Source organism: Biomphalaria glabrata, chromosome 1 (genome assembly GCF_947242115.1).
Source record: "Biomphalaria glabrata chromosome 1, xgBioGlab47.1, whole genome shotgun sequence".
Taxonomy (NCBI): domain Eukaryota; kingdom Metazoa; phylum Mollusca; class Gastropoda; family Planorbidae; genus Biomphalaria; species Biomphalaria glabrata.
In genome coordinates, this window is record NC_074711.1 from 7,096,294 (window position 1) to 7,240,472 (window position 144,179).

At 35.3% G+C, this 144,179-nt stretch overlaps 6 protein-coding genes and 2 long non-coding RNA genes across 14 annotated transcripts in view; 6 read left to right on the forward strand and 2 right to left on the reverse strand.

Annotated features, from left to right (window-relative positions):
- Positions 1–8,409: 8,409 nt before the first annotated feature.
- Positions 8,410–16,224, reverse strand: LOC129924496 (uncharacterized). The gene is made up of 2 exons (XR_008776429.1): positions 16,003–16,224; positions 8,410–11,988 (listed from the first exon to the last, which is right to left on the reverse strand). It is a non-coding gene; the product is annotated as an uncharacterized LOC129924496 (long non-coding RNA).
- LOC129924497 (uncharacterized) lies at positions 10,103–10,495 on the forward strand. Of its 3 annotated transcripts, none has more exons than XR_008776433.1 (3): positions 10,103–10,146; positions 10,250–10,333; positions 10,415–10,495. It is a non-coding gene; the product is annotated as an uncharacterized LOC129924497 (long non-coding RNA). The 3 variants fall into 3 exon arrangements; XR_008776432.1 differs by having other exon boundaries at positions 10,123–10,175; XR_008776430.1 differs by lacking the exon at positions 10,103–10,146 and adding an exon at positions 10,154–10,220 and having other exon boundaries at positions 10,267–10,333.
- Positions 16,225–18,931: 2,707 nt separating the features above from the next.
- On the forward strand, positions 18,932–22,219 carry LOC106050419 (uncharacterized). The gene is made up of 2 exons (XM_013205381.2): positions 18,932–19,078; positions 20,941–22,219. Exons 1-2 carry the CDS (start codon positions 19,027–19,029, stop codon positions 21,573–21,575), a joined length of 687 nt encoding a protein of 228 aa, XP_013060835.2. The 5' UTR covers positions 18,932–19,026; the 3' UTR covers positions 21,576–22,219.
- Positions 22,220–31,844: 9,625 nt separating this feature from the next.
- LOC106060701 (probable proline iminopeptidase) lies at positions 31,845–42,096 on the forward strand. Its single transcript, XM_056019240.1, has 8 exons — positions 31,845–31,968; positions 32,735–32,894; positions 34,578–34,701; positions 35,262–35,437; positions 36,267–36,354; positions 36,854–37,044; positions 40,189–40,333; positions 40,917–42,096. Exons 2-8 carry the CDS (start codon positions 32,752–32,754, stop codon positions 41,028–41,030), a joined length of 981 nt encoding a protein of 326 aa, XP_055875215.1. The 5' UTR covers positions 31,845–31,968; positions 32,735–32,751; the 3' UTR covers positions 41,031–42,096.
- Positions 42,097–47,396: 5,300 nt separating this feature from the next.
- On the reverse strand, positions 47,397–65,653 carry LOC106060697 (autophagy-related protein 9A-like). 5 transcript variants are annotated; one of them, XM_056019210.1, is made up of 22 exons: positions 65,510–65,651; positions 65,142–65,209; positions 63,417–63,601; positions 61,602–61,710; positions 61,256–61,399; positions 60,555–60,690; positions 60,155–60,257; positions 58,978–59,077; positions 58,824–58,873; positions 58,088–58,172; positions 57,863–57,962; positions 57,677–57,717; positions 56,341–56,403; positions 55,957–56,031; positions 55,732–55,844; positions 55,442–55,482; positions 54,822–54,956; positions 54,226–54,405; positions 53,948–54,037; positions 53,767–53,833; positions 53,345–53,439; positions 47,397–53,039 (listed from the first exon to the last, which is right to left on the reverse strand). In XM_056019210.1, the coding sequence occupies exons 3-22, from the start codon at positions 63,580–63,582 to the stop codon at positions 52,257–52,259; spliced, it is 2,676 nt and encodes an 891-aa protein (XP_055875185.1). In that variant the 5' UTR covers positions 63,583–63,601; positions 65,142–65,209; positions 65,510–65,651; the 3' UTR covers positions 47,397–52,256. The 5 variants fall into 5 exon arrangements, with proteins under 5 accessions (XP_055875185.1, XP_055875194.1, XP_055875180.1 ...); XM_056019219.1 differs by having other exon boundaries at positions 65,142–65,171; positions 65,510–65,648; XM_056019205.1 differs by lacking the exon at positions 65,142–65,209 and having other exon boundaries at positions 65,510–65,653.
- Positions 65,654–68,619: 2,966 nt separating this feature from the next.
- Positions 68,620–85,401, forward strand: LOC106060703 (CCR4-NOT transcription complex subunit 9-like). The gene is made up of 10 exons (XM_013218684.2): positions 68,620–68,829; positions 71,166–71,245; positions 73,063–73,175; positions 73,629–73,749; positions 73,857–73,944; positions 81,104–81,210; positions 82,683–82,778; positions 83,291–83,389; positions 83,510–83,601; positions 84,363–85,401. Exons 2-10 carry the CDS (start codon positions 71,219–71,221, stop codon positions 84,520–84,522), a joined length of 903 nt encoding a protein of 300 aa, XP_013074138.1. The 5' UTR covers positions 68,620–68,829; positions 71,166–71,218; the 3' UTR covers positions 84,523–85,401.
- A 6,283-nt stretch (positions 85,402–91,684) lies between these two features.
- LOC106075074 (uncharacterized) lies at positions 91,685–101,664 on the forward strand. The gene is made up of 5 exons (XM_056019260.1): positions 91,685–91,840; positions 94,102–95,151; positions 97,028–97,252; positions 100,315–100,402; positions 100,717–101,664. The coding sequence occupies exons 1-5, from the start codon at positions 91,838–91,840 to the stop codon at positions 100,944–100,946; spliced, it is 1,596 nt and encodes a 531-aa protein (XP_055875235.1). The 5' UTR covers positions 91,685–91,837; the 3' UTR covers positions 100,947–101,664.
- A 6,311-nt stretch (positions 101,665–107,975) lies between these two features.
- LOC106075073 (uncharacterized) overlaps positions 107,976–144,179 on the forward strand; it is a 72,788-nt gene continuing 36,584 nt past the window's right edge. Inside the window, exon 1 of the mRNA XM_056019268.1 lies at positions 107,976–109,469. Coding sequence (XP_055875243.1) covers positions 108,300–109,469 — 1,170 coding nt within the window. The 5' untranslated portion in view covers positions 107,976–108,299. The remainder of the gene's footprint in view (positions 109,470–144,179) is intronic.

Consider the following 144,179-nt stretch of genomic DNA (forward strand, 5'->3'; position numbering starts at 1 on the left):
TGCGTTGGTTATGTCGAGGTAGCTTATAATTAGCACCCTTTTTCTTGTAATTAGGGTGTGAGCTGGTCCAATACTAATTTATTATACACTCATTTTATCATTTCTTCATTTCATTTGTTCATACGCCCATCTTCGGCCAGTTTAATATCTGCTTTTTCATTGCCTTCTAATTCAATGTGAGTTGGAATCCATTGAAAAGCAGTTTTCTTGCTATTGTCGTTAAGTTTTAAAAGAGCTGTTCTGAGTTAGAGTAAAACAATATCAAGGAAAACAATCTTGTTCACTATTTTGTTTTAACAAACATGACTTTATGAGTTTCTTTGTGTGTGTCCTTTTTACGTTGATACTTAATTTGATGTGTTTCCTCAAGCTAGATTAGACCATGCGGGGGAAAGCGTGGTCGAGAAGCTAAGTAAGCTTGGCTACCCATGAAGGGGACTCGATGTTCGATACCTGACTCGAACAGAGCCTAAAGGCAGCCTATAAAGGCAGCATGGAAAATCTTATCCCAGATAGGCCTACCCCTTCCCCCCCCCCCCCACTGGTCCACAAATGAAATTGGCGCTCTGAGCATGCTAATCATGAAAGTAGCGCTATATAAAAGCTATTATTAATATAATTATTATTATTATTATGTTAGAAACGAACGAGTATTCATTCTCTGGCACTGCATGGGTTGTGTTTCGTTAAAGGGAAACAAAATTCCCTTTATCAGTTTCCACTGAGGAATTTTCTGGTGATGTGGCAGGTCTGCAGCAGTGCCGCCCTATGAAAGGCAACGAGAATGTTCCTAGGAATGCCAAGAGCCTTGGAGGTATCTGTGAGGTCAGTTATTATTATCCCCTCGGTAGATATAACAATTGGGTATATTGTTGTTTTAGTTAACTTCCATAAACGCTTAATCTCCAAGTCTAAGTTCCCATAATTTCGTTGTTTTTCCAACTCATTTTTTTTTTAAATTATGAGATAGTGGTACGGCGATGTCAGTAATGGTAGCGGCTTTTTCTTTTTTATCGATGAGCAGCAGATCAGAGCGATTAAAATCTACCGTTTTGTCGGTCAAAACAGGCCCATCCCAGTACAGCAGATGATCAGTAGACTCGATAACCTCTTGTGGTGAGTATTTGTAATAAGGAGGAGTATCCTTACAGATCAAATTATGTGTCAAAGCCAGTGCTGGTGTATTAACTTTGCAACTTGGTTATGGCGACCTAGGTAGGCAGATTCTGAAAGGGCTGAACATCCTGATATTTAGTGTTCAATTGGCTCACCCACATTTCCGGCATTTGTCAACATTATTGAGTTTTAGAATATGCTTCTCGTAATTTTTTGTCCTAATTATCCTGTCCTATATCGCTGTAACAAAGCCTTCAGTTTCAGGGTAGGGATGGCCTGCTTTGAGCCATGCTAAGGAAGCAGCCTTGTCAATGTTGTCCCCATCTAATAAAGCCAGGAATTTTCCGTGGAGTGTTTTTTCTTCCCATTGGCGAATCTCATGTCCAAACCGACATTAAAATCAACATTGTGTAGGTTCATAGGAATTGCTTCGGAGTCGTATTTGCGTAGGAAGGAAACTACTTCATTGCTGGAGGCGTGCAGTTTTGATCGTATTTTTGAAACTTGCATCTTTACACAATATGAAGATGTTCTGCAATCCTCGACCTCCATCCTTCCTGGGAAGGTATAATCTTATGGCGGAGGGCTTGGGGTGCAAACATCGAAATTTGGTTAATAATTTTCTCGTGAGCCTGTCAATGTCACGTAGGTCGGTGTCAGCCCATTTTATGACGCCGAAAATGTAAAGGAGCACTGGGACGGCCCAGCTATTTATTGCAGTGATGAGGTTACTGCCAGACAGTTTAGAGTTAAAAATTGTATGTACTCTTTGCTTATGTAGGACGTAATCATCTTCTTTTTTGAAGTAAGGTCTGTATTATATAAGATAAGATAAGATTTACCAAGAAAGTCCTCTTTTAATTTTTATGGTTTAAATTGGCATTCTGGTTTATTCCAAGATGTTCATAAAGGGAGTCAGAGTTCAGTTCTTCGACGCCTTCGAATGCAATGTTAGTGTTCGCTGCTTTGCCCCTTTTTTATGCTTATGATATCACACTTAGCCAAGCTAAAAGACATGCAGATATCGTCACTAAAGCGTTTTACCGTTTTAATTAAGGTGTGTAACTTTTGCTCGGTCTCTGCATATAGCTTTAAATCATCCATGTTCAACAGGTAAGACACACATTTTTTTACATTTAGTGTCAACTCCAAAACCGTAATTTAGGTATTGTAGTGGATTAATCGCTAGGCAGAACCAGAGCAAAGATAGAGAGCCATCCTGGTATAACCCCTTCTTGTGTGCACAGAACCTAGTTTATCACGATATCTTCCAATTATCCATACAGACTTTCAACAGTTGTTTTATTCTTGGGTTGATTCTATGAATTTCCAAGGTTTTCATCAGCCAATCATGCGGAACTGAATCGAATGCTTTTTTGTAGTCTAAGTAGCACGTGTAAATTTCTCTTTCTTCTATTTGCTTGATGCAATATAATACCATCTATAGTTAGCTGTACTTTACAGCCCATCGACTCTTCAATGCAACCTTGTTGTTCATCTGCTAGTAGCTTATGGGTAGAACAAAATTTATACATTTTACTTTTTAATAGTGAAGTTAATATTTTATACATAACTGACAGACATGTGATAGGGCGGTAGTTTGATGGTTGATTCGGATCACCTTATTATTATTATTATAAAGCACCAAGTAGGCTATATCTACAAAGATGCACTATACAAAAGCAATGCTATATTTCTGTTACACCTAGGCCTATCTCATGGAAATTGTTAGGTTCCTTAAAGGACATTGACTGTGACCTTGATACTATTTCTAATGAAGAGATAAAGACAGACTTCATGTTTATCATCGAAAGCATTGCAATTTGTAGTTTGCACATGAAATGTAGGTGCATCTTAATTCTTTTTAAACAAATGCTAGCTAATGAAATTAGGCTTTATCATTTCCCTTAGCTGAAAGTGAAATGGTTGAAAAGAACAAGTCTTATTTGTATTCCTTGATTGTGGAATTCGAAAGCAAATTTTAAGACGTCAGCAACTTGGAACTAGTTTTCAATACCCTCAGCTCACCATTTAATGCAGAAGCTGACATACCTCCATATGACATACCTCCAAGAAAATTGTGACCTGAAAGAGAAGTTCCAGTTAGTTCTTTCGTAGGAGTTTCATGGGTGCCAGAAGCTGTATATCCGCACTTGAAAAAACTTAGCTGTTAAATCTTCACATTATTTGGAACCACATACATCTGTGAACATACTTTTTTTTTTGTTTGAAAATTATCAAGTGTTAGAACAGGTCAATGCTTATTGACTGTAATTTGACAGCAGTCACAAGGATAACAATAAGTAAGCTAGTTCCATGGTTCCGTACATTATGCACGAGAGTAGCCAGTTCAATACTTCATATTAAGTACACATATATATTTATGGTGAAATGGTGTGATGTAAATAGACGGTAGCGAAATTTTAAAAAATCATTCGTAAAATTAGTTAAGAAATTAACTCTTGTTATAATTCCTCAATTGGGAATACACACACACACATATATATATATATATATATATATATATATTTATATATATATATATATATGCGCCCCCCACCCAAATTTTGTTTAATGCGGCCCTCGGCAGAAAAAGGTTGCCCACCCCTGTTCTATACCATATTCATATTGTGGCGTTGTAAAGAATATTCCATTTTGTAATCCATTTTGTTCATTTTTTAAAATCTATCGTTCATTAGTTATTAAATCCCTTAAAAAAAGTCATGTTAAATAACGATGGTGTTTTTTTAGCGGCCCCCGAAAGGGGAAAAGACGCTATTAGTTTTGTGCGAAATGTCTGTCCATCTGTCCCGTTTAGATCTCGTAAACTAGAAAAGATATTGAAAATCCGACATCACAGTATTTTAGACCATTCAAAGTTCTGATGCAACGGCTACTTTTTTTTTTCTGAAAGCGAAAAAATATAATTTTTAAAATCAGTTATGCAACAAGTTTTTTAAAGAGAAAAAGCTAATTAGTATGCATTATAAGTTAGACCTAAATTAAAAAGAATAGTAATCTTGTAAATGTCATTTTCGTGAACAATTTTTTTTATTGCTGAATATTTCCTTTCTAATTTAATTGAGCATTCGAATAAGAGATTGATCCTTTTCAAAACAATTACATCTATTATAAGACTTCAGTTAGGCCAGGAGAGGCGCGGTAGCTGAGCGGTAAAGCGCTTGGCTTCCGAACCGGGGGCCCCGGGTTCGAATCCTGGTGAAGACTGGGATTTTCAACTTCGGAATCCTTAGGTGCCCCTGAGTCCACCCAGCTCCAATGGGTACCTGATATTAGCTGTGGAAAAGTAAAGGCGGTTGGTCGTTGTGCTGGCTACATGACACCCTCGCTAACCGTAGGCCACACAAAACAGATGAACTTTACATCATCTGCCCTATAGACCACAAGGTCTGAAAGGGGAACTAGTTAGGCCAGGTTCACATCTAACTTTGCATTCACTTGCACCTATCCTTTGATCTGCTGTACCGTTGGGGCACTACACAAGATCTGTCAACCTTCTTTCTCCATTCTTATCTCTCATTTGTCTTTGATATAATTTCATTTGGATGTTCTTTCTGAAAATATTGAACCCTGCCTGGGTGGACCACTTCGGGGGCCGATTTTGAGTTTGTGTTTCCACACAAACTGTCTTTGTAATCTTGTTTTTTTTTTCAAATTACTTTTTTTTTATAACTTAAATTTTTTTTATTTCTTTAAAGTGATAAAAAATGTGCTTTGCAATCTTTAGCAAATGTTTAACGCCTTTATGTTTGTAGAACTTTTAAACAAAATCTAGTTGGCAACAGTGACAGTCAATTTGCGTCCTTGACATTCATTAGTTTCATCGTGAAGATCTTCAAGTCCTTCAGTTTCTATGTAGCTTTTGTGTTTCATGTACACTTACATGTTCATTCTTTAAATAGGACATAAAAGGACGCTTGTGTACCAGACTCTTTTGACTTGAAAGAAAAAAAGGAAAAAGAAGGAAAGAAAAAAAAAAGAAAGAAAGAAAGAAGGGAATAAAGAAAGTGAAAGAAATAAGGGAAGAAAGAAAGAAATAAGGGAAGAAAGAAAGTGAAAGAAATAAGGGAAGAAAGAAAGAAAATAAGGGAAGAAAGAAAGAAATAAGGGAAGAAAGAAAGTGAAAGAAATAAGGGAAGAAAGAAAGTGAAAGAAATAATGGAAGAAAGAAAATGAAAGAAATAAGGGAAGAAAGAAAATGAAAGAAATAAGGGAAGAAAGAAAGTGAAAGAAATAAGGGAAGAAAGAAAGTGAAACAAATAATGGAAGAAAGAAAATGAAAGAAATAAGGGAAGAAAGAAAATGAAAGAAATAAGGGAAGAAAGAAAGAAAGAAAGTGAAAGAAATAAGAGAAGAAAGAAAGTGAAAGAAATATGGGAAAAAAGAAAATGAAATAAATAAGGGAAGAAAGAAAGAAATAAGGGAAGAAAGAAAGTGAAAGAAATATGGGAAGAAAGAAAATGAAATAAATAAGGGAAGAAAGAAAGTGAAAGAAAGAAGGGAAGAAAGAAAGTGAAAGAAAGAAGGGAAGAAAGAAAGTGAAAGAAATATGGGAAGAAAGAAAGAAATAAGGGAAGAAAGAAAGTGAAAGAAATATAGGAAGAAAGAAAATGAAAGAAATAAGGGAAGAAATTAAATGAAAGAAAGAAAGAAAGAAGGGAAGAAAGAAAATGAAAGAAATAAGGGAAGAAAGAAAGTGAAAGAAATAAGGGAAGAAAGAAAGTGAAAGAAATATGGGAAGAAAGAAAATGAAATAAATAAGGGAAGAAAGAAAGAAATAAGGGAAGAAAGAAAGTGAAAGAAATATGGGAAGAAAGAAAATGAAATAAATAAGGGAAGAAAGAAAGTGAAAGAAATAAGGGAAGAAAGAAAGTGAAAAAAAGAAGGGAAGAAAGAAAGTGAAAGAAATATGGGAAGAAAGAAAGAAATAAGGGAAGAAAGAAAGTGAAAGAAATAAGGGAAGAAAGAAAGAAATAAGGGAAGAAAGAAAGAAATAAGAGAAGAAAGAAATAAGGGAAGAAAGAAAGTAAAAGAAATAAGGGAAGAAAGAAAGTGAAAGAAATATGGGAAGAAAGAAAATGAAAGAAATAAGGGAAGAAAGAAACTGAAAGAAATAAGGGAAGAAAGAAAATGAAAGAAATAATGGAAGAAAGAGAGAAATAAGGGAAGAAAGAAAGTGAAAGAAACAACGGAAGAAAGAAAGTAAAAGAAATAAGGGAAGAAAGAAAATGAAAGAAATAAGAGAAGAAAGAAAATGAAAGAAATAAGGGAAGAAAGAAAGAAAGTGAAAGAAATAAGGGAAGAAAGAAAATGAAATAAATAAGGGAAGAAAGAAAGAAATAAGGGAAGAAAGAAAATGAAATAAATAAGGGAAGAAAGAAAGTGAAAGAAAAATGGGAAGAAAGAAAATGAAAGAAATAAGGGAAGAAAGAAAGTGAAAGAAAGAAGGGAAGAAAGAAAGTGAAAGAAATATGGGAAGAAAGAAAATGAAATAAATAAGGGAAGAAAGAAAGAAATAAGGGAAGAAAGAAAGTGAAAGAAATATGGGAAGAAAGAAAATGAAATAAATAAGGGAAGAAAGAAAGTGAAAGAAATAAGGGAAGAAAGAAAGTGAAAGAAAGAAGGGAAGAAAGAAAGTGAAAGAAATATGGGAAGAAAGAAAGAAATAAGGGAAGAAAGAAAGTGAAAGAAATAAGGGAAGAAAGAAAGAAATAAGGGAAGAAAGAAAGAAATAAGAGAAGAAAGAAATAAGGGAAGAAAGAAAGTAAAAGAAATAAGGGAAGAAAGAAAGTGAAAGAAATAAGGGAAGAAAGAAAATGAAAGAAATAAGGGAAGAAAGAAAGAAATAAGGGAAGAAAGAAAATGAAATAAATAAGGGAAGAAAGAAAGTGAAAGAAAAATGGGAAGAAAGAAAATGAAAGAAATAAGGGAAGAAAGAAAGTGAAAGAAAGAAGGGAAGAAAGAAAGTGAAAGAAAGAAGGGAAGAAAGAAAGTGAAAGAAATATGGGAAGAAAGAAAATGAAATAAATAAGGGAAGAAAGAAAGAAATAAGGGAAGAAAGAAAGTGAAAGAAATATGGGAAGAAAGAAAATGAAATAAATAAGGGAAGAAAGAAAGAAATAAGGGAAGAAAGAAAGTGAAAGAAATATGGGAAGAAAGAAAATGAAATAAATAAGGGAAGAAAGAAAGTGAAAGAAATAAGGGAAGAAAGAAAGTGAAAGAAAGAAGGGAAGAAAGAAAGTGAAAGAAATATGGGAAGAAAGAAAGAAATAAGGGAAGAAAGAAAGTGAAAGAAATAAGGGAAGAAAGAAAGTGAAAGAAATATGGGAAGAAAGTGAAAGAAATAATGGAAGAAAGAAAGAAATAAGGGAAGAAAGAAAGAAATAAGAGAAGAAAGAAATAAGGGAAGAAAGAAAGTAAAAGAAATAAGGGAAGAAAGAAAGTGAAAGAAATATGGGAAGAAAGAAAATGAAAGAAATAAGGGAAGAAAGAAACTGAAAGAAATAAGGGAAGAAAGAAAATGAAAGAAATAATGGAAGAAAGAAAGAAATAAGGGAAGAAAGAAAGTGAAAGAAACAACGGAAGAAAGAAAGTGAAAGAAATAAGGGAAGAAAGAAAATGAAAGAAATAAGAGAAGAAAGAAAATGAAAGAAATAAGGGAAGAAAGAAAGAAAGTGAAAGAAATAAGGGAAGAAAGAAAGTGAAAGAAATATGGGAAGAAAGAAAATGAAATAAATAAGGGAAGAAAGAAAGAAATAAGGGAAGAAAGAAAATGAAATAAATAAGGGAAGAAAGAAAGTGAAAGAAAAATGGGAAGAAAGAAAATGAAAGAAATAAGGGAAGAAAGAAAACGAAAGAAATAAGGGAAGAAAGAAAGAAAGAAAGTGAAAGAAAAATGGGAAGAAAGAAAATGAAAGAAATAAGGGAAGAAAGAAAACGAAAGAAATAAGGGAAGAAAGAAAGAAAGAAAGTGAAAGAAATAAGGGAAGAAAGAAAGTGAAAGAAATATGGGAAGAAAGAAAATGAAATAAATAAGGGAAGAAAGAAAGAAATAAGGGAAGAAAGAAAGTGAAAGAAATATGGGAAGAAAGAAAATGAAATAAATAAGGGAAGAAAGAAAGACGGAAGGTAAAAAAGATAGATTAATTATGATTGATAGATAGATGGATAGATGGCCTATTATAGTTAGAGAGAGAGAGAGAGAGAGAGAGAGAGAGAGAAAGAGTAGTTTAAACCATCACACTTTCATTTAATTTCAACAGAACAAGACCATTTCGTGTTTCAACAACTTATTGCCTTTATTATTTCAGATATGGAAAGCAACACAAAAATAGGCCTACATGTATTCTGGGATTTGAAAACAAAAATCAAGCGCTCATCTATTGTTTAATACAAATATTTGAAATTCACTAAGAAAGTGTGGACAAGAAATGTGTTGACTTTGAAAAGAAGCTAGTCGAGGAGAACTTCCGTTTTTGTTTGTTATAATATATGGGAAAGCTTCAAGTTTGCTATACTAAGTGGGAAAGTCCTAAGTTTGCTATGAGAAGTTGGAAAGTCCTAAGTTTGCTATGAGAAGTTGGAAAGTCCTAAGTTTGCTATGAGAAGTTGGAAAGTCCTAAGTTTGCTATGAGAAGTTGGAAAGTCCTAAGTTTGCTATGAGAAGTTGGAAAGTCCTAAGTTTGCTATGAGAAGTTGGAAAGTCCTAAGTTTGCTATGAGAAGTTGGAAAGTCCTAAGTTTGCTATGAGAAGTTGGAAAGTCCTAAGTTTGCTATGAGAAGTTGGAAAGTCCTAAGTTTGTTATGAGAAGTTGGAAAGTCCTAAGTTTGCTATGAGAAGTTTGAAAGTCCTAAGTTTGCTATGAGAAGTTGGAAAGTCCTAAGTTTGCTATGAGAAGTTTGAAAGTCCTAAATTTGCTATGAGAAGTTTGAAAGTCCTAAATTTGCTATGAGAAGTTTGAAAGTCCTAAGTTTGCTATGAGAAGTTGGAAAGTCCTAAGTTTGCTATGAGAAGTTTGAAAGTCCTAAGTTTGCTATGAGAAGTTTGAAAGTCCTAAATTTGCTATGAGAAGTTTGAAAGTCCTAAGTTTGCTATGAGAAGTTGGAAAGTCCTAAGTTTGCTATGAGAAGTTTGAAAGTCCTAAGTTTGCTATGAGAAGTTGGAAAGTCCTAAGTTTGCTATGAGAAGTTTGAAAGTCCTAAGTTTGCTATGAGAAGTTGGAAAGTCCTAAGTTTGCTATGAGAAGTTTGAAAGTCCTAAGTTTGCTATGAGAAGTTTGAAAGTCCTAAGTTTGCTATGAGAAGTTGGAAAGTCCTAAGTTTGCTATGAGAAGTTGGAAAGTCCTAAGTTTGCTATGAGAAGTTTGAAAGTCCTAAGTTTGCTATGAGAAGTTTGAAAGTCCTAAGTTTGCTATGAGAAGTTTGAAAGTCCTAAGTTTGCTATGAGAAGTTGGAAAGTCCTAAGTTTGCTATGAGAAGTTGGAAAGTCCTAAGTTTGCTATGAGAAGTTTGAAAGTCTTAAGTTTGCTATGAGAAGTTTGAAAGTCTTAAGTTTGGTATGAGAAGTTTGAAAGTCCTAAGTTTGCTATGAGAAGTTTGAAAGTCTTAAGTTTGCTATGAGAAGTTTGAAAGTCTTAAGTTTGCTATGAGAAGTTGGAAAGTCCTAAGTTTGGTATGAGAAGTTTGAAAGTTATAAGTTTGCTATGAGAAGTTGGAAAGTCCTAAGTTTGCTATGAGAAGAACAAGCTTTAAGCTTGTTTTGATTTGTGGGAAAGCTTCATGTCTGTATTGATTAGTTAGAAAGTCCCAGGTTTGCTAGGATAAAAAATGACTTGTATTAACTCTTTCTCTCCTGACTGACGATACCAACGTTGATTCCACCAGAATGTGGTAAATAATTACGGAGAGAAAGAGTTAAAATACTCCTAACCTTAGGCAACGTTCTGATATTACGTAACGGATAAGGAAGAAGAGAAGGTATACAAGGAGGAAGGTATACAAGGAGAGAAGGTATACAAGAAGGTATACAAGGGGAGAAGGTATACAAGAAGGTATACAAGGGGAGAAGGTATACAAGGAGAAAGGTATACAAGGGGAGAAGGTATACAAGAAGGTATACAAGGGGAGAAGGTATACAAGGAGGAAGGTATACAAGGGGAGAAGGTATACAAGGGGAGAAGGTATACAAGGAGAGAAGGTATACAAAGGGAGAAGGTATACAAATCTGTTACAGGGGGAGTTTTTTTTTTATTACGTAACGGATAAGGAAGGAGAGAAGGTATACAAATCTGTTACAGGGGGAGGGGGGTTTATTACGGAAGAAAACACAAATATATACCGAAATATTTTTAGATCAGTTAATCATTTTAACTCTCGTGTTTATGTCTCGAGCTTATATTATGTTTGTTAACAGAGCTAAATAGATCTAAATTACATTATTATTATTAACAGAAACAGGAATTTCTTGACTTTCGCGGGTCCGACTTTGGCCTAAAGGCTATACCACGGATTTTCAAAAAAAAAAATGTTAATGGATAAAATGACTTTCTTTTTTTTTTTTTAACACCAAGGGTGTTTGGTGGCTGCCCGATGCAAATGTGCAGTACTGTCACTGTGCTGAGGTAACTAAACTGAATACTTCATCAAAGCGCCGATAGAAGTCGTTACTTTTTTTCAGTCATTTCTTTCGATGCCATGATGAAACATGTAATTTGGGAAAATGGTAATTAATAAATAGGCCAAAGTCTTTTGTAAAATTCGAATTTTCTTGTACGCTACTCTACCGGAGAGGAAGAGGTATTGAGTTTTGTTGCGATTTGGTACGAGTGAGAAGTTTTTTTTTTTTTTTAAAAAGTTATTTTTGGTGTTACATAATATCCGGACGTTTTCTTAGGGAATAAATATTATACAAGGATATTTTTTTTTCAGTTCTGCTAACGTCTTTTGTATTAAATGAAATAATTCCAATGTTTGCTAGGATAGCACAGCGTTGGTGATTCTTATCTATCTAAAAATAGAACTTTGAAATATTTCTTAAGTTTAAATTAAATAGGATTAACTTCATGCAAGCAGCCTGGTTAGCTTCGAATATTAGTGTTAAATGATACACTGGAATCGAATACAACAAAGGATTTGCTTGGTTAGCATAGAATGTTAGTATTATATAATAACTTGATATTGAATACTACAAATAATTTTCTTCCATTGAATAAAATATCAGATAATGGTGATATCATCGTCTTGTTTTTTTCCCCCTTTAGCTTAGGGGAGATAATATTGACAGTGCTGAGCTGATTTATGTGATCGATATTTATTTCATCGTTATCTCACACATAAAGTGGCAGAAGTAAGATCTAAGGCAAGGCACTCTCGTCATATTCCAACTTTTTTGATTTTCCAAAATCATGCAATTCCCTTTCTGCTGGTTCTCCTCCGCTGACAAGGTCCTGTAGGCTGGCCTCGTACTGTACCAGTAGGTCCAGTCACCTTTGTCAAAACGAGTACCGATGACTAAGCAGTCGACAGGTGTATCACTAAGATCCAACATGACGGCGATCGCTTTTCTCTCATCTTCTTCCATGATTTCCACGAGCCGGGCTCCATACTGATTGCAGATATTCAAGGCGAAAGATGCTGAAAATACCAAGTAGCGAGACAAAAGTAACTTTTTATACTCGTAAGGGGTGATCTCGGCAAACTGGTACTTTTGAAATGTTTCCATCTCGTGGAGGGTTTGCTGAACGGAGTCCGCATGTAGTTTCTCCAAGGAAAGGATCGCGGGACTCATATCGAGTATCTCACCGAGAAGTCGTTTTTGTCGGGCTATTGTGTCTCCGTAGCAGTCCCCTGCAACTAGAGAGTCAAAACAAAAGTCACAATCAATAGAATTTACAAAAAAAATGAATATTAAACACAATTTGATATTGAGGATCTGGGACACGGAAAACACTTTAAAAGCTTGCTGTTTATTGACCTCGAAGTTAGAAAAATTCTATTTTTTTTTTATATCTTATCTTATAAAATACAGAATTTGCTTTAAAAAGAAGATGATTACGTCCTACGCGTGTCCCTAGGTCAATTTAGTCATGCATGTTAATCAATGACTTTAACTCTGCCGACTAGTTGGTTTTTTCTGGCTGAGTCAGGCAACCGATATATCTAATAGCATTATATGGAAAGAAGGAGTATTTGTACAAATTTGTCCTAGCATATGGGAAAATAAATGTGCCTTTATCTTTGGGTCTTCTGGAGTACTTTATAAGGATTTGTTGTTGTAGATTTGAAGATAAAGGTTCAGTGTTTTATAAATAGTTGATGCTTTACTTTTTTGTTTTCTATCCTAAAGAGTCTCTAAATTTAATGATTATAATAGAAGTGTCACTCTAATCAAATGTGAATATTCTCACTGCTCTATTTTATATCTGTTCCAGTTTCTTAATGTTTTCTTGAGTTGAAGGGTACCAAATAGAGGATGCATATTCTATTATTGGCGTGGTCGAGAGGCTAAGTGTGCTTGAACTTGGCTTGTCTCGGCTACCTAGAAGGGGGCTCGAGGTTCGACACCCGACTCGGGCAGAGTTGCGTTTACTGAGCGCCTAAAGGCAGCACGGAAAACCAACTCCTAGATACCCCCTCCCCCCACCGGTCCACAAATGAGATTGGACCAAAGCGCTCTGAGCATGCTATAAGCATGAAAGTAGCGCTATATAAAAGCTATAATAATAATAATAATTGGCCTTACGAAGATTAAGTGACATTTTAGTTTAATGTTGTTTTGTTTGATTTTTTAATAATTTCATCAATAGGGGGATTCTCCTTTATTATAATACCTAGGTATATTAGTCTGTTTTTAGTCTGTGTAACTGTTTTCGGTAAGGAAGTCACATGATATATTTGAGTATTTTTACAAAGCTTATATCAGCTCTACCTGTCTGTCCCATATCCATTCTAAGATCAAGTTGAAACTTAACACAATTATTTAGTGTACTTAACAAAAGTTCGATCAATAAAAAAAAAAATTACCATTTAGTTAAATATTATTTGATAATCAAAAAAATATTCTGTCTGGTATCGTAAAAGGGAAATAAATTATTTAGTATTGAGATATGTAGCTGTAAATTTACTCCCATAAGATAAGCTTTTATTTTTAAAAATGATTTTTTTTTAAATATTTTGATTGTTAATGATTATTGCATTGGAGATTTAACACCCAAAACACGATAGTCTGCTATTCTATACCGGAAGCAAAACCATTGAAGATTTTCATATAGCAAGCTTTCTGGTGCTTCCGGTGTACATATTATGGACGTAAAAGAAGTATATTAATAAACCGTTTCATTATTTTCGTGCCTTTTTCAGCACTGTAGAATCACACTTTTGAGTTCGTTCCCTTTTAGCTCAAAGTAAATGTAATTACTTAGTTGGAAGCACTGATCTTTCAATAAAGTGTCCTTGACATTGTTTATAACGTGTATTCCTCTCAATCTTTACCTTGTAGTTTTCTTTAGCTTCCTCTGCACCGCGACCTCATTCTGTCTTATCTTCTTTTGTCTTTTTTTTTTACATAACTTTTATCAACTCACTCTGCCTGTCTGTCTGGTAAAAGGTTTGAACATGTTTTTTTCCCCAATTTCCCATTCTTGAATAGAGTATTTTTTTCTCTCATTTACCATTCTCAGATAAAGTTGAAAATTTGCATAATTATTCATAGTCGATGATAATACCCGAATCAATCCAAAAAATTAACAGATGAGTTAATCATTTAGTATCAGTTAAGTAATTTTATTTTATATAGCAGAAAAGATACTAAGCCCTCTAATGTTCAGATAAATGGCAGTAATTAGCGGTTCTTTCCCTTAAATAAGCGTGTTTTTTTTTTTTTTTAAAGTATTCTTTTTTCTATTGCTTTGTTTTTCTCTCGTAATGAAATGGATTGCTTAGAGAAACTAAACGGGGTCGTACAAATCTATGTAAAAACGAAGAGCAGATTTATGTGATTAATTTAAAAAAATGAAAAATCCATCATTAATAAGGGGACATAACTGAAGAACTAGAGAAGAGGATCCTAGCAATGGAATTAAAACGCTACACAAGGTCCTAGGGACCGCATCACAAAAGATTAGAAACAAGATTTCTTCTACAAAAAAAAAACGCACAACTAACACTTCATGGCTATATCATAATGTCCTCAGGACTTGCAAATATCTCCCCTCGGGGAACTCACGGAACAGTACCAGGACAAAGAAGAAGAGGCAGACGGAGAAAGCGATGGGAAGACAATATGTCATAAAAGAATGGAAAGGCTTGTCGTTGAAAGAGATTTTACCCAAGGCAAAACCCCCCATCTTTAGAAACCAATATTCACCAGAAAAGTTCTCAGTAAACAATGTTAAAAGGACTACGATTAATTTGGTTTCTCTCTTGCGAGGCTGACTCTGGCAATGCCAGAGAATGAATATTAACATAATAATATCAATAATATTAACCGAGGTGATAATGACAATTGACCCAACAGATACATTCAAGGCCTTTAACATTCCGAGGAAGATTCTCGTTGCCTGTCAGAGGGCGGAACTGTAAATTTACCCAAAAAAAATTTAAAAAATCCGCAATCAATGATTGACATCGCAGTGCCACAATCTGACTCCATAAAGTGAGCAACGAACAAATTGAATGAAAACCTAAGCTTAGAGATTAAGCTGCTTCCTTAACATTGCTTAAAGCTGGTTAACAATATAGGCTACTCTGTTGTTGGGATAGCGAAAACTGACCTTCGAAACTCTTAAGATTCCTAAGAAGATTCTTGTTGCATTATTGACATCGCTGTACCACTATCTCATAATTAAAAAAAAACTGAGCTGGAAAAACAACGAAAATATGGGAACCTTGGCTAGGAGATTAAGCGTTTATGGAAATTATCTAAAACAACAATATACCCCATTGTGATATCAACCGAGGGGATAATAACAACTGACTTCACAGCGCAAAAGTAGAGGTTTTTTTTCATGTCTATGTTTGTTAATAACGCTATATAAATTAAACAATCACTATATTCGAAAACAAAAACTTTATTTTATGTCAATGTTTGTTAATAACGCTATATAAATTAAACAATCACTATATTCGAAAACAAAAACTTTTTTTTATGTCTATGTTTGTTAATAACGCTATATAAATTAAACTATCACTATATTCGAAAACAAAAACTTTTTTTATGTCTATGTTTGTTAATAACGTTATATAAATTAAACTATCACTATATTCGAAAACAAAAACTTTTTTTTATGTCTATGTTTGTTAATAACGTTATATAAATTAAACTATCACTATATTCGAAAACAAAAACTTTTTTTTATGTCTATGTTTGTTAATAACACTATATTAATTAAACAATCACTATATTCGAAAATGTTCATTCTCTGAAATTGCCAGGATCGACTTTTTTTTTTATAAGGGAGTGTAGTCTTCCTTTAGCTCTATGCGATAAGAGCGTAACTAAACTCGCGAATGACAACAGCTTTGTCTGCGTCATGGGTTCTAAGTTGCAACTAGGTCTACGTAGTCAAGTGGAATATTGCGCTCTTTCTCTAATTTCGGACTCGAAGACCGCGCCTTAGTAGCGGTGGTTACGGAGTTTAGCTTTCTAATGATAGGCAGGTATGCAGTAAAATCAGCTGTAACAGGTAACAATAATTCACTGAGGCTAGTTCAGAGTCTTGAACTCAGTTATAAGCCATTCCTTGAATTGCCTAATGTAAACTCCTTTCCCCATTCAGAATTAGATCAACGAATCTTTCGCGTGTTGTTTATTGGAATATGTCAGTGACTACTCTAACTATTAAGAGATATTGATAGTAAAATAAAAACCTTTTGGAGAAAGCAGGAGAAAAAGCGTCGTCAGTAGTGATATCATTTCTGCTAACGAAGTGGTAACTGGCAAGAAAGACTCTTTAAACTTCTGCCAGTGGAAACATGTTCAAGTCCTGTGGTATGAACAGGAAAATAATCGTGTGTCTGTATTCAATATAAATTTTAAAAAAATACGAAGGCTGTCAATATCCAATTACAGCTAATTGGGTGCTTCGTTGTTTTTTGACAGAAAGATCGTACATGATTGGCTGGAAGATGAACTCAAACTCTCTCGTTTTAAACGTGCTGTCTTTTTATTGGTTGATAACAACTCCACCCGTTTATGCATACTTATGAGAGACAAAATGATGGGTTGATAAACCAGTACAGCCAAGAGCAAAACCTAATTAAAACATTGATTACGTTTAGAGATTAAAAATTTAGAAATAATAAAACTCTACAATTATATATTTATATATTATATATAATTATATAAGTGCAATTTTTAATTTGGACAAAACTTTTTTTCTGTAAGGTATTTAATACTTATAACCTTACTTGACCGATCAAGACTTTGGAATCTCAAAGAGGTCTATTAAGCCTGTCCAAATTTGCTTCTATAAACGCATCTTCAAATTAGCCCATATCGCTTGTTAGTTAATTCAATTGATGACTGGTTGACTGTCCTTATTCTTGTTGTCTGTCCTTATTGTTGTTGTCTGTCCTTATTGTTGTTGTTGTTAAGTAACTACTACTACGTTCTGACATAAATAGTTGACACTGGTCATGATAAACCAGAACAGTTGAGCCTAACCTTTAGTCGGCCTGAGAGAGGGAGGGGTATATAATTTTGCGACAGACGTGTCACGAACAGCATTACCACAGAAAAAAAAAGCTAAAAAAAAAAATACAAAAAAAAACAACCAAAAACGTCAAGCTGACTGCGGCTTCATTGTGGGAGTTTCGACTGGCCGGATATGGCCCGGCCGGGGGTTGTAGCTTGGGCATCACTGAAATACAATACTCAATGTCTAGTTAAAGCACTGATTGCCTGATTACCAGATTGGAATGAAAAGAGTTGGCTGCATCCTCGGGCATTCAATTTTCACAAAGTTATATCAAGTCACTCTAGTAAAATTTTTGAACACGTTATTTCTCCCACACCCTATCTCGATTTAGCTGAAATTATTGGGGCAATTATTTCTTTTACCTGACCACACAAAAATCAATTAATAATTAACCAATTAAATAATCAACTATTAGTAATTAATTTTTTTTGGTGTCAAACAAGGGAAATACATTTTATTTGACTGACTTACTTTATACTTTGTAGGTCGCCGCTTTAAAGTTTTAAGATAAAAATACATGACAACTATAAAACCTTGTATTTTCATAAGCGATTCGCTGGCGCAGTGGTTATTGTGTTGGCTTGAGAAGGCTTTAGTATGCTTGAGTTCTCGAGTTCAAACTCAGGTCTGTCAGTTTTTTAAAATTAAAAAAAAACAAACATTTAAAAAAAATCACGGTAACAATCACCCAGAAACCTCCTTCTCCCCCCTCCCATTTTCCAACTGGTCAAGAAAAGATTATAGCGTGGTGAGAAAGTGATAGAATCATAGCGTAGTGAGAAAGATTTATTATTGTTACCGGTACTCTAGATCTATTAACTATAAACATAATTACATGTATAGAAACATGGCTAAATTCAGAAGTTATAACTCAAACATTTTCCATAGCGTTTACGAAAAAAAAAGAAAAAAAAACAATACCGAAGAAATTACTCTATTATAAACAAATATAGAATCAACATTTTGAGAAATTAACACCACCTCAACATCATTAATAGTAACTAGTATTTACAGACACCAAACTCTAGATAAGAGTAACTATATCAGTAAAACATACAACAACAAAATATATTTAAAATAAGCCAATGTGTAGTGTAATTGTATCAATCAGTTTGAATAAAAAATATACCAAAATAAAGATCCCGGCTGCACCGACATAAACCAACATCAAAATCTTAAGGGCCCAAGTGGAACAATGTGTCAAAGGTCGGCCCTGCTTAGATGGGCAAACTTTGGCAAGGTATGGGAAGGGACAAAAAGGGTAGAACCTGGTATGAGGCGGTAGAGCTGGGTTTGGAATGATTAATTACTCGAGCTCCTGCTATCTCTTCTGACTAGCCATTCTTCTCTGCTTTCTCTCCCACACCATTATACCTCTGTATAAAGTACGGCACCCATCTTCTCTTTCTCTCCCACATCATAATAACTTTGTATAAAGTACGGCGCCCATCTTCTCTTTCTCTCCCACATCTTAATACCTCTGTATAAAGTACGGCGCCCATCTTCTCTTTCTCTCCCACATCATAATACCTCTGTATAAAGTACGGCGCCCATCTCTTCATTCTCTCACACACCATTATACCTCTGTATATAGTAAGGCGCCTAAGCCAGTAAGCTTCGGGCAGGAGAGGCTCGTTAGCCTTGGTTGGCTACCCATCTAGAAAGAAAACTCTGAATCAAAAGCTCCGCTGCCTAGCGGCTATACCCAAATACGCGAAAGGCTTCGGGGGACAACCCTGAGGGAAAAAAAAGGAGCTAGTGACCCTTAAGAAGATTGTGGCACAATGTGTAACAGCCTAGCAGAGCCTGCGGCGCTACTGATCCCAAACGTATCGGATATTCCGTTCCTTTGGTCACATCAGTTGCGCGTAGGGGGGGGGGGGGGAACTGCTGTGTGGGCGACATCGTTCTGACGGTACGACCATAAACAATGCCCAGGCTTTCAACTCGCTTGTTCGAGATGAACCTTAGTCGCTCTACGACTGAAGGAGGCCAACTAATGTAGTGCGATAGATCTTTTTTCATTGGCTAATAGCAATAACCAATCATATTTCATAGACACATACTCTAACGAAAATCAAAGATATTAATGCTTGAAATCAAATCATTTCTCCATTGTCATTTAGTACAAGAGATTGACGCGCGTGCGAGCCGTCATCAGTTCACAAGTGATATAGATATATATGAGGACAAAATGTCGGTTTGGTTAACACTGTTGGTGGTCTTCTACAGTTCCCATGGGACAGGTATGGTTACAGTGTAGTTCTGTATCATTTTGGAGTTCTAGGACAGTGTTGTCAAACTTGTAATTGTAATATGATTGTAGCCTACAAGATTAATGTTTTTAAATGTAGCCCAAATCGATACCTTGAGAAATCTTTTTAGCAGCTTAGATCCTGTCTGGACGTCTCTAGAGTAGGAGCATACTATAAGATCTTCATATCTCTGAATTGCAAGTTTTATTTCCCCTTTTTCTATACAAAACAAAAATTAATCAATTAATTAATTACCACTAATATATTAACGAATTGGTTAATTTTTTTTATTGATTCATATGTTGTCATCAACAATCTATAATTATACCGATGTTTCAACTTGATCCAAGAATGGGAAGTGGGTAGAACAATTAGTAATTTAATCCTGACAGACAGACAGACAGAGTGAGCTAATATAATATATTTGTAAAAACTGACGATGTGTCTAAATAAATATTCAAAAAAATCTTACAATCTACTCACGGACTATTCTATACTCATATTATTTGCATGGCATGTACCCATGACTTCAAACTATCTTGTTCTATGCTCAATCTCTCTCCAGATTTCTCTCTCTCTCTAAATGTCTCTCTCCCTATTTTTTCTAAATATCTCTCCTGATTTCTCTAAATGTCTATCTCTCTCTATATTTTTCTAAATATCTCTCCTGATTTCTCTAAATGTCTATCTCTCTATTTTCCTAAATCTCTCTCCGATTTCTCCTTATCTCTCTGAACATCTTTCCGAATCTCTCCTTATTTCTCTTAATATCTCTCGCCATCTTTCTGAATCTCTCTTTACGTTTCTATTAATTTCTCTAATCTTCTCTCTAAGTCTCTCGATATCTAACATCGTTTAAAAAAGGTCTGCTAAAAGCATACACCCCCTTCTAATTGGTACATGTTAAGAAATAGTTTATTTTTGCTTTTTAAGAATGCACGGGGTAATAACATATCGAAGCAGCCGTTCCGACGCGAAGGTCGTTTCGACGCGAGCCGTTTTGGCGACCGGAAGTTTGGGCGCGAAATACATTATGTACGTTTATTGTATTATTTCTTTTAAAAGAATTATTCATATCTATGTTTTGCATGAGTGTTTGTGTTACGACATATTTTTCACGTACTAAATGTAAATGTGTGTTTGTGTTTCACATCATTTTCTTTAATAAACATTTTGGCTTGTGTATGTGTGTTTTTAAGAGGCACACTTTTATTTCAAAAAGTTTTTTAAGATATTACTTTAAAATAAAAAAAAAATTAAAAAATGAAACGATGATAGATTAAAAATTGATGCAATTATTTGTTTACATTAACATTGGTTTATTTAATGACTGTATGGTATCTCCAGCTATACATACCAAACACTTGCTAATAAAAACAATTCGCTGAACGGTGTTAGAATTCATACTATACTTACAATATTATGGTAGAGTGAAATAAACATTGTTATAAAAGCTACGTGCTTATTAAATTATCGTCAAATGATATCTCGCGCCAAAACGTCCCGTCGCCTAAACGGCGGGGCCAAAACGGCGTCGCCAAAACGTCACGTACCGATAACATATGTCTTAATGATGAGGGGGAGGCCAGTAATAAAGGAAGAGGTGGGTGGGTGGATGGACGAATGGATGGATGGATTAGAAATAGATAGATAGATAGATAGATTAGATAGATAGATAGATAGATAGATAGATAGATAGATAGATAGATAGATAGATAGATAGAGAGGGAGAGAGGGAGAGAGAGGGAGAAGCAGACAGAGACAAAGAGAGACAGAGAGAGATAAACAAGATGAGAGAGGAAGATAAGAGATAGCTTGTATTAAAGTGTTTTTTTTTATTATTTTTATTCTAGGTGCATCACCTAATTGTGTGAATCCATACTCCCAGAAGTCAGCCTTTATCACTAAAGAACTTTATATGTGGTCAAGTAAAATGGAAGAATTGATGAGTATACATTCTAACTACAACACATATAGAGAACACATAAACGACGATGTCTATGATGACATCTACAAGAAACACTTCCGGATACAAAATAATATTTACCTTCTATCCCGATTCAACGCAGAATCGATCAACGAGGCATCTGTTCTTTGCGCGGTCGCCGGTGGTTACCTTGTGGAGATTTCGAGCAACGAAGAGCTCAGAAATATCAAATCTGCTATAAAAGACGTCGAGACAATGTGCACGTATGTTGGACAAAGTCGGAAGGGCGATTTGTGGATGTATGCGTACAGCCAAACGTCTGCCTTTGTACAAGCCCTAAACATTCCGACTTTCTTGGGTAAAAGCAGACACAGATGCGCAGCCATGTTAAAAGGAAACGGAACCTTATTCGAATTCCCCTGCCAGCATGCACCGTGCAACTTCCTGTGCGAGATAGAGAACTATATAATATATGAAGAAGACCCTGAATCGGAATCAAACGACGTGGAAGACAACACGAGCATTACTACAGGGGGTCCAAAACTGGTTTTAATGCGTTAGCCAGACGTAAAGAACAGACATTTACCAGGCTTCAACCGCAGACTGACACATTCAATACAACTAGAAAGTTTGAGAAAAAAAAAAGAGTTCCAATGGTGTAGGCCTATATGTGTGTGTGATAATTTGAAAAAAAAAGTTGTCAGAAGGGAAAAAAAAACAACAAAATTTAAAAATACAGTAAAAATAAAAAAACGAACAACAAACTTAATTGTTATTTATATATGTTTTAGTCACATACCTAAAAAAAAAAAAAAAAAGCTGAAACAAGGCGTTGTTTTGTAAAGTAGTTATGAGAAGTAAAGTTTTTGTTCCACCCTCTAAAAAAATCCTTTTTTTTGGTATGTTGCACTAATACATATAGTTTATAATTGCCTACGTTTTTTGATTGTTCAGCAACTATTAAATTTTAAAATTTAAAATAAATGACAATTTATTTAGTTTACTGGGTTTGTGTAGTCATGTGAAACTGCACGCATCCTTAATCTCTGGAATCATTGTCATTAACATATAGTTCAATTTTTCAACAGTGCAATATAAATTACACTTTTTTTTTCTGGATTTCAAACTTGAAAACTTATCATTTACTTTATCAAAATTAATGTCTTTTAACAATCTCATTTTTAATAAAATTCCTCTTTGTAAAAGTGTCATTTGTTCCTTTGTCTCAAAAAGTTCGTAATTTAAAAATTCTTTTTCACATGATGACGCCCATAGATACACAGATAGTAAGAAACGGTTGAAGGCTTTGTTAAATAATTTAGAAATATTTTTGAAGCCTCAACTCTTGAGTATCTTTGGCCTTCTAGTACAGCCCCCCTCCCTCCGTACTCCTTCATGGTTCCAGACATTGAAGCTGCATTTTCATATCTTTGAGCTCCAAGCTCAACCTTTTCTAGACATTTTTATATATAAAGTTGATCTCATCAGCTTTTTAGTCTCCCTTAAAATCCTATAACTTCTGAATCTGGCCAGCGTGTGCTGTGTCAGGTGTGTTGTCAAACACGATACAAAGGTGCTTACAGCCATACTGACTCTAATATCTTTTACGTCGTTTGCTAAAACATTTATAAACTTTGTAACATGACAGGTGTATTTTCAGTTATGGGTTTTAACTACACAACATTTCCATCACCTCGTAGAAATTCTTTATTCAATAAAGGCTCGTTGTTAATACGGTCACAAAATGTCAATTGCATTTGTAGCCGGATGCTCTTGTTTTCCAATTTTCCGATCCAGAAAAATTCTTCATATGTCTTTAGATATTCCAATTTCGGACTTTATTTCAACCACACATTAAATTAAGGTACACATTTCTATTTCATTTCAACACAATTCGTTGAAAATAGTCGACAACAAAAGAATACAGTTTTTTGCTATTAAGTGACTAAATCGTCCCCTTTAGGAAGCACCAGAACCATAAGAAAAATTCCCTAACATATTCAAGTATATAATTGGACTGACGCAATGTATTATTTTCCTTCACCTTGGCTAGAGCTTCTTTTACAGAAAAATCAAATCAAATCATCTTCAGAAATCTCATTGGCCACTTATTTACTTTCCAATTCTACACATTTTACACTAATAACATGTGAGATTTTTATAATATTTTATGCCTGAAGCGTGTCGTCATTTGTTAAACAGTAACTATTGGTTGACATCCTAATATTACGGTACTAGCCACAGATTCAATAGGTTCGATTAAAACATTTTTTAATCAAAGCAGTGTTCATTTACATACATGAAACATACATGAAACTGGTATACATCTGAAAGTAAGGATTTACGTTTTCCTTGTGATATTATCCTAATTATGAGATAAAATTTTAAACATTTTGATAGAATTTCATAAAAAATAAAATGTTTAGTCGAAATGAAAAAGAAATTATTTGAGATCTATTTATCCATTGTGAATAACATGTTCCAATATTTACCCACTGTCGTTTATTTTTAATTGTCATTTATTCACAAAGTGCATTTTTTTTACTTGGGTGTCACCGGGTGCGGACCGCACCCTCCGCACCTCCCTAGTGACGCCACTGGCTACAAAGTAAAAATATAAAGAAGAGCTCTTTGTAATGAGAGATAGGTTTTAAACATGACATTTTTTTTTTTAAATGATTCAAAAATTTTATGAATAATATACATTAGCTAATATAAAATTGTTTAGTTTCTTTTAACTAGACTAAAATGACAAGTTAAAAGATGCCGATAACATTTGGTGGGTAAAACTGACTACATGCAACAGCAAAGTAATTCATAAAACTCTTAAAAGCTGCACGTATTTAAACATATCTATGTTAGTGTCTTCTTAAACAGAAATGTAAAAATCAATAAAATAATGTTTCAAACAGTTGTTGGGAAATGAAAGGGTAATTTTAAAAATCTGACGCAAGCCTCGTCTACCACATGTTTTGTTTATATTTGTTTTCATTGCATTTTCCAAACTCTTTTTATAAATTATCTTATGTTGAGAAAAAAAAAACGCAGTGAGACCCACTGAGGCTTTCTAGAAACCTTCGAACCCACAGAAAAAAAAAAGAGTTGAACAAATGAAATACTGGGAAAGACACAAAGATTGAGACACATTTCTTATTCCATACGCTAGAACCAAAACGTTCAAGTGCTCCTTCTTCCTTAGTGCCATTAGACAATGGAATGGGCCGCCTGAGTCAGCCAGGAAAACCAACGACTTAGAAGAGTTAGTCATTGTTTAACATTCATGACTAAGATTGACACATGAAATGCGTAGGACGTATTTATTACCTTCTTTTCAGAAGTAACGTCTGTAATATATAAGATAAGATAAGATAAGGAGGAAAGAAAATGAAAACAAGAGCAAGTGAACGTAAAAAAAAAAAGACTTTCAAAGTAGTAAATGATATAGTTTAACTCTATCTCTCCTAACTGACGATACCAGCGTTGATTCCACCAGAATGTGGTAAATAATTACGGAGAGAAAGAGTTAATAAATCATGGGTTGCAAAATTGATTATTTTATTTATGATACGTTTCTTACACTGTCGGATCTAGGGGGAATTAGGGGCAATAGCCCCCCTGTTTGGCCCGAAAAGGGAGGGGCGGGATAATTTTAGTAGAGAAATCACTTAAGGTGTATACCAATTCTTTATTTATGTTAATAATACATACAAATTATTTATATTTTAACCTATTATTAGCATATGTCGCCCCACCTCCAGTATGCTGGCCGATTTGGTGGGGTGGATTAATTCCTCCTGGCCCTTAACCTTCGAGTGGTGGGGGCGGTCCAATTTTTGTTTTATAGAAATCATAGTTTTTTAAACAAAATTAGTTGAATATCTATATAATTTTTTTATATTTTATAATGCTCTCCTCTTGTGTCTTGGCCGACTTGGTGGGGTGGGGTGGGTGTGGAGCGATCGCATCTACTGCCCTCCCACTTCAACCCTTCGAGTGGGGGGAGAGGTGGTCCAATTTTTAAGTAGAAACAAAACTAGTTGAACATCTGTATAATATTAGCTACTTATGGATATTTGAAGCATTTGTATATTATAACGCACCACACTCTAATCTCAAATTAAATCAATGGTAAATATAAAATGAATGAGGGTGGTACCAGGTGGGAGGGGATAGATGCTATCGCCCCCCCCCCCATCGTACTGACCAATACTTTTCCTTTTGTATTTAAGTGAAGAAATTACATTTTTTTTTTTGTTTACAAAACAATTTGTCCCTAATATAAGTTATATATGCTTTAAATTAAATTCTTATATAAATTAGCCGTATCTTTAACGCCAAATGCAATAATTAGCAATAATTATAAAAAAAAGAGAAGACTCTTACATGGTTAATCCATAGTTCCATGGTTAATCGTATTCACTCTACTCAGTCTACTGCCTCTTTTCCGACGAAAACATGACGTTTTAAAATAAAATCGTCAAATGTGGTGACAGAGTCTATGTAATATCGCATGAATTTGTCATAATTATGTAAAGAAAGACTTTGTTTTGGAAAAGTTAGAATTCATACGAAATTTTAAAGTATAAGAGTAACACTCAAGATGAATTCTGAAGCCAAATATCATTCCATAGTCTTCCTTTTCCAAGCCTTTACTTAATCTGAGATTTTTCTATTGTATAAATAACTTTAGGACTATAACTCACAGTTTATACTTAAATCCTAAAAAGATCAGAGGAGAATCTAATTGGTAAATTTAAGTTTTCCCTCTTCCGAATTTTTTTTTCTGTAACAAAACGAAGTTACACTCAGGTGTATTGAACAAAAGTAATCAAGCATAAATGAATTTTTTTTTAAAATTATTTTTCGATGACATTTTTTTTCGGCGGCGACCCTCAAAGCCTTAATGTAAATCTGTGGGGAATCTTTTCTTTTCAAAGAACAAATCGGTTATATTTGCAATTAGGGCCTATAATTTCATATTAGAATATTTTTCAAGTAAAAACATTATTCAAAAGGTTCTTAAAAGTTAGACACTTTGCGCGCGTCAAAACGGTCGAATAGACAAGAGCGTTTAACCATTCTGTTGGCGTCTTATTCTGACCAAAACATGCCTACTACAACACTACAACAGTTATCATGAAGGTAACATGAAAATAATATTACGGTAAATACGCCTAATAAAAAATCTACTTACGCTATCTGTGCCACGATTGTCAGTCACACTTCATTATCGGCCCACACGTTACTTTATTTTACTTGTTTTTTTTTGGTAGGATGAATATTGAGTTTTAGTTGCCAGGAGAATGCATTTCTGCTGTGACGAATTCAAGAAAACGCTTGGCATCGGGACTCCACCAAGACCCCCTAGCTTTTAAGACGAGAGCCACCAACGTGACATGTTGCTGCCTGTGAACTGTTTTGAGTACCTAGGCTGGAGCGACACTGGTCTGTTCTAATGTTTAGGTACAAGGACTTGTAGAACTTAAGACAAGACTGTGTGATTTGATAGCAGAAATCAATATCTCACTGTGCATTTTATAACTGTAAATAAATTTATCTTATAATATGTGACCTCCTTTCGTTGAATATTTACTACAATATATATATCTATACTATATTAATAATAATATTATATATATTATTATATATATATATATATATATATATATATATATATATATATATATATATATATATATATATATATATATATAATGAGTGAGTCTTGTGTGAATGCACTGTTTGTCCATTTTTTTTTTTTTATAGTTACAATGTTTTGTCTGGTGTAATGCACAAATTGTAAGACAAATTTTCTTACGGGCAATAAACATCATTATTATTATATACTCTTTTTTGAAGTAACGTCTGTATTATATAAGATAAGATATACAGTATAGCTAGCCTATATCCTCCAGATTCCATATGATTTTGATTTTAAACCCCCCCCCCCACCGAGAGTTTTGAGGAAAAAAAACCTCTTCAATATTATTCAAAAGCAAAGCACATTCACCAAAGTCTATGAGCCTAGCTAAGGGAGGGGGGGTGAGTTTTTTTTTTTTTAAAGCTTTTTTAGTTTAAAACTTCCAACAGATGGTTTTGACCAGTGATGCCCAACTTAATTCGACTTGCGGGCCATTTCATTTTCGGACACTCGGATCGTGTCGCTGGCCAGTTTAACGAAAAGTTAGGCCTACAAAAACTAAATTGACCTGAAATAAATTTTATGAGAAACCAGTGGGTCTAGCACTTACATTAATTACTGGTATGTTTGAATTTTATGTTGTTGTTTTTTTACACATCAGAAAATGGCTCCATTTCTCTGCTTAAAATGGGAGCAAGATCTAGCTTTACCATCGACTCATTTTCTTGTCTCATTTAGGTAAATATTCCCATCAATGACCCCATATTTGTTTTATAATGCAGTTTGTATGTTGTTGTTTTTTTAAACAACTACACTTTCTTTATAAAACAAACATGTTGGCTTATTATCATGTTCCACAAAAAAGTAGACGGTAGTTTTTACATTTAAGTGTTAAAGGTCATGGTACCAATCTATGAGAGAAAAATTGAGGGCCCTAACCAGTGGCGTAACTAAGGGGGGGGGATGGGGGGGGAGAATTTTAAAATCCCCCCGGGCCCCCACCTAGGGGGGGGGGCCCCCAAATGGGTGTCCGAAATTTATTTGTAAATACATAAATTAATATATTTGATTGACAAATAGTGTCAACGGGTGTCTTTTTTTTTATCAACATTTATGGATTAAATTTATCACAAAGACTAAACCTAGATCTTGGTCTATCAGTACGTTGACTTTGTTGACATTTTAAAAATATTTTTCCCACAGAGATCAAAGTTTTTTTTAAAGTTCCTTTTACATTTTAAACTTTGTTGCCACGAATAAAACTGCATGATATAGCCTACAGCGAATTCCAGGTATCTTGTTACCTTTACTAATAATAGATCTAAATGGCGAGTATTATATGGCTACACTAATTAACCTTGAAACAAAATTTACAGAATCGAGTATAACGGATCTAAAAGTTATTCTTAATAATGCTAAAATTGTCCATTATTCGGGTTTGGCGTCTATAATTTCAGAATTAAACTTCACACTCGAGTTATTACCCTTCTATTCATCGTTCCTCAATTTAATGGAAACTCTCTTTTTATTTACATCTAATCCTTTTGCTATCGCACAAAACATAAACAAAAAATTATGACGTAATATCATATAATATTAATACATCCTTCCTATTGAAGTTATTATCACACCCTTCCTTTTAAATTTCCTAAGAGGGATATCTACTAGCAGGGCCGGCCCTAGCATTTGCGGGGCCCTATGCGAAACGGATCGCGCGGGGCCTAGTCTGGGTAGGGATAAGCATAATGTCAAAATTATTTTTTTTTGAATTAGAAAATAGGCCTACTTTTGTCTTTTGCAATAAATTTTTATCAAATGAAAGCTCGCAATGCCACTTTTTATTTATTGGCACCCCAAAACGTCAATTTCGTCTATTCTTCAGGAGATTTGAATAAATTCAAAAAAAGTTCAGTCTTTATCGTATATTTTGCCTTTTCATGAGATTTCCTGGAGGCCCTGAAAAATCAGGAGGTCGCGAAAACCCTGTTATTTTATATACGTTATAATTGTTTAATTTAATAATGTACACTTGGAATTAGCGCGGGGCCTATGAAAGCGCGGCGCCCACTGCATAGGCACAACAAGTTCTCTAGACGTTGGTCTATAACTGTCTGTTTCATTTGTTCCAACAGTTTGCAGTTCATTGTCTTCATCGGTATCATAGTACCCAGAGATGTCTTCATCGAAACTCTTATTCAAAAAGCGTTGATTTCTATTGTATGTTTTTCCATCTTTTGTCTTTATGATGTAAGATCTGGGTGCTGAATGTTTTTTTATGACAACTGCTTTCTGCTATGTTTGACCTAGAAAAACTCTACGACAGAATAATCTTTAGGTAGTCTTGCTTTGGCATCGTATTTCACTTAGCTTTTCATCTGTCGTTCGTTGAGTAATGTCTCTGCATTTTCAGCTACCGATGGTTTCAATAGTTTGTGATCAATTGGAATGATTCCCTGAGTCTTCTACTCGTCAGCAGTTGTGATGGTGAATACGGCAGTCCACTTATCGGAGTATTTCTATACTCAAGCATAGCGAGATATGGATCTTTCCCACTTTTGTATACTCTGAATCCTTTTGCTTTCGCACAAAACATAAACATCCAACAATGACGTAATACCATATAATATTAGCACAGAATCTTCTTCATGCATTGGAAAATTAAGAATTTTTTGCCTATCTGGAATTCTGGTCAAAGCTCCTGCGCCCAATTAATATAGTTCGGAAGAAACTACAAAAGTCTTGACTGCATATACGGGAAGCTGCTTAAGAAATTAGTACCCTTTCATGCTTTCTGCAAAATGATGAGAAACTGACAAAAACCCAATCCATCGAAAAAGCAAAAGAAGGTAGTGACTACTATGGATTCCCTGTAATCAAAACAACCATAAGAAAGAAAAGACTTAATGGGAATTTGAGTTCTAATGTAGGACTGTCAATAGAACTGCAATTCAAACGTGTTGAGACAGAAGTGCTGGACAGATTTCATATGGAGATGAAGGGCAGATTCCAAAGGCTGGAAAGAAAATGGATACCTTTGGGTTTCTTCTTGAACCAAGACACCTGTTAGAAGAAACGCTTGTGACAAACTGTGCTACTTTTCCTGTTTGTATGATGAAATAAATGGGAAATCGCTTTTTCAATGATGTCATTGATGCACGAGCACTTTTCAACAACAAACAGTAATACAATCACCAATAGACATATTGAAAAAAACAGGCTTCATATGGGAATTACGAGTGCTCAGACTTTGCAACCTCCTCCGAATACCGCTAACTCAGGCCACTTCCATTACGTCATGTGAGAGATCATTCTTAAAGCTCAAGTTCATCAAAAAGTATCTCAGAGCACAATGACGCAAGAAAGGCTTATCATGGTTTTAATGTCAGTGAAGTCACAAATACTAGAAAGTATCGATGTAGTTGATGTTATAGATGTCTTTGATGCACAGAATGCACGACGTGAAGCGATATCAATTTAGATTTGTCACTTGTGCATTATTTAACTAATAAACAACGGTATTATTCATTTTTGTTAAGTTTACTGATATACTGAACCAATTTGATTTGGGGCTTATATATTTTTGCGTACATTATCTCATGTCATATGTCGAATGTCAAAATGCTAGGGGCCCCCAAAGAGGTCAATCCCCCCGGGCCCCCAAATCCCTAGTTACGCCCCTGGCCCTAACATAGGTAAACATAGATTTTTTCAATATTTAAAAAAAAAAAAAAAAAAAAAGGGGGGGAGGATCTGACCCGCCGTCCGTATTTTGGGCATCACTGGTTTTGACTATAAAACTTACCTTTTCGATATAAAATTAAAGCAAACGACAGTCACTGAATTCCATGAGCATAGCCAAGAGGAGTAACACATTTCCACCAGTCGCAGGGCTCCAATAATAAAGTGCAGTGAATAGCGGATAGGCCTAATGCACTGTAGATACCTCAAAATATGCATTTTTTGTTTGTTTTAAATACCGGAAATATAATGCTTGGCTGGCAAGGGCAGGGTGTCTACAGCCTTTCCAATTTTAAGAATAACCTGTTCTATGGTACAATAAACGTCTTTCGAAAGAATGAAGGGTTGGAGTGTAATAAAAGTGTTACACACACATACATATATAAATAATTAATTAAATAAATATATATTTACAGTGCTTTTTGTAAAAAAAAAAAAGGTGCCGGTACCCAGTAGTTGATTGCCTAACTTAATTATAACTACTAAAAATAAAAAAATATACGTTAAAATACAAGAAAAGTAATAATGTTTTCAAAAAGGTGCCGGTACGCTGTACCGATGCATACCGTCACCATATATATTATATATGGCGCTCCCCCTCCGAAAAAAATCATGGCTACGCCCATGTTTGATGGTATTGTCACTGTGTTTTTGAAGAGCTTAACCTCAAAGCCTCATACTCATGATATCAGACACGTTTTTGATAAGCTCAATTCTACTATCTCAGTATCTTGTGGGGCATCAAGCTGTCTTGTTTCCAGGACTTTGCCGTCTTTGCTGCAAAATAAATAGATTCTAGATCTAGATTTTCTAGATCTGAATTAAAAAATAAATTATAACAACAAAAATCCTGCTTCTCAAAAATAGAGACAGTATACTCATTATAGAGTATAGAACAGAACTATAGATCTAGTCTTTTACCTTTACCTTTACCTATCCCTTAGTCTGTTGGACCGTTGGGGCACCAGGCAAGATTTGTCGACCGTCTTTCTCCATTCCTCCCTTTTTTTTGCCTTGATCAGAACCTCTCTCAATGGCAGGCCTGTCCATTCTTTAATGTTGTCCTCCCATCGCTTTTTCTGTCTGCCTCTTCTTCTTTTTCCTGGCACTGTTCCCTGAAGAAAGGTTGCATCTAGTCTAGGTTGCATTAAAAAGAGGTAAAATAACAATTAAATAGAATACGATTCTTGGTCAGTTCAAAGTTCATAATGATTTTATTTTAATTAATTGAGTTTATTATTTTTTCCGAGAAGAGCTCTACCGTCTACGATATAGAATCATAGATAGATCATCATCATGGAACTATACTATTACTATTAGATAATTAGATCTATAAGTATAAGGCTAATAGATCTAAACAATTATTAAAATCAACTCGGGGGGTCATCTTCCCCGTATCTAGACTCTAGACTAGTTACTAGTATTACTATTTACTATTAGAGTATAATAAAGTACAAGTCACAAGTATTAGACTTAGACTTAGACTACTTAATTACTTAATTACTAACTAGTTATAGTTATACTGTTATAGTAGTAGTACTAGACTAGAATTGTAGTAGTAGACTGTAGAGTCGAGTAAGTTTGAGTTTCTACTTATAATTAGATGTATATATAGATCTAGGGTACTAGAATCTAGTCTAGATTCTAGATCATGTCAAGTCATGAGATGAGTTTAACTCTTACTCTAGTAAATCTAGTCTAGATCTAGATTCTAGGCTCTAGAACTAGACAATCTAGACTAAATCTAGAATAGTAGAATCTTAGTAGATCTATCATTCTATTATTAGATGCTATTCATCAAGTATGATCAAGCCTCGCAGAACACAGGACAGGTTGGAAAACACTCAATGTGACAGTAACAATGATCTAGATCTATAGTCTGTGTAGTCTGGATTGTTACATAGTAGAGATATAGATCTCTAGATCTAGTAAGATAGTAAGGTAGAATCATGTCTCAGACTCAGAGCTATGCAACCTTATAAATCATAGATCTACCTTATCTGGAAGTTAAAAAAATCAGATGTTACTTCAAAAAAAGAAGACATGATCATTTGGAAGTTTGATCATTTATGTTCCTAGGTCAATACCATTAGGCATTACTGAAGATTTATTGTCACCAGCAGCCAAATAGGGCTACATTGTTTGAGGTCTGACACGACATGGCCTAAATTGTACCGATGTGCCTAAAACCAAAAATCAAATTCGAGGTCTGATTAGCGTTAGCACTGAATATTGTTAATAAAGTGCAAAATCTTAATCTACTTAATCTAATAACAGCTCACGTGAGAACAACAGTGGAATTGAGTGGTTAATGCATCTCTATTAAATTTTTTTGGTATAGGTCCCTACCTCAACAGCATGGCGCAGGTACAGAAAGGAGAACATCGCAACATGTATCCACCTATTGAACCTTATGATACTGGATTTTTAAAAGTCTCAGAGATTCATACAATTTATTATGAACAGTCGGGGAATAAAGAAGGAAACCCTGTTGTCTTTGTGTAAGTAATTATATACATTATGGTATTCTATATACAAATATATATTATATATATATTTATTTCTTTATTTATTTTTGCATAATATATTTAAATATATATAATACAGCCTTTTGGGGAAATACCAAAAAAAAACAACAAATTACATAAAGGCCATGCATTATGTAAAGTTTGTTTAGTTGCCACTTGCTCCTGAGTTACTCTTATGTATTACAGACGTTACTTCCAAAAAGAAGATAAAATTACGTCCTATGCATTTCATGTGTCAATCTAATAACGGAGGTGATCAGGAAAATAAGGAAGTTTATATAAATTATATTTATTATAATGACAAACACACCCTGACTGTCAAGCCTTGCATAGTCTAGTTCTTAGATTAACTTGCCCATTCTGCCTTTCCACTTTTCAGACCAACAACACACTTTACATTGTTGTTCCAGGTCCACATGCCTGTTATCAGGCTGAATGAGGGACACCTCTCTTGGTCTTGGTCTATAATACTAGACACAGTAATGCGCTGGTTCCTAGCATAAACAATGGGACAGGGATAGTTTTATAAGAAATTTTACATTTAAACCCATCGTGTTATATTATAAATACATTTATTACTGTAGATGAAAGCTACATCATCTATCCTGAATAAAAAGATGGATGGGTGTTGTTTAAATAGATGTTCTCCAGTATATATTGAAATGTCATTCACATTCCTACCCCAAGCTCCAAACTGCAGTAAACAGAAGTTGGCTTCATAGTTGGCAGCCTTCAACTTTATTTGACAATGAGCCTGTAGTGGGGCAGCACTGACATGTATTGCCAACTTACATCATAAGCAGTGCTTTCCTCTTAGTTGCTCTGCTCATAGCAATTGTTTTACACTAGCAAGCTTTGATTTTGATGTTCAAACTTTTTTTTTTTTTTTAATATCCTTGAAGCATGAGGTTTTTCTGTGTTGTTTTTTGTAGGCCAGACTGGGTGCCCTTTTGATTTTCACTCCTTACTGAGGATACCCTTTAGTCTTCGCTCCTGCTATTGAGGATGTCCTTTTAGTATTCATTTCTCATGTACTGTGACTGGCTCAACCTTGTGAGGCATAGCCTAGTTATCATATAGAAAAAGATTGCTTAATGTAGAAAACTTTCAAACATTTTTGGTAGCACAGGGTCAATGTTTTATTTCTAAAAACTAGAACTAAAAATGAAAAAGCAACACTTTTGTATGAATATTAAAATATTTACGGACAAAAAAATTAAGAAATGCCTCAACACTACTTATTTATATTCTCTTTTTTTTGTTTACTGGGACATGCTATTTTGTGTTTGTAAAATATTTTACGTCTCGGATGTTCCTTCAGAGTTGACGATAGTTTATTTCCTAGTCCAAACCTCCCACAGGACGAAGGGGGATGGGAGCGGGCAGGGCTTGAACCCGAGACTATCGATAAATCCAAACAACAGTCCAGCGTGCAAACCGCACGACCAGGCAGCCATCCGTAGTGACCAGTGAATTCATGCTCTCCCCCCCCCCCCCTCTTGTTTTTTCTGCAGAAATAAGAGAGTGATCTTTCCTTTACTTCTTCTTAATTCTTCTCGTCCAAACTCTTGAGCCATGAAGAGAATTATATATGTAGATCTGTAATTTATAAAGATATAAATTTATATTCAATAATGTATATTTCTTTGTATATAGGCATGGGGGTCCGGGTAGTGGAACAAATCCTATTGAAAGAAGTTTCTTTGACCCTGAAGCTTACAGAATAATTCTATTTGATCAGAGAGGAGCAGGCAAATCTACTCCGTCTGCTGAACTTAAGGTTGGTCTATTCTTGTTAATCAACTGTTTGTCAATGACATGCAGAAAAGGTCAAAGACTTGCAACTGAAGCTGTAAAAACTAAATGTTGAGTTAATTATTGTAATTATGATCTTTTTAATAGTAAGTCATTGTCACTGATGGTAAAGAAGAATACAAAACTATGTAATTAGATGGAAATTGGTGGTGTAATTGTTCTTAATGTTATGTCATGATATTTATTTCAAAGAAAAATGGGAATGAATAAAAAATGTCTGTTTATGATATTCTACATTGTAATATAAATGATTTTGTCAATTTGACAAGGTTTTTTATTTTAAAGTATGTTTAACACATTTTTAGTTAGCCCATTTTTTTATTTCAAATGAAAAATGATTTTTTTTAAAATTAATGTTCATTTTGATTAGTTAAGTAAAAATTAAAAAAAACATAATTTTATACTTGACAATGAACACTTTTATAGAAATGAATTTTTTTTTCAAATAAATTGCTTATTTATATGTTTATGATGCATTTCTAATAATGTGTTTTATTTATTCATTTTTATTGTTTTATTTAAAAGGAAAACACAACCTGGGACCTAGTGGAAGATATGGAGAAGTTGAGAAAACATCTAGCTATTGATCGATGGGTTGTCTTTGGTGGTAGCTGGGGATCATCATTGTCACTAGCCTATTCTGAAACACATCCAGAAAATGTGAAAGCTCTTATCGTTAGAGGAATCTTTACGTTACGTAGGCAAGTAAAGGAAATGTACTTTAAAAAGTCAAAAAGCTTTGACAATCATAGTCATCTACTCCTTTTATACCATGTGTTCACTAATGCTTCTTTCATGCTGTGGTTGGAAGAAAGATTGGTTTACCAGTTTAGAAACATTTTTTTACCATTGTGAAGAAAGGTTTTTAACCTGTTGTCAAGAAGATTTCTTTACCTGTTGTGAGGAAAAATTTGCTTACTTTTTGACATGTACTTTTCAGACATTCTTTCAGAAATGAAGATTATTACCTTCTAAGTGGGTGGGAATTGAACTCAGGTCCTCAGGATGACACTATAAAGTGCAAACCACACAGCAATTCTAAATTAAAGCAGCTAAATCCATGAATGGAGGAATTTTAGTATTCATCCTGGATGGGTTTGGAAGGCAGTTGTTTTTATTTTATACTGATTGCAATGCTCATTAGAGCTAATTAGCTTTTAAAGAAACATGTCTTGCTCATAGGTTTGTCTAAAGATTTCAGAGTTCTGGTGAGATCACTATATCAGTTGGAGAATGTCAGTATATTAGCATGCTCGGTTCAATAGATAAACAAAATAGCTCTCAAAGTGTATTAATTTCAGTCTCATCTAGTCATTCAAGTGATAACACCATTATTCATCTATCACTAACTAGTGATTACCTGGCCCTTCAGTCCAATAAATAATTTAGGACACTTAACGTATTGTCATTTTTAATTATGATTTGAGCCTATGTGGGAGAAGTTCAGTTTTATTGCTGTATATTTCTTTTCTCACAATGTAGTGTACACATTTTTGTAATCTTACGTCATTGTTTGTATCATATAAACAGAGAAGAACTGGAATGGTTTTATGAAGGTAAAGGAGCTAACATGCTGTTTCCAGATTACTGGGAAGAGTTTGTTAATTTTATTCCTGAGGTAAGCTATCTCAAGGTCTTTTATTTACTTTGTCTTAAATGCTCTTGAAAACGTACATTATCAGGCCAATTTGGCAACAATTCATTTTAGTATTTGGTAGCATTTTATAAAGTACCTCTTGTTAGTAGTAAGCTATATTTAAATGTACATTCTTGTACAAAAAATACTTTTTATTTTAAAATATGTATATTATCATGACGAGACAGCTGGAGGTGACTCACAAAGGCAGCGGGATACACATTTGAGACTAAAGGAATACCGCTGCCGAGGACAGACACAGACGACAAAAAGAAAATCTAAATCGACCACCTGCTGACAATGGTTATGCTTGCCTTGGGTGCGGCAAAATATGTAGGTCACAATTGCAGCCATGGGAAATACTGCATTTCTCACTGATCTTCAGACTCGAAGACAAGTCTAATTATTATTATTATGCATGATTTATACATTATATATGATTCTACAAGCTATGGTTTAACTATGTTGTGCTTTTATTTAGGTTGAGCGTGGGTCTTTAATGAATGCATATTACAGACGATTGACATCTGAGGATGAAGAAATAAAATGTAGGGCTTCACAGATTTGGAGCAAGTGGGAGCAGGCCACGAGCCATCTCTTTATCAACCAAGAAAAACTTGAAAAGCCATTTTCACAAAAGTTGTGGGCTTTACAGTTTGCTAGGATTGAATGGTATGTAACTGATGATTCAAATGAAAAAATTTTAATTGACGCTGTGCTACTTATAAATCTTTTTTTTTTTAATCTCTCTTGTAGTCTTTTGCAGGATTAATGTACCAAAGTGTTTTGTTGACTTTCTTCCATTCTTGACTATAAGCCTGGAATCCATCCATTCTTTGCTTTTCTTTATATTTCTTTTTCATGTATTTAAAGCAAGATCTCAGATTGTAAATGTTTGTTGCTGTAATCTAGTTTTCCTAGATAGTTCTGACACTTTTATTATGACAAGCAATTTATGTTTTAGTTCCCTCAAGTGTTTCCAATTTAAACACAAGATTTCTTTGTCTTGTGCCATAAATATTTTAACACTTCAAGAAACCTACCCAAATAGTGTCTCAAGTTATTCTAATTAATTAATGAAAATTGACTTTTGAGAAAGATAAGCCCTTAGATTTTGGTAGGATTTTAAAAATGCTTCTTTAATAAATCAAATCTGAATTAATTTTTACCAAACTTATATGTGATGATCACACTTGCCAGGGATTATATTATCAAACTTGACAATTCAATGAAATGAAGAAAGAAACATCTCTCTGTATTTTCTTCAAACTTCTTTAATAACTTCTTCAACTTTCACATCAAATTAACTTCTTAATACAATAACAACTTGACACTTCATAAATAAAACTTAAAGATACATAAAACTTCACTTAGTATAACTTCAACTACTAAAACTTTACTTAATGGACCCGCTAATATCACAAAACTTATTACTAATCGAGGACTGAGCGAGGACCCTGTCTAACTGACTTTCCCTCAATTTATACCTTTCTTAATCGTACATTCCAGAATCATGGAAACTTCTCCCCTAATTATTTTAGTAACTTTGACCTTCTAGAAGCTGACGTGTGCTATTTTTTCCCTTAACCCCTTTCTTTGATTGGATACCTAAAATTAACTTGTTTACGCTGGACACTTGCACTGGTTTGAACTCGAGCTTCTAGAAACTGGTCGAAATAGGTCACAGACTCGACTCGTGACATTATATTGTTAGCTCATCCAGTTTATCTGCCTTGTCAATTTCTTTTACACATTATTTCTCTTATTTCCCATTCTTGGATCTAGTTGAAACTTCACAAAATTTTTCATCGTTGATCACAACACATTAATTAATCAAAAAATTAACCAATTAATCAAACAATTAGTCATAATTAATTAATTTCGTTTTATATGAAAAATGTACTAAGCTAAGAGGAGATAACCCTTGAACTAATGGCATTGACTGAACAGCGCTATCCCCTCAAAGTACAACCGGATAAACAATCACAGCCAGCAACTTTTGACATTAATCATGTACAGTTCACTGTATACAAGTGTTACAGTTCTCTACTTAATTAGCTACATAGAAACTACACTAGTTTCTCACCAATTGTCTAGGTGTCCCTTGGGTTCAGCTCTATAACTATAGTACATTAAATAACTAGGCCATCTAGACAAGCAGAACTTAATTACTTTTTATCACATCACACACTGGCAACTGTCATCGTGCAAACTTACACACTTCGGTACATGTATGTGTAAACCTGTAAAAGTAGATTATACACATATATAAATATTTTTCCTTGATAATAAACAAGGCTTTTGAAAAAAAAAGTATTTTTTACATTCAACTTTAAAAAAAAAATTCTTTATATTGTTACAAACTTGGTGGTGGCACAGAGAGGGGTAGTGGTGTGTGTGTGGTCAGCCGACGCAAATCGCCCCAGGCCAGCGCTAGACGAGCGGTCAACCATGACGAGCTACGTCGGTCAGCCGAAACGAGTATCAACAGGACGGTTCGGGAAGGATCGCCGGCGTGAACAGAGTTCAGGAGCGTCACGAGAGTTGTAGTCATCTGACCACCTAGAAACGTCGAGCGGCGTTCTGTCCAGTTCGAGAAGGCCAGTAGGGACCCTATATAAGAGAGGAGGTGTCGCAGTCAAGACGGTCGAGAAAAGGGGCTCAATACAGCAAGGTTCAGAAAGGAGGTTCACGACAAGAGTTCAGAACACGGTCGACTACAGCACAGTTCAGCGGTGTGGTTCTGTACGGAGCATTACGACGGTTCAGTGCGGAATACTATCAAGTACAGTTGAGACGAACGGCGTCTTGATCTTGGTCTGTGATCGATGTTGAACCCAGTGCAAGCCCGGAACGAGACAGAGAGGCCAGTGCAAGAGTTGATACGGCGGAACGGTGTTATCGGAGAGATATTTGTACAGTGTACGTGTTGCCAATTGTACAGTATTGGCTGTTATTTATTTAACTATTAAAGTGTTACGTTTGGAGCCCTGAGTTGTCAAGTTCTTTAAGTTGGTGGTGTAAGGTGCAGTTTGCAGAGAGCCTGGATAGTGAGATTCGTAACAATATAATATCTCCTAAGTAAAGTATAACAAAATGGAAATACAAAAAAAAAAAAAAATTTCTGGTAAACAATATGTTATTGAACATTCTTTTTAAAGTTTTAAACAAATATCTTATCAAGTATTTGCTAAAAGCTTACTTCAGTTGTCAAAATAAAAAAAAAAACTGGTTGGTTTTTAAAATGTTAGTTTTTCAAAGGTATATTTTGTTACCTCACAATTAACATTTTTTTCTCAAATCAAAAGCTGTTGTGTAGCTATATAGACGTCTGCATGTACAAATTATAAAAACTTAAAATAAATTTAAAATGAAACCCTAAATTCTTTAATCCCCTTTTATAATATGTCTCTCTATAACATATGTTATGTGATTGCTTTTTGAAACAGTCTTTATTTCTGTTTAGTTTTCTCTTTTAATGGACTATGTTATAAAATTGAAATTCTTAGTTTTAATCTTGAAAAAACTTGAAATCGGCAAATGTTTGCTTTTATCTTTTGTCATAAAGAAGTTTTTTCTTTTTTTTTTTTGTTTTCAATCAAAATCTTTTTGTTTTCCCTTATCTTGTCCTTAACCCTTTTGACCCTCAGTTAACTCCCCTTAAGTCCCAATGCCCCTGAGCTCCTAAGGACTGTCATACTCACATAAGGCACGGCACGTAAGACTGAATATATCAGGTTCAAAAGGATGCAAAAATATTAGTCATTACGCTAGAATCAGTCATTTCTTCATATATATATTTTTTTTTTTTTTCAGTCACTATTTTATTCATGGTGGATTTTTTAAATATGAAAACCAGTTGATCAAAGATGTGGACAAAATCAGACATATACCAGGAACAATAATTCAAGGTCGTTATGATGTTATATGCCCCATGGATACAGCCTGGCAGTTGCACAAGGTAATTCATTTATATACTAGGATGTTTTATATGACAGCAAATGACCTCTGAAAGAGATAGCTGGACAGTTCAGTTGTGGGACATACATTTGAGGCTCAAAGAAAAGCTTTTGCCAAAGACGGACACAGAAGGCAAAGAGAGAACTTACATAGATTAGGGGGAGGGGAGTCTAAGACAGAATTTTTGCATCAATAATTCACACAGAATATAAAGTTTGCGTCATTGACACATTGGAAATTGATGCTGTTAATGTTAAGCACCATGCAATAAGATCAAATATACTTGTTGGAAATTCACAGTTTAGTCTTGACCACCAACATTATTATCAAACTCCATTTGAGTCAGAGTTTGAGAGGCTCAAATCCTCTCTTGCAAAAGCCCTGGACAGAAACTCTGCTGTTTTGCATAGTGTTTAGTCTTGATTGTTGCTGCAATCTTCCTATGGTACTTTAATAGCTCAATGACAAACATAAGGGCCTTCCACTATGGAGGCTCAAATTTGAATTCAGACCAACGAATAAAAAAACAAAATTGTTTTTAAAAGCATTTGTTTGACAAAATTCTGAAATTATTTTATTTTCAGAATTGGCCTGAAGCTGAGTTTATTATTGCTCCTGATTGTGGACACAACTCACAAGAGCCAGGAATCAGAACATTGTTATTAAATGCCAGTGACAAGTATAAATATTTGAAATAAGTATTATTGCAGTGCCAGCTGACTTGGTTAAGGAACATTTTTTTGTTAAAACCAGTCACTTCATCAGAGTATCAGCAGCTGTTTGATTAATTTCTAAGCATTTTGTTAATGTTTTTGTTGTTTGTATATTTTGGGAAAACATTAAATTTGATTTACAAGATAACTATTTATTAAAACTGTTTTCCCATCTTGATTATATGTGCAGAGAGAAAGCAAGGAAAATTGCCTAAATTTTTTTTTTACTTTTAAATTTAACAAGATTTTTTTCCCTTATTTGCAATATACACATTTACTCAGTTTTTTTTCCTAGATATTTTATTTTATCTAACTTTTTTCATAACCAGCTGTTTTATTAGATGTAAGTGCGTTGATCAAAGTTGTATACAATTTTCTTTTTTTTTTTTTATGTCTTATAAGAGTGCATCATGTCCATCTGAAAGAAGTTATATTGCCCATCTATAGACTCGTTAAACATTTCAGATTGGGACTTTGAATGAAATGAGAGCCTGGGCATTGGTTATGATTGGGATGTTGTTGCCCACACAGCAATTATTGCCCTCTCCATGGAGCGGCTGTGTCCTTAGGTACTGCAAGTAGCCAAAACACTTGGTATCAGCAGCATTACGAGTTCTGCCAGAGTGCAGCACTATGTGTTACAAACTGCTTATTTTTTCTCAGGGTTGACTCCTCAAGGCAGCATAGAATTGGATTAAATGTTTCTTCTCCTAAGTGTGTAGCCTAGCAAGGTTTACATGCCCCTCCTGCTTGAAGCTTCTGGTTTGGGCACCAGATACTAGCCTTTGCCTCTTCAGGTCTCCTGTGTGTTTCATGTTTCAATCAAACCAGCAGCATTGATTATTGTAACCAATTAATTTTTTTCATTTTCCTTCTTTTGAAATTTTTGTTGGTTTCCTTTTGATTTAATATAACAATTTTTTTATTTTTTTTTTTTAATGTTATGGCTATAACTTTTGTACTTGTACCAGTATATATTTATTATAATTATTGATTCTTACAATGTTGGAGTTGATTGATGTACTGTGATAAAATAATTTAAGAATTTTAACATTATTTTGTTATTTTTCTTGCTATTTTGGGGTCAGTTAATAATTGGCTGTTGAAAAGATATTAAGTCTGTAAAGCTCCTGGCTGTTAACTCTATAACATCATCCCATCATCAGATTCAGGATGTAAATTGAGACCAAATATTTTCATGCAATTACTGAATGGACAGATTGGACTCATCCACTCTCATCCAACCAGCTTTTCATTGGGCATCACCTGTGTATTACCTTAGAAAATATTCCCATATAGCTTGAAAGACTCAATGAGTTAAGGAGCTGACTCCATTCCCGCAGAGGTCTACAGAAAAGGTGGATTAGCCCTGATTGAAAGACTTCATGATCTGTTCTTAATTATGTGGAAACAAGAGTCAATACCTCAAGACTTTAAAGATGCCACAATTGTCCATCTACACAAGTGAAAAGGAAACTGACAAATCTGTGACAACCACAGAGGAATATCTCTTCTCTCTATTGCTGGAAAAATCCTTGCATGCATCCTACTAAATCGTCTCATGCAACACCTTGAACATGGTCTACCGGCTTCAGAAAAGAGCGTGGAACCATTGACATGATCCTTGCAGCAAGGCAGCTCCAGGAAAAATGCCAAGACCTCTTCTCTATATATGTCGACCTAACAAAGGCATTTGACACTGTTAGAGAAAAACTCTGGAAGACTATGTCAAAGTATGGTGAGACAATTTCATGATGGCATGAAGGCTTGTGTCCAGGAAAGGGGAGAACCCATCAGAGCCCTTCGAAGTTTTAAACGGGGTAAAACAAGGCTGTGTCCTAGCACCTACACTGTTCAGTATCATGTTCTCTGCTATGCTGACAGATGCATTCACAAATATAGAAAACAGCGAGATAAATATAACATACAGATTTGATGGTGGCCTATTCAACCAGAGGAGACTCAAAGCAAAGTCAAAAATAAAATCATCAGTAATCAGGGACTTGCTATTTGCTGATGACTGTGCCCTAAATGCCTGCTCTGAAAATGATATGCAGAGCATTATTAGTGACTTCTCAAGAGCATGCTCAGACTTTGGCCTTAAAATTAATACATAAAAGACTGAAGTCTTATATTTGCCTGCTACCGGGAAAGCCTACCCGGAGACCGCCACATCCCTAAGCGACTCTTATATGGCCAACTAAGCTAAGGAAAGCACTCGCAAGGTTGTCAAAGAAAGCGCTTCAGGGACACCCTCAAAGCTTCTCGAAGGCGTTCAGCATAGACCCAGCCACCTGGGAGACAGGCACATGACAGAGCATCATGGCATCGCATTGTGAAAACTGGCGCACAGGTTGCTGAGGAAAAGAGAACAACACTGGCAGAAGAAAACGCCAGAGAAGAAAAGCAAGGCCAATGACACTAGCTCCAGCTGGAATAACCTGCCCAGTGTGCAGCCGAACATTCCGGGCTCACATAGGTCTCACCAGCCACATGAGGAGGCATAAAACCCCACTGCAAAGCCCTCAGCCCCCTGGATGACAAAGTGGTCATCATTGAACCACGATGGACTAACTTTATATACCTTAGAAAATATTCCCATATAGCTTGAAAGACCCAATGAATTAAGGTGCCAAACCATCTCAGCTTCTGTTGCTTTCATGATTTCAATTACACCCCTTTGCCTGCTATCACCTATTCCTGTGTTTTTGTGTGATTCTATCAGACACCACATTATCAATTACACTTTTCTTTGGATATCATATGCCATCACCTATTCCTGTGTTTTTGTGTGATTCTATCAGACACCACATTATCAATTACACTTTTCTTTGGATATCATATGCTATCACCTATTTCTGTGTTTTTGTGTGATTCTATCAGACACCACATTATCAATCCCATTTTTCTTTGGATATCATATGCCGTCACCTATTTCTGTGTTGGTGTGTGATTTTATATGACATAATCAATTACACTTTTCTTTGGATGTCATATGCGATCACCTATTTCTGTGTTGGTGTGTGATTCTATAAGACACCACATTATCAATTACACTTTTCTTTGGATATCATATGCCGTCACCTATTTCTGTGTTGGTGTGTGATTCTATAAGACACCACATTATCAATTACACTTTTCTTTGGATACGTGGTTTGTGGTTTCTCTCAGAACAGTGGCATGTGAGGATGAGAGGCTGCCTATCGAGAGTTCGAGTGTGAAACACATTGAGCAGAGTTGTACGGCAGCACAGAAACTTCTACCAGACACCCCACCCCCCACTGTTCTACATAAGAGATTGGACCAAGGGCATGGAGTGTGCTATAAGCATGAAAGATGCACTAAACAAAAGAGATTTTTATAAAAGGAAGATGTTCCCATGGAAGATAATCTTGGCCAATGAGTCAATGTGTTGAAACAATTTCAGCTACTATTGTTGTTTTTATGTTTGTGTACAACAGTGATGCCCAAAATACGGCCTGCTGGCCCCCAACGCACTTCCATCTGGCCCGCCGAAACATTGGCACAAAATATAGAACCCCCCCCCCCCCCCCCCCCCCCAAAAAAAAATGTTCAAAATGTATCTTTACCTACGTTAGGACTGTCATTTTCTTCTAATGGATTACAACCAAGGCATTTAACATTAGTGTGTTCATAAAAGAGGACTATAGAATCTACTAGGAGAAGTGAACTGATCTTTACTGTTTTGTAGAACATGGTACAATTGCTAGCCAACATGTTTGTTTTTATAAAGAAAGTCTGAGGCTGTTTTTAAAAAACAAGAACAACAAAATATAAACAGAACTTACGCCATTTTTTTGAAGAGTTAAGAGAAAATTCAAATATCTCAATAATTCAATGTAAGTACCTATCCTCGGGTTTGAAATAAAATAGTTTCAGTCAATTTCATTAAGTTTTTGTATCTTTTCCATCAAGTGGCCCGCGACACTAGTGTTGAAAATTTAAATGGCCCACAGATTGAATTAGGTTGGGCATCACTGGTGTACAAGATACTGTACTAATCAAGTACCGGTACTTTAAATTTAAATTAAGCTTACATTTTAGCAAAAATAGATGTCACAGATGAACACCAAAAGTAAATTAGAAAATCTAGCACTAATAGTTTAAAGTATTTGATTAATATTCTCATAAGATGGGTCAATACTTCTAAACGATGATATAATAACTTTTTCTGATGGTAGGTCATTAAAAAACATGTTACTAAAACAGGTTAAATCCTAGTTTATACATTTCATTCCTTTTAAAAATAATATAATTAAGTCTTATGCTTATCTAGTCATAAGTGTTAGGTAAACAGATGAAATCATTCAGAATCAGTTAAGTGTCATGATATTTAATTCAGAGATAGTTCAAAGTTCTTAATTTAAAATTCATTACAATAAATCCATTGAACTTGTCAATTCATCTCAGAGTGTTCTTGAATAACTAGCCTATAAAACATTAGCAATACAAGCTCATTTCAACCTAGTTGTGTAAATATAAAACTAGTAGCTATATTGTCAATGCTTCCTATTACCACTGTAGTCTTCGTATTTGATGGCTTTAAACTTTGCACCAGATGGCTAATTAATAAATCCAGCTTAACTTGTACAGGTCAGCTTTTGACTTAACTCAAACACTCTTAGCAATGTCATTTCAACTGATTGATGTCAGATGTCAGCCACACACAATGTCTGATGAGTTTAATGCTCTGCTCAGGTACACTACCAAGCTTACATTGATCACAAGCTGAGGGCATTTACAAATTGAAGAAATGACTGATTAATGTTGTTAAGTGTAAGATTTATATAAGTGCATATCTAAATGTTCCAATATACAACCTAAAATATAAGGTATTCAAGAGCTTTTTAAATAATGTGATTTTAAAAAGTTTTGAAGTTTGTTATATTTCTAATTTGTCCACATTTCCCCCTGAAACATCTTTGATAATGGCAATATTTTTTTCTGATTTCTTGGAATTCTACTATCTACAGGACTTGACAAAGAGAAATAAGATGTGTGCTACCCAAAGATAAATTGTCTTTGTTCAAACAAAAAAAATATTTTTTTTACCACATTATACATTTTGACCCTAAGCAAAATACAAATCTTAATCTCAACAATCATAGTGTTTGAAATATATATTTTAGAATGTCCTTTAAGTTGTTTTATTGATTTTCTTTCAATTGCCAGGCCTTTTTAAATAGTCTTTTTAGTGGATGACTTTGTACCATTGAAGTATTACCATACCAGCAGGTGATCGACAAAGGCTGATGGTAGCTATATAAAAAAGTTTATTATTTTAAATTCTCTGAACTTCTTAAGATAATAACAGTCTTTGATGGATATTGGACTTTGGTAGTGTTCATTCCATGTTAGTTTGTTGTTTATGGTTGTGCTCAGGTATAAAATATTTAGACAGGTAACAGCTGTTGGACTAAAAAGTGCTGACACATTTCTAAATGTGGAGATATGCCCTTGGTGATTCTCTTAGTGCTACTCTTCTGGAAGTCATTTAGTAAATTAAAACTTACCAAGAAGAGATAAATTTATGGCAATTAGATTTTTACTAATATGATGAGCATTATGATAGACAATAAGTTGATCAAACATATTTTTAAAATCAAGTCAACTACCTTGCTTTAAAAACATGATCTATTTATGATGTTTTGGTATGTTGTATGCTCAAAACCTATAACAACCAATTATGTGACCATTATATTTTAAGCTTTTTTTTCAACTGTCAAATATTATTCTGAGATAAAATGTGTAACTATTTCTTAAAATACTATATGCTTGTGTTTAGTAATATTAATTAAGTGCATTTGATAAAGTTTTGAAATTTGACATGGACCTCCAATTATTTATATTTGGTCCTGAGTATAATTGAGTGTCTTCATGGAGCTATCGAGGGTCAGATCTGTATCATCTGCAAGTTGTTCTCAATCCTGTTATTCTTGGTTCAATAGCAAACAGTTGCATCATTGACAAAAAAAAACAAGTACCAGTAGTACTTGAAATGTATGTGATTGAACTTTTCATGTATAGCCAACAACGCAGATGACAAAAAAAAAGAGAAAAGCTGAGTATCAAAGTAAGATAACCTAATCTTTCCACGCCTTGTATGCAGCTGCTTTTACAAAGGGAGGTTAGGACTCCATAGCTATCTTAAAGTTCAAAGTAAATGAGATTGTGCTCCTCTTTGACACTAAATAACATTGTGCTGGATGATGTATTTGGTTGTCTAAGTTAGTTTAGCTTGTATTTTGTTGTTTTACAAACTTTTACTGCAGTTGGCAGGAGAAACAAAAGTCAAGATCAATTTTGAACTACAAAATAAAAAAAGAAAAACTGTTTTCAATTGAATTTTCATTTTACTATTATACACAAACCACTATTGAAGAAAAACAACTGTAATCAAAATTCAAGGCCAACATGAAAACAAGACATTCAGCAATGACAATATGGAGAAGATACACATGTCTGTTGTACAAACTGTACACAATTTGTCAAACACATAAGTTCAACCAAAAAATGTCAAATAAATACTATATCAATTCAAACTCCAGTACTCTACTTAAATGAAAGGATAAATATATGTCAGTGACTAGAAATGAATTAGCTGTAGGTAGTGAAGCCCTGAAAACTAATTACTGACATCATTCTCAAGACTAATAACAAAAAGGGAAGACACACACACCACGCTTTACTGGAGCTGAAACGGCTTCATAAAATGTACAATAATAAAACTGTTAAGAAATCAAAACCTGTTCTTAACTTTTATATTTAAAAGAAGATAAAAAAAATAGTTTATTAAGTACAGATGAATATTTCAGGACACAATGGACCTTCTGATCCTGTTAAGGAACTAGTCATAACATTTGAAGTTTAAAACATTTTTCTAGTTGAATAAAAATAAATATTCACACATATGTAGTTCACATTTAAACCCATGTAATATATGTCAAGGTTGAGATTAGTTTATTGACAATGAAAAGTGAAATGTTTTGTCTTATTAACTTTCAGAAAATAAAAACATTTGAAGGGAATTTCAACGAACCATTGCGGTGTTGAAACAAAAGCACAAGCCCATCAAGAAGGTAAAAGTAGACAGAGATATATATTTATTAAAGCTGACATAACATAACATGTAGTGTGGGTGTATCCGTCTCCTATAGAGCTTATGAACATACAATTATTATGACAATATTTTCAGTTATTGTTAATTATGCTTTGCGAAAATCAATTTTATCACATCTAGATAAATAATGTCATCACTTCTGACAAACTTCACAAAGTCACAGTTTAATGTTACAAGAAAGCACATTAAAAATAGTAATAAAAACAACAATAAATATTTTTTAAAAATGAGAGACGAGTCTCTGTATGTGTGTTTACACTGTACCAATACAGATTCATAGAATCTAATAAAGCATGGTACATTGTTTTGTTTGTACTCCTGTACACTATATGTACACAATATATATATATATATACAATTATACAAACTATACTAACAAATTGAAAAAGACAGCGTAGTTCACCGAAATCCGCCAATCACCTACCTAGTTCTAAACTAGGGCTATGAATGGGTTGTGCTGGAATTTGAAGCAATGTTTGACTGTTGGCGAGGTATACTACTCCTATTTAATAACTCATGACTTTGTAGAGGGAGCATTGGGTTGTTCAACGAAAAGCTGGCTGGACAACGTCATAGAATGGACCGCCATATCCTGTTAAGAACAACTGCTGACTGGGAAAAGTGGAGAGATTTGGTTATGTGACCTGTTACAGCACCCCCTACAATGAAAGTCAATGGACAGGATGATGATGTAATAACTCCGAGGTGAAGAAGAGAACAAGATTGGGCATATTATAAGACCCAAGATAACCGTAGGCTCTCGACTACCTTGATAATAATCCTTCTTAACTTTGACATTGGGACTATACCTGGTAGCTAGAATTTTATGTTACATAGTCTATTTCCTTTAATATAATAATAATAAAGTCTGATTATATTGCAGTCTTTTAAGTATTATTTTTTTGTTTAAATTACTGTGCAACTAATGAGGATGTCATCTTTGACTAACTTTGACATTGGGACTATACCTGGTAGCTAGAATTTTATGTTACTTAGTCTATTTCCTCTAATAATAAAGTCTGATTATATTGCAGGCTTTTGAGTAGTTTTTGTTTGTTTATATTACTGTGCAACTAATGAGGATGTCATGAGTCAGATCATTCAGCAAAGTATTTAGCATGAAACCTTTTATGACAGTTTAAAACCATCCCCCCCCCCTTTTGCAAAAGCATTTAAAAAAACAACTGAGACACTTAGGTTGCTGTTTAAAACCTGATAGCTTTGTCTCCCTCCTTCAGTTTCTCAAGCACTTAAATAAACCTCTCAAATATTTACCCCCCAACCCATGCCTGAAATGGGGACTAGACCCCACTCAGAATACTATGACTGCATGTATATGTGTTTATTTTTATTTATTCAGTATAAACTTAAATTACCATGAGGAAAGGCTAGGTAAAAAGGCTAGCGAGAGCAGAATAAGACTTATAATGCAGATGTGTGTAAGAGCTCTATACATTAGAAAAGTGAAAAGTTAATAAGTCTACAATGTAAACACACACAAAAAAGTAGATTAAAGAGATCTAAAACAATTCAGCAAAAGTTTGTAAAACAAAATGAACAGATATAAAGTTAACTTTCAAGAATGTTTAAAACTACAAATATCAATTTATCATCAAAAGAGAAGGTAAAATTGTGTATATAAATACATGTATTTTTAACATTGATACAAAAAGAATTTTCTTAATACACATATACTATTTTTAAATATCTTAAGAGAATCCCTCATTTTAAGTTGATACAACAAAATTGAAAAATCTTATATAGTGTTTTCTTTCCATTCTCCTATGATCTCAAAACATGTACAGTATGTAAAAAACACTCAAATATGGATATAAAAGATTAGAAAAAAAAACACCCCAGCAATTCTGATGTTAAAATTAATGCCTTATAGTCACTAGAAATGAATGTAGATGTGTTATATCGAGTATCTAGTTGTAAAGACATATCTGGGCATCCTAGGACATAATGTAACACAACCTAAGCCTTGAAACCAATTCTAGGTTTTCATTATTGCTAAAATCAGAAGTCTTAAAAAAATATGACAAGGTCATCTGTTGCCGGTCAGAAAGTCATGGCTTGGCATGTCTTATAAAATACAGAAGTTACTTCAAAAAAGAAAATGATTACACTCTACGCACGTCCCTAGGCCAATCTAGTCATGCATGTTAATCAATGACTCACTGCCAAGTCATTGGTATCCCTGGTTGACTCAGGTAACCCATTCCATGCTCTAATAGCATTAGAGAGAAGGAATATTTGTACAAATTTGTCCTAAAATATGGAACAAGGAATGTATCTTTCTAAGTATTTTATTAGGTTTTGTTTTTGTATTGGAAGATTATGGTTCAGTGTCTCAATTGCTCCTTTACTTTTAAATCTTCTATCCTGAAGAGTTTGTAAATTTATGATTTTACTAATGGTGTTACTTTAGGGAAATGTCTCAGCTTTGAGGTACAGAGACCATGTAGTCTAGGCTTTAGACTAAAGACACAATTGTCCAATATTTAAACACCACTCCTGAAAAGTATTTGGGTTAGGTCATATCTTTATTTCACTGGAAAGGTGAAACTTGTAGATAAAAGCACCATGCCTGTGCAATTGGTGGTACATGGACCTGATGATACATAAGGAAGTCAGTAAAATAAATAGCAGGAAAAATAAAGCAGTCAGGTATCCATGAGTCAGTATTGTATTGGCTGTCATGTTTCTATTAGACTAATAAGAAAAATGTAAAATAGTGGATGCGTTATATCACATCAGGTAAGTAATGTCTCTTCCATAATCATAAAAAAAAAAACTTGCATAAGCTACTTTAAAATGTTTAGCTTGATATTTCTTAACTCCTGGTTTGGCAGAACAAATATTGTGAAATCTGGCAACCATTTTTCATTGTCATCTAGTGCAGTGTCTCCCAAACTGCGTTCCGAGGCCTGAATAGGTGTTTCACAAACTACTAGTAGGCCACTACGTGAATGAATCTCTCTAAAAAATAAGTAAAGTTTCCGCTAAACACTCAGAATGTGCTAAATGTTACATTAAGAAAAATGTTTGGGAAACACTGGTCTAGTGCAAACAAAATGTATTATTGTAAATATTATATAAAATTGTGATCTATTTCACCCTAAAATAGGCCAATTCATTTTGTTGGACATATTCAAAATTGGCTGAAATAAATGTGTAAGAAATAGTCCTAAAATCTTATCTTTTTTTTTTTGAAGAAGTAGTTCCAACCTGAATCTCAGCCAATACATACCGGTAGGTTTAAAAAACAATATTTTAACTACAATTTAAATAGTAAATATTGTAAATAAAGCCTATACTATACTATTTTATTTTCATTAAAAAAAATCAATTGATGTGTACATAATTATTTTTTTCAACATTTTTTTTGCTAAGGGTCTTAGCAATGGCAACTGATTGAAAGAATAACCTACTGCATTTTTTAAACCAATAGTGGGTCCCTCCTATGTAGGATGCATTTGATGAGAGGCCTAAATTACACTATACCCAGACTCTAGTCCACTAATCATTCAGGTGGATGTAAAATGTATCAGGTGTTCCTTTGCAGTTGAAGTAAATATTAGCCCAAACCTTTAGCAAGAGGAAGGTGATGGCATTGGCAGGGTATGAACCCGGGACCATCGAAACAACCGCATGACCAGGCAGCCATCCCTACTTAAAGGATCATAAAGTACCTATGTCCATGATGCTACCATGCTACAGAGTACACTCGCTGCACAGTCCACTCCTTAAACCTCTAAACCTCTGCGAATGATAGTGAACAAAATACAACAGGGGCAAACAACTAAGACGTCTCTAAGATTGGAATAGGAGAAAACCTTTGGATTACCTTCTCTCTATCAACCTGTAAACCAAACAAGTCTAGAGCACAACAGTATAGCGCTGATTAAAACCTGTATTATTATTATTAATAGCTTATCTCACAACTAAACATTTATTAGTCTTACACTGGCATGTAAAAATTATGTAAAGTACATTATTTATACTTCTCTGTATACAAGAGTGCGTATCTATAAATAAACATAAATGCAGATGAAAGCAATAATGGGTTAAGACATGGAGGTATCTATTTCATGTTCTACGCTGTCCTCTTTAATCTCTGGCATATGCTCTCCAGCTAGCCTGGCTCCTAGCGCCATGTGCTGCCCAGGAGAGGGTGTGCTCGACACAGTGGTTGGGCTCCCATAGTGCAAGCCTGGTTCTGCCAAAGGTGGGAGGCTGGAAAAATCAGACAACCCAAAGCCATCCTCATCACAATACTGAGTATTCTGTGCACTGTATGATGCTTGATCTTCCAGGGTGAGAGTCAGCTGGTGGTCTATATCCTGAGGTTGTCTGTACAGATGGGAGTAAGGCTCTTGTTCTCCAGGGGCTATCACAGTTCTGGAAGTGTTTGTCGAGGAACTCTGGCTACAGCCAAAGTAAGTTTGGAACTGCTGTCTGTGAGGGAAGATGGACTGCGGTCGAGCTACACCAGATGTCGCCCCCGAGGGCTGCTTGTCTTGGTATGTACCCAGGCCATCATAGGCAGCGTGACGAGACCTGCCATCAGAGTGGCGCTGGCGATGGTGGGTTTCATGTATGTGGAGAACACTGAGACTCATATTTCCGGAAAGGAGTTCCCGTTGACCTTCATCTAGCATGCCTGCTGGGTAACTAGCTGCGTGGAAAGAGTCTGAGCCTGTCAAACTGGTTTGAAGGTTAGAACCAGATATCAGGGGACCATCAAAGTTAGAAAGTCCACCTCGAAGTTTGTGTGACTGGCCAAGGAAAGGACTGAGGGAAATACTTGGGTCTTGATTTGGAGAGCCCAGATTTGTACTTGTACTCATCTAAATGGAAAAAGTTACAAAATAAAATGGCATTAATTCTATCAATATTCAAGTCAAAATCAAATAATTTTACTGTTTGTTTTTTTTGTCTTGTAGAACAGCGGTTCTCAACCTTTTAGGCTTGGGGACCCCTTTTTACAACCCCACACTGTGCCGCGACCCCCCCTCCACATACACACAGCAATAGAAGAATGGACAAAAACTATTCATTTTTTCTATGGTCTTCGGCGACCCCTGGCAAATCGTCAATCGACCCCCAAAGGGGTCGCGACCCACAGGTTGAGAACCCCTGTTGTAGAACTTACTGTTAAAATGGGTGCAACTGGATTGACATAACCCAAACTTGGCAGACTAATGGGATCTGCTATTATGCTGGTAAGTGCAGGTAACTCTTTTTGTACTGGGAAATACAAAAAAAAGACAATACTAGTATGTTGTACCAAAGAAATCGTGGAAAGCCAGTTAAGAAGATTTCTAGATATTGGAGAACAATTTGAAAGAGGTATTCTAGCTTTTGATGACAGAAATACACTTTGTAAACATCTCACAAGACAAATAAATTTGCTTAATATAAACAAAAATGTTCACTTGTAACACAAGCTTATACTGACATACAATTAGTTTGGCTATGTAATGAATGTACAACAGGGACTGATCAAACAAAGCCCCAGTCCAACTAAATCCCTTTACTCAAACATAAGCAATGAGAATGCAGCAAAAAGCTCACCTTCGTATTTAACTCCATTAATAAACATGTGACTTTCTTGCGGAGGCTTCCATTCTGGATTTGTGGTCTACAGATATAAGTGTATTCAGAATTCATCCAAAATTTTCATACATTTCATTTGAACATATGACATTTGATTGAATTAAATTTAAAAATATGCTACTAATAGAGAATGACTCACAGCAAAATGCATCAGTGAGAGTTCTATCTTGCCATTTTCTGCTTGCATAGATCTAGCCACCATTGGTTCAGCTGGTTTAGCTTTGGTCCACTGAATAAATTCAACGTAAGCATACAAGTTATAAATACAAACACAGCTAATACTAAATATGAACCATTATTAATGTAATTGTTAATTTCTTTTTATATAAAATTATAATTAGATCACATTAATTGTTAGTGTGTCTCCATCCCAGACTTAACACTTGGGATAGTACATTGTAAAATAATTGTAATTACTTGAGGGTTTCCGTGTTTCTTTATGTCCATCTGTGCAAATGAGCAGACATCCCCCACTCCAGCTACTTCCACAGTGAAACATCTAAAGAAATCCACAATTTGGGAAGATTTTGGGCGCAGCATAAAGAACAGCCAGAATGGTGTAATGAGTGGACTTAGTAGTTCTTCAATAATGTAAACCTGATTTTAGTGAAGGGTAGAAAAAAGTTTTACTCAAGTTATACAAATGGCACAATAAAACATTCAATTAAATTTTAAAAAAAAGCTCTAACATTAGATGAAATATCTGCACATAGGTTGAAAATAAGGGTAGTAAAGTCCCCTTTCAGACTTTGCGATCTACAGGCCTGATTTTGTAACAGTCATCTGTTTCTATGGCCGAAGGTTAACGAGTGTGTCGTGGAAAACACAATGACCAAGCAGGTGCATGAAGTTTATAGTTAACAAATATATATAAATAATTTAATAAACCAGTTGCTTCTTAAATTTCAAAATTTCTGGAAAAAAAAATAATTAAAAAACATTATCACAAATAAAAACAAAAGTTGGATTATTATAGGAAATGTGTTTTACATCCAATAAATAAAGACATTTACCAGTTTATACTGAAAAAGCATTGCAAATTCATCTCTAACAAACGATGTGTGTGCGCGTCCCTTCCAATGATCAGGCATGTAATGAATCTGGGCCAGTATACTCATCATTAGCCGTTCAGGACAAAAAACTTCATTCTTGGCAATTAAAAAAAAAGAAAATTTTCTATATACAAATTAATACTGTACAATAATAACTTAAATAAATGAACTTGACAATTTAACTTTGTTCTTGAAATCTTAATAAGATGGAAAAGTTATAGCTTAAAAAGGTAATGAATAATTCAGAGAGTTCTTCCAAACTACTAAAGCTGTTTTCAATCATTAGTATAAATAGGAAACTGAAGGATTATCAAATGAAATAACATGCAAATACTACAAGAACACATTTCATGTATTAACATACAACAGTGTCTCCTTTAAGCATTTACACACAATTTTTGCTATATAATAATATAAACAAAGCAGCACAAAAGAGACAAATCTCTAATAGTCTTTTCCTTAGTCTTCTTGTTTTAATTAAGGAGCAGTAAAAAGAAACTTGTAAATTTGGAATATTTATGTTACATTTAAAAAGGAAGCAAAATAAATGAATATCTCTGAACATATTGTTCAATTCTCACCTCATCAGGGATAAGGGATGAACAAATTGTAGCTACCATACCTGCAAACATTACAGAGCATTTAATTAGACATAATGTTATGTATATATTCTAATGACAAACAAAAAAACTTAAAGTAAAATCAATACATTTCTACTTCAAAACTTGTAGATAAATGGATACATTTTCAAAAAAGGATTAAAAAAAGTTTTATTTTTTAACCAAAAATATAGATATTTGAGTATGGTGGTTGTCCTCCTCCCCTTAAATAGGCTCTCTTAAGCAATATCACTGAACACTAAGTCACTCACCACAAACTGAAGCAACTGTGAAGAGATGTTCTACTTTGGTCACATCGTTGAAGTCCAATATACCCAAAACAAATAGCACTGCAGCAGGAGCCCCAGCAAAGAAGGCTAGAGACCTTAAAGTAACACAGTTAAGTACTGTTAATATTCAACCTTGTGGCAGTTTTAGTGAAGGTTATTTAAAAAAACTGGAACATAACAAAGGCAAAAAGAACTGAAGTGACTTACTTGGCCAGGATTGTAAGAGATGGAGAGGTAAAACTATTCATATACATCTTGGATGGAATATAAGCTCTGTTCAATCTGGCAAGTAACAAAATAACACAGTCAGAACAACAAAAAAACACAGCACTATAATATATATAATATAATATAATTAATATTCAGATAATGAAATGAGTAGCATACACTTAGGCAACATCCCGAAGTAAAAGATAAAAGTCTCCAGCTAAGCAGCAAAATGTTGAGTTTAGAGGCAAAGATCAAAGTTTTTATATCAAGGTTGATTTTATTTACAGGTATGCTAGTTTGTCTTTTTTTTTGCAGTAATTTATCGATGAATACAAAGATTTATTTGATTAAGGTTGTTCCAGAACAAAAAATTGATAGTACCTGGCATTTAATTCATGATCAAGTTCATTGAAGTGTCTCAAATAGAGTCGTCCATAGTTTGCCCTGTGACAATACATAATGAGACAATAAATATTTTGTTAAAATTGTAAGACTGTTTCTTCTGATGATGACGCGAAATAAACATTTCAATGCTACATAACTGATCAAATTATATAATTTTTTAGAATGATATGGTACTTTTGCCAAAATGTATACAGTAATCCCTCCCTAATATGGCCGCTATATTGCAGATATTAGTGGCCCCTTGTCATAAAAAAAAAAAGAGTACACAAATGTTTACAATTTTATTTTCAAATCTTTTCCTCTTCTATTTAGTATATTTATTATTGTATATAGTATTATTTGAATTATGTAGTATGGTTTGTAAATCAAAAGTGTTTTTTTTTTTTATTATTGTACTGTAAGATACTATAAGATATTAATTAGACCAGGTGCCTAAAAATATAATGTTCCAATTGAGTATAGATAAAAAGTATTCTTAAAAATTATATACATTTATTAGATAAGGCATGTAGGTGACAAAATATCTCATTTACGAGTATTCCTTGTGTATAGTGCATGTATTGTTCATGTCCATGTGCGATTGAAATTTACTTATGCTAAATCACACTTAGAAATTATTATATTAAAGAAACTGGTAGGATATTCCATGTAGTTCCAGGTGAAAAACATTATAGAATGACTTTTTAATGCAAAGGACAGGTTTTGAACAGTACAGGGAAGGTTTTTAAAGTCCAAATACTTATGAAATCCATAAAAAAGTATCTTTCCTCTACTTTGCAGAAATGTGTTTTTCATGTGTGGTCTTGGAACGCATCACCCACGAAAAATGAGGGATCACTGTATAAATATTCACAGGTCTGAAGTGGGACAAATGAGGGTGTCATGTGGACAAAACAAATATTTTCTCACTACTAGATTTGCATGGACTCATGAGACAGAAGAGTCTCTCATTTCTAAGCAATGTGAAAAAAGCTGTCAAGGCAGAGCAAGAAAACCTTTTCCTGGTCAAAAGTCCAAATGGGGCTCCAGCCTTAACTCTTTTTGGACACTCTAAACAGAGCTCAAATTTCAAGAATTGATTGCAATCATTGCTTTAACCACTTAGCCCCACCTTCAAGAAGTAAAGTGTAGAGCTGCCAATAAATCTCTGATCATTTTTAATTCCGTTCACTTTATTGATCTTGTCAGTTATACAAAGCAAAGGAAGAGTAAGCAGGGTGTCTTAAGTGGACAACACACTACATGCTTATAGAAACTGAGAATTTTTCTGCACCATACAAACTTAATGCCTACAAAAATTCCATCAACATACCATTGTCTTGAACCCAAAAAACTCGGTGACCGCTTGACAAACTAAAAGAAAAGAAAGAAATTAAAAAAATTTTTTTTTTACGATGGCACATCAACATTTTACTGTTTTACTATAATCACTAACCATGATATACATACAGTAGAACATTTCAATAAAGAATCCTACTGAAAACTAACATTAGTTTACCTCGGCATAACGAAAAAAAAAGTAGATGATCTGGTAAAAGAAAATGAAAGGGCAAAGAACAAAGTTCAGCAATGCCAGAATTCCAATATGGGTCGATAACCTGTGAAGTAGAAAGACTGAAATAAATAGCTTAAAAACAAAAATATAGGATCATGTCCAAGTTATTGAAGATGAACAATACTCCAATAGATACACACAAATAGTTCTAATGGTTTGAACCTTCACCTTTCAGCCAGCCATTTTTTCTTTTGACTATTCTTGTACTCTTCTCTCATTGTATAACTGTTGACAAAGATGGACCATGGACTCCCTGTAATAGTGAATGTTTAGCAATAATCTACAGTCCTCACTAAATATTAATTTAATTTACAATATACTAAGATACTATTACAACAAATCTAAGTCTGTTTCTAAGTTTTTAAAATGTAATTGACAGAATTTCCTATCATCTGCTTTCTATTATATCTTTCTGACATTCTATTCTAGCACATAGATAGTATGTTTGCAATAATGAATGAAGCATCAAACATTATTATTATAGCTTTTACATAGCGCTACTTTCATGCTTATAGCAAGCTCAGAGCGCTTTTGGTCCAATCTCATTTGTGGACCAGTGGGGGGAGGGGGTATCTAGGAGTTGGTTTTCCGAGCTGCCTTTAGGGGCCCAGTAAACACAACTCTGCCCGAGTCAGGTGTCAAACCTCGAGACCCTTCTAGGTAGCCAAGCCAAGCCAAGTTCAAGCGCACTTGGCCTCTTGACTACGCTTCTCACATATGTTGGTTCAAGTTCCAGGCTAAAGCTTCCAACCCAAGGCCCAAAAGCAATGCCAACATCATAGACAGCATGAATCCCCAATTTTACTTTCAATAAAATGTTGAGATGCCCCCCCCCCCCCCCCACGGCCTATTTAAAAAAAAAAACAACTAAATTAAAAAAACTTATTACTCTATAATAACTTACAATACAAAAGTACATCAAGGTTAAATCTCATCCCATGGGTCAATATTGCACTGAAATAGAGAATTGTATAAAAAATTTAACAGCTCACTGACAGATTTAATCAACACCATTGTACATACAATAAAGTGATCAAGGGCTATCAAGTAGAACTTACTGTTCTCCAATAAATGGCAATCTGAATTTCAAAGGCAACAAGTCTTTATTAACCATTGCAACAAGATAGTTTTTAAACCGCAAGATTCTGTGATAAATGTCTAGGGAATACAAAAGCAAAATGACACTTTTTTTTTTAAATAGTAAACTTTTTAGCACAGTGTATAATAAGAGTTTTAAATTGTTTGGTTTCCTTATTTAGAGTTAGAATTCTCATGAAGGCATGGATACTATTTACACATTATAGAATACAGGCTCAGTCCATTTAATTCTACAAGGTACATGAAATTTCATACAACATTTGGTCACCACTTGATTTAGGGTCAAGTGCCTGTGGGGAAAGGATTTCTCTATTGGAGACATGATCTCTGCATGTTATTCTTAGGATCCTTCACAGCCATCGCTGCAACTTTGTGTAAGTGGTCATTTAGACTAGTTGACTAGTAGCCAATACCCATAACTTTTTTTAATATGAAGTTTATCTGAATGCCGATTTTGAGCATGTCTCTATTGAGGCTCTTTGACATCTATTTATATAGATTTAATTGTATTGCAGAGTAATGCTAAATATGTTTACCAAAGTTAGCCATTACATAGAAGCCAAAGAGGAGAAGGAAAACAAAAGTTAAAATCTATGGGCGCTAGCTGGGAAGAGGCCTATGACCAATCTCTTATCTTATCTTAAATAATACAGACGTTACTTCAAAAAAGAAGATGATTACATCCTACGCGTCATGCATTTAGTCATGCATATTAACCAATGACTTAAATTCTGCCAAGTCACTGGTTTTTCCTGGCTAGCTCAGGCAACCCATTCCATGCTCTAATAGCACTAGGGAAGAAGGAGTATTTGTACAAATTTGTCCTAGCATCTGGGACGAGGAATGTGCCTTTATCTTTATTTCTTTCAGAGCATTTTATTAAATTTTGTTTTTGTATTTGAAGATTATGGTTCAGTGTTTTATGTATAATTGCTACTTTACTTTTTTCTTGAGTTTTCTCAGTAGAGAAAGATTGCATCCAATGGCAAGGGAGGACCAAAGTCTAAGTAAGTCTAACAGTCTTGAAATTTATTAGTAAAGTGATGGAAACATGACTCTTCTCACTTAAACTTTAACCAGACCTGACCCAACGCGAAACCACTAAAAAAAAAATCATTTAAATAAACTGAGCCTTACCAAGCTGGGTAAGGTCTTGTTTATGAATACAGATCTGTTGTTCCTTCTGAACCTCCAAAAGTCTAAGTTGCACTTCATGCCATGTCATATTGCTCAGGTCACGCTTTGTAAATAAAAGCATTCAGTCAATAATAATACATTTTTTAACATGTCTCTAGAAAATAACAAGAGGATATCAATTTAAAGCAAAAAAACATTTACTGCTCATTCAGTAAATCATAATAAGAGCCTTTCTTTTTTATTCTTGGCATATTAAATACAATTTTTCCATGCATGCTCGTTTTTTAATTATTTTTTTTATATAGTTCAGTTTTTTTTAGTTAAAGAAAAAAGAATTACATAAGAGTTTAATTATTGAAAAAAAAACAAACAAAAAAAACAAGCCAATGAAAAGACTTACTGTTTCTGTATTTAAAGCACTGATAAAGAAATTGTGTGTGCGCAAATAATTGCTAAAATTAAAAGCCATTTTCACACTTCTACCAATCAAAAACAAAAGACACAAAAACAGCAGCAACCATGTTAGAAATGAAAACCTGAAAAAAAAAGGAAAACAAACATTTTTGTTCAAGCTCTAGAAATATAAAGCTGAGAAAAAAAAGATCAACATTTTTTTAAGATGAAATTTTCTGTATATGGCATTTATAAGTCTACTAAAAATTAACAAGTGTCTATTTCGGATTCCTCACTAATTAAAAGAATTGCCCAAAGTGAAAGAGGCGCTTAGGCTGAGCAGTAAAACACTTGGTTTCCAAACCAAAGTCACAGGTTCGAATCCTGGGATTTTTAATTTCGAGATCTTTGGGAGCCTCTGAGACCACCCTGCTCTAATGGGTACCTGACATTAGTTGGGGAAAAGTAAAGGTAGTTGGTCATTGTGCTGGCCACATGACATCCTCGTTTACTGTGGGCCACAGAAACAGATGCCCTATAGATTGCAAGGTCTGATAGTGGAACTTTACTTTACTTTACCCAATGTGATACTGAAGGCAATAAACAACATTTGTTTACTTCAATAATAATTGCCTTGAGATAATTGGATAATTCAAAATACAGACCAATGCAGTTATTGCCATCGTTAGTAACAATAGACAGTCTTACTTGGCGATACAGGTTCCCAGAGGATATGTGATATCACTAAATGTTTTCTTCTCAGTTGAATTATGTTGAACTTCATCAAATAGCTCGGCATAGTTGACACACCAGCTGAGGTAGGTCATGAACAGTACGACAAAAACAAATTGCCTGAAATGGAATTTTTTTTTTTTTTACATAAAATGATTTGTGTTTCTTGGTTTAATAAAAAAACAACAACAACTAAGAGATGCACATCACAAAACAATTTATAAAGAACACTAAACAATGTTCAAGAATAAATATGTTCATTATCAGAAAAAATAATTTCTTAAATGACATGAAATAAAAACAACAACAACATATTACTAACACAAGTTGAAGAATTTCAGATAGCACCATATTTTGAAAGCCATGACGTTGATGGTATTCATAGACACTAGTAAAAAATTTATCCAGGTCGTCCACATGGTTCCACTGAGCTGGAGAATATGAAACATAAAAGGCAAACGATTTAATAATTCAAATTTCATAGAGATGAAATTTAAAAAATATAATTGATAAAATTTATCCAGGTCATCCACATGGTTCCACTGAGCTGAAGAATATGAAACATAAAAGGCAAACGATTTAATAATTCAAATTTCATAGAGATGAAATTTTAAAAATATAATTGAGCGCATTATTGCTATTATTTTTTTTTTCACGTTTCAGATGTTCCTTTAGAGTTGAAGATTATTACATCCTGTAGTTCAGGGAGGGTTTGAACCTGGTAATACAGGGCACATAACATATGACCACGTAGCAATCCTGCTATAAGATATACAATTAACCTAGATTTAATTATTCATTCAATCAACTCTATTAAAATCTGTGCAGTTATAAGGGAGATTTAATATAATAATGGTACAATAATAAGAAATTAACTTTATATGAGTTATTATATTTTCACTTTTTGTATATTAAGTCTTTAATTCTAGGTCAATGACATTTTAACAAATGTGGTTATGCAGAGAACAAGCATGGGAGGACACAGAATATGGTTTGAACTTTCTAAATGAGTGGCATGTGTGATAAAAAAAAAAGGTGTTTTCTTTGTTGTTTTTTCTTCAAATTAAAGCTTACCAGATTTAGAATATGATTCAACACTTATTAAAGAAGCTGTCTAGCACAATGACTAACCACCTTCACTTCAAAAACCAACAGGTAGATCTAAGTGATGAGGTGATTCATTCAGGCCTCAATCTCAAAGGCTACGCTCTTTTAATGATCAGGGTACAAAATACTCTCAACCAAATTAGACCACCACAAAATGATAATCAGTTTGGTAATCCAAGTTTTGAGGGTTTGGCCTTGCATTTCTGTATCTCTGCATGTGGCCAGTGAGACATATTGGAAATGTTTGAATACAAATTGAGCATGAATCGCTATTTCTATTCATTTGTTCACTTTTCTTGTTCCATGGCTTTTGTGATGTCTTCAGCCATTCTCAAGGATGGCTGCCTGGTCGTGCGGTTTGATCGCTGGACTGTCGTTCGGATTTATCGACGGTGGAGAGTTCAAACCCAGCCCACTACCATCCCCTGTAGTCCTGCGGGAGGTTTGGACTAGGAAGTAAACTATCTTCAACTCTGAAGGAACATCCGAAACATATAAAACATTTTACAAACATTATTCTTTCATTTGTCTAGTTTTATATGACACAAGCTATAGTCTATATTAATAGTGCTCAGGATACGCTAAAGCAGACCTAACAAAAATTATTTTAAGCAGACATAACAAGTTATCTAAAGCAGACCTAACAGAAGTTATTTAAAGTAAACCTAACAGAAGTTATTTAAAGTTGACCTAACAGAAGTTATCTAAAGCAGACCTAACAGAAGTTATTTAAAGTAGACCTAACAGAAGTTATTTAAAGCAGACCTAACAGAAGTTATTTAAAGTAGACCTAACAGAAGTTATTTAAAGCAGACCTAACAGAAGTTATTCAAAGCAGACGTAACAGAAGTTATTTACACAGTATGAAGACATTGGGAAACCTACACTTCTCAAATACAGAGTAAAAATGATAATTTATGAAATGCCTCAGAAACTTACAGTGATTAGTAGGGCATACATTCAATGTCTTCATCAACATCCCATCCATATTTGATTAATCTAGTAAAAATAAATCCCACTGTCCACCTACTTTTATTGGCTTCTGGGCTCATGTGAACTAGAAAACCTTGTTCCTCATGTAAACTTATATCACTTTCTTCTTCTTCTTCCTCAGCTTCTTGTTGTTGAAATGGCCTAAATTGTGTTGTGTGCGCTCCTAAGGCTTGATACTCTATCTCTTCTGAGTCTGATGCCATTCTAGTCTAGCTTCACAATCTGCAAAAAGGAAAGAATCTATGTCATTCTAGTCTAGCTTCACAATCTACAAAAAGGAAAGAATCCAAGTAAATTACCAAAAACAAAAAAGTGCAGTTAAAATGCCATAATTTGGTCTGAATCTATAATAAATGAATTATAATATTACAACTCTAAACACTCTTTTTTTTTCATCCAGAAATCAGCAGAACAATGAGGTTGCGTGTCGATGTGTTATGTGCCAGGAGGCCCATTGACTCTGACTTCAGCCTGCTTTTGTTTTTGGGTGTGCTCCCATAGTCTTTGATCATTCAAGATCAATTGCAAGGCAACAGGTGTTTAATTGTGGAGTTTTCTCTCCTAGATGAACTGCTATCCCTAGCTAACAAGCTTCATCTACCCGGGTTTAGAGTTAGAGTGCTCTATACTTGCTTTTTGCAAACATTTCCCTGGATTTCTGAGATGTTTTTAGTAAATATTCTAACAACTGTAAAACTCCACCTCATCCTCCATAACTTCAATCTGGTTGGTCCGCGGCTGTTTATTTGGTATTTACAGCTAACCCCTACATCTAAGGGTCCTTCTCATATCCGCCACCTGGGGACGCGCTTGATAGAAGTTGGTAGCTCCCTGGAATCTCAAAATTGGAACCAGTGAAATCTGCCCATTTGGAGTGTCACCAGGGAATGCTGAACATGTCCTTCAAAACTGTTCTCTTTACCATGAGAACCGCACAAGACACTGGCCCCAAAACACCCCAATAAAAAGAAAACTATATAGAGAGCTCCCTGATTTGGAAACTACTGCAAAGTTCATCTCATATATTGGTCTAGTCATCTGAACGCTCCAACATAAAAAATGAGAACGAGGAAGAAGAGGCAGGACAATGAATATACATTGATGATTGACTAGTCCATAGAAAGATATGACCTAGAATTTAGATCAAAATGTTTTATTATATATGTATAGCCATGCATTAGGGTACAAAGAAAGCCTACAAGACTACTAACTCTAATATATATAAAAGTCATTTATGCATGTATTATATATATATATATGTATTAGCTTTATTTTCATATACCCCAGGCTAACTGACTACCAGACTATAGCCTAGTCAGGTAGTCTAGAGACTATAGGTTTGGTTTAAGAAGATACAAACTAGATTTAAATTTAAGTATAGATTATAAATAACAACTTATACTAGTAAGTAGATCTACTAATTATAGCCCAGCAATAATATTTATAAAATAATATCTATAGGCATAGGAGTATTAGGAGGGATAGGCATAACCATAAAGAATATAGATCTAATCTAGCTCTATTTCTCAGCTAAATTAATTAGAGTTTATTAGAGTCAATCTACTAGACCTAGAACTCTTAACTCTACACTACAGACTACACCACACTGACTCACTGACCACACTCACAGTATACACATCATGCTTCCACAACAATTCAAAGACAAACAACACAACCACAAAGAGATTTTTAAAGAAAATCATGACATAGTTAAGTCTAAGTAGACAATAAGCTTTCTTGAACTTGTTTATAGCCTACTAACCTATTTCTGGGAGCTCTGTAGGCCTAAGATCTAAAAATAAGGCCTCACAATGTGTGAATGTAAACAAACTTTAAAAATAATAATAATAATTAATATATAATAATATAAACATTAACAACCAAATCTAAAAACATACTGACTGATAGATTATCTAAATCTACTATCTCATTGCTTAAATTTTCTAGGAATATAGACCCACAACTACACTATCTCTATGAAAGATACGATTGCATAATAATAACTTTTAAAACTGGTTACTCAGTGACGACTAAAATAAATTGTGAAAAATATGTCACCACAGATAAACAAACAACCTAGATTTTCCAGCTAATCGAATTAAGTTATTTAGATGACCTAGATCTAGATACCTTTTCAGATTTTTTAAAAATAATTAAATATAAGTAATTTAATTGAACATTCATAGATGTTAGCCAAATCCAATATTAGACATTACTGCGTTATTATCTGACTTTCGCGTTAGATGAATCTTCGCAGCTGGTCTAATCATAGAGTGGAATATCAGCAGCAAATGAATAAATAGGCATAGATCTAGTCTCTAGAATAGATCCTAGTATAATAAAAAAAAAAGAAACATATTTTAAAAAATATTCAAAAGACTGGGTTAAATCTTGCAAAATCGTACAATGCCAATAATCTTAAATCTATATTTAAAAAAAAATAAAATTAAATATGCACATTTTACAAGATCATGATTTTAATCTTGCATTGGGAGGGGAGAATATTTTGTCGCTGACAACTTAGGAAAGCATTTTATAAAGACATATAGACTTAGATATAATAGATCTAGATTAGATTCTTTAATTAGATCTATATAAAAAAAATTCATAGCCTACAATAAAATACCAACATTATAGATATAGATCTATCTAAACTAAATATAAGTAGGTTGAGAAAGTGTAATGAGCGCTGTAGGGCCTATATATATATAAATATAGCCTATATGCGGCCACTTCACATATCTAGGTAGTATAGTGTCAAATGACGCCTCACTTTCAAGGGAAGTTGCAGGGCCAGTAGCGCTTTTGGACGCCTATAGCTTCAGGCGAGAGTTTGTCGGAACAGATCGCTCCGGTTGCCTACAAAAAAAGTGTCTAACAGGCGGTGGTTCTCTCAACCCTTCTGTATAGCTCTGAGACATGGACACTATACATGAAACATCTAAGACTTATATTGAGCGCTTCCACCAAAGATGCTTGCGCTCCATTATGAACATACGGTGGCAAGACCGCACTACAAACAGCGATGTCCTTGCGAAAGCCGGTATGGACAGTATATAGGGACTTCTTTTGGTCCGACAGTTGCGCTAGGCAGCTAGCAAGCTAGGGCACGTATCCCGTATGGGACACGAACGTATGCCAAAGGCAGTCTTTTTGGTGAGCTAAAAGGTGGTCGACGTAACAGAGGCGCCCCACGGAAACGCATCAAAGACCAGCTTAGGCGTCAACTTTCCTTGGCTGACATAGAAGAGACCACCTAGTTGCATGCGGCCTCAGAACGAGACAGCTGGAGATCACTCACGAAGGCCGCGGGATACACATTTGAGACTAAAAGAGAATCTGCTGCCGAGGACATTTTAAACGTAGACGGCGAATTAAAGAAAATCTAAATCGACCGCCTGCGAACAATGGTTATGCTTGCCCTGGATGTGGCAACAATCCTCACTAATCTTCGGACTCGAAGACTAGCCTTATTATTATATGGCCTATGAATATGGCTATGCCATACTCATGATACTGCCTATAAGTATGAGTATCTCCCTCATCGTATTGTCACAAGAGTTGAGTCTAAGACTCTTGGACTTGGAACTCTATGCCTATGGACAAATTTGTACAAATACTCCTTCTTCCCTAGTGCTATTAGAGCATGGAATGGGTTGCCTGAGCTAGCCAGGAAAACTAGTGATTTGGCAGAATCTAAGTCATTGATGACTAAATGCAAAACGCGTAGGACGTAATCATCTTTTTTTGAAGTAACGTCTGTATTATATAAGATAAGATAATTTAATGAAAATCTATAAAAAAAATTATTTGATGTTTCTAAACTCTCCCTCGTTCCTTCTCTGTATCATATCAGTCGTGCCGTACGTACATGTCTGCCATAAACAACGGCCCCTTGAGGAACGGTGTGTGAATAGTTAAATGTTTTGAGGCTTTTATTCATAGCAGCCGTGAGTGGAATGGACTCGGTCCTTAGTCACTTTAGGGCAGGGGTTCTCAACCTGTGGGTCGCTACCCCCTTGGGGGTCGATTGACGATTTGCCTGGGGTCGCCTAAGACCATCGAAAAAAAAGGATTGTTTTTGTCTATTCTTCTATTGCTGTATGTGTGATTGTGGGAGTGGGTCGCGGCAGAGTGGGGGGGGGTGTAAAAAGGGGTCGCCGAGCTTGAAAGGTTGAGAACCGCTGCTTTAGGGGGTTCTTTTTTGCTTCCATATTGGCGCTGATCGTCTCCTCTAACGACTGTTACCTATGCTCAAAAAAATGTTTTAAAATGTTTTACATGTTTCGGATGTTCATTCAGAGTTGAAGATAGTTTACTTCCTAGTCCAAACCTCCCGCAGGACGACGGGGGATGGGAGTGGGCAGGGTTTGAACCCTCGACCGTCGATAAATCCGAACGACAGTCCAGCGCGCTACCGCATGGTAAGGCTGAGAAGCTATAAGTCCGGGCCTATACTATAAGAGTATAAGTAGTATTAGATCGAGTATATATAGTCGACTAGAAAATCTAGACGTGCGGGTATGAGTGTAAAGCACATATTATATAGGCTATAGCTCCTCCTTCGGGATCGAAGATTTCTAATATCCAATGGACTTGAAGATGACTGTAAAGTCCATTCCTCGCTTTAAAAAAGCCGACCCCATACGTGGCATGGTTAGGTTTGGTCAGTTGCAGATAGGCCTGCTTCTTCTCTCAGCTTTTTGTTGGTTCGGCGCTCTTTCATCCTGGCCACTCTTCTTGCTTCAAATCTCGAGACTGATATTCGAGACTCACAGCTTCACACCGTGAGGAGCGATCGAGAGCTAGTCCGCATGCCAGACAATCGCCTTCCCAAACGAATTCTGTTCGGGGAGTTGTGTGCAGGAAAGGGCTCAAGGGAGGTCAATACAAGCGCTATAAAGTCACTCTCAAGAGCTCCTTGAAGTAGTGCGATATAAATAGGCGTTCCATGAAGTACCGAAGTAACGTCTGTATTATATAAGATAAGATATCGACATTCACGGCTGGGAAGCACTAGCTCTCGAAAGCACATATAGAATCTAGACTAGATCTAGATATACTTTTTCAAATAAACATATTTTGTTTTCAAAATAACATCTTAAAACAAATGAATCGCGAGAATGGTGACACTTGTTATGGGGTGTCAAAAATGTTGTTTTCTTGCAATTATACGTCTTTTAAAAAATAAGTACAATGACGGATACGGCGAACTGATTGATAGTCAATATTAACTGCGGTACAGTCGCACTAGGATCAAAAACAGAAACTGAGATCTGTTCAACTACCCACTATCAACATTTTTTTTTACTAAACACACATTTACAGTACTCTACTAAGTAACTCTAGATCTAGAAACTAATCAAATAAGCATACTTGGCATAGAAACAAGAAATAGAATAGAGTCTAATTCTAATCTAACGAATCATAACGAATGTCAATTTAAATTTGTGAGTACTCTAAAACTAGACTAGTAGATCTAGATCTAGTAAAACTAGATCTACACTAGAATCTAACTTCTAAGACGACTAAGACAGTCTAACTCTCTCAGAGACTCACTCAGTCTCTGTACTCTGTCAACTCTATGACTTATGACTAGAATCTAAGTCAGACAGACGTCTCAGACGAGATCGAGTTCTAGTTAGACTATAGATATTAAGTTAAGAAGGTATCTAGATTATTCTAGATACTAGAATTTAGAGATGATAGATCTAGATCTAAATTCTAAATCTAATGTGGAAATTACCAGATCTAGATTCTAGATATGACTTATTTGTATTCATATTGACTATCTCAAGTATCTTGAAGTATCTCTATACAAGTATAAGTAAATAATAATGAATAATCATAGATCTAATTGACATAATCTAAGACAAGAGACTTTTAAGAGTCTAGATCTAGAATTTAGATTCTAGATCTAGATCTTGACTTCGTCTTCATCTACTAATAAATATTAGATTTAGAATCTAGAGTTTAGATGTATGTCCAAACTGTGGGAGATGAGTGGACAGAAAAATATAGAGGTGCAGATCTTAGAGAGGAAGTGGAGATGGTTTGGTCACACCCTGAGAAAAGATACCAACAACATAGCTAGGCAGGCCTTAGAGTAGTTAGAGTAGAACCCCCAAGGAACAAAACGCAGAGGAAGACCAAAAAGAACATGGTGACGCAGTATACTAGAGGAAGCAGAGAGGACCGAAAAGGGCTGGGAAGCCATAAAAAAAGTAGCAAGAGACCGTGTAGAGTGGCGTATTTTTACGGAGGCCCTATGTACATTGAGGAACTCAAAGGAAAGATGAGGGATCATGATGATGAAATCTATGTCCATACTATAGATTTAGATTCTAGAGTAGATCATGATTAGATTATTTAGATCTATTTAAAATCTATTATTAGGCTTAGGTCTAGTATATAGATCTATTTAATTATAGTGAAATATTACTAGAGTGTAGATTCTAGATCTGTCTGCTATTGCAAAAGGGCATTTTTTCCCGCTTGGGCTTCATCCCCTGTGGGTGTCACCCTCTAGTGATGCCACTTCTAATGGGCAGTTATGGCGTCAACTCCCAACACCCTAACAAAAATAATAATTTTTTATTATTATAATAATTATCATTATCTTATTAATGATTAACTTTATCTAGCTAGGTAGTAATATTAGATCTAGTTGTAGATTATAATTTGATAAAGTCAGACAAGACATAGAAGACATAGACTTACCTAGAATCTAGACTCTTATGACTTAAAGTCACTCTTTTCTCTAAAATCTAAATATAAAAGTACTAGATCTAGCCTAGTACTATTTTAGTAGAGACTATAGGTAGAGTTTTAGTTTAGTTAGAGCTGTTAGAGATTCTAGATCTGTCATCTTATCTAAAAACTGATTTTATATCTGATCTAGTAGTTTAGAATTTCATAGAATCTAGACTCTAGTATAACTATAAGATTATTAGTAGAGAATTAAAATATTAGCTAGATCTAGTCACAATCTATTGTATGAATAATAATGTATAGTTTAGATAATTTTTACTAGATTTAAACTTGATCTAGGCTTAGTTCTGAACCTTTTTAGCTTGGCGACCTTTTTACTTTTCCCCACCACACGGCGACCCCAATCATAAAATAATATTCTAGAGTAACTGCATTTTTTATAATGTTTTAAAATCTTAATCATAATATAGAATTTGATAAGCATTGCCCCAGCTTTATGTTTAATTATGAAATCATATATATGAAATTATATTTTGTCTAAAATATATTTCTGCTTATAATTAAAGAAAAAAAAATGAAATTTAATTTTTGATTAAGGAAAAAGGTTTGGGAAACACTGATCTAGATTCTAGTCAGAATCAAATATCTAGATTCTAGAGAGTCTTGACTAGATCTATATATATCAAATAAATAACTAATGTCAAAATGTCTATAGTTGTATGATACTCAGTCAGTCTGAAACCAACTCACTGATCTACTCTCTAGCTTTAAAGTTTTAGGTTTACTAGGCTGACATAATAAAAAAAAAAATTAACTTTTTTAATTAATAAAAAGAAAACATCCATAACAAACAAAAATATATTATAGATCTAGATCTAGCATTGTCTATGATATTTTATTACAAAAAATCCATTTGGTGGTTGTTTTTTTTCTTCCTGGTAAAGACTTTGATTTAATTCCAAACATTCATTTTTTAAATCTCTTCTTTCTTTTATGTGTTCAAATATGGAAGCTTTTTTTTGTTTCCCTTAATAGGTCAAGGTAATAAGGGTTTTGTTAATTTTTGTATTGACAGAAATGAGAGCTCTTGTATACTGAAACTGAGTCAAACTGGAGAACTTACATGTCATGAATCCTCTGTCACAACAACAAGTAGTAAGTGTTTTAGAACTGCAACTCTGTTTTTGTCAATGTATGATCGTTCTACGTGTCTGTAGCTTAGACTTTATAAAATAACAAGTAAAATTAAAAAAAAAAAACTTTTAAATAAACATAAACAAAGCTTATCTAAAGGAGAAGAACTCCGTCCTTAAAACTATACCAAAAATGTACAAGCTATTTCCCTTATTTGATATCAAATAAAATAATTAATAACCAATGATTAATTTGACTAATTGAGTATTTTTGTTTATTGATTCTTATTTTGTTAGGTACAATAAATAGTTTAAAGTATCAACTTGATCAGAGAGTATCATTTAAGGGGACTTAACCCAACAAATTTAAACATATGTGAAAACTGATATATTAGTTTCTCTTGTTGTATTAAACAAAATAATAAATTACCAGTAATTAATTGTCTAATTGGTTACTTTTTTTTTTTATTGATTCCTGTCTGTCTATGTCAATGAATAATTGTGAGAAGTTTCAGCTTGATCCTAGAATGGGTGTAGGAGAAATAACTTGCATACACTTTTTACTAGACAGACAGAGTGAGCTGATATAAGCTTTGTAAAAATGGTTTCCAAAATAAGAAATGTTGAGCTTTATAGTGATTTGTTTTTTCAACAAAGCTATTCTGTCTAGTTCATATGTCACAAATGCTTCTCATGAAATTCAAAAGTAGGCTAATGTATTGTGAATGATAAACAAAAGTTCTACAGTCAGGTTCTTTCTATGGACAAACATAAAAATGACACATTGAACGCATTGTCTTAAATATAAATGGTTAAAAAAAAGGTATGTCAAATCTCCCTTGTTTATTGCTAGAAATTATAGCTGAAATGATACCTAAATGAAAGACTCAATGAGAAAGAGGACAACACATGCTTACTTGTTGACTTGGTTGTAAAATATTTTCAAAATAGTTAATTGAAAAGTTAGAATCACTTGAATCGACACATCTATGAAATATCCCAGTGTGAAATATTTTTTTTGGAAGCCTTATTATGGGAATGCTCAACATGGCTAGCTATGTTTGCATAAGCTTGGCATTAGTCTTAGAAATGTTTAATGCGTTACAAGTTTTACATCTGGTCCATCTTACCTTGCTCTCTGCATGACTGCATATAGCTTGAAGTTTCACCAACACATAATACAGAGTGCAATGTAGATTTTTTCTAGTAATAGAAATATGTGTCCATAAATCTTATGTCACATATGATTGCATCTGTGTAACAGACATAGTCCCACAATATAAAGAAAATATATGCTGGAAAATTATATAGAAATGAAACTATATGTTTTTACTTTTAAAAACATTACTGCAAACGGTATTGGGTACTGAAAAGTATTTAAAAAAAAATATTGGTAAATCTTTATTAACATAAAAATGAAACTTTTATTATGATATGGAGTTAAAAAATTATTTGTTAAAGCTAAAATAAAATGAAAATGAAAACCTTACTTAACTCTTTTCTCTCCTAATTAACGATACCATCGTTGATTTGACCCCAATAAATTAAATTAATTTTTGGTTTTATAAACTATAATTTGTGTTATATGAAAAGAGAATGCATTCTCCCATACTTCTATACCAAATGTAACATTTTTTGATGACAAACAAAAATGTTATTGAAGTTTAATTATAAGAGGGTAGTATGTACAAATGTGAAAAATGAACAATTTGCTCAGAATGTGGAAAAATATTTACGGAGATAGAGTTAAAGTTATTTTAAAATTGAAAACATCAGCCATTATCATTAAAAGACTATGCTACATTATATTAAAAAAAAACAATCTTTATTTCTTTATAGCGGGGCATGATGCCTCAGCCAACTATGCCTGTTGTTGACAGAGAAAGGATATATCAATGGATCAATGACTTATCATCACCTGAGACTAGAGAAAATGCTCTTTTAGAATTAAGGTACCTTGCTCTCTTTTCATGGTTACTATTTAAGTATTTTTGAGTTTTTCCAAAAGCAATTTAGATGATTTCAATGACTAAAATGATGCAATGCTATGGTAGTTATGGTATTCCTTTGAACAGACACATGATTTCATCAGTTTTTAATGAGAGCTCTTTTAGAGCTAAATCTTGAGTCTAGATCTATAACCAAAGAAATTACATTTTTTGTTTGTTTGTGCTCAATTTCATTTTTAAAAATATATTTATTTTTAAAAGTAAAAGGTAGAACTGAGGTGGACATAACGTGGCTTTGTGGAAAGGACATTGAATAACATTCCACCCTCATATATTTTGATCTTAGCTCACAATCGCCCAGTTGTAAACAAGATGTTATGTATTCAAGGATCAAACTCACATAAATGGAGTGATATATGATTTTCTATTATTAGTTTCATCATTTTTCTTTTAAAGCAAAAAGCGTGAGACAGTGAATGATCTAGCCCCTTTACTATGGCATTCATTTGGGACAATAGCAGCACTTTTACAAGAAATCATTCAAATCTACCCTTGTATACTTCCACCAGTTCTTACTGTGAGTATCGGTATTAAATTTAATTAGTCATGTATTTAAAAAAAACAAATTTCATATTTTTTTAACTTAATAAAAAAAAATTATTTTTCGATTTCAATTTTTTTTAGGCATCCCAGTCTAACAGAGTGTGTAATGCTTTAGCTCTGTTACAATGCGTGGCTTCACACCCAGAGACAAGATCTGTCTTTCTTGCAGGTAAAATTGTCAAAGAAAAGTATTCAAGTACTGTAGTTTGTTCTGTTACATAACTGTCAAATGTGTCATTCAGTATACAGGGTTGTCACAAAACATGGAAACCAGGAAAACTCCTTAAATATTATTTTGGCTGAAATAAGCATTTCAAAAAGAACATTTTGCCTGAGAGTTGTTTTTTTTTTAATTCATAATTCAAAACAAAATTTAAAAGTTAGATAGATGCAAGTTGTAGATTTTATTCTGTTGGGAAAAGTTAACAAAAAAAAGCCTAATATCAAAAGGTTTTATGAGCAGTTAGAATTTTACAGCCCCACTGCCTTCCCCAGCATGGCCTTCACCCTCAACTTAGTTTGGTCTTACTTCCCCTACCAGAGTTTGGTCTTACTTTTCCCTACCAGAGTTTGGTCTTACTTTCCCCTACCAGAGTTTTGTCTTACTTTTCCCTACCAGAGTTTTGTCTTACTTTTCCCTACCAGAGTTTTGTCTTACTTTCCCCTACCAGAGTTTTGTCTTACTTTCCCCTACCAGAGTTTTGTCTTACTTTCCCCTACCAGAGTTTTGTCTTACTTTCCCCTACCAGAGTTTTGTCTTACTTTCCCCTACCAGAGTTTTGTCTTACTTTCCCCTACCAGAGTTTTGTCTTACTTTCCCCCACCAGAGTTTTGTCTTACTTTCCCCTACCAGTTACTTTCCCCTACCAGAGTTTTGTCTTACTTTCCCCTACCAGTTACTTTCCCCTACCAGAGTTTTGTCTTACTTTCCCCTACCAGTTACTTTCCCCTACCAGAGTTTTGTCTTACTTTCCCCTACCAGAGTTTTGTCTTACTTTCCCCTACCAGTTACTTTCCCCTACCAGAGTTTTGTCTTACTTTCCCCTACCAGTTACTTTCCCCTACCTGAGTCAGATGTCCTGAAGGTCCGAGAACTTCCGGTTCCCTTTTATGGACCTCTTGACCAAGGAAAGGCTTTTATCCATGGCCAGGATGAGGCATCGGCTCTTCACCAATCCCTCTGTCCGAAATCCTGCCTTATCCGAAATGATCATGTACTCTCGTCCGGTATGTCGCTGGACACGACCCCCTTGAGCCCCACACGAGTATCCCCCTCTCGTGCGAGGCCGGAGGCCGAGCCGCGTGGGGGCCTTTCGTATGCCTATAATGTCCCACCGAACCCGTGCGAGGGTCCATCACAGCGCGTATGGCCCCCATTGGGGAACGAATCAGTGGGGGGTTGGACGGGTTAGCGAGCCTTTGTTACATCCCTACCACGTGCAGTGTACAGTCTCTCGACCGTACTAGTGGTAGCTCACTGAGAGCTATGTGCGCTACCATTCTTAGCCTATCCGCATCCCCTGGCGGACGTATCCATGGAGGCGCCACGCTGAGGCGACGGTAGCTGGAATATCCTCCGACTTTCCCCTACCAGAGTTTGGTCTTACTTTCCCCTACCAGAGTTTGGTTTTACTTTCCCTTACCAGAGTTTGGTCTTACTTTCCCCTACCAGAGTTTGGTCTTACTTTCCCTTACCAGAGTTTGGTCTTACTTTCCCTTACCAGAGTTTGGTCTTACTTTTCCTTACCAGAGTTTGGTCTTACTTTCCCTTACCAGAGTTTGGTCTTACTTTTCCCTACCAGAGTTTGGTCTTACTTTCCCTTACCAGAGTTTGGTCTTACTTTTCCTTACCAGAGTTTGGTCTTACTTTCCCTTACCAGAGTTTGGTCTTACTTTTCCCTACCAGAGTTTGGTCTTACTTTCCCTTACCAGAGTTTGGTCTTACTTTCCCTTACCAGAGTTTGGTCTTACTTTTCCTTACCAGAGTTTGGTCTTACTTTCCCTTACCAGAGTTTGGTCTTACTTTTCCCTACCAGAGTTTGGTCTTACTTTCCCCTACCAGAGTTTGGTCTTACTTTCCCTTACCAGAGTTTGGTCTTACATTCCCTTACCAGAGTTTGGTCTTACTTTTCCTTACCAGAGTTTGGTCTTACTTTCCCTTACCAGAGTTTGGTCTTACTTTTCCCTACCAGAGTTTGGTCTTACTTTTCCTTACCAGAGTTTGGTCTTACTTTCCCTTACCAGAGTTTGGTCTTACTTTTCCCTACCAGAGTTTGGTCTTACTTTCCCTTACCAGAGTTTGGTCTTACTTTCCTCTACCAGAGTTTGGTCTTACTTTCCTCTACCAGAGTTTGGTCTTACTTTCCCTTACCAGAGTTTGGTCTTACTTTCCCTTACCAGAGTTTGGTCTTACTTTCCCTTACCAGAGTTTGGTCTTACTTTTCCCTACCAGAGTTTGGTCTTACTTTCCCTTACCAGAGTTTGGTCTTACTTTCCCCTACCAGAGTTTGGTCTTACTTTCCTCTACCAGAGTTTGGTCTTACTTTCCACTACCAGAGTTTGGTCTTACTTTCCCTTACCAGAGTTTGGTCTTACTTTTCTCTACCAGAGTTTGGTCTTACTTTCCACTACCAGAGTTTGGTCTTACTTTCCCTTACCAGAGTTTGGTCTTACTTTTCTCTACCAGAGTTTGGTCTTACTTTCCCTTACCAGAGTTTGGTCTTACTTTCCCTTACCAGAGTTTGGTCTTACTTTCCCTTACCAGAGTTTGGTCTTACTTTTCCCTACCAGAGTTTGGTCTTACTTTCCCTTACCAGAGTTTGGTCTTACTTTCCCTTACCAGAGTTTGGTCTTACTTTTCCTTACCAGAGTTTGGTCTTACTTTCCCTTACCAGAGTTTGGTCTTACTTTTCCCTACCAGAGTTTGGTCTTACTTTCCCCTACCAGAGTTTGGTCTTACTTTCCCTTACCAGAGTTTGGTCTTACATTCCCTTACCAGAGTTTGGTCTTACTTTTCCTTACCAGAGTTTGGTCTTACTTTCCCTTACCAGAGTTTGGTCTTACTTTTCCCTACCAGAGTTTGGTCTTACTTTTCCTTACCAGAGTTTGGTCTTACTTTCCCTTACCAGAGTTTGGTCTTACTTTTCCCTACCAGAGTTTGGTCTTACTTTCCCTTACCAGAGTTTGGTCTTACTTTCCTCTACCAGAGTTTGGTCTTACTTTCCTCTACCAGAGTTTGGTCTTACTTTCCCTTACCAGAGTTTGGTCTTACTTTCCCTTACCAGAGTTTGGTCTTACTTTCCCTTACCAGAGTTTGGTCTTACTTTTCCCTACCAGAGTTTGGTCTTACTTTCCCTTACCAGAGTTTGGTCTTACTTTCCCCTACCAGAGTTTGGTCTTACTTTCCTCTACCAGAGTTTGGTCTTACTTTCCACTACCAGAGTTTGGTCTTACTTTCCCTTACCAGAGTTTGGTCTTACTTTTCTCTACCAGAGTTTGGTCTTACTTTCCACTACCAGAGTTTGGTCTTACTTTTCCCTACCAGAGTTTGGTCTTACTTTCCCCTACCAGAGTTTTGTCTTACTTTTCCCTACCAGAGTTTTGTCTTACTTTTCCCTACCAGAGTTTTGTCTTACTTTCCCCTACCAGAGTTTTGTCTTACTTTCCCCTACCAGAGTTTTGTCTTACTTTCCCCTACCAGAGTTTTGTCTTACTTTCCCCTACCAGAGTTTTGTCTTACTTTCCCCTACCAGAGTTTTGTCTTACTTTCCCCTACCAGAGTTTTGTCTTACTTTCCCCCACCAGAGTTTTGTCTTACTTTCCCCTACCAGTTACTTTCCCCTACCAGAGTTTTGTCTTACTTTCCCCTACCAGTTACTTTCCCCTACCAGAGTTTTGTCTTACTTTCCCCTACCAGTTACTTTCCCCTACCAGAGTTTTGTCTTACTTTCCCCTACCAGAGTTTTGTCTTACTTTCCCCTACCAGTTACTTTCCCCTACCAGAGTTTTGTCTTACTTTCCCCTACCAGTTACTTTCCCCTACCTGAGTCAGATGTCCTGAAGGTCCGAGAACTTCCGGTTCCCTTTTATGGACCTCTTGACCAAGGAAAGGCTTTTATCCATGGCCAGGATGAGGCATCGGCTCTTCACCAATCCCTCTGTCCGAAATCCTGCCTTATCCGAAATGATCATGTACTCTCGTCCGGTATGTCGCTGGACACGACCCCCTTGAGCCCCACACGAGTATCCCCCTCTCGTGCGAGGCCGGAGGCCGAGCCGCGTGGGGGCCTTTCGTATGCCTATAATGTCCCACCGAACCCGTGCGAGGGTCCATCACAGCGCGTATGGCCCCCATTGGGGAACGAATCAGTGGGGGGTTGGACGGGTTAGCGAGCCTTTGTTACATCCCTACCACGTGCAGTGTACAGTCTCTCGACCGTACTAGTGGTAGCTCACTGAGAGCTATGTGCGCTACCATTCTTAGCCTATCCGCATCCCCTGGCGGACGTATCCATGGAGGCGCCACGCTGAGGCGACGGTAGCTGGAATATCCTCCGACTTTCCCCTACCAGAGTTTGGTCTTACTTTCCCCTACCAGAGTTTGGTTTTACTTTCCCTTACCAGAGTTTGGTCTTACTTTCCCCTACCAGAGTTTGGTCTTACTTTCCCTTACCAGAGTTTGGTCTTACTTTCCCTTACCAGAGTTTGGTCTTACTTTTCCTTACCAGAGTTTGGTCTTACTTTCCCTTACCAGAGTTTGGTCTTACTTTTCCCTACCAGAGTTTGGTCTTACTTTCCCTTACCAGAGTTTGGTCTTACTTTTCCTTACCAGAGTTTGGTCTTACTTTCCCTTACCAGAGTTTGGTCTTACTTTTCCCTACCAGAGTTTGGTCTTACTTTCCCTTACCAGAGTTTGGTCTTACTTTCCCTTACCAGAGTTTGGTCTTACTTTTCCTTACCAGAGTTTGGTCTTACTTTCCCTTACCAGAGTTTGGTCTTACTTTTCCCTACCAGAGTTTGGTCTTACTTTCCCCTACCAGAGTTTGGTCTTACTTTCCCTTACCAGAGTTTGGTCTTACATTCCCTTACCAGAGTTTGGTCTTACTTTTCCTTACCAGAGTTTGGTCTTACTTTCCCTTACCAGAGTTTGGTCTTACTTTTCCCTACCAGAGTTTGGTCTTACTTTTCCTTACCAGAGTTTGGTCTTACTTTCCCTTACCAGAGTTTGGTCTTACTTTTCCCTACCAGAGTTTGGTCTTACTTTCCCTTACCAGAGTTTGGTCTTACTTTCCTCTACCAGAGTTTGGTCTTACTTTCCTCTACCAGAGTTTGGTCTTACTTTCCCTTACCAGAGTTTGGTCTTACTTTCCCTTACCAGAGTTTGGTCTTACTTTCCCTTACCAGAGTTTGGTCTTACTTTTCCCTACCAGAGTTTGGTCTTACTTTCCCTTACCAGAGTTTGGTCTTACTTTCCCCTACCAGAGTTTGGTCTTACTTTCCTCTACCAGAGTTTGGTCTTACTTTCCACTACCAGAGTTTGGTCTTACTTTCCCTTACCAGAGTTTGGTCTTACTTTTCTCTACCAGAGTTTGGTCTTACTTTCCACTACCAGAGTTTGGTCTTACTTTCCCTTACCAGAGTTTGGTCTTACTTTTCTCTACCAGAGTTTGGTCTTACTTTCCCTTACCAGAGTTTGGTCTTACTTTCCCTTACCAGAGTTTGGTCTTACTTTCCCTTACCAGAGTTTGGTCTTACTTTTCCCTACCAGAGTTTGGTCTTACTTTCCCTTACCAGAGTTTGGTCTTACTTTCCCTTACCAGAGTTTGGTCTTACTTTTCCTTACCAGAGTTTGGTCTTACTTTCCCTTACCAGAGTTTGGTCTTACTTTTCCCTACCAGAGTTTGGTCTTACTTTCCCCTACCAGAGTTTGGTCTTACTTTCCCTTACCAGAGTTTGGTCTTACATTCCCTTACCAGAGTTTGGTCTTACTTTTCCTTACCAGAGTTTGGTCTTACTTTCCCTTACCAGAGTTTGGTCTTACTTTTCCCTACCAGAGTTTGGTCTTACTTTTCCTTACCAGAGTTTGGTCTTACTTTCCCTTACCAGAGTTTGGTCTTACTTTTCCCTACCAGAGTTTGGTCTTACTTTCCCTTACCAGAGTTTGGTCTTACTTTCCTCTACCAGAGTTTGGTCTTACTTTCCTCTACCAGAGTTTGGTCTTACTTTCCCTTACCAGAGTTTGGTCTTACTTTCCCTTACCAGAGTTTGGTCTTACTTTCCCTTACCAGAGTTTGGTCTTACTTTTCCCTACCAGAGTTTGGTCTTACTTTCCCTTACCAGAGTTTGGTCTTACTTTCCCCTACCAGAGTTTGGTCTTACTTTCCTCTACCAGAGTTTGGTCTTACTTTCCACTACCAGAGTTTGGTCTTACTTTCCCTTACCAGAGTTTGGTCTTACTTTTCTCTACCAGAGTTTGGTCTTACTTTCCACTACCAGAGTTTGGTCTTACTTTCCCTTACCAGAGTTTGGTCTTACTTTTCTCTACCAGAGTTTGGTCTTACTTTCCCTTACCAGAGTTTGGTCTTACTTTCCCTTACCAGAGTTTGGTCTTACTTTTCTCTACCAGAGTTTGGTCTTACTTTCCCTGACCAGAGTTTGGTCTTACTTTCCTCTACCAGAGTTTGGTCTTACTTTCCCTTACCAGAGTTTGGTCTTACTTTCCTCTACCATGCTTAGTTTTGTCCTACCCAATGTAAGGACCAGAGCTATCATTTTGTTTTCAATTAGGATGCTCTCATTAGAAAAGTGAGGGAGAATTAAAACTACAAGTCAAAAGGTTATGAAAATGTTCTTAAATAGGTTTATGATGACTAAATCTAGATCTATTAGGTTGGCCCCATGCCTAAAGTAATATAGTTAAAAATTCATTTGTAGTTGTATTTAATTGAAAGGTAGGAATCATTTCACTCAATGTAGCCATTTAAAAATGTTTTATAAAAATAAAAGAAACTGTCAATGAATCTTTAAGAACACATTGATAACAAAAAAACAACAACAACAAATGGATGTTATCTTGAGCTTCTGGTATGACAGTAAAAGTGTCACTTAATTGACAACAGATTTTTTGGGACATGTCACAGCTGATGACATTGTTTCTGCTCTGAGTGGGATTGGCAGGATACTTTATGATCTCACATTCAAGCTTAAAATAAAAGAAAGAAATTTACAAAAGTAACAGTGAACAGAAATATGTGTTCAGTTAATTTAAATTTTCAAAACCATGTGACTTTTTCATTTCAATCTTTTCTGTATTTTTTTCTTCTGAACAGCTCATATTCCATTGTTTTTGTACCCGTTTCTTCATACTGTCAGTAAAACTCGTCCATTTGAATATTTACGTCTCACAAGCCTTGGAGTAATTGGTGCATTAGTGAAGGTAATAAGATCTTAAGATTGCTGCCTGGTCATGCGGTTTGCATGCTGGACTGTCATTTTGTTGTCTCAGTGGATCCGGGCTCATACCTTGCCTGCTGCCATCCCATTTGTCCTGCAGGATGTCTGGGCTAGGATGTAAATTGCCTTTGACCCTGAAGGAACATCGTAAACATTTTATTAAGAGAAAAAAATCTTTTTGAAAATGTAATGATGGTGCGTAGTATAATACCAAATGTAAAAATATGAGCAACAGTTATGGATGTTTTCTGAACTGATTTAAATATATTTCACTTTTAAGGACATAAGTAGGTACCCTTTTCAGACTTTTTAATCTATGAGAGCATATGATCAGCTCATCTGTTTCTATGGCTGACAGTTTATGAAGGTGTCATGTTGCTAACACAACAACCAAACGCATTTTCTTACTCAATGTATGCCAAAACCCTTTAGTGGGGCAGTTGTCCATAAAATCCAGAAGTTCAAAAATCCAAGGCTTCACAGGGATATGAAATTTATATCTCTAGGCTTAGAAACAGAGCCCTTTACTTCTCATCACCATGCCCCAGGGGACATAACTAGAAATTTGAAAAACTAAATTCTTTAGAAGGAATGATTTCAGACTGCAATAAACTAAACAATGATAAATTTAGTGTCCTCAACTAAACAATGATAAATTTAGTGTCCTAAACTAAACAATGATAGATTTAGTGTCTTATACTAAACAATGATAGATTAGTGTCTTTAACTAAACAATGATAGATTTAGTGTCTTTAACTAAACAATGATAGATTTAGTGTCATTAACTTAACAGTAATAGATTTAGTGTCTTTAACTAAACAATGATAGATTTAGTGTCTTAAACTAAACAATGATAGATTTAGTGTCTTTAACTAAACAATGATAGATTTAGTGTCATTAACTTGACAGTAATAGATTTAGTGCCTTTGGTTCATGTCAAAATGTTATTTAAGTTCAATCTTGTTTAGTAAAGCTCTTTGGTATTTTAATTAAAGAAACCACATAGATTGAAATGCATACATTTGACTTATTGCACGCTAACTTGTTTTCTTCTATTATTGTTAATAGCCTTGGACTAAATTATATTAATTAAATGAACACCTACTATTTTCATTGCTGGCTGCAACAACGTGGCCTAAATTGTGCTGATGAGCCAAAAATCCAAATTCGTTGCTGGCTGGCATTGTTTGCACCAGCTGTAACATTTCATTGTGTAATATATTACCAATTCTTTGAATAATTGTATGGGAAAGTGTAACTCTTCAAATTTCATTAAAATATTTTTTTTAAAGACTGATGAACAAAAAGTGATAAATTTTCTCAATACTGAAATTATTTATTTTTGTGTAATATATTACTAATTCTTTGAATAATTGTATTTGAATAATAATAATAATAATATGTGATTCTTCATAATTTCATTGAAATAAAAAAAAAAAAAATTTTTTTTCAAAGACTGATGAACAAGAAGTGATAAATTTTCTTCTCAATACTGAAATTATTCCCCTTTGTTTGAGAATAATGGAAGGAGGAAGTGAACTCTCCAAAACTGTAAGTTGTTTTGAAATCATTGATATTATTTGTCCATAGTTTGACTTAGAATCAAATTTCAACTTTAAGACCTGTCTTCAGCACCTTTCAAATTATTATAATAAGTTAAGCTGATGTCATGTGGTTAGCACTATTAAGAATGATCTATTTATTCACACTGGATGTCAGTTGCTACATAATAGTAATATCTTAATTATCCTGGAGGAAATTTGTTTTATAATTGTGCATTATATATAACAAATACAGTGCAAACAAAATGTACATTCATGCATCAATTTCACTCATATATTACATGTGGAGTTAATATCAGAATTATTCAAATGCTAAGGGAACCAAGGAGTGTTGGTGTTTGTGATCAGTGACTTGTATCTTCTCTGTGATGGTAAAAGGTTAATTAGAGCTGCGAGGACTAATTATTATCCCTTAGATGTGCATAAAAATCAATGTCTCCACCAAGATTACTAACCTTGAACTTTATTCAATTTAGTCATCTTAATATACTTTTTTCACAGGTTGCAACATTCATCTTACAGAAAATTCTTTTAGACGAGACTGGATTATCTTATATATGCCATACTTATGAAAGATTTTCACATGTAGCCATGATTTTGGTATGACATTTGAATTTAGTGTAATCAATAATAAAGCTACAGAATAGTTTATTTCTTTGTGTAAATTTCTGTAAATGCATGCTTAATTGACATTGGCAAATCTTTATGATTGTTTTTCAGGGTAAAATGGTTCTATCTCTTTCAAAAGAACCCTCAGCTCGACTGCTAAAACATGTTGTCCGATGCTATCTGCGTCTTTCTGACAATGCAAGGTAAAATAATTTAAAATCTTTTAAAAAATCATGTTGGAAGTGCACCTACTCCCAGACTTAGGTACTCTGGGTGTATTTTTCCTTTCTAGTACATTTTTTGAAGTCCCTAATACAATAATCACTTAATTTAATGTGTCAGAACAGGAAGTGACAAAACAGTTCAAACAACAGAATAACTGAATACTATGGATAGCATACAATGTTACTTTACTTGTTAGTGAAGTCCACATTTATGAGGGTATTTCACATATTGTAAGCTCAGTTCTTCAATGTTGTTGAAACTTAATTTTCTAAACAATTTTTAATTTGCCAATATTAATAATAATGAGTTTATTTTACTTCACAGTTTGATAATAGAAACTAAAATGCTAAGGTTTTTTTCTTTATTCCATTCATTTAAAAAGTTGATTTCTGTTGCTGTCCTTGAAAAGTCCATATTTACTTGTAACCAAAGACACAAAAATGGATGAAAAATAATTTTTTTTTAAAATTCTGCTAATTGACTTGGATGTACAGATAAAAAACACCATGGTTTTATGATCAATAATGATAATATATTGCATTCTTTCAAGCAATTTGAAATGGTTGAGTAGCAAGGCTATTTGAAGTATAATGATGATGGCTCACAAAATTATATGGAAGGCATGAAAGCAGTTTTCTAGTTACTATTATTTTAAATTTGAGTACAATGAAATTTTTTTTTTAGTCACTGGTACTGATTTTTTTTAACTTGTTGTAAATTTCAAAAAATACTTTTACAGAGCTCGTGAAGCACTTCGTCAGTGCTTACCAGATCAGCTCAAAGATATGACATTTCAGAACTGTCTAAAAGATGACACCACCACCAAGCGATGGCTCATTCAGTTACAGCAAAACTTGGCTGAGAATGTAACAGACACAACAGGGGCCAGGCCTATGTGAACATGTGCGTGTGATTGATAGATGACAGACTTCTTGCATTGAATGAAGTATCATAGTCTGTTATATCTTGTACAATAAGATAATTAAAATATTTTAGCCTGCTTAAAAACATAACAAAGGAAACATTTGCAACTAAGGATATTGACACAATTTATTAAGTAAAGTATAATGTATTAAATATATATATTTTTTGTATTTAGTTTAGAGCTTTTTTTTTTAAATGATGAAAAAGAGTTTTTGAGCAATTTAATTTTTTTGCAAAAACTACAAATATTACAAAACAGAAAAGTACATGAATTTTATTTTTGGTATTATTTTTTTGAGTTAAAATCTAGAACCTGTATTTTCAAGAACTTTAAAATGCTTTCACTATCAATGTTATAATATTTTAATACTTTTGTTTTACATTAAAACTATTTTTTCTTGGAACTTATGAGACATCATCAGTTAAAGTCCCCCTACCCTCAAATATAAACAATTGTTAGCTGAACATTACATTAATGATGGCATCAGTTGTTTACTGTCAATAAAGACTTGTGCCATGTATATAAATAAAATGTGTGAGAATTCACTGTAGTATGTTGGTAACAATGTTGAAAGAATAGTATTATTCCTTTGTCTCCAGTAATGGAAGTAAACATTACTTAGTTAAAATGTTTTTGTTGCTCATTTCATATCACAGTCTAAATGTATATGTTGCTCATTTGATATCACTTGTGTTCTAAAAGTTAAAAGGGTTGAGTCAGTTCATGAAAGCAGTGTACATTATAACTATGTTGCTTATTATTTTGTTACTAAGTTAAATTTTTTTTTACTGCAGCTTAATTAACGACAGTTGAATATTTGTAGTACCTTAAAATAAAGCACATCATTAAACTGGTTCTTTTCCTTTATTTAATCTTGTTTTTGTTTTAGCATATGTTGCATTTTGACCCAGATGAATTCATATGCTGAAATTTATTTCTATAGCATTTTTGGAATCAAAGTTTCATGAGAAAAATGCATTACATAAATCTTTTTTAATCTGCTTCAAGGTTCAAGTGAAAAATACAACAAAGGTAGTAATGAAAATGTTACAATCAATATGGTTTCCTCTTTCAGTGAACCAAACTACAATAAATAAATAGGGCCTTCTCTGGTAAAACGGTGGAACACAGGAAAGCTTATTCTAAGGTTTTCGTGATTTAAAATTGAACAATGAGCGAAATTTGTCAGCATCATAAATCATGTTTGCAAATGTAATTTAAAAGATCAACCCAACCAAGCAACTTATAATCTCATTTTAGATTATCTATTTGATTTTGTAGCTTCATGATTTAGCATTGTGGTTGCTATGTCAGGAAACTAAATAAAAATTGCATCTGAACTACATTAATAAAAAAAATTGCATCTGAACTACATTAATAAAAAAAATTGCATCTGAACTACATCAATAAAAAAATTGACACAAACTGAAACAATTATGAAAGAAATTTAAGAAATAAACAAAAAAAAAAACCCAACTAAGCTTATGTAAGTAAAAAAAAAACCCAACTAAGCTTATATAAGTAAAAAAAAAACCTGAACAATTACTGCCATATCTATTAATCCCGGAAGATTTATCTTCCCTTTATATTAAGAAAAAATCACTAATTAACCATTGGAAAATTTTTTTTTAATGATTTATTTGTTGTATTTGACAATAAATAATTGTGCAAAGTTTCAGCATGATCTGACCCCCACTTTGTAAGTACTGTGACTCTCGCCTCACGGTGGAACATATCCTCATTGATTGCCCCAGATACCAGGATGTCAGGGAGACATTTTTTAGAGCACACAACTTAAAAACACTATTCGATAATGGGAAGGTACTGGGCTTTGTCCGGGAGGTGGGGTTGTCTAACAAGATCTGATTTATGAATTGTGAACATATAATATTTACATAAGATTTTTACCAAATTATTAAATTTTTACTACCTTTACTATTTTAACTGTGAATAGACCTTGTGTTTAATGATTTAACTGTATAGAATTTAGCCCTTGTTATTTAAAGGGAGAGTGATCCTTAAAGGATTACGGGCACGACATGGCCTTAATTGTGCCGATGTGCCTAAACCATAAACTCAAACTCAGCATAATCTGAAAATGAGAAACAAGAAAAAAATTAAGTGTGAAAGATTGGTATCAGACAGATAGAATTGATAAAAGCTTTGTAAAAAAAAAAAATGGTTAATTGAATGTAAATTGTAACTGAATTCAATTCAAAGTATACTAAAGCTGTTTTTAAAACTACTGTAAGCAGAACAATTTTTTTGTTTTGGCTCTTAAAAATAATGGAAAACACCATTACAGCTATTTAAACTGAATGTCGTATGCTATGTAATTAACATATTTGTAATTTAGAAGTAAATTGTATGACCTAGACAAGCATAAAATGGATTAGGAAACTCTAATCACCTAGTTATTTTTACCCAACTAATGTTAGGTAGCTAGGCCTAATAGGGCCTACATCTATTTTTTTTTTTTTTTTAAACTTCAGTGAAAGACTTGAACACTTTAAAAAATTCAGTCCCTGATGTGCTAATTCTATTCTTCCTTTTATAAGTTTGATACAAATTAAGCAAGTGTTCATTAGGCATTTTTTTTTTGGTACCGGTAATAAGGACCCAATTACGGTAATGAAGACGCAATCTAGACTTACTTATTTTGTCATTAAGATTTACATACACCGGTGCTAAGCTGTTGTCTGCTGATGGCAATTTTTAGTCTGTAGGTTTGTACACAGATCTAGATATACTATAATATAGACAAAACAAGAACCTATTTTTACCTGCTCTCCTGTGCACACTCTACTGATTTCCTTAGAGTGCATCTAGCTATGGAATGTAAAACTAACTTGACATCTTTGTGATCAGTCATTCTATGATATGATGATATTATAATTTATATTACTATATTCCCCTATACTGGTGAATGAAATGAATGCCTTTGTACTTTAGTCGAAGTTATGTGTACTGATCACACCATTCCAAACTTATATATACACTAAGCATATAATAAATAATTAAATTATATATATATATATATATATCCTCCTTCGTTGTCGAAGATGAGCACATTTCTCATTTCCTATGGACTCGAAGATGACTGTAAAGTCCAATACTCGCTTTAAAAAGCCGGCCGCATATGTGGCATGGGTGGGTTAGGCCAGTTGCAGATAGGCCTGCTTCTTCTCTCAGCTTTTTATTGGTTTGGTGCTCTTTCACCCCGACCACTCTTGTTGCTTCAAATCTTGAGACTCCGAGACTCACAGATCCACGCCAAGAGGAGCGGTCGAGGGCTAGTGCTTCCCAGCCGTGAATGTCGATATTGCATTCCTTGAAGGAGCTCTTGAGAGTGTCTTTGTAGCGCTTGTATTGACCTCACTGGGAGCACTTTCCTGCACACAATTCCCCGTACAGATTTCGTTTGGGAAGGCGATTGTCTGGCATGCGGACTACATGTCCCGCCCATGGACCTTTTTACTGTCGCATTAATACTGTTCATGTTTGACAGCTTTAGGATTTCTGTGTCTGGTATGTGGTTTGAGTTTAAAACCCCCCTACCAGGGATTTTCTGAGTTAAATTCCCCTCTTCTATAAAACAAAACAAAAATGCAAACGACAATCCCCCAAATAATACGAGCACAGTTAAGGAAGATTTTGATTTTTAATCCCCCTCCAAAATTTACGATAAACCCCCTCTCAATATAAAAAAAGAAAGTTACTCACTCAAAATTCTAGGAGCGTAGCCAAATGGGTTTTGAGTTAACCCCCACCCCCTATTCAGTAGGGTTTGAAGCTAAAAAATACCTCTTCAATACCCGGTATAAAAAAACGCAAATTACGTACTCAAAATGTTATGAGCGTAGCGAATTGGATTTTGACTCAGTTTTGAGTTTAAACCCCCCTTCAGCGGGGTTTGAAGGTAAAAAATACCTCTTTAATATTAAAAACAAAGCAAATTATACACTCAACATGTTATGAGTGTATTGAAAGGGGTTTTGAGTTTAAACTCCCCTCCAGTGGAGTTTGAAGCTAAAAAATACATCTTCAATATAAAAAAAGAAAATTACACACTCAGAAATCTATGAGCGTAGCCAAAGGGGTTTTGAGTTTAAACCCCCCGCAAGCGGGGTTTGAAGCTAAAAAATACATCTTCAATGTAAGAAGTAAGAAATATAGCAAATTACGCACTCAAAATCCTATGAGCGTTGCCAAAAGTAGTTTTGAGTTTAAACCCCCCTTCAGAGTGCTTTAATGCTAAAAAATACCTCTTCAATATAAAAAAGCAAATTACACACTAAAATTATTTGAGCGCAGCTTAGACAATTGGGGGTTTTGAGTTTAAATCCCTCCCCTACAGATGGCTTTTTTAAAAGTTTAAAACCCCTCCAGATGATTTGATTTTAAAATCCCCGTTTTGAGGTGGAAAACATCTATCTTCAATATTATTTTAAAGCAAACTACAGTTACTAAATTCTAAGACCGTAGCTAAATGGAGTTTTGAATTAAAAAAAAATAACTCCAGAGATTTTTTAGTTTAAATCCCCCAACAAATGATTTTTTGACGATAAAACTTCCCTTTTCGATATAAAATCTAAAGCAAACTAGAGTCACTTAATTCCAAGAGCGTATTCAAGAGAGGTTACACATTTCTACCAGTGGCGGGGCTCAATTAATAAAGTGCAGTGAATAGTAATCTGCCGAAATTGAAAAACACTAAATGTGTCTCAACAAAGATGGCTAAGACAGATTTTAGGAGTCAGTTATAGAGATCGGGTGTAAATCAAGGAAATCCTATGCCGAACTGGGAGTCGACCCCTTAGTAAGATTGTGACAGAGCGTCACGTGAGGTTTGGGGGACATGTTCTCCGACGAAATGAATTACGCATAAGATGACATCCAAGTACAACTTGGCGCCACACATTCATGGAGGTTCTCAGAGCAGGTGGGAAGAGGCTCCAGACATTATCAGTGACAGATTTTTGTGGAAACAGCTTGACGGCCGAACGGCGCGGGAGGGTCTAAGTCAGTTTTTGAAATAAAACTTTTTAATAGCAGGAAAATGCACTGTAGATACCTCAGAATATGCATTTAGTTGGCTTTCAGTATCAGAAATAGTGCTTGGCGGCGGGGCTCTGCCCCGCGCTGGGGGAGCTCCTAGCGCTCCCCCAGACTCCCTTGCTGGCAATGGCGGGGAGTCTACATTGCAATTCTCCCACTAACTCCAGGAAGAACCTATTCTAGGGCACAGTAAGCGTCTTCCGAAAGAATGATTGGTCAGAGTGTAATAAAGTTTATATATAGTATATACACACACATGCATACATATAAATATATTTTTCCCCGGGGGAGGGGGAGAAAAAATTCCCCCCCACCCCCCCCCCCGAAAAAAATCCTGCCTACGCCCATGACTCAGCATATCCACAAAACTGAAAGTCTACAGTGCTGTAGTTCTCCCGTCACTCCTATATGCATCAGAGTCCTGGACCCTATATTCCTGCCACACCCATTAAATTATATATGTATGTACTGATTTAACCATTCCAAACTTGTATATAGGCCTACATTAAGCATATAATAAATAATTAAATTATATACATACTAGCCTGACATTACCCGCGGCTTGCGGGTCTAAGTTTGTGTTTACTAATCTAGTGGATTGGATTTAGATGTATGTTAAATTTAGCTAATGATCCTTTCAAGTTTTTTTTCTTTCGCTACGAAAATAAAATTAGTTTTGCGAAAATAAGTTTACCCGGGGCGATACATACATATCTATTAAAAACGAAAAGAGCGATAGATTAATAGTATAATTAAAACGGGTTTACCCGATTTGTTAAATGAATGGGATTATAAAGTAAACAATTAAACGAAATAATTTTCACTACGCTATTCATGAATGAATATAGCTAGGCCTATCTCAACACGGCTTCGAAGCTTTCGTAGACGAATGTATTAAAAATGCTTTTAATGTTAATTTGATCAAAATATGAAATGAATGGACTATAATTAGTATGTTCATGTGTTAAAGTATAAAACTATCTGTGCGAAGAGAAGATAGAGTTTTAGACCTATAATAGGCATGGAAATGTGTAACATTACGGTATTGTCTAATGAAAGAATGTTCGTCAGGAAATCTGTAGTCACAGATATAAGGAACTAATTTATGTAAAAAATGGTTTTGAAATATAAATTTGAAGGTTTGTAAAATGTTTTATGTTTGTTTGTTTGTAAAATGTTTTACATAATTCGGATATGTTCCTTCAGAATTGAAGATAGTTTACTTCCTAGTCCAAACCTCCCGCAGGTCGACGGGGATGGGAGCGGGCAGGGTTTGAACCCTCGACCGTCGATAAATCCGAACGACAGTCCAGCGCGCAAACCGCACGACCAGGGCCTGGTCCAGGCAGCCAGAATCTCCGAGGTTAATTTTATTATATGATGAAATCAATGGACCTTCTTTTGTATTTCCATGTGTCAAAGTAAAAAACTATCTGCGCAAAGTTTAGTTCTTGAAATTATATTTAGATCTAAATCCTTTTGGTCTTTTCTCGTGACTCATGACGTCATGTCAATATTGTAAACATGTCATGGCCTAGGCCTAGATCCATAAAATACTATAGCTTTAATACAGTCGGACAACTTTATTTTTGTTTAGGGTCTTAAGTTTGTTTTAGGGCTACAATACATACACTACGGTCCAAGTTAAATTAGTACCCAAAGATTGGTCAAGCGGTTTTGATTTCTATTCGTCACATTCATAGGGCCTACATACAATATGCGCCTTACTTTATAGTATGGATATTCACACACCACAAGCCCCTCTGAGATTCTGGTGCTTCCAATGTTTATTTAGTTCCAATGTGCATTTTATGTGTTTGTCATTTTATTTTGATATTGTTGGCTATGATGGCCTTTGTAATATATTGGCTTAAGGATTGAAACTAGTCTAAGCTCCCATTGAACTCGGTCATGCATATAAACTAGGTGGTCTATGAATACTAATCTATAAATAGATTCTTCGTGGAAAATGTAAACAAAGAGCAGAGTACTGTGGTTAACTTAAGCATGCAAATCACTTACAAAATAGAAAAAATAATAATTAAGAAATATATAGGTCTGTGAGTCATTTTAAACTTCGCACTATAAAGTTTACATTCTTGTTCGCAGTTTAAGATGTCTCATTCAGCGAAAAAATAAAGAGAAAGTTGAGAAAGGGAATAGATTTAGAATATTTAGATCTAGACTAGGCAGAAAGCGATAGATCGGTGATTTATTGAGATCAGTAATCCATGGTAATCTATTTATATAAAAAAAGATATTTTTTATATTTAGATCTAGTATAAATTCAAATTAGTATTTTATAATAAAATATAAATAACCCTAACCCTAATAATTAATAAAATAATTCTCAAATAATTATAGAATCATACTTAAAGAAAAGTTAAATTACTTAAAAAATTAGAATTAGCCTAGGCCTAGATCATCTAGAGTAGAATCTAGGTAGATCTAGTGTTGACTTGTATATAGAAGTCTATAGAGTCAGTCTAGACTGAATGGCCTTATTATAATATTAGTCTAAGCCATAGTCATGAACTGTTGACCATCTTTCTCCATTCCTGTTTTTTTGCCTTGGGCTTGGCCTTGGGTAGAATCTCTTTCAGCGACAGGCTATCAATTTTTTTAATGTTGTCTTTCCATCGCTTTCTAGTTCACTACTATTTTTAATTTACATAAATGATTCACCAAATTGTATTAGTTCAGGTGATTATTTGCAGACAATTGCATAATATATACTAATATAGAACTTAGAACAATAAAAACAACACAAGATACATAAATTTTACAAAGAGAATGAGATGAATTACAGAAATGGGGATCAAATTGGAGGATGTCTTTCCACCCATAAAATATCAGTTTTTAAATTTTAAATAAAAAAACTAAAACAAATAAATTCCACTTATCTTATTGTGGTAAACCTGTAACACAGACTAAAAATGCAAAAATACATAGCCCTAGGTGTAAAAATAAATGAAAAACTGTCATGGAATCCCCATATTGATGAAACTATAAAAAAAATCAAACAAAGTTTTAGGGTTTATTAAAAGAAATTTCTATAAATCAAATCAGAACATAAAAATAAAATGTTATTTAACCTTGGTTAGGCCAATAATAGAATATGCATCCTCTGTTTGGGACCCCTCGCCTCAACTCAAGAAAACGTTAAGAAACTGGAACAGACACAAAATAGAGCAGTGAGATTCATAACAAACAAATATTCACATAAGACTACAGTAACACCTTTAGTAAAATCACTAAATTTAGAAAGCCTTCAGGATAGAAGACAAAAAAGTAAAATACCAATTATAAATAAAACACTGAACCATAATCTTCAAGTGGATGGCTGCCTGGTCATGTGGTTTGCGTGCTGGACTGTCGTTCAGATTTATCGATGGTCCCGGGTTCAAACCCTGCCCGCTCCTATCCCCTGTCGTCCTGCAGGAGGTTTGAACTAGGAAGTAATTATCTTCAACTCTGAAGGAGCATCCGAAACATGTAAAACATTTTACAAACAAAACATTTTACAATACAAAACAAAACTTAATAAAATATTCAGAAAGATGCAAAGATAAAGGCACATTCCTCTTTCCATATATGGTAGGACAAATTTGTATAAATGTTTTCTCTTCCCTAGTGGTATTAGAGCATGGAATGAATTGCCTGAGCCAGCCAGGAAAACCAATGACTTGGCAGAATTTAAGTCATTGGTTAACATGCATGACTAGATTGACCTAGGAACATGTGTAGGATGTAATCATCTTCTTTTTTGAAGTAATATTTGTATTTCATCTAGATAACATTTGATGTGGTCAATTGTAGTCAAACTGAATTTCCATTTGATTGGACCAATAAAAATTATCTTATCTTATTTCTCTGGCTCTTTTTCTTTTTCCTAGTACTGGTCTTTCTGAGTACGAGGATCTTGTGATATGACCATAATGTTTTAGTTTGTGTTTTTTTACAGTAGTTAGCAGGTCATTGTGGGGTCCAATTGCCTTTTAGAAGTTGTAATCCTGTCTTAAATCTCTTTGTTAGTGATGCTGTCTTTGTTTGTGATACCTAGGATCTCTCTCTAGCATCTCATTTCCATGGCAGTCATGACGAAGGAGCTTAGTCTAAGTGTGACAACACAGTTTAAATTTCAGAAAGATCACTTCATTAATTGTTGAATAAATTTTTGTATTTACATCAAAATCCCAGTGTTTCATCTACTGCACTCAGTGGAACTAACAATTGTATTGTAATTTTCTTATTACTGAGTATCTGTAATAAGCCCTATCCCTTTTGAGTATGATTAACAAAATTATTACTTTTTTTTTTCTTTAACTCTTTAAAATCAACTGTTATGTATGACCATCTGTAGTTGCAATTTTTTTTTTTATAACACCTTCACAACTAAGTTAAATGACATAGTTTCTAATTGATTATACACATTTTTTTGTAATTATATAAAGTATATAATCATTTTTTTCTTTTGATTGACAATTTGTTTTAGGCCTCCCCAAGCATATGGAAAGTTTTGGATAAGAGCTTTGTCAAAGAAAAAAAGTGTAGGCTAACTAAACATAAAGATTGGACAGAGGTCAATATTGTGTCTGTAGATAATAAGAAACCTGTGATTTCATTATGTGATTGTAAAAGATACAGGACATGTCATCAGAGTAATGGTTGCAGAAAAGCCATATTGGCTGTTCAATCAAAAAATAAATCTTTGAAGGCTTTGGAAATATTGAAATCCAAAAAGAAATTAGATGCTAAAGAAAAATATGTCAGCCTTTTGAGCTTTGATCTGCCAGAATTTTATAGTTTACGTAGAAAAAAAATTAAAGAAAGAATAATGAAACGAAGGCGAAGCCATGACATTGAAAGTTTACAAACTCCTTCTAAAATTTCCTTGCATAACGCACGCAGCTGCTCAACATCCAGCTTTTTGACTCAGGTGAACAATCTGAAAAGAAATAGTCTTCTTAGACCATATTCTTTTGTGTATCTTCCATTTACTGCAATGGAGAGCTTCACCAAGCCTAAAGATTGTTACAGAGAAGAGCTTTTTGAATTCTTTGAAAAAGAATCTTTTCATTGGGCTTCTAATTTTCTTATGGATTTTAGTGCTGAATATGAAATAAGGACCACCACACTAATGCACCTCATAAACTTATTTATTGACAACATTTGCACACTAACTGCTACTCAAAAGACAGTCCTGAACAGATCATTAAATTTTATTTGCCAAAAAAATTGTTCAATCATTCCTACCCTGCCGATAGACATTGTCTTGAAAGAGAAGAGCGAAGTTCATTTGAACATGTGCCTTAAATTCTTAGAACTGAATCTATTCGCTAGGAACTTGTGTGATAATAGCCAAATACTGCATTCATATGCTTACCTGCAGCTTTCTTGGGACAAAGGAAGGAGCAATCTTTTACATATCTTGCAGCTTCTTGGTAACTTGGTGAGAGAACCAGAGTCTCATCCTAATGTGACAAAACTATTTGCAGTTCAAGGTCTTGTGGCATTAGGTCTGATGACAAGTTTAAGGGATCAGGTAAGTGTTTGCATTTTTTTTTTTTTTTTAAATGTACAGTCATCTAAATCATGTTAATAAATGTGTTACATTTAGGGTTATCAGACACGTGCATGCCCAGAGGAGCGCAGAAAGGAGGACAAAGACTTGCAAACTAGGACAAAACAATACAAACAAACCCTTTAAAACTAGGATTACAATTAAACTGATAAAGCTGTTTAACTAATATATTAAGTATTCTTTTTCTCAGAGAAATTGACAGAAAAAAAATAATTTTATTAGCCTACATGTATTTCTGGAGGCGCGGTGGCTGAGCGGTAAAGGGCATAGCTTCCAAAACTGGAGGTCCTGGGTTTGAATCCTGGTGAAAACTGGGATTTTAATTTCGGGATATTTGGGTGCCTCTGTGTCCACCCAGCTCTTATGAGTACCTGATATTAGTTGGGGAAAAGTAAAAGCAGTTGGTCGTTGTGCTGGCCACATGATATCCTTGTTAACCGTAAGCCACAGAAAAGATGATCTTTACATCATTTGCCCTATAGACCACAAGGTCTGAAAGGGAAACTTTACTTTTTCTTTACATGTATTTTTGATTATAAAGAAGAGTGAATACAATGTATGTTTGTTACTTCACTACAGATGAATGCAATGTTTGTTTGTTACTTCACTACAGATGAATGCAATGTTTGTTTGTTACTTCACTACAGATGAATGCAATGTTTGTTTGTTACTTCACTACAGATGAATGCAATGTTTGTTTGTTACTTCACTACAGATGAATGCAATGTTTGTTTGTTACTTCACTTCAGATGAATGCAATGTTTGTTTGTTACTTCATTACAGATGAATGCAATGTTTGTTTGTTACTTCATTACAGATGAATGCAATGTTTGTTTGTTACTTCATTACAGATGAATGCAATGTTTGTTTGTTACTTCACTACAGATGAATGCATTGTTTGTTTGTTACTTCACTTCAGATGAATGCAATGTTTGTTTGTTACTTCACTACAGATGAATGCATTGTTTGTTTGTTACTTCACTTCAGATGAATGCAATGTTTGTTTGTTACTTCACTACAGATGAATGCAATGTTTGTTTGTTACTTCACTACAGATGAATGCAATGTTTGTTTGTTACTTCACTACAGATGAATGCAATGTTTGTTTGTTACTTCACTTCAGATGAATGCAATGTTTGTTTGTTACTTCATTACAGATGAATGCAATGTTTGTTTGTTACTTCATTACAGATGAATGCAATGTTTGTTTGTTACTTCATTACAGATGAATGCAATGTTTGTTTGTTACTTCACTACAGATGAATGCATTGTTTGTTTGTTACTTCACTACAGATGAATGCAATGTTTGTTTGCTACTTCACTTCAGATGAATGCAATGTTTGTTTGTTACTTCACTACAGATGAATGCAATGTTTGTTTGTTACTTCACTACAGATGAATGCAAAGTTTGTTTGTTACTTCACTTCAGATGAATGCAATGTTTGTTTGTTACTTCACTACTGATGAATGCAATGTTTGTTTGCTACTTCACTACAGATGAATGCATTGTTTGTTTGTTACTTCACTTCAGATGAATGCAATGTTTGTTTGTTACTTCACCACAGATGAATGCAATGTTTGTTTGTTACTTCACTACAGATGAATGCAATGTTTGTTTGTTACTTCACTACAGATGAATGCAATGTTTGTTTGTTACTTCACTACAGATGAATGCAAAGTTTGTTTGTTACTTCACTACTGATGAATGCAAAGTTTGTTTGTTACTTCACTACAGATGAATGCAAAGTTTGTTTGTTACTTCACTACAGATGAATGCAATGTTTGTTTGTTACTTCACTACTGATGAATGCAATGTTTGTTTGTTACTTCACTACAGATGAATGCTTTCAAATGTGTTTCTGTGGAAGTGTACAAGCTGTATGCCTCACTGCAAAGGAGAGACCAGAAAATTTTGTTACTGCAGACGTGTGAGTTTCCTCTTCTTGTGATTCTGGTTACGAGGAAAGCCATGGAGGAGCAGTTTAATGTCACTACTACATCCGATGACTGTCTTTCACTACAAGATGTTGTCAACTTTTATTTCACTCCAGATATTAAGCTGGTACTTTTTTTTTTATAGAAGACAAAAATCTAGAATTAGAATAAAGTGGCTGACATGAAATATTTTACATGAAATATTTTTTGGCTGACAAAAGTGTCTGATAATAATGGACTATAGAATACTAATAAAATAGACAAAATAGTGTACAGTGATCCCTTGTTTATTGTGGGAGATGCTTTCCAAAATCACATGAGATAACCAAAAATCCATGAAGTAGAAACAGTATAGTTATGTAAGTATGTATACACTTCACTATGTTAAGGCTTTAAAAATCCTCTGCCTCGCTTTTGTGCATTGTACCAGTACTGTTGACAAAATGCAGTAATAATAGAACAATAAAGTAGCAAATCTCTATCTCTCAACACTGTAGCCAAACAGGCACTGGGATATATTGCAAATAAGAAGCCAGTGGTGTGCTGTTTACATTTGTGAGAAGGTCTCAAGGTAGAATTAATATTAATAATATATTTTATATATTTTTATACATTTTGGAATTTTTTACTGCGAAAATTCATAAAATGCATATATTTTCTACCTATTGAATTTTGCAGGAAATTAGCAAAAAAGTGAAGATCTGCAAATTATTTTTCCCTTTAATTTCATGTAAAAAAACTGTAAAATAGCTTAACCGCAAAAGCTGAAGCACAAATGGGTGTGGGATCACTGTATTAAAGATGGTAGCTTACATCTATTTCTTTAAATACTTAATTCTTTTAAGTACCATAAAAATACACAGTCAGATAAAAGCAGTAGCCAATACAAAACCCAAAGGAAAAATCTTACTCTGGAATAAATGTAACCTAACACAACTACACCAAGCTGCATTAAACTTTCAACAAACATTCTTATTAGAAAAAGACATTAACCAACCAGTCGATGACCTATGGAATTTCATTAAAAACCATCTTAAAAGCATTATAGAAAATCATATACCAACTAAATACACATCAAACAAAATAAATAAATGCTGGTTTAATAATAGACTAAAGAAGCTTTGTAAACAGAAGGAAAACCTATATAGAAAATTTAAAGAAAGTAATGCAGAAAAAGTTTACAAAAAGTATATAAAAATTAAACACTTAACCCAAAAAGTAAGCAGACAGCTGCAGAGTGAATACATAAACAATGTAATATCTAAAGATAACAACAAAAACCTATGGTCATACATTAAGTCTAAGAAAATGGAAACAACAGGCATAGCGCCATTAAAAGATGAACATAACATAATACATAATGATAATGAAACTAAAGCAAAAATCCTAAACAAATACTTTGTATCAGCATTCTCAGCCCCAGGAGACAAAGACATATTACTGAATTTGAACCAAGTAGACAACATAGAAGATATAGTAGTACAAGAAAATGGAATTCAAAAACTATTAGCCAACACCAAACCAAATAAAGCATCTGGACCTGATGGTATTCCAGCTAGATTACTCAAAGAACTAAGCAATGATCTAGCCCCAGTGTTCAAAATACTCTTTCAGGCTTCGCTTAACCAGGGCAGAGTACCAAAGGACTGGAAAGAAGCTAATGTCACCCCCCTATTTAAAAAAGAAGAAAAATCTGACCCAGGAAACTACAGACCAGTATCACTTATCAGTATCACATGTAAAATCCTAGAACACATAATATGTAGTTACATCATAAACCACTTAGACAAACATAATGTCCAGACACCATACCAACATGGCTTTAGGAAACACAACTAATAGGACTAATTGATGATTTTTCAAAAGGTTTAGATAATAGTGAACAAATAGATGCTATCTTACTAGATTTTTCTAAGGCTTTTGACAAAGTTCACCACCATAGTTTGCTTAAAAAATTAAAATATTTCGGCATTAATGGTCCACTGCATCAGTGGATTAAAGATTTTCTGATAGGGAGAGAACAAACTGTAATAATAAATGGCTCTAAATCAACACTGATAACAGTAAACTCAGGTGTACCTCAAGGAACAGTCTTGGGTCCACTACTATTTTTAATTTACATAAATGATTTACCAAATTGCATTACTTCAGGAACAAAAGTCAGATTATTTGCAGACGATTGCATAATATATAGAACAATAAAAACAACACAAGACACAGATATTTTACAAAGAGAATTAGATGAATTACAGAAATGGGAATCAAATTGGAGCATGTCTTTCCACCCAGAAAAATGTCAGTTGTTAAGAGTAACAAAAAAACTAAAACAAATTAATTCCACTTATCTTATTCATGGCAAACCAGTAACACAGACTAAAAACGCAAAATACCTAGGTGTTATAATAAATGAAAAACTGTCATGGAATCCACATATTGATGAAACTACAAAAAAAAAACAACAAAGCATTAGGATTTATTAAAAGAAATTTTTATAAATCAAATAAGAACATAAAACTAAAATGTTATTTAACCTTGGTTAGGCTAATAATAGAATATGCATCCTCCGTTTGGGACCCCTGATTCAAGAAAACATTAAGAAACTGGAACAGACACAAAATAGAGCAGTGAGATTCATAACAAAAGAATATTCACATTTGACTAGAGTAACACCTTTAGTAAAATCACTAAATTTAGAAAGCCTTCAGGACAGAAGGCTCAAAAGTAAAGTAGCAATCATACATAAAACACTGAACCATAATCTTCAAATACAAAAACAAAATTTAATAAAATACTCTGAAAGACACAAAGATAAAGGCACATTCCTCGTCCCATATGCTAGGACAAATTTGTACAAATACTCCTTCTTCCCTAGTGCTATTAGAGCATGGAATGGGTTGCCTGAGCTAGCCAGGAAAACCAGTGACTTGGCAGAATTTAAGTCATTGGTTAACATGCATGACTAAATGCATGACGCGTAGGACGTAATCATCTTCTTTTTTGAAGTAACGTCTGTATTATATAAGATAAGATAATTTAATGAAAATCTATAAAAAAAATTATTTGATGTTTCTAAAGGTAGGCTAAGTCTGTACAGTATTATTGTATTTTAATTTATACATTTTTCAGATGCTTATAAAATGAATATGTAATAAATCAAAAAGGTTGTGTATTTCCTTTTTACCCACACAGAGCCTCACACACTTTGATAAAGATGGCTGTGAAGAATATGTAGTGCTGTTGTATTTTTTATTGTGGGGCACCATTGAGAATGTAAAACGTAAGTAGATTTTAACAAAACATACCTGTTATGCTCTTAACTCTGGTTTCTCTTTCTTTCTGTTTTGTATTTGAGAAAGATGTTACTGAACTAAGAACTACTTTATATATATATATATATATATATATATATATATATATATATATATATATATATATATATATATAAGTAGTTCTTCTTGATCTTCACAACATAGTTTTTCTTTTAAATCTAATTAATGTTTATATTGTTTATATTATATCCTTTACATATTTAGATACAATGTAACAATCGATCTTCCTAGGTGAAAGTCTAGTTGCTTGTTACATTCCTAGGTAAAGCAAATCTTTCCTATAGATGTCGTCTCATGCAACCAGAGCTTGGTGGAGATGATCCCATTGTGGAAGAGAGTTCAGCTGTGAGAGAGTTCTCCAAGTACATGAAATCCATCTGTCAAGACTTGAGTGAAAAAACACGACTCTATCTTTCATTGATTGATCTGCTCCTGGAAGGTTTTATGGTTAGGCGCATTGGTGACAACTCAAAACAGTTAAATGTTTCATGAACACATTTTTAAAAAATTCTTTAGTTAATCATTCTCAGGCGATATTCTCTCTATTCATGTTTAATTTAATTTAATGTATGTCCAGGAACAGTTTCTGCATTGGGATAAATATTTTTCCTTCTTAAAGCACACATTTTTATGACGATTTCAATTCTTGTTAGCTGTTACAGTGGCTGAAGGGTAAAGTTCATATCTGCTGAACAAAGCTTTCGCATTTGAGAGGAGGCTGGGGTTTTAATTCAGTATCTCAGTCCACATAGTGCCAATCTCTACTTTCTTTTTTTCTTTTTTTGTTTATAGGAGGCAAGTCACCAGTCTTTGTTAACTTGAGTTGTGTACTTATTATTATTATTATATAACTTAAACTGTGTTCAGTAATATATTATATATGTTGTCTTATTAGGCTAGCTATGACTAATGTATTAGTTGCCACTGATGTAAAATAAAATTTTGTATACTCTCTTTGTAACAAGTAAGGGACAACCGTCCGTGGTATTAGGAAATTAATTTTCAGCCTACCAAAACCATCATTAATTTTCTTACTCAAATATATTTTATAGGAGATTTCATGACAGATATCATTGCTATGACAAAGTAAGACCACACTTTTTGATTTGTTTTTATTATTTGTAATAGTTTTGTTAAAGTGTATACAAACAAAATGACTATTTTTTTTCTCTTTATTATTTTTGTTATTAAATTGTATATAAAAAATGATTATACATTTGTTCTCTTCATTTGAAGTTGTAGTGATCTAAATTTTATACAAAACTTGTGTTCAAATTGGTGAATAAAAAAATGTTTTGTTCTGTTTGAATTTTTTACCAGATAACAATTTCTTGTTTATTTTGTTGGGAATAATGGCTGCTAACGCTGCCTCAAGGGAGAAGTAAGATATTCAGACTCATGCTAGGGTAGTGATGCCCAGCTTATGACCATGTCCAGCCTGTGATGTGCCCACAATGCAATAAGTGATTGTTTGGTTGTGATGCAACATGTGACATGCAGAGGTGAAATGTATTCCAGGCCCAGGTTAAAAAAGGTTGTGTACCACAGTACTAAAGTGTGTGTCACATACAAGAATAGTTCTGTCCAGGACCCCTTAACTCAAGAAAACATTAAGAAACTGGAACAGACACAAAATAGAGCAGTGAGATTCACAACTAACAAATATTCACATTAAAAGTAGATTAGCTATTACACATAAAACACTATACTATAATCTTGAAATACAAAAACAAAATGTAATAAAATACTCAGAAAAACGCAAAGATAAAGGCACATAAAATAATAAATGAAAAACTGTCATGGAATCCACATATTGATGAAACTATAAAAAAATCAAACAAAGCATTAAGATTTATTAAAAGAAATTTCTATAGATCAAATAAGAACATAAAACTAAAATGTTATTTAACCTTGGTTAGGCCAATAATAGAATATGCATCCTCCGTTAGGGACCCCTCAACTCAAGAAAACATTAAGAAACTGGAACAGACACAAAATAGAGCAGTGAGATTCATAACAAATGAATATTCACATTTGACTAGAGTAACACCTTTAGTAAAATCACTAAATTTAGAAAGCCTTCAGGACAGAAGACTCAAAAGTAAAGTAGCAATTATACATAAAACACTGAACCATAATCTTCAAATACAAAAACAAAATTTAATAAAATACTCAGAAAGACACAAAGATAAAGGCACATTCCTCGTGCCATATGCTAGGACAAATTTGTACAAATACTCCTTCTTCCCTAGTGCTATTAGAGCATGGAATGGGTTGCCTGAGACAGCTAGGAAAACCAATGACTTGGCAGAATTTAAGTCATCGGTTAACGCATGTAGGACATAATCATTATCTGTTTTGAAGTAACATCTGTATAATATGATACGATAAGAGAAACCAATACATGTATTTTTATATGAAAGAATTTAGAAAACACTTTACAGCTTGTGATTAATGTCACGAGTCGAGTCTGTGACCTATTTCGACCAGTTTCTAGAAGCAAGTTCAAACCAGTGCAAGTGTCCAGCGTAAACAAGTTAATTTTAGATATCCAATCAAAGAAAGAGGTTAAGGGAAAAAATAGCACACGTCAGCTTCTAGAAGGTCAAAGTTACTAAAATAATTATCTGAGAAGGTTCCATGATTCTGGAACGTACGATCAAAGAAAGTATAAATAAGGGGAAAGTCAGTTAGACGGGGTCCTCGCTCGGTCCTCGCATAGTAGTAGTTCTTGTAGAGCGATGGTCCTCGCTCAGTCCTCGATTAGTAACAAGTTTTGTGATATTAGCGGGTCCATTAAGTAAAGTTTTAGCAGTTGAAGTTGAAGTTATACTAAGTAAAGTTTTAGCAGTTGAAGTTGAAGTTATACTAAGTGAAGTTTTATGTATCTTTAAGTTTTATTTATGAAGTGTCAAGTTGTTATTGAATTAAGAAGTTAATTTGATGTGAAAGTTAAAGAAGTTATTAAAGAAGTTTGAAGAAAATACAGAGAGATGTTTCTTTCTTCATTTCATTGAATTGTCAAGTTTAATCATATAATCCCCGGCAAGTGTGATCGTCATTTCATATGAATTCATCAACTTATTAATACAATCCTTCGGACAGTTCATCACAATTAGCTTCACAAAAAAACACACTTTTTTTTTCCCATGGGAAATAACTGCTACAATTACTAAATGTAGCATAATACTGAAGAAAAAAAAATTAAACCAGGATCACGGGACGCAATCAAACAATAATTAGTTTATTACATTTACCTCCCTTGCCACTGTCAGATCTCTATGCATACAAACAATTTTAAAATGTAAGTGATTAATGATAATAGAGCATGTGCCACAGGACTATGGAAAAGATGTAAAAAAAAACTGTTTTTTTTTTCTCTTTACAATGTTTCACTTAGGCCTATGCGAGACCAATCGGCCTATGTCCCAAGTTTGAACCTTGCTTGTCGTCTGCCGTGATGAGCTATGACGTAGTCCTTCTCGTGTCTAACAGTGTCTGGAACTTATAGACCTACATCAAGTAGAATAAATAGAAAATGTATACAACATAGAACTAATACATGCACTTCATATGAAAGTGACGTTGAGCAGTTTCTACTATCAAACACAACACACTTAATATGTACACCGTCTAGTCATTTTGTCTACTAATATTCTGTAGCAATTAAATCCCTTCCTTCAACTATTAACTCCTTCAGTCGATTTATCTCTTGGAGCACTTTATCATCACGGTTTAGCCCTATTTCCATTCACCTACCATGCAGTGGTAGATTAACCAGCCACTTTTCTTGCAGAGCTGAGATCATCGCTTATCCACTCTCCGTAGCTTTATTTGACCACCTTTAGAAAAGTCCGTTAGTGAATCTGACTAACCACTGAGAAGACATTCTTTCAGCGGACAGGCGTGGGAGCTCTTCATTGTAGCCATAGTCTGTACCATAGGCTCACCACGTACGTAGTATGGACCGCTATTTAATGTGGCCGGAAGCCACACGCTGACAGTGAATTTTTTCCATAATCCAATTATGTGACCGCCACGCTCCGTGGAAAGACTGCTACTTTAATTAACTCACGTTAACTGATGACGGCCATCTTTTAGAATGATGTGGCGGTTTGTTTGGAATGGGTTTTCGGATCTCTGTTGAATTACTTTGTTACTATCTCTCTCCAACATAATGCAGTCTAGGCCATTGCCTTCCCAGTAGTTGACATCCATGTCCACTGCTTTGAGATCCTGTTTTGATTACACCCCCATATCGGAGGTGGGGGTGACCAGTTAGGAGTTGTCCATAGAAAATGACCTAATGAGACATCTACTAAGCTACACAGACAACGTTGTATGCTACGTAATGTAGATATCCCCCCCCCACCCCAAGGTATTTATCAATGCATTTATCTTAATCACAAAAATTATTGCTCGCACTATAAGACTAAGGTAAAAAAAAATAGATGTTTGAAGAGTAGTAAACTGACAACCAAAATCACTTTAAAATGTTATTGTTGAAACAAGAGAACAGCAACAGAGAATGACAAAAAAAAAAAACAAAACACATCACTACTCAGGGTAAGAAAAAAAAGCATTCAGTGGTTAGTAAGCGAATCAATTCATGAGTATGTCATGTGTAAAACTGTCATGCGAACCAGCACACATACTAAATACCAGGGCGTGCATAAATCTAATTCGAATTGATTAATCTCATTAAAAAAATCGACTTTAATTAACTGTAAAAAAAAAAAATAATTGGAAATCAGCCAAATCAATCCACTCACTGTCATTTGACTTATATTTTCGTATTACCGGGGATAGCTTGAAGGATTAGTATTCATATTTGGTCTCAGTTTGGTCTTTGTCGTTTTTGAAGTTTGGATTGAAAATGCAAAGTGCGAAAAACAAACAAACATTTTGTGTGGAGTGTATACGTTTTAGTTGAGATTAATGTTCGTGAGGATCAATAATCTATATTGTAAGATAATTTTACATTGTAGGCTATTAGTCAATCCGCTAGTGTGTTGGTAGCTAACTCAACCTTGACACAGTGTCCAACAATGAGCCAGCCGGTTAGTGATACAACCTTAATTTAAGATTGAGCGGTTCTCTTTCTCACGCTCACTTTTATCTCTTTAACTCAGTCCTTCTTTATTTCCTCTTATTCATTCTATCCTCCTTTTCTTTTCCTCTCTAACTCTTTTATTATTCTCTCAAACTTCATTCTTTCTCCCTGTCTGTCTATCTATCTATCTATCTATCTATCTATCTATCTATCTATCTATCTATCTGTCTGTCTGTCTGTCTTCTGTCTGTCTGTCTGTCTGTCTATCTATCTATCTATCTATCTATCTATGTATCTATCTATCTATCTATCTATCTATCTATCTGTATGTCTGTCTATCTATCTATCAATCTATCTATCTATTTATCTATCTATCTATCTATCTATCTATCTATCTATCTATCTATCTATCTATCTATCTATCTATCTATCTATCTGTCTGTCTATCTATCTGTCTATCTATCTATCTATCTATCTATCTATCTATCTATCTATCTATCTATCTATCTATCTATCTATCTATCTATCTATCTATCTATCTGTCTGTCTGTCTGTCTATCTGCATCCGTCTGTCAGTCTATCTATATTTATCTAATTATCTCCCTGTATTACTGTTTCCATTGTATATATCTCTCTGTCTTAGAATTTTAAGGAGCAGAAAAAAATTATAAGAAAAGATGAAGAAAGAGAGGAGGGAGAGAGAGAGTCAGAGAGAGAAAGAGAGAGAAAGAGAGAGAAAGAAAGAGAAAGAAAGAGAGACAGAAGGAAAGGGAAAACATGAAACTTTTTATCAACTATGTTTTTCCATACAAAATACTTTTTTTCTCTGTTGACATTATTATGCTATGGGTTTATCTAGATTACAGTACACATAGAGCACACATGCTAAATGTTCAATTTTACACACAACACACATCTAACCTTTAGCTTCTCACAAGCACAGTCATGCGTAGTGAATCCTAACAAAACTCATAATTATTTGAGCTAACCCATTACTCATGTTAGCCAAAGTCACTATCTTGTCATTTTTGCCCTGAGTCAGCTTTTATGAGTCAGGCAGCCTTTTCCTTTCTGACTCCTGCATTATCAAACATTATTTAGAGAGAATCAAGAGTCTTTACAGATAAAGTTGCGATTTCATTTAGAAATAATGTAGAGTTATAGAAGTTGGATATCATAACATTCGCCAACATGTTTCTTTCAGAGGAATGACCCAATGACCCATTTCAGTCGCCTTGTTGTCATTCAAGTTTCATTGTGATTTGGAAACTTTAACGCATTAATCAATAGAGAGAAACCATAAGAGATGTCAAACTTATCAATACCCTTGATACACTGCACAATGAAAATAAGAACACACAAACACACTCAGACACACATATACATACACAGGCATTCATATCTATCTATCTATCTATCTATCTATCTATCTATCTATCTATCTATCTATCTATCTATCTATCTATCTATCTATCTGTCTGTCTGTCTGTCTGTCTATCTATCTATCTATCTATCTATCTATCTATCTATCTATCTATCTATCTATCTATCTGTCTGTCTGTCTGTCTGTCTGTCTGTCTGTCTGTCTGTCTATCTATCTGTCTGTCTGTCTATCTATCTATCTATCTATCTATCTATCTATCTATCTATCTATCTATCTATCTATCTATCTATCTATCTATCTATCTATCTATCTGTCTGTCTGTCTGTCTGTCTGTTTGTCTGTCTATCTATCTATCTATCTATCTATCTATCTATCTATCTATCTATCTATCTATTGTCTGACTGACTGTCTGTCTGTCTGTCTGTCTGTCTCTCTCTCTATATATATATAATCTGTAGGTCTAACATTAAGCGGGTGGTAGAAGTGCACAAAGTCTTCAATGGACAAAGACACATTTTCTAATAGCTCATAGCTGCTAATCTTTCACAGAGCGTCCAACTATTGAGTTTCAATACAATACAATGGGGGATGTAACGCTGATAAGTAAGCCTACGTTGGTCTCTCCTTCAGATAAGCCTACGTTTGTCTCTCCTTCAGATAAGCCTACGTTTGTCTCTCCTTTGTAGATAAGCCTACGTTTGTCTCTCCTTTAGATAAGCCTACGTTTGTCTCTCCTTTAGATAAGCCTACGTTTGTCTCTCCTTCTGATAAGCTTACGTTTGTCTCTCCTTTTAGATAAGCCTACGTTTGTCTCTCCTTCTAGATAAGCCTACGTTTGTCTCTCCTTCTAGATAAGCCTACGTTTGTCTCTCCTTCTAGATAAGCCTACGTTTGTCTCTCCTTTAGATAAGCCTACGTTTGTCTCTCCTTTAGATAAGCCTACGTTTGTCTTTTCTTTTAGATAAGCCTACGTTTGTCTCTCATTTAGATAAGCCTACGTTTGTCTCTCCTTTAGATAATGTACTCCATTGGCTGAATGTTCAATTGAATTGATGGGAATGTTAGGTGAAATTAGCTGGGACTCTAAACATAGTACTTGACATGGCCTTTGGACTACAAGTCTAAGCACAGTTTCTTCTTTCAGTTGCAATCATAGACCCTCAATATATATAGTCTATGGTCGCAAATACTTATATATGTATTAAGTGATTGCTTGTAAACCGTTTTAAATCTATGTGTGATGGCGTAAAGGAATCTGTTACAGGGAGATAATTGCAGGCCATATCTGTTGAATATAACAGTGTTTGTTCCCCTAATTGTTGTCGCCACATGTGATTTGACCTCTTCTGTCCTACTTATATTTTAGAAACCATGGTAGTAGCAAACAATCACGTTGCGTAAGCCTACAATGAGGCGGCTACAAAGACTCTCCGCAACAAAATCTAGTTCCATACAGCATATGCTTTCTTGGATATCAGTACACACCGTGAAGGCTAATATATTTCATTACTGGAATACAAGAGTCATGTTGTTTTTTATATTTGTTTCTTTCATTCCTGTGTCGATGTCAGAACTCACGGAATGGAATCTGATTTGGAACTCATCAACTGAGACTTGGTTGGACTTTCATGTCAAATACTGCGGAAGGTTTTGCATTGGAAATACGTTGAAGATACAAAATAATATTTGTTTTCGTCCGCCATGTTTCCCTTGTGACTGTGATTCTAACTGCTTTATATACGACACATGCTGTCCACTATTCGTAAACAATTCTTATATTGAACCTCCATTAAATGAAATAGAACAGTTACCTAGTCCAGATATATTTCAATGTCAAACTTTACCATATATTCAAAAGAAAGATAAATTTTATTTCGTTTCTGATTGTGATCCCAAATTTTCGATGCAAAACAAAAATGTTTTGAACCAGACTTTGCCTGATATCGTGGATTTATGTAGAAATCCAAACACAAGAACTCTCGATGACGTAACTCCATATTCAGACATTTATTATGGGATTGTATTTGCAAATAAATTCTGTGCAATGTGCAATGGATATGAGATCTATGATGACATTAATAATACAAATATTAACAGTTCAATCAAAATGGCTAATGCATGGTCCTTAGATGTCTCCTGTGATCATTATCAAGAATTATATCATTTCACTTCGGAATACGGATTCATCTTAGCTGCTGCTAACATGTCTGAATGCCTCATAAATATCACAGCACCTTCAACCGAGTTTAAACCCAAATCTTGCAACTCTGAAGTTGACAACTATTCTGCTGACACTTGCGGTGATTTCGATCTAAACGCAACTGACTTGTGTCGTAGTTTAAACCGTAGATACCTACAATTCGGTGGCAAGGCCAACATATTTTGTCATCTTTGTAGTAACGGTTCAATCAACAGTTCGTTATGTGGGTCTGAGATCCCTGGAATGAGCCGATCAATAATGATGGTGTCCTCTAACGAACCGCCATTCAGCCTTTTACTAAGTGTTCGAATGCTTCCTGGCAAAAGCAGCGAGGAAGACAACTCTTGTATCTCACCTTCGGAATGGCAAGATGTGAAGGTAAGAGTTGTGGTTCTTAGTATTTCTAACAGTTTGTTTGATTTTTATTCACTCTTCCTTCTAGGCACCATGAAAAGTAAGGAAACTCCGAATCTTGGAGATTTGGATGTATGGCAGAAAGACTATAAATAGCCAGCTTTTCGGTGTATCCGGTGCAGAGAATAAAGGAAGTGTAGATAAATTAGGTTTCTTTTAAGAAGAGTAAAGATTATTTTTGTGCACTTTTTAAAAAGAGTTATGATTATTTTTGTGCACATTTTTTCCACAGTGTTATCAAATTTTATGACCTCTTCAGTTTATAATGCACAATAATTTCAATATCAATGAAGGATTAAATTTACAATCTAAGACTAAAAAAAACTTTTTTTTTTTAAAAGGAGAGCCATTGTTGAAATAATAGCTCATTTCTTTTTACTTTAGTTGGCAACAATAAAGTTCAATTGAGTAATTTCATAACTAAAATCTCCAAAATATCTTTGAAATGAAAATAGAAAGAACATATTTAGTTTTTATAAATAGTTACAAGTCAAATTATTTACCCTGCAAAACAAGCTCCGCTAGTCTTTTTGTGGACCTACACAGTTCACTAAACAGACTACTGAGATGCGGTACAGTTAAAAAAAAAGGCAGTCCGGATATTTGACATTCCGGATAACTCAAGTCCGGATAAACGACATTCAACAATACAATCTTTTGTTTTTACGTAAGACAAATATTATATATATATATATATATGTTACGTCTTCCAATTTGATGAAACTCTTTAGACATGAAAACGACAAATCACAGTCTTATAAATACTTTAATCTTTATTACCACTGAAAACACTTTCTTGTTCCCATTCCTCCATTTTGGTTCTCCTCTCCTTTCAACACGCAACCGCACCATTTCACATTTACACTAAGATGCGCACGTAACAATATATATATATATTTGAGCAGATATATATGTCTTTTAGTGAAGTCCGTAACAAAGTATTCCTATCTATTTTCAACGTGGTTTCAGTGTGACCAGAGTGGATTTTGTTTTTGTTGAGGTTGTCGAAACATACCATTGAATATCATTCCAATTGCTTATAGCTTATAGGACTTTGATTTTATTGCATGGCTTAAGAAAAAAACACTTTGAAGCATTGTCTTCACCATGATTAGTAATGAAAGAAAGCTACAACCTCCCCATTCCCAATTAAAATAATAAAGTTCCTGGTTCAGAAACTGTTTTACTTTTCCTACTGGCTTGGCTTGAGGTAAAGTACAGTAAAGTACTCCTTTCAGACCATGCAGATGATGTAAAGGTCACTTATTTCTGTGACCCACGGTTAACGAGGGTGTCATGTGGCTAGCACAACGACCAACCGCCTTTAGCTTTCCCCAACTAATGTCAGGTACCCATTAGAGCTGGGTGGACACAGAGGTGCCTTACAGATTCCGAAAGTAAAAATCCCAGTCTTCACCAGGATTCGAACCCGGGATCCTCAGTTTTCGTAAAGCGGCACTTTATTACTCAGCCACTACACCTCCTGGATTGAAGTAAGGTAACCCAAAAACACAAGTAACTTAATTTAATAAAAACCCCCCACATTAAATTCCTCCTTTTTGAAGCTGATAATAATCATCATTTTTCATTCTCTTTATTACTTGCGATGCTTCATTGTTGTAAGGAGTCTTTCCAGTGAGCTCTGCCCAATCATGTTTTTCTGTTAACAGCCCAACTAATGATTTCTGCATAAGAGATTGTTCAGGTACATCTATTTATTGATTAAACACTTGACTGAATATAAAGAAACATTTGAGTAGAGTGCGGGGATTCCCGCTGAAATCGTAATCATAATAAAACTAAGAACATATGCTTTTCTTCTTCTTCTTCCTCGTTCTCATTTTATGTTGAAACGTTCAGATCACTAGACCAATATGTGAGATGAGCTGCACAGTGGTTTCCAAATCACGGAGCTCTCCATATAGTTTTTTTTTCTTTTGGGGTGTTTTGGGGCCAGTGTCTTGTTCGGGTCTCTTGGTAGAGAGTGCAGGCCTGAAGTACATGGTCAGCATTCTCTGGTGACACTTCCCATGGGCAGATTTCACTGGTTCCAATTTTGAGCTTCCGGTACATATGTTGTCTCATTCTGATGTGTCCGGTCCTGAGTCGAAAGATTAGACGTAGCTCTGTCTTGTCGGGATTTCGTATAAAAAACATATGCTAATTTTAAGATGATTATATTTTTGAAAAAATATAACGATCAAACCAGTTTTCCATGTGTGGCGTATCAGGTAGTTATTTTTTTCTTAAGATTTACATACATTTTAGATTTTTTCTTTCTAGGAAAACTGTTAGAGCCGTAGTAGAGAAATACCCGTCCTCCCAGTTTAATACTTTTGAAACCCATGGAAAGTTTGCAAGCTGATAGGAGGAATAGTAAACAGAAAAGAACAAGTAATAGTAGAAACCAAACAAGATGGCCCTTTACAATCACAACTACATATAATGAGTCATAATTAATTCGTGAATGTCAGACGACTATGTTTGTTTGTTTGAGATAATTGCTTTTCACCCGCCAATTATGGATGGTACGTTTAACAAATACGTAAAAATAATTACCCTACTAAAGTTAGGACACTCATCCATTACCTATTGGAAGTTGCAAGGAGAAGTCATTACCCTCCGAAGTTATTGTTTCCTTCAACGCTAATTCTGTGGAATTCTTCCTTACAGGTGATCGATAGTCTCTCCTAATTCTTAAAATGTCGGAATGAGTTAAACAGCAGAGCACGAACAATAAATTAAAAAGAAAGTTTGCACTGAACGAGATCTTTTTTTTTTGTTGTGAAAAAGAAAATCCTTTTTAATTAGTTTCATTTTTGGGGTATACATTTGCATATTTACTTTTACCATTACCTATCAATAAGTCTGTTGGACCGTTGGGGCACTATGTACGATTCGTCGATCGGCTTTTTCAATTAATCTCTCTCTTTTGCCTTAGTTAGAACCTCTTTCAATGGCAGGCCCGTCCGTTCCTTAATGTTGTCCTCCCATCGCTTTCTCTGTCTGCCTCTTCTTCTTTTTCCTGGTACTGTTCCCTGAAGGAAGGTCTTTGCGAGCCCCGCAGATCTTTTAATATGGCCATAGATTTTTAGCTTGCGTTTTTTTTAAAGTTAGTTAGCAGGTCATCATGGGGTCCAATCGCTGCAGTAACCCTGTCTCTAATCTCTTGGTTTGTGATGCGGTCTTTGAATGTGATACCAAGGAATCTTCAGTAGCATCTCAATTCCATTTAAAAATGATAATAATGCAATGCTTCAAGTTTTCTTTAACCAATCCTAGTCCTGGATTTGCCAAAGAATGACTTCTAGCTTACGATTGATAAAACCAGCGGGCTGCAAACCTGCCACACTTTTAGAAATCTCATTGGACATTGTTACGAGAACCTATTTCCTAAGAGTTTAACGATTATTGCTTGAGACACACATTGACTTGTAGCCCGTGGTTGATAATAATAATTATTACTGTGTAGACTCTCTATATTTAATAATATGTTTGTTTTATGTTTTGGATATTCCTTCAAGGCTTAATATTATTACATCCTAAGCCCTAACCTCCCACAGGGTGGCTGAGGATGGTGGCGGGTTGGTTCCGAACCCGGGATCATTTAGGCGACAGCCCAGAGCGCACCCCACACGACCAGACAGCCTACCAACCATAGGAACGCGCTAAAAAAACCTCAGGCCACATATACGTAATACAGGAAACACTTTGTGACCATGGAGAGATGTTACCAAGATTGAACGGACCGAGAAAAAAAAAAGGGCTGAAGGAAATAGAGGGGAAGAAGTCACTACTTTTATAAACATCATGCTACAGCTATGACAAGCTCGAACACCTTCTACTCCAACACATGTGTGTGTGCTAGTGTGTCTAGACAAATAGAACTATGAATATTAACCAGCACTGATAGCCCTGCTTTAGACCCTTATTAGACACTAGTCACATGCAAGAAAAAAAAATTCACATCTAGTTCTAGATTCTTATCCATAATGCTGTTAACAGTATCTTTGTGCATGAAAAGTGGAATGACACTTCGAGAAGAGAGAGAGAGATAGACATTGACAAAGACAGAGAGAGACAGAGAGAGCAATAGGACGTAAAAAAGAGATATAGAAAACAATAAAGAGGTAAGAGGGACAGACAGAGAGATCGTTGAGATAGAATGAGAATGAAAGAAAGTATCAAGAGAATATGACAAAGAGAAGTGAAAAATAGAAAGAGAAAGAAATGAAAAGTTGGACTTGTCTCAGATGAGGGAACGAAACCTGAACTACTGGCACGAATTGCACAGTCCACAGCAGCCCTTTCAAAACTGAAAATAATTTGGAAAGACAAAGGCTTAGCCCTCGGTACCAAAATCATACTACTGCGCTCCCTGGTCATGGCCACAATCTTATATGCTTGCAAGTCTTGGGCGCTGACTGCAGAGCTAGAGAGGAGGATCCTAGCAATGGAATTGACATGCTACAGAAGAATCTTAAGGTATGATATTTAAAAACCGCATCACAAACCAAGAGATTAGACGCAAGGTTACTGCAGCGATTGGACCCCACGATCTATCTAACTATCGTCAAAAAAACGCAAGCTAAAAATCTTTGGCCATATTACGAGGTCTTTGGGGCTCGCAAAGACCATCCTTCAGGGAACAGTACCAGGAAAAAGAAGAAGAGTTGGAGAAAGCGATGGGAAGACAACATAAAAAGAAGTTCTATCTAAAGCAAAAGACAGAGATTAATGGAGAAAGACGGTCGACAAATCTTGCATGGTCCCCCAACGGACCGAGAGAGAGAGAGAGAGAGAAAGAGAGAGAGAGAGAAACAATGACAAGAACATATGTATCAGTTTTCTGAAGCTCTCCTCTAAGCGGTTTCTTCAGTTTGTTATTCTCGTGCAATATCTCCAAACGTTATCGGTCCAGACGTAAACTTGAACAGACTCGTACCTGGCCTGCCATGCCTTGTACGTCAACAAACCCACGTGACTTTGACCTGGTATAATTATGTACCCATCATCAACATCTTCTTCCTCCCTAACTTGTCATTAAGTTCAAACGTCACAATGTAACGTAATTCACACTTCCTGGTTCAGAGGTCACAAGTCTTACACTCATTTCGTTCGGTTTGAAAAGAAAAGATGCAAAATGTTTGTTTTACGTGTTTCGGATGTTCCTTCAGAGTTGAAGATAATTACTTCCTAGTCCAAAACCTCCCGCAGGACGACGGGGGATGGGAGCGGGTAGGGTTTGAACCCGGGACCATCGATAAATCCAAACGACAGTCCAGCGGTCAAACCGTACGACCAGGCAGCCATCCAAGATTGATTGGTTGAAAGGCTTATAGGCTCCGATACGCTACCACGAATAATGCAGCCCAGACAAATACGTACCGGTACATTTAGATTCATTAACGTACGCATACCCTCAACTCATTCACTGACCACACACGGACTACACCAGGTACACTAGTCTGCGGTAGGTACACGTGGAGTTTGTAAACGATTTTGAAACAAATTAAAAGAAAAGTCTGTTAACATAATATTGATCCATAACTAGAATAGTTACAACCATTGACCCTGACATAACCAATGACCCTAACATATTCAATGACCCTGACATAACCAATGACCCTGACATATCCAATGACCCTGACATAACCAATGACCCTAACATATTCAATGACCCTGACATAACCATTGACCCTGATATATCCATTGACCCTGACATAACCAATGACCCTGACATATCCAATGACCCTGACATAACCAATGACCCTGACATAACCAATGACCCTGACACTGGTAGAGAGAGGACTGAAACAAGTTCAGATTCAGTTGATTCCTTATATGGAGTATCATCACGAAAAGGGTTTCAGATAAATGGCCAAACTTCAACAGCGGGGTTCAGAACTGAGCCCCGGGCCTCAAAATTTTTCATGCATTTCTTAGCTTCGGAAACTCTTTCTCTTACAATGCATTATTTCTCCTAGTAAGAAGATTGCAGCTAATAAAAAAATTAAACTAAGAATTGGTGGAACAGGCCCATACTGAAGTGTGAGAGACATCCAAGGCAATAGTGAGTTTACGTTGGTAATGATCTTTAACCTCATGCTCGTAAAGTAAAATAAAGTTCCCCTTTCAGACCTTGTGGTCTATAGGGCAGATGATGTAAAGGTAATCTGTTTCTGTGGCCTACGGTTAACGAGGGTGTCATGTGGCCAGCACAACGACCAACCGTCTTTACTTTTCCCCAACTAATGCCAGGTACCCATTAGAGCTGGGTGGACTCAGAGGCGCCCAAAGATCCCGAAATTTAAAAATCCCAGCGTTCACCAGGATTTGAATCCCGGACCCCGTGCTTATAGTGGGAGAAATTTGTTGATTTTGTTGAACAAATGTTGTAGAATGTACAATCTTTAAAGGACTTTTTGAATCAATTTTGTTTCCAGCGTGAAGATAAAACATTACATCAATGTAATAATTTAATCTTTAAAAGTTGTTAAAATGTCATTGCTACTTGATTAATGCTTAAATATGGAAGAACTACACTTGAAATACATCCATTATTTTCTATTATATAAACACATTCACGCTCCTCTTTCCGCACGTAATATGTTGGACATACAAAAAATACATGTAAACAAAATATAATGAAATATATTTAGATATAAATCCGTATTCTTAAAGTTGCCTGCTTTTGAACAAGTGCATGTGTTTATTTTTCTCCCGGGTGTCACCCCCTAGTGTGGGTGACACCCGTGCGTACCGCACCCGTCGCCACTGAGTTGATGTATAACGTTGGGAAAATATTAGTTTAACCGTTATAATTAAAAAATAAATAAATAAAACTTTAGAGAACCAGATAAATATTTATATTGAACGGACTATACGTCTTCTGGTATTTCCACACGTTCTGTGGCATTTTACGTCTCGAGAGACGATCTTTTCCCTTTGCAACTTCTTGTATGACTAAAGAGGCAAATCCCTGATACGCAGCTGCGATCGCAGGTTGGGCATATGTAATCGCCATGCGCCGTTGTATTTTCACCCTTCTTTCTGCTTCTGTTGTGTATGACATCTGCAATCCGTGACCCTTCCTTTATGCTCTCTCTCCATATGGATTTATCCAGTGCTACTTTTTCCCAGCTGCTAGTGTCGGTCTTGAAGAGCTTCATGTCGCGTTTGCGTACATCCGTATACAGTAAAAGTGGGCGACCAGCGGCTCTCCTGCCTTCTATTAGATCGCCATACAGGATGTCTTGTGGAAGTCGACCTACTGGCATTCTACGAACATGTAGGCATTATATTATCTTATCAGACATTACTTCCAAAAAAAAAAAAGAAGATAATTACGTTTTTACGTTTTTACGCATGTTTTAATCTAGTCATGCATGTTAATCAATGACTTCAAGAAATATTTTGCGCATCGGCTTCTAGGTCTAGATCTAATGGACCACCTTTAGAATATTATACTGTGTAGTAGATTTATACATTCGCTTAACCAGGATTTTTTTCTCCGGGGTGGGTTAAAAAATGTTCCTTTTGTCGACTCTAACATTTAATAGTTATTAATAACCAAATAATTGCTCCATTCCTTATATTAAGGAGTTATTTCATTCTATTCTATTACATTCTGTAAATATTCACGTTTGACTAGAGTAACACATTGAGTAAAATCACTAAACTTAGAAAGCCTTCAGGACAGAAGACTCAAAAGTAAAGTAGCAATTATACATAAAACACTGAACCATAATTTTCAAATACAAAAACAAAATTTAATAAAATACTCAGGAAGACGCAAAGATAACGACACATTTCTCGTGCCATATGCTAGGACAAATTTGTACAAATACTCCTTCTTCCCTAGTGCTATTAGAGCATGGAATGGGTTGCCTGAGCTAGCCAGGAAAACCAGTGACTTTAAGTCATTGGTTAACATGAATGACTTAATGCATGACGCGTAGGACGTAATCATCTTCTTTTTTGAAATAACGTCTGTATTATAGATGATAAGATAAGATATTTTTAAAGATAGAATTTTTTGTAAAAAAATAGTTCTGGTTTATCATTATGTTGGTTGTAAAATATTATATTGGTTGTAGAATATTATCCATGGAGTTCCGGTATCGTTTTCTCATAATGACCTTTATTATTCCTTGCTGTACGTTCTAATAATTCGGTCTGTTATTTTTAAAAAATATCATTCATTATTATGCAATGTAAAATCATACACTGACTTTGGCGTTAGGGGAGGTTATTAAACCAAGTGCTGTATTTACAATTACATGCAATGAGACCATCAGGACTTGAATAATGCGGTTGCTATGTTTAGCCTTATTTTCTCCCCTTTCCACATCAAGCCAAATGAATCTCTGCGGCCCATTACTTTACTTCACCTATCCCTAAGTCTGTTGAGGCACCACATAAGATTTGTCAACCGTCTTTCTCCATTTCTCTCTGTCTTTCCCTTCAGTTATCTCTCTGTATTTGATGGATAAATAATCACAAAGAAATGATCTGGAAACTTAAGAGAAATAGGAGAGTTCGTTGAGATTTTGTTTGTTACAGTGACGCAGTTAGTTCTATCTATAATTCAATTATAATTTTTCTCGGAAATTGGAATTCTAGTGCAGTAACCACACCTTTCCACCGAACTCGATTTTAAATAGTTTTCTAAGTATCCATAAATAGCCACCTTGAATTCCGTGTCCTGTAATGTTCACCCTTTTCCGGCCTCTAACCATACAAATGTCCAACACGCACTCACGGACCACGTGACTGTACTAAAGTTCAATGGAACAGAGACTCTGTGGCATTTATTGGGCACAAGATTCGAAGGGTCGGATAGTACCTCATCCTGGCCGGATTCGGCCCGCTTGCCGTAGCTAGTGCAACTGGTGTACAGAATAAGGAAGTTAAAAAAAAAAACTAAGCTAAAATGGATCTTTAGTGTCTTTTTCTCTTTGTAGCATTGCATAATCCAATGACTTCTCTTGTTTCGTTTTAACACAAAGTAAAATGCCTACTTTTTAGACTACCAAGGTCTATTAATAACTCGTCCTTGACACTGCTTGTCTGCTCATGCATAATACAACTCTGCTAACAAACGTCCGTGTTTTCCTTTTGTTACGTTGTCTTTTGGTTCCAATTCATTGCGCCCCTCTCTCCCCCTCCCCCCATTTCTCCAGACCATTTTGTACTAACCCTTTTATCTATTTCTGCATTCTATTTGCCTAAATAGATTTATTTCCTATGTAGACTAGATCTTCACAGAACTTTGAAGTTTTTATGGAAGGTAGGTTGCTGTTATTTATTTACGTATAATAATTTTAGAATACAAATATGCTGACCAAATTTAAAACAATTAAATAATTTGTTGGTCTAGCTATTAGTATAGTTCCATGGTCTTGTATCCTGCACTTGTCATAGGGACGGACCGTAGTTGACGGACTTTTTCACATTTTAGTTGACATTTAGTCGCATCATTAATTAGTGGGTTTTAGTTTGTTTAGGTTATTAATCAGTTGGTGTTTGCAATTCAAAGTGACAAGATCTTAATACGGACAGAGACTCGGCTGTGGCCTTTATTCTTTATAAACTTTATTCAAGTATCTAAGGTTATGTACATTCTCCTGTGCTGTATACTCTTTACACTAATGACACAAGAAGCATCTATGACTCAGTTAAACTCATTAAATTCGCTGATGATACTGCCCTAGTCGGTCTTATTTCAGGAGACGAAACTCAGTATCGGAGCACGATAGAAGAGTTTACAAACTGGTGCACTGACAATTTCTAGAACTGAATGCAACAAAAACTTAAGAACTTAAAATAGATTTCAGAGAAAAAACAGATGATACACGAACTGCAGATAAAGACTACATCGGTACAACAAGTGAAATCTTATAAATATCTAGGCGTCATCATAGATAACAAGCTGTCATGGGAAGACCACCTTGGAACTCTGGCAAACAGCACAGCGACTATTCTTCCTATACAAACTCAATAGCTTTAAATTAAACAAGAAGATCTAAGATCATTTTTATGGCGCGACTATGCAAAATCTGCTAACATACGGAACAACTTGTTGGCAAGGCAACGCTTCATCTAAACTGTTGCGCCGCCTAGAAAACATAATAAAGAGTGCATCAAAAATCATACGCACAACATTATCATATTTAAATGAACTTTATGAACAGAAATGTCTAAGAAAAATCTTGGAAGACAATAGCCACCCGCTCCATCAGAACTACGTCAGGTCGTCGTGAAGTGGGCGAAGAACAGAGCGGTACAAAAACTTGTTCGTACCTCACTCGGTCAGACTATATCAACGCCAGCCGTTGATCAGGAAACATGAATAGGACCAAGATGCCAGTGTGTAATCGCTGAATGAACTCTTTATGTTGTACCTGTTCTTTTTATGTGTATGTTTCTGTTGTGTTATCTTTATATGAAAAAAGAGTCCTTTTAATCATAACAAATTTCCATATAGATCAATAAAGAAGTCTTAGTCTTAGTCTTTACACTTAGTTCTTACATTTCGCTCATGTGTATGTCGTAGTCATAAGTAGTTTGAACGCATCTAACACACCAGTAATCTGCCGAAGTCAGACAGCCGTCATACAACTACAAGACCAAGGCCTGTCACACTAGGTAGATAATGTTTATGCAGATGGACAATAGATCTACAAATGTCGTGATTGCAAACAACAGTCGCGTTGGTTGAGTCAAATAAATGGGTTTACGTCATCCAGAGGAGGGACGTGGGGGGGTTGCTGATTCTTTAATAGGAAATGGTTGGCGTTATTAGCAACGGCTCTTGTTTCGATTACACAGGACAATGTTCATAGACAATCTGTTTTGTTTTAGCAGTCCTTGTACATGTGTCGTGTGGTGCTTTGTGTGAGTATGAGTATGTGTGGCAGCTTATATGTATATATGTTATCCAAAAATAATTATGTCTGTTGAATATAGCAGTGTTGAATTAGCAAATTGTTCTCGACACATGTGATTTGACCTTTACCCTCCTATTTATCTTTTAAAGCCATTAATTTGGTAGAGGCAATCTGTCTGCTTGTAAACAATGGCTATGACGATATTTCGTTATTAGAACCATACCGATGATTTATTGAAGGCCAATATTTCATCACTAGGATACTAGGATACACTAGGATACTAGGATACACTAGGATACAATGGTCATGTTATTTTTGTTTGTGATTTTTTCTTTCATTCCTGTGCCGATGTCAGAACAAACCGAATTGAATTTGATTTGGAACTCATTAACTGAGACTTGGTTGGACTTTCATGTCAATTACTGCGGAAGGATTTTTATTGGAAATACGTTGAAACTAGAAAATAATTTCTGTCATCGTCCGCCATGTTTCCCTTGTGACTGTGATCCTAACTGCTTTATATTCGACACATGCTGTCCACTATTTGTAAACAATTCTTATATTGAACCTCCATTAAATCGTTTCCATATTTAAAAAAAAAAATAATTATATTGTTTGTGATCGTGATCCGAAATTTTCATTTCAAAGTAAAAAAATAATTAAACCAGACTTTGCCTAATATCCTGTCCAAATATGCAGACCATAGACTTATATAAACTACCAGACTGGAAACCGGAAATAAATTCTTATCCGTGACTGATCGCGAACCATAGACATAAATAAATATAGACTGGAAGTAGGAAGTTATTTTTATTTGGGGGGAGTCAATATGTTTTATGTACTATATCTATGTGAAAAAAAAATGGCGGCGATTGAGCTATAAATTTTAGGACTAACATTTCAGCCAATATATACCTTTGATCTTTAGTTTTGAAAAGTGCAAAACTGCCATATTCCCAATATTTTGTCTTTGTTTTATAATCATAGACATAGGCAAATATATATAGGTTTGTGATGTGGATCTACAAACTTATCTTTTCCCAAATATTTCCGATAATAATTTGTTCTTTATCGTCCAGTATGTCGCGAACATTGTGTCGAAAGTTGGATCAAGGCGTTGTTTTGTCAAGTAGTTCAAAGAAGTATAGTTGTGTTTTTTTTAACCCTAACCTATGTAACATATAATTTCATTTTTTAGATCTAGATCTAGTAATTGATTATCAAAAATACACAAAAAAATCACAATTTAGTGTTGCATTCAGTCTTTTGGTAAAGAAGATTATGTATCTAAAAATTGCAAAATAATAATTATGAGACGAGAGTACTCTTATTTTTGATAGCCAATACTTCTTATATATATATATATATATATATATATATATATATATATATATATATATATATATATATATATATATTTGTATTGTTACGATTCTCTCTCCTACTCAGGCCTTCTGTAAACACTGCTAAATACAACACAACACATCAACACAACAAGAACTTGACAACAAGGCTCCAAATAATCTGGTACTTTAATAAGGGTCAAATCAAACAGCCAATACGACACAATTGGCAACACAATCAACTGCTACAACGTTAGACTGTATGTCACTGTACTAAACTCATAACTCTACTGTCTCTTCCTGGACTCGTACGTTTCACTGGAGGACTGCACCAGGACCGACTTCATGGCTGACTAACAGTCCCGGTCTCAACGCTCTCCGGTCTTGAACTGCCCTTTCCTACACACTGTGTCTCTGGTCTGCGCAGGCTTATGATCAGATGACCATAACACGGGCGCTATTCACGTGCAAAGTTCACGCCAGTACTCTCCCTTGCCTTTCAATATAGCACGCTAAACTGTATTACTGGCCTGTGTCACATATGTCAGCTGAACACACACAGTTAACCCTTTTGCGTCGCGAATAGGGTTATAACAATATATATATATATATGAGAATTAAAAAAACAGTGTTTTTCAACTTTCGCGAAAAAAACAACAACAACAAAAAAAAGCCATGTTGAGCCCTTTCTCTTGATAGTTTGGGGGTCTGGGGAGCCATGTAAGTCTCTTCAGTGGGGTTCGACGCTAAAAACGTTTTCTTGCATTTTTCACTTCAGAAACGCATTCTCCTGACATTTACAGTCATAATTCATCAGTGGGGATCGGGGCCCTAGCCCCGACGCCAAAAGCGTTTTCTTGCATTCTTCACTGCAGAAGCGCATTCTTCTGAGATCTACAGCCCATTATTCATCAGTGGGGTTCTTCGCAAAGATAGTTTTATACTTTAACACATAAACATACTGTTGTAACTCTAGGTTAGGCACTCAACGAATAGGCATGCAACTCAACACAGTGTAACAGGAAATAAATACAGGTGTTTATTCACTAGGACAAACACATAGCATCCTTCAGCTTCCTCAGAGTCTTTCTACTAATTTACCAGTCCTTTAAACAGCAACCCGAATGTGGACCAACGACAGCCTTCCCCGCTTCGCTCCAGGTCCCTTCTACAACCTTCAGGCAGCACCAAAAGCTGGCTTCTTAGTTTCCAAACATTCAGACTCTTCACAATCCCTGATGCAATGTTATTATCTCTCTCCTAGTGTCTTCCTGTTTTTCGTTCACTAGTGCGCTAGTGCGCACCTCAAGCACTGGTGCAAGGCAGGGTTACAACACTACCCCCACCTTAGTCTTTTCGTCCCGAAAAGAAACATGTTCACGGTTGGCCAGTGCAGGTGGAGGTCGGTCAGTGGGAGTCACAGATTGCATTGATCGTGCTCCCCACAAAGCAATCCACACTGCTCTCTGCAGGTACCGCTTTCTCCTTCTGATCCAATTGACCTGCCTTTGGTTAAGGGGAAGTCGTTTTCGTTGTCTGGCCTTTCTCTTAGTTACCACCGACGGCAGACTCATGGCAAGAAGCGATGCAGTGGATGTCATAGCGTAGGTCATCAAGACCATTTGTCTTACACGTTGCTCCAGCAGGCTTTCTCGATGTGCCGTGGGCCCCCAGGAGGCCAGGTTGTCAAACACGGTATAATCTTTAAGCTTGTCTGAAAGACATATCTGTGGGGCACGTTTACAACGTCCTATGTGTCCATCTGCTGTACCACCATCAGCGCTTCTCTTGCTGATACTGGTATCAGGACAAATACTTAGTTGGCAGGTCTTCCGGTGCTCAAATTCTCCCTTTGAGGAGGTCCCGTCATCACAGTTATTGTTCAACGTCTGAGTGTAGGCAGGAATCACGATAGCATGATAAGATCTGTGCTCAGTGCTTTCACAACAAATGTTAGGATTCTTGTCGTAGGAGCCAAGCTTGCACGGCTCGCTATTACAGTCATAGACAGCGCCACCATCAACGGCGTCTCCGTTGAGTAACGGATTGTTTATACATGTCGACATGGTAGCCATCTGATCGTCGGTCTTGCTCATCACGGTATCAAACGTTTCATCAGTCTTGTTCAGCGTGGTACTGATACCTATCTGTTTAATCATGGTACAGATCTGCTCGTTGACCTCTTTTAGCTGTACCTGGAACGAGTTCATCTGATCTGTCACGGTATTCATGAGCTCTCTGATATCTGGTTGTACTTCGAACAGATACGAGTCCGGATCTTCATCTTCGTCCAGCAAGGCTTGTCGAAGACGTTCTCTCATTTTTTCTTTGGCACAGAAGATCCTCAGCTCCCTGGCTCGGAGCTCCTCTTTTAACTGTTTACAGCTTAGTTCATCTAGCTTCCTCAGCGTTGTCATTGTTTCCTTTCGTTGAGCTGCCCAAATCCCACTTCTGACACCAATTGTTGTAACTCTAGGTTAGGCACTCAACGAATAGGCATGCAACTCAACACAGTGTAACAGGAAATAAATACAGGTGTTTATTCACTAGGACAAACACATAGCATCCTTCAGCTTCCTCAGAGTCTTTCTACTAATTTACCAGTCCTTTAAACAGCAACCCGAATGTGGACCAACGACAGCCTTCCCCGCTTCGCTCCAGGTCCCTTCTACAACCTTCAGGCAGCACCAAAAGCTGGCTTCTTAGTTTCCAAACATTCAGACTCTTCACAATCCCTGATGCAATGTTATTATCTCTCTCCTAGTGTCTTCCTGTTTTTCGTTCACTAGTGCGCTAGTGCGCACCTCAAGCACTGGTGCAAGGCAGGGTTACAACAATACTAATTATAGTGCATTCATTTCATTTTTTAATCAAATTAACATTCAAATTTGTTTTTCTAAAGCTTTTTTACATGAGTGCAACTCATGAAATCAGGTCAATTAGCTATTTTTAGCTTCATTCATAATATTGTTTTATTCATGAATACACGCATTCGCTTTACTTACAACATTATTATTTTCTTTAATTGTTTCTAATGCACTATATCAATGACTACATCAGCAATTCGCAAGTTAAGACCCGCGGGCAGAGGGTAATATCTGTCTAGTTTCTCCATAAAAATAGGACCGCCCCCCTCACTCAGAGGGCTAGAGTGGGGAGAACAGTAGATGCATTCGCCCCCCCCCCCCCTTTATCCCACCGAATCGGCCAAGATACCAGAAGGGGAGCGACATAATATAAAAATTATATTTTAATTCAACTAATTTTGTTCACAAGCTATGATTTCCCCATAAAAGTAGCCCCCCCCTTTCAAAGGTTTAGGTGGGAATGGAAGTAGAGGTATTCGCCCCCCCCCCCCCCCCCAATCGGCCAACAGGGGAACGACAAAATATAAAAATCGGTTACAACATCAATAACAAGTTTTTATCATATAGATATTTAAATGATTCTGTTAGCAAGTTGTGATTTCCACAAAAAAATTGGACCGCTCACCCCAACTCTAAAGTTTAATGGGGAGGGGGGGGGCGGGATTGATGCCATCGCTTCCTCCTGATCACACCAAATCGGCCAACATACTAAATTGGGGGCGAAATAATAAAAAAAAATAGGTTGAAATATAAATAATTAGTATATTTTATTGACATAAGTAATAAATTCGTATACAAATTGTGTGAATTCTATACTAAAATTCGTCCACCCCCCCCCCCCCACTTCGGGGGGAGGGTCGGCCGAGTGGGGGAGAGCGATCGCCCCAACCGCCCCCCCCCCCCTGCATCCGCCAGTGCCTACGACGTAGGTCAAGGGAAAGATGTAATGAGATGACCAGTACCAAGACATACCCTCATTAATGTTTGCTACACTTCATAATGCTGCGGGCTAGAAAACGAAACAGTAGTTATAAATTATTAATTATGTAATCCTACATACACAGACTTTGATGTAAGGGAGGCTCATTCAACAAAGTGCTACGTTCACATGTTAATGGGACCATAGGGAATTGAATCATGCGATTGTTATTGTGGGATAATTTCCTCCCCTTTCCAAATCAAGCCAAATATATATTTTAGCATCACAGTTACACAGCTTCTGACGCTCATTTCTATATAACTCAAGTCTATGTTCTATGAATAGATAAATACAAAGGAATCAACGCAATATATTCACAATTGAATTGTAAGCAAAATATGTAACAAGTTTTGATTGTTAAAGTGATGCAGTTTTCATTATTATTAATTCAGGAAATAGGAAAAGCGACAGAATTCTAGTCCTGAGAATCGACTGGATTTACTTGCCATAGATTCTGGTTTGTCTACATTTATTAATGTAACTTTTACTCAAGCGGAACTTTATAAGATACATAGTGTTCATTACTTGTAAATAGTTCTTTTCATATTGAATTGATACTTCTTATATAATTAAAAACCCACATCAAATACTGACAGATTTTAACGTGAAAAAAATGATCGAAGCGTAAAGTTACAGCGGCTGCCTTTCCCCATCAAGAGGTTTCATTTACACTTTACTTGTTGAAAACATAACAAAAATAGTGTACGAGAACTTCGCCCCCAACCCCGATTTATTTTTTTCTTTAGCAATTTTCAATTCCTAAATCCTTTTTTTTTGTTCTCTCGCTAAATTTCTCTCTGATTTTCTTGATATATTTTAAAAAATATTTAACTTTTAGTGAACTCTCTTTAAATATGCTTCGGCAGGAAAAGAATATAATTAAAGATAAGTTATATATAGAGAGATAGAGAGATAGATAAATAGAAAGAGAGAGAGAGTGAGAGGATGGGACTTTATGTTGATCAAGTATCTCTGTATTAGATACTAAAGGACTAATCTAAAATTTATAATTTTTTTAAAAAAGATTTAAATGAAAACCACAGCAGTCGGTGCACTTACACACATAAAACAACACACTGGTTAAAACATGACAGACAAACAAAAAACTACACACATAAAACAACACTCTGGCTAACACACCACATACAAACATAAAACTACACACATAAAACAACACTCTGGCTAACACACCACATACAAACATAAAACTACACACATAAAACAACAGAACCACGATGAAAATATTTTTAAACATTATTTAACACTACATAAAAAAAATAACTGGGAGCGCGATGGCTGAGTGGTTAAGTGCTTGCCCTGGGGTCCTGGGTTCAAATCTCGGTGAGGGCTCTGATTTGAATTTCAGGATTCGCCCCTGAGTCCACACAACTCTTATGGGTAGCTGACTTTAGTTGGGGAAAGTAAAGGCGGTTGGTCGTTGTGCTGGCCACATGACACCCTGCTCGTTGACGTTGGCCAAAGAAACAGATGACCTTGAAGCAGAATGAAAAAATAATTACATAACATTAAGTGTTAAAATCAGACGTTAATTAATTTCTCCCGATCATTAGCGTAGCTTACTATTGTGTTATGCATTGCCCCGAGAGTGAAGTAAAACAGTCTGTTTGTGTTCGCCTTCTGCCCTAGTAATGCCGAGAGATGTTCACTATTGGTTAATGAACAAAGTACGTTCAAATCTCGTTTAGTTTAGTCACTTACCAAATCCTGACAATTAGAAATAACAAAAAAAAGTTATTTCATTTATTTTAAAGCTTTGGTCTATAAAATCTAGTCACGTGCACTTAAAGAAAAAAAAATATAACTGTGTTTAGCGCGTGCCTGTGTCAGTCACAATGACGGAGTTCCATTTCATTTTAGTGTTGAAAGCAGACACTAAAACAACAATACAGCATCTGTGCATGAAACGTAGCACCTCTCTCTCTCTCTCTCTCTCTCTCTCTCTCTCTCTCTCTCTCTCTCTCTCTCTCTGTCTCTGTCTCTCTTTTCTGAAACAAACACTTGATGACAGAAATCATGTATTGGTTAGACATTAAACGAAATATTACCAAGTATTTAAGTGTTTCGTGTAATCGTCAGGTGAACCAACAACCAATTACTTCTTGCACGTGAGTGATTCAATTCAGTTTATCTAAAAAATAATTTATTGGAATTTACTGGAATAAGAATCTTCCAGAGTTTATATAATTGAGACAGTTTTGCTGCATTTGCTAAGTTCTTTAATGCTGCCATAAATACATGTTCTTTTGGCTTCGTTAAGGTTATAGCGGTGTAATAGAGCTATAATAAGCCAATCTTTCACATTAGTCAGTGAGTTTAACCTAGTGAGTAGAGACACGCCATTGAACTAGCTGATTAGCGATTTCATTTAACTTGCTGATTAGCGATGTCATTTAACTTGCTGATTAGCGATGTCATTTAACTAGCTGATTAGTGATTTCATTCAACTAGCTGATTAGCGATTTCCTTTAACTTGCTGATTTGCGATTTCATTCAACTAGCTGATTAGCGATTTCACTGATTTGCGATTTCATTTAACTAGCTGATTAGCGATATCACTGATTAGCGATCTCATGTAACTAGCTGATGAGCGATTTCATATAACTAGCTGATTAGCGACTACAAACAGTTATTATTTGAAAGGTATGAAGGTAACCTAATGTTATGTGTCAAAGTGCGAGAGGAACTATTTGATTAGGACTACGAGCTTTACGACTTCAGGAAGGATTTGTTTTAAATTCAAGGTAGTTTTTAATTTGTACTTATGTTTATAAAATATGTGACAAGCCAGATTGAACTTTTACTGGCTAGAGTTGTCCAGCAATTTGTTAATTTTCCCATTCAGAGTGTTTTAGTTTGAGCTGCTCTTTTTTTTTTTTTTTTTACAAAGTTTATATCAACTTACTCTGTCTGTCTGTCTGGTCAAAAGTATGAACATGTTTTTTTCTCCAATTTGATATTCTCGGATGAATTTAAAACTTTGCCCAATTACTCATTGAACCTGACAGATAAGATATGAATCAATAAAAAAAAAACAATTTGTTAATTAATTGTTGGGGATTAAATATTTTGTTTGATTTCGAAATAATGGGAATAAATGCTACTTAATGAGAGATGTGGATGTATATATGGATTTAGTCCTCTTATTACAATTTGACACGTTTCCCCTCCCCCTCCACTTCCCATTCTCGGATCAAGTTGAAATTATTTTATTCATAGTCGATAACAATACATGAATCAATCCAAAAATTAAAATTATAAACACACACATAAATACACACACACACCCATATATGATCCAGTGGCGTAGCATTCATGGCGCGAAGGTGTTCAATGAACCCGGGCCCACGACCATTAGGGGCCCACAGCCCGTGGTGTAGCAACAATGGCGCAAAGGGTTGATTGCAGTTGGGCCCATAACTCTTTATCAGTTAGGGCCCAAGTGAGAACGTAGGGATGACACTAAAGAGATGCACTTTTGTAAAAAGGTAACGCCATATTGAATATGAAAAGCTCCCACGAAATATCCAAAAACGTGGTAGGAAGCTTTATATTAGTTTTAAAACATTAACCATGTGTTTTAAGCTAGAGTTAATATAGGCTACCAGCGGCTTGGATTATTTAAATGTAAGGAACTGTACTCCATCAGGTTTAATGTAATGGTAGTCAGCCCTAAGTGTACGAGGGGACTATTGTTGCCAGATCGTCCCCTTGTTTCCCATGTATGTTCATAAACCATTGTTAGAATTAATAGGCTGTTATTAGAATGAATGGAGTGGGAGGAAGAGAGAGAGAGAGAGAGAGAGAGAGAGAGAGAGAGAGTTTGATGTAGAAACTATGAATGTGTTGTGCAGACAAATAAGGAAAGGGGCGAGTAACAATGACAATTAGGTCTAGTGAGATAGTCCTGATGGTCAAGAAGTTTTGGTGTCTTCTGTATTGTGCTAAAATGTTTACAACAGAATAAAAGTATCATTAAATATTAAGCAAGCAAAAGAAACATCATAGGTCTCGTGCTTGTGCTATTACAATGAATGGCGAAACCGAATAGGAGAGCAGGTTTATAACAAAGATCTAGAAGATAAATAGATGTCCAAATTGATTATGGAATTGTATAAATACGGAACCAATGCTTAGTATTTATTTGGTTCATAGTTCTTAAAGAACGTTATTACCATTATATTTATACAAAAACCTCTAACTAGGCTTTATTTCAAATTGCTACGAATATTGAAATCTGACAGGAAAAAATATTTAAGAATTTCTATGACACAGAGCAGGTTGGCTTCACTTTGTGTTCTTTCCATAGAGCGAGAAACAGCTAAAAGTTTAGAAATAGATGCCCCACTGGTTACTGACTTTGCTACTTAGAAGGCCAGAAAAATGTTCGATCTATTTACTGTTAAATGATGGAAGTAGAATAAGATTATAGTTTGTATCAATATTTAAAAGCTTTACACCGAGAAGTGTTTTAGGAATGTCAATGTGTAGAATGTAGAACTAATAAAACACTTCTTTATTCAGTTGATACATCTTTAAGTCGTTTAATTCTGTTCAGAAATTGTACAAACATTGACTTTTAAGACACTATGACTTGTCTGAATCCTAACTGAATCAAACGTAAAGACATTATTACTACTAAAAAAAGGCTACTCTACTTGCATTGAAATGTCTTTTGGTAAATTTACCAATACATTCAAATGACTCAATTGTTCTGTCTCACTTTACAGTCATCTTATTGTGGAAGGTTGCCCATCAACATATTCTTGCACCCGGGCCCACGGGTACCTTGTACGCCACTGCATTTATATCTATCTATCTATCTATCTATCTATCTATCTATCTATCTATCTATCTATCTATCTATCTATCTATCTATCTGTCTGTCTGTCTGTCTGTCTGTCTGTCTGTCTGTCTGTCTGTCTGTCTGTCTGTCTGTCTGTCTATCTATCTATCTATCTATCTATCTATCTATCTATCTATACATACATACACACACACACACACACACACACATATATATATATATATATATATATATATATATATATATATATATATATATATATATATATATATCTATACAGAGAGAGAGAGAGAGAGAGAGAAACTAAATGCAGGACGCAGGACGTAATCATCTTCTTTTTTGAGGTAACGTCTTTATATATATATATATATATATATATATATATATATATATATATATATATATATATATATATATATATATACAGAGAGAGAGAGAGAGTAAGACGGATAATAATAATAATAATAATAATCTTTATTATCCGTATGGAAATTTGTCTTACAAGTTTTGCATTACACCAAACAAAAAACATAATAACTATAAGAAACCAAAGTGTACATTCACACCAGACTCACTCATAATTTACATGTGACAAAGTTTATACCAGATTGTTCTTATTTAATGATTTGATTGCCAGGGGAACAAAAGAGTGTCTGTTTGTCTTTGCTATCGGTTTCTTGTATCTCTTTTGTGATGGTAAAATCACAAAATCCTGACACAAAGGGTGATTCTTTATTTTTGAGGATCTTGTTAGCTTTTTAGATAGAGAGAGAGAGAGAGAGAGAGAAAAAAAAGAGAAAAAGATGTGTGGACTAAGAGAAAGAAAGAAAAAGAGACAAAGACAGATCTTTGAATATTGAAAGGAAGAGAAAAGACGAATGAGAAATGTAATGAGATTCAATGAACTCTGGTCAATAGAGGTCATGTTTGTAATGCTTCCGAGTCATCTTTTAGGCTGCATGTTTCGTTTGTGTTTCGACTGGAAATGTTTGGTGACATTCAACCGAACTCTAATTCTCTTGTTGGACAATAGGAGCTGAAGTGATCTAAAACATTTTTTACACCAGTTTCGATTTTCGCACATAAATTTAGAGACGACTTGTATCAGAATGTCTATGTGTATGTACTATGTATGACAATATATAAACTCTGTTATCAAAGACAATTATGTCTGTTTATTATAGCAGTTTTTTTTTTATTTAATTGCAGTCGTCACTTGATTTGACTTCAATTCTTTTACTTTAGCAGATATCTGTTTGGAAGAAGGATTCTATCTTGCTGTGTACATTGTGGCGGCGATAAGACATTCCGCAACTAGATCTAGATCTATACTGTATAAGATTTCTTGGATATCAGTACACACTTTGAAGGCCAATATTTTATCCCTGGGATACAAAAAATCATGTCATTATTTTTGTTTATGATTTTTCCTTTCATTCCTGTGTCTGTATCAGCGCTAAAAGAAATGAATTTGATTTGGAACTCATCAACTGAGACTTGGTTGGACTTTCACGTTAAATACTGTGGAAGGTTTTGCATTGGAAATACACTAAGGGAAGAAAGAAACATTTGTTATGATCAGGCATGTTTCCCTTGTGACTGTGATCCTAACTGTTTTATATACGACACATGCTGTCCACTATTTATTAACAATTCTTATATTGAACCTCCATTAAATGAAATAGAACATCTACCAGGTTCAGATATATTTCAGTGTCGATCTTTTAAACATTTTCCAAGCTACAAATATTATTTGATTTCTGACTGTAATCCGAAATTTTCAAATGAAATAAAAATTGCTTTGGACCAGACGTCTTCAAATATCGTGGATTTATGTAGAAATCCAAACACAAGAACTCTCGATGACGTGACTCCATATTCAGACATTTATTATGGAATTGTATTTGCAAATAAATTCTGTGCAATGTGCAATGGCTATGAGATCGATGACACTAGAACTAATAATAAAAACATTAAGAGTTCAGTTAAAATTGCTAGTGCCTGGTATTTAGAAGTCTCGTGTGAACATTATCAAGAGTTATATCATTTCACCTCAGAATACGAATTCCTGTTAGCTGCAACTAACTATATCTGCACTATACATATCACGGCACCTTTAACCGGGTTTAAACCCAAATCTTGCGCCTCTACAGTTGACAACTATTCTGCTGACACTTGCGGTGATTTTGATCCAAACGCAACTCACTTGTGTCATAGTTTAAACCGTAGATACTTACAAGTTGGAAGCAAGGCCAACATATTTTGTCATCTTTGTGGCAATGGTTTTATCACTCAATCGTTCTGTCCAAATGATGAAAATGAATATTCTGTTTATGAGCAAGCTATAGATCTAGATTTTGAAAAAACTGATTCCATGTATGAACCGCCTTTCACCTTGTTACTAAGGTTTACAATTCGTTCTACCATAAGCAGCACCGATGACACTACTTGCATCTTATCTACAGAATGGCAAGATTTGAAGGTAATATTTATAGTTTTATTCATATTAAAAAAAATAATTTGATCCAGTTGACTATAAGAGAGTATGTGTTTTCAAACAAACTCAGAGGCGGCTGGAAAGGATCCACTCGAGCTATTCAGTCAGGCAGGTTTTGATATTTTCAGACTTAAGTTATAATATTTGATTTTCAGACTTAAGTAATAATATCTGTGAACAAAATCTAACTCACTACAATTACACAATCTTTCGGTCTCACGTTCTGGAGTCGTCTCCCCTAACTAAGACTTCTGACGACAATCTTACATCATTCAGAAACAGACCCTAGCTTCTTTCCACCGTCACCATAGCAACACACCGTCCATTCTTTTCCTTTATTCAGCCAGGTTTTCTTTGGACGACCCTTTCTTCCAGGATGGCTGCTGCCTGGTCGTGGGGTTGCGCGCTGGACTGTCGTTCAGATTTATCGATGGTCCAGGGTTCAAACCCTGCCCGCGGTGTCAGTCAGTGGTATTTTGCGATTATAATAATAGATAAAAAAAATTCCTCCTTTTGTAAAGCTAGTCTCTAGCTTGTCAGTCTATTTCTTTCTTTAATGCTTCAATATTATAATGAGTCTTTCCTTTCAGCTTTGCACAATCAGGTCCAGTTAATGAATGTTTACATAAGAAGGTGCGCATATAAGTCATGTACATAGACATAAATAAATATAGACTGGAAAAAGGAAGTAACTTCATGTAACTTGAAAACATGTATATCTATTGTATTCGGATTTCCGAATTCTGAAAAATTGAAAAATTGCATGATTTTCAGTCTTAGATATTAAACAAAACTCCTAGACATAAATAAAGTACACAGAAATGCAAGTTACAAATTTTCGTTTCATAAAACTCTATTATCGGCCAGTCTATATTTATTTATGTCTATGACTGTACGTCTCTTTATTTACTTAGCTCTATATTGAATACAAAGAAACATTTGAATCAATTATGGAAATTTTCGCTGAAGCGGTGTAAAAGAAAAAGGCGAAAACCAAATTTAATGTTAATGTGATATATTGATATCGCCCCCACTGTCTCGGAAGATAATGGATACATCCAGATGAGTCACTGGTTTTGGTTTCGTCCTGAGTTGGGGCAGAATCTGGTGTGGCTAATCAAGCCTATTCTGTAACAGCTGATTTTGCCACAGTTCGTGGCAATAATTCGAAATATTATAACGAGAGTTTTCACTATGTGGCCGATTAGGTAGTGATTTTCTTTCTTCCCCCCTCAAAGCTATACATAAAGTGTTTCATTTCTAATGTAATCATGAAAGTTGTTTTCGAAATACCAGTCCAGCTATTTTCCGACTTTGAGTTTTGATCTCATGAAGAGTATGCAAGCAAATAGAAGAAATAGCAAAAACAAAAAAAACACCTTTTATTTTTGCTATATGTTCAAGCTTGCGAGCTATGCATCATTTAATTCTGTTATTTTTTTGTACCTCCACTGACTTTGAGGTAATGGACATGATTAAACAAAGTGCTGTGTTCACAGGACAATGGGGCGATGGGGACTTGAACGCTGAGGTTGTTATGTTTGCAGTCCTTCCCCTTTCCATATCAAGTCAACTCAATATTTTAGTATGACAAAGAGCAGTAAGCCATGACAACTCTACTCTATATAAACCATGATACTCTCTCTCTCTCTCTCTCTGTATTCACTGAATAAATAATAAAGAGAGAGAGAGAGAGAGATGTATCATCATCAAACGAACAAAGATAAGCTGTTAGTAAAACCCGTATTAAAAATGAAAGTATTGGCGATTTTCATCATGTATCCGGTGTGTACTATTAGAAGTGTGAAGTGTTGGTGTGCACTATAAGAAGTGTGAAATGTGTTGGTGTGCACTATTAGAAGTGTGAAGTGTTGGTGTGCACTATTAGAAGTGTGAAGTGTTGGTGTGCACTATTAGAAGTGTGAAGTGTTGGTGTGCACTATTAGAAGTGTGAAGTGTTGGTGTGCACTATTAGAAGTGTGAAGTTATGGTGTGCACTATTAGAAGTGTGAAGTGTTGGTGTGCACTATTAGAAGTGTGAAGTGTTGGTGTGCACTATTAGAAGTTGAAGTGTTAGTGTGTACTATTAGAAGTGTGAAGTGTTTGTGTGCACTATTAGAAGTGTGAAGTGTTGGTGTGCACTATTACAAGTGTGAAGTGTTGGTCTGCACTATTAGAAGTGTGAAGTGTTGGTGATCACTATTACAAGTGTGAAGTGTTGGTGTTCACTATTAAAAGTGTGAAGTGTTGGTGTGCACTATTACAAGTTTGAAGTGTGGGTGTGCACTATTAAAAGTGTGAATTGTTGGTGTGCACTATTACAAGTGTGAAGTGTTGATCATCAATTCATCCAAGTATATTATAGTGTTAACGATATTTTTTTCTCACTTTTTAGTTCTTAAACTCAAATTTCTATGCTCTTTCTTTCTTTGTAGCACAAAGTAAGTTTTACAAAGTTTATATCAAATCTTTCTGTCTGTCTGTCTGTCTGGTAAAAGTGTGTACACGTTATTTCTCTCACACCCATTCTTGGATCAAACTGAAACTTCGCTCAATATTGACATTGACAAGACATGAAACAATAAAAAAAGTATCCAATTAAACATTTAATAACTGGAAATTCATTATTTTGTTTAATAGCAATAATGTAAACTAATACTTCAGTATTCACAGATATGGCTAAATTTGTTAGGTTTAGTCCACTTAGTCTCCATACATAATTGTTAACTCTGTTTCTCCCTCACGTATTCTTCGATCAAGTTCATAGTTTAAATAACTATTTCTTGTACCTAACAAAACATGAAGGAATAAACAAAAGCACTCAATTAGTCAATTAATGATTGCTAATTAATTATTTTGTTAGATTGAATAAGGGAAATAGCTTGTACATTATTGGTAGACATAGTTTTAAAGACGGAGTTCTTCTCCTTTGGATAAGCTTTGTTTTTTAGTTTTTGTTTTTAAAAAGGACTTTTTTAGACCTTGCTTGTTATAATGTAGTTTGCTACAAGGATTTTTTTTACAATGGCGACATTCACATCGTTGAGTTTGTTTATTTAGTTCAACATCTCTTCCTACCCTCCCCCTATTACTAAACTATTTTTGCTTCACGGGCAAATCTTGTCGAAAATTCTAAAATCGGTAAAACCCCCATATTTTTTTTTTCTTTTACATTTAGAATTTATTCATAGAAGGCGTGGTCTGAAACTTAGTAGCGAATTTTTGTTTTTATTTTGCTTACATATAGCAGCCGAGCCGTGTCTCAAAGAAACGAGAAACCTTTTTTGGCCATATTGTGATTCCCAGAATGTACACCTGGTCAGAGTATGCAAATGTATTCAGACGTATAGACAGTAGGCTGTAGAAAATCATAAGTCACAGAACTCAAAAAGATGTATACTATCAAATAACTGTTACACTTAAAGTACTCCTTGCGATCAATAGGTCATCTGTTTCTATCTGTTTCTATGGCCAACGGTTAATGAGGGTGGCATGTGGCCAGCACACCGATCAAACGCCTTAATTTTCCCCAACCTCATTGGTGTTTAAACCCGAGACCCCCTAGACTAGAAAGCCAAGCGCATAACCTCTTAGTCACCGGAACTATTACAATACAAAAGTTAATTTGTGCTTCTGTTGGATACCTCATCGCTATGTCTTGAGTAGAGTGTTGGCTAAGGTAGATAACAACTGATTACTGTCCAACACAGGCGAAAGTCTCTGAATGTTGCTGTATAGCAGTGTTTCCAAAGCCTTTTTCCTTAAAGGAACACTTCGCACATTCGGAGTGTCTAGCGGAACACTTTGCTTAGTGTTTTTAGAGAGATTAATCCACGTGGCGGCCTACTACTTAATTATTCCAGTAGTTGGTGGAAAACCTATTCAGGTCTCGCGGAACACAGTTTGGGAAACACTGTTATACAAACATCCTGAACAAATTTCAAAATGAAACTATTCCACCTATTTCAAAACACACATACAAAAATACTTAAACTGGTTATTCGCGCTTTAAAATATCCAACGCATGGCAATGAAAAAAATCAGGAAATATTAGTTGCGTTCTACCGTTAAAAATAGTAGAGTTAAAAACAATAAGACTTGATGGAATCAAAAGAAACACCAGACATAGAATTAGTGAAAAAGAAAATTAAATAATTAAAGAAAATGTATCATTTTCTTATTTATGGTAAGCTTACAATTTCCTATTCCACCAAAAGCTTCGTTAAGCCCGTTACGTTGATCTCATTGACAAATATAGAGTAAGTTAACACCATTGGGGGCTGAATGGTTAAGCGCTTGGCTTCCGAACTTGACGTCCTGGGTTCGAATCTCGAGGAAGACACATTTGTACAAGTGCTCCTTCTTCCTTAGTGCTATTAGAGCATGGAATGGGTTGCATGAGCCAGCCAGAAAAACCAGTGACTTGGTAGAATTTAAGTTATTGGTTAATATGCATGACTAGATGCATGACACGTAGGATGTAGTCATCTTCTTTTCTGAACTAACGTCTGTATTATATAAGATAAGATAAGACTTGGATTTTGAATGTTGAGATCTTTATTACACTCCACCCAACTCTAATGGGCACCTGACTTTTAGTTGGGGAAAGTTAACCCTTGGCCAAAGAAACAGATGACCTTAACCTCATCTGCTCTAAAGATCGCAAGGCCTGAAAGGGAAACTTTAACCACGTTAAATAATACTTTTTTTTTCGGGGGGGGGGGGGGGGAGAAAGTCATCCAATGAGAATCCTTGTGTTTGGAGTGAATTAGGTCATACAGTTTCTTATTAAAAAAATAGGCTTTACGTTTCTTTTGTCTTAACATGGACTGGATTAAAATTTCGTTTTTTGTTTCGCTCGTTTTGAGCGACAGTGTAGAGTTTTAAGTGTTGATTAAGTTAAAGTCGCGATCCTCTTTAGCTCTCTCTCTCTCTCTCTTTCTCTCTCCCTCCTTATCCTTCTGTCCATGTTTCTAACCTTTAATGGGCGCCAAAATGATGAGTTTCAATGCTACCCTGATCAAAAGTAGTATCGATGTTTATTGCCCTCTTTCATCTTACTGTTATTTTGTTGTCACGTGACTTTTGGGAAGAGTAAAGGAGATTTCGATGTCCGATTATTCCAAAAGGGAATGGAAGGCGACATTAGCGGAGCCCTTGTGCTCATATGATAATAGACATGGCGAAGGAACTTACACTTTTATTTCTATAGCATCAAGTGATGGCCTGTATATGTACATGTAAAGGGAAATATCAATTATCCAAAGATACTTCAGTGTTTGTTAAATAAATCAGTGTTTGTCCAATTCATTGTAGTAGCGATATGCTTTTGAAAACTTATTTTCTTCCTATTTTAGCAACATTTAAGCTAGTAGATTGCTCCAGCTACGATCATAAACTGCATATGAGTGAACTCCGTGCTGGATTTTTTGGAGGTCTTTCCAAATTTAGAACTTCAAAACTTCATCACAAAACAGGTGGATACAACTAGTCATGTTATTTTTTGTTTGGGATATATACATATATCCATATGTCTATGTCAGTGTTAAACGAACAGAATTTGATATAGCAGTGTTTAGTTAATTCTTCTCGCCACATGTGATTTGACCTTTATCCTCCTATTTATCTTTTTGGGCCATTAATTTGGCAGTGGCAATCTGTCGGCTTGTGAACAATAGCTCGGACGATATTTCGGAATTAAAACGTACAGATCATTTATTTAAGGCCAATATTTCTTCACCAGGATACAAGAGTCATGTTATTTTTCGTATTTTTTTACTTCATTCCTGTGTCGCTGTCAACGCTTAACGAACGGAATTGGATTTGGAACTCATCAACTGAGACTTGGTTGGACTTTCATGTTAAATATTGCGGAAGGTTTTGCACTGGAGATACGTTGAATGGAAATAACTATTGTAACAATCCGCCATGTTTCCCTTGTGACTGTAATTCTAACTGCTTTATATACGACACATGCTGTCCACTATTCGTAAACAATTCTTATATTGAACCTCCATTAAATGAAATAGAGCAGCTACCTGGTTCAGATATATTTCAGTGTGAAACTTTGCCATATATTCAAACCAAAGATAAATATTACATCGTTTCTAGCTGTGATCCAAAATTTTCTCTTCAAAATATAAACGTTTTGGAGCAGTCCTCACGAAATATCGCGGATTTATGTAGAAACCCAAACACTAGAACTCTCGATGATATGACTCCATATTCAGATATATTATATGGAATTATATTTGCAAATAAATTTTGTGCAATGTGCAACGGATATGGTATCGATGATAACACTAATCATAAAAACAGTTTAGTTAGTGCTAGTGCAATTGCTAGTGCCTGGTCTGTAGACGCCTCATGTGAACATTATCAAAAGTTATATCATCTCACGTCGGAGTATGAATTTCTCTTAGCGGCTGCTAACATGTCGAAATGTAAAATAAATATGTTGCCACCTTTAACCAATTTGAAACCTAAATCATGCGGATCTGAAGACGACACATTCTCTGCTGACACTTGTGGTGATTTTGATCTAAAGGCAACTCACTTGTGCCACAGTTTAAATCGTAGATACTTGAAAGCTGGAGCAAAGGCCAACATATTTTGTCATCTTTGTAGCAACAGTTCAATTGCCAAAAGTTTTTGTGTACCTCCGAAGAGAATTCCAATGTCCTCTCCGGGATTCAGTCGGTCTAGAGCGGAAGTACACGAGCCACCTTATTCCTTGTTACTAAGCTTTCAAAAACTTCCTGGCAAAGGCAGCATTGAGGAGATGAACTGTAAGGTACCTAAGGAATGGCAAGATTTGAAGGTAATATTTCAATTTTTAATAACGCTAAAGTTTTGATTTCTCTTACACCCCTCCCCTTCTAGGCTGTATATCAAAAAGGCGACTTCCATACTCCTTCTTTTACCCAATTACGTTAAACTAAATAACAAAAATATTGAACGAAAACATTTAGCTTCAAGCAATATTCATTTAGTAATATAAACTTCATTTTTATGCAAGTCCTCCTCTACCATAATAGCATCTTCCTCATGTACTGATTAATTTCCGCACCTCAGCACCCCGCAGATAGTCTACATCAGTGATGCCCAAAATACGGCCCGCGGGCCAGATCCGGCCCGCGAATAGGTTCCATCCGGCCCGCGACGTGGTTCCATCCGGCCCGCCGAAATGTTGGCACGAAGATTAGACACCCCCCTCCCTTCCAAAAAAGAAAAAAGGTTGATTTATGTATCTTTACCTACGTTAGGGCCGTCACTTTTTCTTTAATTGATTGGTACCATGACCTTTAACATTAGTGTGTTTATGACATGAGAATCTACCAGAAAAAGAAAACGGATCTTAACTTTTTTTTGTGGAGCATGACCATAAGCCAACATATTTGATTTGTAAAGAAAGTATGGCTATTTAAAAAGAAAGAACAACATATAAACGTCATTATGAAAGAAACATGACGATATTCTTAGTTTGAACCGCGAATAAATGATTGTTAAACTACGCCTTCAGATTGGAGGATCGATAGGAATATTTACCAAAAAGCGACAAGAAAATGAGTCAGTAGTAAAGCTAGCTGCAATGTTGCTCGATTTTAAGTAGAGAAATTAAGACATTTTCTGACGCGTGAAAAAAAATGGCTTGAGATATCCAATTCCTTAATTTAAGTACTAGATCCACGGATTTCTAATCAATTAGTTACAAATTCAGGTAAATTTCATTTCGTGTACCTTTTCGTTCATGTGGCCCGCGACAAGAGTGTCAGAAATTATAATGGCCCGCAGGTCGAATTAGGTTGGGCATCAATGGACTCTACATAGTTTCTGCAATCCAAGACTGCTTAGTATCTCCAGCAGTAGCTTTGTAATTTCTGCAATATATGACTAATTAGCACCCACTACAGAAAAATTATAACTTCTTTACATGGACTCAACGTTTCCACTCCAAGACTACTTAGCACCTTCCACATGAACTCAATTACTTCCACACCCCAAGACTACTTAGCACCTAAGGACTAAGAGACAAGTCGTTCCCAAACTGTTGTCCGCGAGACGACCGTAGAGGATCGTCAGAAATGTGAAAAGTGTATTCAATGCAATGAAAAAATGTTTTTTAGTTAATCGCTAGTTTACCGGAGCAGACAATTTGATAATAACTCGCCCATCACTTCTGTTTAATATCTCTATTATGAGCTTTTCTATGACAAAGTCATTCGTTGACACAGATTGGCAAAACAACAATGATTGGTAACAGTCCTCGCGCTTGAAAAATCAAATTTACGGGTCATTCAATTTCTCTGCTTTTCAAGCCAATCAAAGTAGGTCATTCAACTTCTCTGCTTTTCAAGCCAATCAAAGTAGGTCATTCAACTTCTCTGCTTTTCAAGCCAATCAAAGTAGGTCTTTCAATTTCTCTGCTTTTCAAGCCAATCAAAGTGGGTCTTTCAATTTCTCTGCTTTTCAAGCCAATCAAAGTGGGTCTTTCAATTTCTCTGCTTTTCAAGCCAATCAAAGTGGGTCTTTCAATTTCTCTGCTTTTCAAGCCAATCAAAGTAGGTCTTTCAATTTCTCTGCTTTTCAAGCCAATTAAAGTGGGTCTTTAAATTTCTCTGCTTTTCAAGCCAATCAAAGTGGGTCTTTCAATTTCTCTGCTTTCTAATGAACAAGTCAAGCTTCGTTTTAAAGTTTCCAGCCGTTGACTGCACGATACACCGACAGCAGCCTGGTTATTATTAGTATGCCGGTAGTGCACATTTTATTATTAATTATTAAGTTATACAGTGACAATTTTTGTTAGTAAAATGGTTTACGCACGCCCACATAATCGTTAGATTATGGTTAAATATTTGAAACGTAAGCAGACATGGCAAGAAGAGCAAGAGTGTAATGGAACTAGTGTCTGAGACATGATGTCGTACGATATGCTGCACCACGTTAGCCAAAAGTACTTAAATATGTTCCTGAATATTTACATTTCAGATTTAGAGCGTTGGCTACAATTGCTCAATGATTACCCACAATTTGGCATTGGTTTAGGTGTATTATCGCAATTAAGTTGGAAACATCCTAAACTGAAGCGTCATCTTGTGACAAATCATAATGAACTAAAAGACAAACCCGTTGAATTCTTCAAGGACTATCACATCGTATAATGCAAATCAGCAGAAAATTAATGATTAGCAATGCGACAACAGTGAATAAAAAAGCTCTTAAGGCTATATATTATGGGCTTGCCAATGCGCAGAGCAAAAAGAACACACTGTTGTGGAGAGTTTAATTATGCCAGCGGATTTATAGATATGAGATTTAGGCTGACAAATCAGGAGGCGTCAGGGCCCCCAATATCGTAAGGCTTGTAAACGGGTCCCTGAACTGAAAAAAGTATGAGAACCTCTTATTAGACAATAGGATCACACAGGATCCTGAAGAGCAAGATATACTAGATAAAAACAATATACAGATAACTCTGTCACTGTTTCCCTTGCAGTTATCTTCTCTTGTTTTAATTGCATCTTTCTTCAACCATCTTATTTTCTATACTTTTAAGCAGACTTGTTGTCCACTTATTGCGTGAGCAGCGTGTTACTTCCCCTTATCTCTGTGGAGCGTGTGATAATCACCTTAAAATCCCCCTAGACAAATACAGCGTCAACTCAAATAAACATTCTCACGTCACATTGGCGTGGGCTGGAGGTCCTATAAAAAGTTCTGACAAACTAGACTATATGCATAATGTTGTGTCTGGCTGGCTCAGTTAAGTTTAGTTTGGATAAGTGTCTTTTTGAACGAGAGAGAGCGAGAGAGAGAGAGAGAGAGAGAGAGAGAGAGAGAGAGAGAGAGAAGGAAACAAAGACACAGAGAGAAAAGCAAGATATAGGCCGTAAGGAAAATTAGAGACGACAGCTTACACTGAAAAGCATAGAAACGAAAGAGATAGAGGATAGAGAGTAAAAAAAAGCGATAAAAGTGTGCGTGAGAGAGAGAAGGGATGAAAACAAACAAAAGAAGAGAGATATAGAATAAGAATGGAAGATTAGAGAAAGTAGCCCCAAGAGTCCTGGTCATCGGAGTGAAGGGAATAGGATGGTTGGGCAACAGAAGAAAGGGGAGGGGGCAGGAGACGTCCAAAGCATGTTACAGGAAAGAGATAAAACTGTCTAGAGCTGTATACATCAAGCTGTCAGTTGTTTAAGAGAGAGAGAGTCCGAGAGAAAGAATAAGAAACAAATATACTTATGTTTTTTTGAGTTTAATATTTGAACTCGTTTAGAATCTACAAGGCTATCGCTCCAAACACAAACCGCTTAGGAATCGTACCTGGTCTGACCTGCGATGCAAGTTAATCTTAACCTGGTAAAATATGTTTTCCTTTATCTTCTTGAAGGCCAAATGTCACTTCGCTGAATGTACTGTAATGAGACTTCCTGGTTCGCAGAGTTTTGTCCCAAATGTTCTTGATCTTCTCCATCTTCAACTCCCCACCCTGAAATGTTCTTGGACTTCCTTCATGCTGCCATGTATAGAGCTCATAGGGAACATAGTCCACCCAGGGCACACATGGCGGATAGGTCACCAAGGGCACCCATGGCACACATGGCGAATAGGTCACCAAGGGCACCCATGGCACACATGGCGGATAGGTCACCAAGGGCACCCAGGGCACCCATAACGGATAGGTCACCAAGGGCACCCAGGGCACACATGGCGGATAGGTCACCAAGGGCACCCAGGGCACACATGGCGGATAGGTTACCAAGGGCACCCAGGGCACACATGGCACACATGGCGGATAGGTCACCAAGGGCACCCAGGGCACACATGGCGGATAGGTCACCAAGGGCACATAGGGTACTTATGGCACACATGGCGGATAGGTCACCAAGGGCACACAGGGCACTTATGGCACTTATGGCACACATGGCGGATAGGTCACCAAGGGCACCCCGGATAAAGTTCGAAAATTAACAGTATATAGTAATTTTGGATTTTTATTCCTAATCACCAGGGCTCAATAATTCTAATTATCGGATTAAACTAGGACTAAAATCTGATCATAATAGGACGTCTTCTATGACTACTCCAGAGTCTATTCTATGACCACATCACCACATCAGGACCTCTTCTATGACTACTCCAGAGTCTATTCTATGACCACATCACCACATCAGGACCTCTTCTATGACTATAACAACTTAATACCAAGATCTATTCTATAACCACATCAGGACCTGGTCTAAGACCGTATCAAGACCTATTCTATGA

What these genes read in the sequence shown, in the direction of transcription:
- LOC106050419 (XM_013205381.2), top strand. Translation starts at nt 19,027, where the DNA reads ATGTCGGTTTGGTTAACACTGTTGGTGGTCTTCTACAGTTCCCATGGG. An exon ending in CTACAGTTCCCATGGGACAG is followed by an intron (nt 19,079 to 20,940) that starts GTATGGTTACAG and finishes TTTTTATTCTAG; the next exon opens with GTGCATCACCTAATTGTGTG.
- LOC106060701 (XM_056019240.1), top strand. Translation starts at nt 32,752, where the DNA reads ATGGCGCAGGTACAGAAAGGAGAACATCGCAACATGTATCCACCTATT. An exon ending in GGAAACCCTGTTGTCTTTGT is followed by an intron (nt 32,895 to 34,577) that starts GTAAGTAATTAT and finishes CTTTGTATATAG; the next exon opens with GCATGGGGGTCCGGGTAGTG. An exon ending in CAGTTTGCTAGGATTGAATG is followed by an intron (nt 37,045 to 40,188) that starts GTATGTAACTGA and finishes TTTTTTTTTCAG; the next exon opens with TCACTATTTTATTCATGGTG.
- LOC106060697 (XM_056019205.1), bottom strand. Translation starts at nt 63,582, where the DNA reads ATGGCATCAGACTCAGAAGAGATAGAGTATCAAGCCTTAGGAGCGCAC. An exon ending in CTGGGAACCTGTATCGCCAA is followed by an intron (nt 60,691 to 61,255) that starts GTAAGACTGTCT and finishes TTTTTTTTTCAG; the next exon opens with GTTTTCATTTCTAACATGGT. An exon ending in CACAGTTGCTTCAGTTTGTG is followed by an intron (nt 55,483 to 55,731) that starts GTGAGTGACTTA and finishes TAATGTTTGCAG; the next exon opens with GTATGGTAGCTACAATTTGT.
- LOC106060703 (XM_013218684.2), top strand. Translation starts at nt 71,219, where the DNA reads ATGAATCCTCTGTCACAACAACAAGTA. An exon ending in GAAGTGAACTCTCCAAAACT is followed by an intron (nt 82,779 to 83,290) that starts GTAAGTTGTTTT and finishes CTTTTTTCACAG; the next exon opens with GTTGCAACATTCATCTTACA. An exon ending in CGTCTTTCTGACAATGCAAG is followed by an intron (nt 83,602 to 84,362) that starts GTAAAATAATTT and finishes ATACTTTTACAG; the next exon opens with AGCTCGTGAAGCACTTCGTC.
- LOC106075074 (XM_056019260.1), top strand. An exon ending in TGACAAGTTTAAGGGATCAG is followed by an intron (nt 95,152 to 97,027) that starts GTAAGTGTTTGC and finishes ACTTCACTACAG; the next exon opens with ATGAATGCTTTCAAATGTGT. An exon ending in TCACTCCAGATATTAAGCTG is followed by an intron (nt 97,253 to 100,314) that starts GTACTTTTTTTT and finishes TTACCCACACAG; the next exon opens with AGCCTCACACACTTTGATAA.